The sequence below is a fragment of the Mugil cephalus genome, chromosome 2, assembly GCF_022458985.1.
Source record: "Mugil cephalus isolate CIBA_MC_2020 chromosome 2, CIBA_Mcephalus_1.1, whole genome shotgun sequence".
Taxonomy (NCBI): Eukaryota; Metazoa; Chordata; class Actinopteri; order Mugiliformes; family Mugilidae; genus Mugil; species Mugil cephalus.
This window is the reverse complement of record NC_061771.1, coordinates 28,911,030-29,055,208: the sequence shown is the minus strand read 5'-3', so window position 1 is coordinate 29,055,208 and position 144,179 is coordinate 28,911,030. Positions and strand designations below refer to the sequence as shown.

The following is a 144,179-nucleotide window of genomic DNA, read 5'->3' as shown; positions in this document are numbered from 1 at the left end:
AGGCCCAAGACTTCCTCAATGCTGTGTTGCACAGAAAAGGTGAGACGCACTTTCAGTCTGGTCACAGCCGTCTTGAGTACTGTGACATTCTAAAAGGTCATTTCAGACTGGTCAACTCAGAAAAGACTGGTTAATTTCCCTAGGAATGTTGTTTCATTGTTTTAAATCCCAAAGAGGGTTCAAAATGTCATACCCTTAGAGACAGATCAGACTCCACTGGATGTAGTCGTTTGCATATAATACAACTATTTTAAGTAACTGAGATTTGGAACTAACCATGGGAATTAAAACAGTTGCTTTGCCTTTGTTGTCTTGTGTCTGTGTAGAATCAAACGGCTACAGCGGATGTGTGTGCAGCAGGTTTTCATAAAAAGGACATTTTTAACATTTGGGATAAAAAAAAAAAAGGGGGGCAAGGATCGGTCCCTGAGGGACTCCGCGTGTGACTTTTTCCCAGTTTCACAACTGGATCAAAGTCGTTTGTGCCTTGCAGGTAGACCCTAAAACAGTTGAGATCTGGGCCAGAGAGGCCGACCCACTTTTACGACCTGTACTGAAAGAGCCGTGATTAATAAGAGAAACTCTGTAGAAGTATCGTAGCTGTGGCATGAGAAACGGGTGCAGAATTTGGGAGTGCAAAATCTTCAAAATCTTATCACACAAAACAAAAGGCAAAAGTGATGATCAAAGCTGATTGAACCTTTTTTCGTTTAATGTTTAATGGGTAAATTTTGAAAGGAAAATATGAAATTGGACGCTACAAACAACCAACTGGTTAATCTTCAAGGTTATTCAGGAGAGAAGGAGCTTTGCATGTGGCTTTCACTACATACAGTATCATACATGTGCACGAGTCCTTTTCATCGGCATCTTCAATACTTTTTCTCTGACTCAATACAAAATCGACCGCCTTGTGAGAAGTAAATGTAATCAACATGTTTTCAGATATTTGGGCATTTAACAGGTTAAATGTTCCTTATTCTTAAACGGCGGGAGGAAGCACAGATCACGGATTAGAAGATACATTTGCTTCATGCTGCTCTTGTGAAATTAGATTTGACGCAGTGTGAACATTCGTTGAATGGATTCTTTGTTAAAATCATGATACATTTTTGTAATTAATGTTCTGTTAATGCCTTTTGTTCTCCGTTATCGGACAGATAAGCTAAGCTACACGCCGCTCTGTCCATTCCTGACTACCCGTTTCACTTCTCGTCCACATCTAAACTGATTTTAATCTCTTATTATGCATCGGGGCACACATATCATTACCATTCCTCAGTCCACACTGAGAAACATTATCACACCAGCTGCGTCACTCATTCATTCACTCTCATCTTTTGTGCTGGTGTCAAATCATCATCCAGTCAGTGTGTAAATATTTGCTGCGCTGGCCTAATCCCCTCTAAACTGAAAATGTTCCGTGGATTCTGCCTCGGTGTGTTTGCTGCGAGCTGAGCCTTGGAGACAGTAGCTGTTGTGCTTTATTCCAGGAGGGAGGAAGCAGATGTTTGTACAATCAATACACGGCCCTAATCAATTTGGCTCCATGCACACAGGCAGAGCGGCCTGTGGAGCTGCTATATTTAGACAGCGTCTAAACAGTCACACAGGCATAGGCATGATGAGACGCGCACATTCACAGAGTCGTTAATACAGTCAGGCAAACAAACACTGCATTAAATAATCCAGTTCGTATTCGCCAGCAGACACTGATGTGGCTGCTAGTTTTCTTCATGCTAGAGCATCCCAGCCACTCGACAACAGTTGCTTCAATCGTCCAGAGCGCGCAAGATGTGGATGGAGCCCTCATTAAACTTTGATTTAGCAAAACATTGACTTCAGCCTGGTGTAGACGAAATATAAACCTGCACAACTGCAGCTTGATTAATTGATTAGTAGGTCAGTGTAACAATGGCGTGATGAATTGTTCAGGTTGTTTTTTGCATTTTCAGATATTTGCAGGTTTTTTCTTACGTTCTATAGTAGCCTGAAGTACTAGCTCAAGCGGGTGACTTTATATTGTGTATTAGGAAATTGGGTTCTGGGAATGTAGAGGCTAAATTACTAATTGATTAATCAAGAAAAAATAAATCTATAATAATAGAATCACAATCAGGCCAGGTCACTTTGCTCAGTGGTACAAGAAAAGCATAAAATTAAATTAGCATAAAAATAAAAGCGTCAGAAAAGAGAAAAACTGTACGACATGAATTAGACTTTCAGAATAAAATAATAATAGAAGCAGATATGTACAATGAACTTGAACAGTAGCATATACATACTGAGAGTTTTATTGAGAATGGTCATGTGCTTTGTGTAATAACTTATAATAATGATGATAATAATAACAGTCCTACAGCTTCTACTAACCTGTCTGTAATTCTGGTTATCTTAAGGTAAGGTTACAAAATTTTGTTAAATGTCTGGTAGTTTCATTCTGACTTTGACTTGGTCCGACTGGTAGTAGCGTATTTCCTCTCTCAATTTTAAAATTGACATTTTGAGGAAAAGTTAACTGAAGATGTTCAGAGATACAAACATTTGTGAGACTCATCTCCAGAGAATGTTGAACCTGCCATTGTTGAAAGTGAAGCAGGAAGTGGAAACAAAATTAACCCGACAGTAAAAAAACGAACAAACAAACAAACAAACAAAAATGTCTGTGCCCTGCAGAAGTATAACCTGCACTTAACCCTTTATAGAGCACTCACTGAAATACTCGGAAATTCTAAATTTCCACCTTAGAGTGTTATTGTCGCACGTCTATTTTACGTTCGTGCTATTTTTAAATTTTTTTAATTTTCGTGGAGAAAATCAACATTAATGAACAACATTAGTACACTTCTTCACGGTGCCTAATAAATCAGTTATACTCAGCGTTCATACAGAGGTGGACCTCATAGACCACATTTAACCTGAGAACATTTCCTTGATCTTCTCTGATTGACTGAATGAAACCCACATGCTTCTAAACCTCACTGAGAGGAACAGGGACACGATTTTACAATGTGTGCTGAAGTTACCAAATATGGTTCCTTGCCCCATAAAGGGTTAAACGTTGAAACCAGCACATTTTGCAGTGGTTAGTAGTCATGTGAAGTGCATAATTTAGTGTTAAATTCAGCTTTTGTAGACAAAACAAAACCCAGACCGGACTTTGTATTGCACGGTATTCATGCACGCAGAGTCAGAAAAACACCAACATCAAGCCTCGGGAAGCTTCCTCTATTGAAGTAGATGACAGATTACAGAATCTACAGAAAAGAAAAAACTCACAGCTGCCAAATCACTCTGCTTTGTTGTAACAAGGCGAGACTTCTTGTGTATCTTTGCACAAACTTGTAGTGTCACACAGCGGCCATTTCCTAGCAAACACTCTATAAATAGTCGCTGCATGGCGGGGTTTCCCCAGGAGAGTTCCCATGGTGGCGTTCTGCACCTGTCAAAATGGAGCTATCTGGGTTTTCTTAGCATTTGAGGTGTGTTCAGTAGTGCCGGAGTGGGCAAAGGGTCGCACAGTGTATCTACAAATCTGAATAACTTGGTGACACACAGCTCAAATAATTTAACTGCCGTGTCAACAATGTCATTTTACTAACAGGGATTACAAAGCCTAGTGTTAAAGTGGAGCACAGAAGTCAGATAACATCAACGGAGGATTATGAAAAACACAACAACAAATTATAATACATCACCTACGTGCAGGGTCGTCAAAAGGAACAATTGAAGGCTAAAAAAGAACATGGCAGCTTTTCATTTCAGCGATGCCGTGCTTTTTAATGCAATACTGGAACACTACAAGGCTTCTGTTGTTGCCGTGTCTAAATAAAATACACAGGGTCCATTGTTTATCCATGGCCACACAGGAAATTTGATATTTATATCCTCCAAAAAGTGTATGAGCAATTACTTTCCAGTAGATATGTGGTAAATACTCCTGTGGCTATGAAGAGCTGGTACAAATGAGCTGAGAAAGTGGAGTAAGGGGTTTTTAATGAAGGCAAACAAGTTGAGGAAGTAACAGTGCAGAGTTTAAAAACAGGAAGCCCACTGGGAAAGCAGATGTGTGAAGAATAACGGGGGAAAGCGGCACCGTTCACCTGCTGTTTGCTCTGCCGCCTCAGCCTTGCTCAATAGGCAGGATTAATAGCTACGTATAGTGCATGTGATTTTTGGATTATTTCAGCACGGCTATGAGATTACATTTTTTGGGGGCTGATGTATTGTTTGAAGGATTTATGGTTTGAGTCAGTGACGCACGTGGTGAAGTATTCAAATAATGTAGCTATCGGTTAAAAAGAGATAAGTGCGGCAGAGTTATCTAGGACAATGCCAGATTAACGCAGTAATAGCGAATCGGTGTCGTCATCGTTTTCGCCACCGTATAGCTCAGCGCGTATTAAATGGTGAGATCAATGACCGGTGTTTGATGCGGTTTGTTTTGTCGCAGCAGGGAGCAACAGGACGTTTGGGTTTGACGTTTCCTCCCTCTTAGGCCTCAGCTGTAGTCCTTTCCATATGAACACCAATCAGCTGTAATCACGGCTGTGAGCGTATGCATTTTGGCACATTTGGTCTGGTTGGTGTCATTTTGGAGCCATGGCGTGACAAAAACTAATTTAGTGTTTAGTCTGAAAGATGAAATTTAGATCACACGGAGCTTTGCATCATTGCGGATGCAGCAAGTATAACAATAGTAGTCTCTAAACACGTGTTGCACTTAGAAAATAGTTATTTTATGGTGTACAATATACTTGTAAAGGGTTGTTTGGATTTTATGATACTAGTGGAAGCAGATTTGAATTTATAATCACCATTTACTTTCTAAATATACCTTCACTGATATGACAAGTAAAGAAAAAGAAGACCATGAAAAAGTTATATACTTTTAAATACACTCACTGAATATGTTAGGAGCTGTTATCCTTAAATATCATTTGTCCTGAAGTAAAATATTCATCAAAAATCATCAAAAACATGATATTCTGATTTATTTCTTTTTTTCCCGTATGAAAACCCCAATGATGTGCCACATGCTGCCTACTGCTGTTGGCTAAGCTAGTTAGCTGTTGTCTTTTTGTTGGTTGCTAGTTGGTACCTGACTGTTAGCCTGTTGGTCAGTTTTTCAGTCAGACTGGGCTTCTAAATGTGCTTTGCCTCGGATCTTGTAACTAGAGATTGTAACATCTTATCCGGTGTAATAATAAATGTTGTTTACACTTTATTAACTTCAGGAATGAAGGTGTTATAGTATCTTGGTACAAAAACTCCTTGGTGATGGTACAGCTGCAGCTGTTGTTTAAGTTAATTGCTCAATCTATACGGTGTCAACTGAGAAAACAAATGCTTGTTACAAGTACCCCATGCTTCAAAATGGCACAACAGTGTGGACATAAATATTGTCCCCACGTGTTGATCTGTGCAGATATAATCAACTGAACACACTGATCCGAGTACATTAAATTCATGAAATGCTCTGGATTTCTAGACGTTGCATTGCATATCTGAAGGAAATTGATGGAAAAGGCCATGAAAGCCGCAGCTGAAGAACGGCAGGCAATAATCTGCTGTATGCGCGGATATCATGATGCTTTCAGCATGGTCAACAGGCAGGATTAAGAGCTGCTTCTGAGTGTTTTTTGGATTATTTCTTAGCAGCATCAGGATTACATTTTCAGGATGAAATGGGATAGTGGGAATAGGAAGTGGACTGTGCCAGCAACTGGCAAGTGAATTCCTGGAGGATGGGATGCTGACATGTTTGCCCCTCTGTTTTGTGTCTTTCCAGACCTCCCAAGTTTCTCAGACCCTCACATTCCTCTAGTGGCTCGTGAGATCATGCAGCGAATGATCCGCCAGTTCGCTGCCGAATATACCTCAAAAACTACTCAGGACGACCCGCCCCTGCCCAACGGCACCATGAAGGACCAAAGCCTGCCGAGAGCGGTGTCTCTGGCCCCGGCCCCTGGCTCCCCGCCCGGGCCCCTGCCTGCGCCAGGCTCCCCTCCATCATCTGCCTCCTCCTCTCCATCCCCGACCCCAGGGCCAGGCTTCAGCCCCAACTCCGCTGCTGCTGCCTCAGCAGTCATCTGCACCCAGAGCAGCAACGGTACGGGAGCTAGCAACGGTGGGGGAGCAGGGGGAGGCACGGCTGCTGCCTCTGCACAGAATCCCGTCCTCAGCAAGCTTCTCATGGCCGACCAGGATGGCCCGCTGGACCTCACCGTCAAAAGGAACCAGGCAGATCCAGAGCCCAGCCAGCAGGGTGAGAGCAGCACCACATGCACACGATACTTCCTGTCACTCATTGTATTGTCCTAGAATATGACAAATCTATTCCAGCCTGTGAAGAAACACAGTCTGTCTAACCTTGGTGCAAGCTTTACCCTAAAGTTAATTCTTATAACGTCCCCATAAAGTTGCGTGTCCTCAAAACGTAGGTACTCTGCAAGACTTTGGTCCCCGCAACGTAATAAAAACAAGACCCCACATTAATGATTAATGAAGGTACATTTTGCCCTCGTGTCTACTGGCTGGTCTGAGTAAAAATAGTCATCCTGTAAGTAATAGTAGAATGAGCGGGAAAGAAAGTATACCGTATATAAAAATATGAAATTACAAATTCACACAAATATATATAGAAACTGTTTCAATAATTTTCGTGATGCGAGGCACGTGTTGAGTTGATTGCCTCTCTCAGGACCAGATTGAAACAATCCAAACCCTGGATTTTTGTCTTCTCTGCGCTTGTTCTCATTTCATCTTATGGACAATGAACGCTCATTGTTAGAGGTACTATACATGTCAGAGGATAAAACTCATTTGCGTTTGTCCTGATGTATGTACTGTATATCACACACACACACACACACACACACACACAGAGACTCAAATGAAACACATTCACTTTTTGATCACCGAAAAGCCATTATCTTTTGGATCGAGTCCGGGCAGAGCTCTGAAATATATCTCCCGGCTCAATGTCCGTTTAATCAAACTAAACCAGTGGGGGGTCAGCGGTTTGATCAGCGAACAGGCTGCGGGGTTGAAGCATCAGCCCTCCGTTTCAACCCTCAACCACAGTGTGACCGGGCACCCACTTTAATACCAGCTTTTTGGAATCTGCTTACAGTAAGCCTCCTTAATTTTTTATTTATTTATTTTTTTAATCAACGATAAAAAAAAAGATAGAGGCATTTACATCCACCTCATGCTCACAAATTATCTCTCTCTCACGCATACAACACTGTTTGGAGGAATTCTGAGTCAGATTATCCTTCAAGCGGGATCATATAAACACACGCTGCACTATTTCATTTTCGGGAGGGATAAGAAACACATTCTTTTTGCTTCAATGTTTTGTAACAAGTCACAAATTCTAAAACTTCCGAACCCTAAGAGAACTGGCTCATATTGTCTGTGCTAGCATGGCAGCTAACAGTTGTAGCAATACTTTGTCTAAATAACCACAACATTCAAATTCAAACTCATATTCATGAAAGTGTAGACAGATAGCTAGTGGTTGTTGAGCTATTTTTACCTTATTAATTTTATTATATGGCTGCAGTAAGTTTCAAGTTCTGCCGTCACATCCTTTTAACAATGATAGGCTTCACACCAATGCTTTACGGATGATTCTGGCGTGTTTGTGTAGACATATTCCACCGAACACACTCTGCGATAAATGTGTTCTTGATACTAGGGCTGCAGGAATAAGAAAAAAAGGTCGTGTTGGCCAGGTAATTTACACTTCACGAGAAACTCAAGTGCCAAAGTCCTCATAGGCCCCTCCCCCCGCAGTATACGTCACACATGCATTGTGGGAAATGCAGGAGATGGACGACGGGAGGCAATTTTCTTATCACTTTTTTTTTATTACTTTCATTCAGCATGCATCCACACACAGTATGATGATCTCTACCCAGGAGAGATTAGCGGTCACACCTCGAATATTAGCATCTGGAAGCTCACAGAGTGAGCGTTAACTGTGCCCTGCTCCAGTTTCTAACCAGTCACAGAACAGCTGCCAGACACGACATGACAAAAAAGTTCTGTCCGGTTGTTGGGTCGAGAACAAGCTGCGAGAAACAGAAGTCGAATACACTTAATTTTGTCGTCTTCTCGCTTCTCACAGTGTATGCAACAGACCTTTCAGAGCCTTCACACTGTGGAGTTGGAGTTCATGATGTGATTAGAATTAAGGGCACGTGGCTGCATAAATATGCATGTTGATGAGGAAACAGAAACATTTTCCTGTGACTATTTAATACATTAACAAAGGTAAGCTCCTGTTATTTTCACCAACCAACAGTGGTCATGTCAAAACAAAGCATGGTAATGTAGATGATAATTAAAATGTTCATTAGCTCAGAGGAGGACCTCATTAGTGTACCTTGTTATGTGTAATTGATCATGGTTGTTATCCCCGGGCATTTTTTGAATTGGGGGCAGTTTGTTTAAGATTCATTTTGGATCTCTTAGGAGTATATGTATATGTGCAAGCAATACACACCCACACATACACACACACACACACACACACACACACACACACATATTGATATTAATATATCCATTCATATTCATCCTGTGTCCACTGTGTTCTATTTTGTTTTGTTTGCTTGTTATAACCTGGTGAGTAAACAACAAAAAAATCCCTGAAGATTAACATGGTAGTAACCAGTCCTGAGTCAAAGGGTCAAAGGTTCAGCTGCACTGAAGGGATTATAGTGTATGTTCTCTTAATGAATGCATTGGTGTGTTTTTTTTTAATCTCAGATTTTCAGCTGTCTGTTTCACCTTTAAATTCAAGTTTTTGCGTTTTACTTTTCAGATAGATTTAAACAAGATCAAAACAGGGTGGAATAATGATATATATAAATACTAAAGTCAATGGGATGACCCATAGAACCCAAAGGTCCCACTAACGACACCAGACACCACAGGACGCCCTCAGAAGGCCCATGTCCATTCTCTGATTAGTCACAACTGTTTTTGGAGGCACAAGAGAAACCTACACAGTATTAGGAAGGTGGTCATAATGTTATGCTTCATTCATTGCTTGTATCACAAAGAGACCAGCTGTTCTTCTTTGTGCCACTTTAGTGGAGAAATAGGAATAAATGTTTCCTATGTCTATTTTTCACAAACAGCAAATTTGTGAACTCTGACAGTCCTGGTAACTAATATGAAACCTCTTATATTCATCGAGCCGTAGACCTACTATAATCACTAACAGTTTTTAAAACCCTGTATTCTTGCTTATCTTGACAACAGTGACTTTATGACCACTCTATACCCCCACTAAACCTTTCTACAGTGAATATTTTTAATTGTAGCCCTACCCATTCTTTTGAACTCATTATCAGTCTCTTATGTAACATGCATCAGCTTTATCTCTTCTCTTTGTCTTTTCTTTGCCACCGGCGCCTCAGAGCTTGCATCTGAGCATTTGAGGGTCTGGGTTTCCTGTAAAGCGTCTTGATTGACACTGTGTAAATATAACTGCATTTAATTGGTGGTGAAGTTCGCAAATGTTTTAATGCAGTAAACTCGCACGCCTGAGTCCGCCTGAGTGTGAACAGTAAAACACACACCTCTCCTACTTATAATGACTTATTTTAAAATAAAAACTTCCAAAGGAAATGTTTTTTTTTTTTTTTAGCATGAGGATAATTAATCCGAATTTAACATACAGTATAGAATATTGTCAATATAATACCCTGAGTGTAAATTGAGTTTTTTTATATATATATATATTATCACTTTCGCTCAGGAGTAAGGTATGGTTTCCATGGTAACTGGCTTCCTTGTACTTTCAGGTTAATCAAATTTTGATTGCAATCCAAAACGTTGTATAGGAAGCCCATTAAACGTGTCTGGTGAAAATCAAGAGAGTCAAGCTGGATTGAAGAGGAGAGCATATATAGTGTACTAAAAGTAAACACGTCCAATAACATCTGAAAATACCAGAACAGAGCCAAGAAAAGATATTAACACGGCAACTTTTGATGTGTTCATTCTGCAGAACTGTAGATTTATTAAAAAAAAAAAAATCTGATTTTCCACCGCACCATATATGTTACAGGAATCCCTAATTGTCTCATATAATAAAATTTTATAATCTGTTTTACACTCATATTTTTTTCATATTCATGCCTATTTGCATTGAAGAGAATACCACCTCAGTCTTGTTTAACAACTCCTCCTGTGTGGGTTTTTTTTTTTTTTTTCCTCAGATGGCGTCCTGGACCTCTCCACCAAGAAAACCCACAGCACAGGCAACCCCAAAACCTTGTCCGGCTTCTCCCTGGCACCTGGGGTCAAAGGGTAAGACAACGGGATTAAGGTTCATTCACTAATGCGGGACATACGGCGTAATGTACACACATTCCCTACGGCAGTGCGTCAGTCTGGCTCGCCCTGTAAAAACACCACCCAAACACTAGTCGACGCTGTGTCTGTTTTTACCTGTTGGGTTAATTTTTGTTTCTACTTCCTGCTTCACTTTCAACAACGGCGACTGAAACTTTTGCCCAAGTTTCGCAGAAGACGAGTCGCACAAATCTCCAGACTGCCCCAGTTAACCTTTCCTCTATGTGTTCTGTCTTTATTGGTCCCAAACAATAAATTTGAAAGAATGCAGGAAATACTAAAGCGGAAATACAGTGGGGGAAATAAGTATTTGATCCCCTGCTGAATTTGTAAGTTTGCCCACTTCCATAGAAATGATCAGACTCTGGTTTTTATGGTTGTTTACTGGTTATGGGTATAGACAGAATATCAGTCGAAAATGCATAAAAAACACACAATCTAAAAGTTATAAATTGTTATGTATTTTATTAAGGGAAATAAGTATTTGATCCCCAACAATTCACTTAGAATTCAGGCTCCTACAGATTGGCTGGTGCGCATGTGGCACACAGCTGTGCTCAGTCAACTAATTACCAATACTCCTGATCTTAACTCGTCATGTATATAAAGCACACCTGCTCTAAGAATCAGTTTCTTACATTCCAACTTCTACAGCACCATGGGCAAGACCAAAGAGCTGTCAAAAGATGTCAGGGACAAGATTGTAGACCTGCACAAGGCTGGTATAGGTTACAAAACCATCAGCAAAAGGCTTGGTGAGAAGGTGACAACTATTGGTGCCATTATTCGCAAGTGAAAGACCCATAAAAGGACCATCAACTGTCCTCGGTCTGGAGCTCCCCGCAAAATCTCACCTCATGGAGTGAGGATGATGATGAGAAAGGTGAGGGAGCAGCCTAAAACAACAGGCAGGAGCTTGTTGATGATCTGGAAGCAGTTGGGACCTCCGTCACCAAGAAAACAGTTGGCAACACACTGCGCCGTTATGGATTGAACTCTTGCAGTGCCCGCAAGGTCCCCCTGCTCAAGAAGGCACATGTACAGGCCCGCCTTAAGTTTGCCAGTGAACATCTAAATGACTCAGAGAAGGCTTGGGAGAAAGTGCTGTGGTCTGACGAAACCAAAGTTGAGCTATTTGGCATTAACTCGACCCGCCGTGTTTGGAGGATGAAAAAACTTGAGTATGACCCAAAGAACACCATACCCACGGTTAAGCATGGAGGTGGAAACATCATGTTTTGGGGCTGTTTTTCAGCAAAGGGTACAGGGCAACTTCACCGCATTATGGGGCCAATGAATGCAGCCATGTACTGTAACATCTTGGACAAAAACCTTCTTTCCTCAGCAAGAACACCGAAGATGCCTCGTGGGTGGGTTTTCCAACATGACAATGACCAAAACATACTGCCAGGACAACAAAGGAGTGGCTCAAGAAGAAGCATATTAAGGTCATGGAGTGGCCTAGTCAGTCTCCAGACCTTAACCCGATCGAAAACCTGTGGAGGGAGCTGAAGCTCCAAGTTTCCAAGAGGCAGCCAAGAAACTTGAAGGATTTAGAGACTGTCTGTAAAGATGAATGGGCCAAAATCCCTCCTGCGCTGTGTGCAAACCTGGTGACCAACTACAAGAAACGTCTCATCGCTGTGCTTGCCAACAAAGGTTTCTCTACAAAGTACTGACTTGTGTTGTGCTTGGGGATCAAATACTTATTTCCCTTAATAAAATACATAACAATTTATAACTTTTAGATTGTGTGTTTTTTATGCATTTTCGACTGATATTCTGTCTATACCCATAACCAGTAAACAACCATAAAAACCAGAGTCTGATCATTTCTATGGAAGTGGGCAAACTTTCAAATTCAGCAGGGGATCAAATACTTATTTCCCCCACTGTATACTACTACCAACCACACCAATCACAGTAGTAGGCACACGTTGGGCTATGGTGTCAGGGTCTCATCGACGTAAAAACCTAAACCGCTTATTATTCCAAAAACTTGAATTTCTGCAGTGTACTCAGTGTACTTTCCTACTAAATGTATGTAGACATTTGGTCTGCGGGGATGATCTGAATGCAGAGGCCGAACCACAGCCAGGCTTCTCTAGTTCTTCTTCAACAAGGGTTGATCTCACATGCAGAGATCATTTTATCTGCTGCTGCAACTGATTCTGTCAAACTGGTCAGAGTTTGCGCTGTATAGATGGCGTTCAGCCTCAAACAAAGGCATCGCAACTCCTCAGGAGTCGTCAGATTTACCTCTTTGGTTTATGAAAACATGAGGACTATTACTCTGGTATGCAACACCCTACAGAGTGCACTGTTGAATATTTACTCCTTAAATTTTAATGAATTGTCTGGTACGATCATGCTGTGGAAGACACAGGGGAGCTCTTGACCCACTGACGGTCAAGTTATTTAAATTAAATTTATTTTCATTTAAGGTTACCATTCCTATAGAACCGATCTATACCTTGTTCTTTTATTAAACCATCCTCCCTAAACCCCATTCCTTCAATGCACTGTGTCATGATTACTAATTGCATATTGCTAATCAGCTACACTGAAGCAGCACATGCATGGAGCGGCCAGCAGAAACAGTTCAAATCTCACATAGCAAATGGGCATGCGAAAGCAACGGTGAGGTCTTTGGACATTTTCATAAAACATGCATGAAGCAAAGATGAACAAAACAGTGAAGCACGCCACAGGGAGCGAGAGAAACCGCTGAAGAGATGGACGATGCACTGCACTTGTAAGCAATCTCACCTCTCCTCACAGTTGTGCTAAAGAATACGTCCGTGCTTAAGTTGGCTTCTGGTGTGCAGATGTATTATGAGTAGGTATTATTGAATCATTGTTCTAATACTTTCTATGCACTTTCACTTGCAGAAAATACAGTTGCGTACTGCCCCCAACCCTCAGTTCCCCCTACAGTTGTAGGACACCTACTTTAATCTACTCATGGTCATTCTCAAGCAAGTGCTGTCAACAGCTCCCACCTTTTGTATCTAACTTACCGGCTTCACTCTGCTAGTCAGTACCAAAGCAATCACTAGTATCGTGGCAAGGTTACACGTATTTGTTTGTGTACAGGTATTTATAATAAAGCTCATCTACCTCCCACATCCTTCCCCCGGTGGAGTGGATCAACACACGAGTGAGGTCATGATGGATTTCTCTCTTCAAAGAAAAAGCAGCCCGTGCCATTGTCTTTATTGATGATCCCCGGCATTGCATTGGGCTCACTTATTGAAGAATATTCTGCCTTGAAGTCATGTTTGAATCAGTAGTCATTGTGCTCTGTTCTCGGCATGGAGAGGGAATAAACAATCGGCACTAATTGCGGCAGCCATTTTAAAGAATACTTTTGATCTGCAGGTCAAATATGGATTGGGAGAGGTTTGAGTCAGAGAGCTGTACATGTGGGCATAGAAAACCTGCAACCATCATGTCAGCAGTGGCTCTTTGATATAGCAGTGAACAGAAGAGTAGGTTCTTCTTTGAATTGAAACAAGTAGAAACAAGAGCCATGCACTTTCAATCAACCCCCTGGTAATCATGTAGGGGTTCTGGTCTATTACTCTTTGCTTTTATTACTTTGGTAATATTTGTGGCTGGTCCAGATACGCACAGTTTTCAGACCAACTGGTTGCAGGCAGTTCTCCTTGGCAGTAAAGTACTATTACTGCTATTTCAGATATTTTCTAGGAGAAATGCTTGATACCAAAGGTGAACTATTCTTCTATTTCCACATTGGCCTTGGAAGCTGAATAGAAACAGCCCCCTAAGCCCTTGAGGATGGAAATGAGTCTCCTTCCTAAGGCCCCAAAGAGTCCAAAAGCCCCAAGGCCCTAAGGCCCCAGGCTCCATTCCCAGCGAGACTTCTAACGATCAGGTCATGTAATATTAACTACAGATTCTATAGTTCGACCCCCACTAATTTCAATTCATCTTCCACAACCAGACAATCCCCAAAACACACAGTTGGTTTGTGTGTGCATTGAAAGCTAATAACCTTTATTCTGAAATATTTTTATGATTATTTTTGACTAAAAATCTTAGAAACAAATCTAAATAGTGCTTTCGTTTGTATCTTTCATTGTGTTGTAAGTGTTGAATTGTCACTGATCAGGTGACGATAACAACATGGACACCTGCTAGAAGACAGGTGAGGAGCCCAGTGGGTCGTTGGTTCATCAGGTGTATAGGAATACATCACCAAATAACCGTGACATGTCAGTCCTGAAATACAAAAAAAGTACCGCTGCAGTGCATCTGAAATCTGCTAACTCTAGCAGAGGAACGTTCCAAAACCTCTGAAACAAAGGCAATTAACAACTTCACCAAACAGAGAGAAGGAGGCTGCACATCATATATATATATATATATATATATATATACATATGTGTATAAACACGCTGTGGAGTACTATTAAACGCACTGATGGTGCTGAGGTGCAGCCTGTTTTATATAGACTAAACAGGTCTGCAGTTCACAGTATTGATAAGCTATGTTTTGTTCTTGATGTCAGTGAATGCACCACGCAAGAGATGGGAGTTACGGTAGAGCAGAGAGACTGACAGTGTTTGTGGCGTTGACTGCGGCCGACAGTAGCCCGTAGTTCAAGCTTCAGTTACCTCGTTACCACCTTCCTTTGTGTGAGACACTACAATATGTATTTAGGTCAAGAATATAGATTTCGTTGTTGCTAAGCATTTTCTACTGTGTTTTTGTGTGTGACGTCATCGACCTGTCGACTTCGACTACATTAGTAGAAAAAAACAGGAACTTATATAAAATAATATCTTCTATATTTATTTCTCCAAATGACTCTTATATCAACTGATTTGACAAAATGAAATAATTGGCCCAGCATAAAGCATTAAACACTGCTGCTCAGAGAACACAGACGCTGTGTTCTCTAAGTCGTGTTTGAAAAATGGACGTTCACAGTTTCATAGTGAGTCCTCACATCCGCCGTTACTGTCTAGTCCTTCTTTGATGACCGTCGTCCTGCCTGTAACAGAACGCTGTGTTAGCATGTCCACTCCAGCCCCTCTCGCTAACCTTGTATTGTGTTCAACTAGCTCCAGACGGCCCACTGTGATAATCTCTCTTAAAGCTCCTGCTGTGGACTCCCCACACGGTCACAGTCAGTCTGCGCTGTAGCCGAGCTGAAAATGTCTCCAGTGGAGAGAGACGCAGTGTTTCCCTGAAGTTTTCTTCTCCTGTGTTGCATCCACTGACTTGACTGTTTATTATGAACCTATGGGAGCCTTTTATTTTAAAGAGCCTTTTCTGCTGTTGCTATAGTTACGTGGCTGCAGCAGGTCTATTATAGGCATTTAGAAGGTAAACGTATAGACTGTATGTTGTAGCAGAGGTGGTTTTCAGAAATACAAGATCTTTGTAATGTGTCGGGATTCTTACAAAACTAAATAACTGACCTTTATCAAATAACCCCTTGCAGCATTTCTTAAACCCAGGCGAGGAACCGATTAGCAGTTGTTTTTTTTTAAAATGTTTCATGAGCCATTAATATGTTTTTAAGCCGTGTGGCTTTAGCTTTTCCATGGATTGTGGCCATAAAATGTGATGTACAGATAATGGCATTTAAAAGCCAATATCTGTCTATTGATCTCCAATAAATACACAGAGCCTTATTATATACTGCCACATTTTTTCCAGTGTTAGGAAAGGCATTACAGTCATCATAATAAAATAATAAACTATTACACCAAATAATATTGATTTGTATACACTACAAAAGAATCAGTGCAACTTGACTTGGACTAATTATAGATAATATTCCCCACTCCCCATTGAAACACACAGGCTGCACTGTTCATTTCTTTTTTTGTTATTCATAAAAACACAATTTACAATCTACAAATCAAAAGAAGTAATACATAGTCAGGTCTCTATTTATCTTATCTGTTATTAAATCATTATTTACTTGTGGCCATCATTTGTAATTTGAGTGAGGGTGAGACTGTGTCAAAATGTAGTGATTCAGAGCAGTTTGAGTTAATAGAAAGTGTGACACTAGAACGATTTCAAACTATAAAAAGAAAAAAAATCTTGTGCCAACACTTGATCATATATTACAATAAGACTTGGCAACATTTTCTGCCTTATGTACAATAGTAAAAAGTCGAATGATTTCAATATTATTTCAGTTAAATTGTAGATATTTCACCTTGTGGATCCTCTGTTTATCATCACTTGTATAGTTACCATAGTTACTCCCATTTTGAGTGGAATTCATCGCCCAAAAGAGAAATGGCAAAAATTTAAAGATGCATTTCTGGGATTTTATTTATGTTTTTGTTGATATTGTGATTAGGGATGGGTATCGCAAAGTTTTATCCGATATCGGTGCCAAAGCGGTACTTTTGAAATGGTGCCGGTGCTTAAAGAATGAAAAACATACAATCTGTGTCCAAAAATTGCTCCTTTTCATTTTTAAGGCATTTTGTGACATGAACGTTGAACAGAATATTAATTTACAACTAAGAAATAAACTGACCAATATAAAGTAAAATTTGCAACAAACCGTTATAATTATCACAGTAAAAACAGTGGCATGGTGTCTTGCAGGCTATCAAAGATGATACATTCGTGAAGAGGAAATCTGACATTGTGACAGCCCTGCCCTAAACTCTCTTCTTGTTCTTCTCTATCCAGACGTTCCCTCAAAGTGGAACAAGCCCTGTCAGAGGTGGACGAGGAGGACGGTCTGCTGCAGAGAAGTTTGCAGGACGGGCTGAGGGAGAACTACGTGGGCTCCAACACCTTCAAGCCTCCACTGGCCCGCTCGCTGCGTATCAAGGAAGAGCTCCTCAGCCAGAAGCACCGCCTTCTGAGCCAGCCTGCTGCTCTTTCATTGGCTAATCTGGAGTCCGCCGGCTTGCTCAATCACGGGCAGACCCACTCCTTGCTTGGCCAGAAGGGTGCTTCGTCCTTCTGGGGAAGCAAAGCCCACCTTGAAAGCCTGATGAAGCTAAAGCAAGCCAGTGGAGCTCTGAGCGACCTCAAAGACCTGCCTACATTCCTGGAGAATCACCACCACGGAGCCTTCTCCTTTAAGAGTTCCCTTCACCATCACCACCACAATCAGGTCTCGAAGGCCCAACACCACCACAGTGATGGAAAGAGAGACCAGGGCCACTCGCCCCCCGTCGACCTCAAGATCCCCCAAGTTCGAGGCATGGATCTTTCCTGGGATTCCCATGCTTCTGAGCTGTATGGCTACGGTGCCATGGGGGTTGGGGGTGGTGGCCATGGGGAAAACACCCTGAGCCGGAAGCTGAGAGCCATCCTGCCCAAGCAGAACCGCCGTGGAGGAAGCCTTGGAAGCCTGCTGGACGGGGCAGCCGACTACTGGAGCTCCGACTTGGACCACTCCAGTTCCGGTCCAGCATACTCCATCTCCGACGTGGAAGGGGACCCAAACTCTAAGCAACCAAGGAAGAAGAGGGGCCGCTACCGCCAGTACAACAGTGAGATCCTAGAGGAGGCCATAGCAGTAGTGATGAGCGGAAAGATGAGCGTGTCCAAGGCACAGAACATGTACGGGATCCCACACAGCACCCTGGAGTACAAGGTCAAGGAGCGCATGGGAACCTTGAAGAACCCCCCAAAGAAGAAGCTCAAGCTGATGATGAAGATGGAAGCAGGAGGGCAGGATTTCCCAACCGAGTCGGAGAACACGCACACCGCAACCTCACGAGACGACGGCCAGCCCCTGGCAGCTGCCGAGCTCAAGGACAATGTCAAAGAAGAGATTGATGACAATTTCAAACCAATCGACTAAACGACTTACACATGTAAACCTCAGTCAAATGACTTAAATAATTTGAAAGATAGATGGGGCTTTATTTGTGCCAATTTACTTTGCAGTATCTGGGTGAGCACAAACGCAGGGATAAAATGAGGAGGATTCTTTAAAAGCAAACTGGAGAAAACAACTAATCGGGACGGTTTTTAACAGGCGTCATGTGACGACGCTGTAAAAGCATTTGTTTAGCTTTTATATCTGGGGGCTCGACAAATGCAGATAAAGACATTAGTTAAATGACAATTAATGAAATTTCCTTAAGCATGCTGATAATCCCCAGCCCAAGAACCCAGTCCCCCCCCCGTCCCCGTCCCCGTCCCCCTCTTTTATGAACTTGATAAACTGAACAATTGCTGCTTATAAATGCAGTTTGGGCTTCGGACAATTCCAATTTTGGGCGAAAAAAAAAAAGAGGGGAAGTTTGAAATTTAACTTTAAAAAAACTGAGAAATTAGTCCCTTTACCACTCCCCTCTCTCATGGAGTACTAGCTGAAAATTGGTAAGTGAACTCTCTATTACATTTGAAGCCAACTGTAAGGTATAATCATGCCACTGATATTCCTCAATAGGGTTCTGAATCAAACCCATTCTCTTATTGCCAGGTAGCCGTGACGCTTTAACTGCAAACCTTTTCTTTCCTCCTTAAAAATTTCTGCTAATCTCTGTGTGGACAAAAGCAAGATTAACCCGTCCTCTTTCTTTTTTTTCTTTTTTTTTTTTCTTTGAACGAGAAAAGACACACAAAAGTCATTCAGGGATGCATGTTTGTGAGTTTCGTGGACACTACTGACTTCTATAATCGACCTTTTTTTTTTTTTCCACTATCTTTTCGTTTGATTTGTTTTGCTTTCTTTTGCACTACACTTTGGGTCTGGCGCTCACAGACCAGGTTACCTCGGCATTGTTGCCCATGCATCATGCACTTATTATGGTCTGTCTCTGAAGCCCAGTCGCAACCTTGCATCGGGTCAGAGGTGCACATCGCCTGCATACGCTGATTCATATTCAGATGCGGGAGGCTCTTTATCCCTTTTTTTCTTTTATTATAATTTTTTTTTCGCCAAGGGACAAGTTAAGGGGTAATCTGATTATGGATCAGCTGTTTTTAAGGCGGAATGCTACCTCATGGACCTCCATCTGTCTCTCACTGCTGATTCTGGAAAGCTGGAGCCGCCTGCAAGTTGCCCCCCCCGTGGTGACCAGAGTGAGCTCACGCCCCCTCGTGAAGATCTTTATTGGATGAAGGCCTGTTAGGATCAGAACGTGAAACTGTGCTGCTACCCAGTTCATTATCTATCTCCTATGAAGGCTCTTAACTAGCCTGAGCTAATGATTTTTTTAGCTTTCTAGCTAATAACAACTTACTGCTGATGTTTTTTTTGTTTTTTTTTTTGTTTTAATTTTTTTCTTTTCTAGTTCAAACTAAGTTTTAAATCCTTCTCCCTCAAATTCAAAGACAGTTTTAAAGGCAGTTTACTACAACAATGCGCATTTATAGTTCCTTTTGTGGGTGGTGGTGGTGGTGGGTGGGTAATATGCAGTTAGGAGGGGCAGTCGATATGTGAGGGACAGGCAGATTTTAATATATTATAAGTTATTATGACTATGTAAAAGCCAATCCATGATTCTCTGTGTTCCTTCTCCTCATTTTTAACTCAGGGTAACTGAGTCAGATGACGTGGGTCACAAATAGGGTCATTTCCTGTTGGACCTATAACAGACAGAGACGTGGACAAGACAGCGTCTAGCTAATTGCTCTGTCTGCGGGACGGCCACGTGATTGATATGGCAGTGCCATTGCAGATAAATGATACAAGACAAAGAACAGAAGACACTGACACTGCGTTTTTTGGGGACTTAACTTTAACGGCGCTAAACTTCTAAGACGGCACTTTTTCGAAAACACGAGAAAACACAAGAGAGGAGGAAAGTCGTAGTGAAGCTTTTCTTTAGGGGATGAGGAGCAGGGGAAGGAAGACGAGGAAGTAAAGAGAGATGGAATTAAAAAGAAGAGAAAAAAAAGCTTTACTCTGTGAAGACTTTCAGAACGGTGCAGCTTGGACCCAAACTACTCTTTACGTTTCCTCTCAATTACCTCCACGATTGAAAAAAAAAGAAAAAGAAGAAAAAAAAGGTTGACAGCTTGATAAAAAAAAGAAAAAAAAATCAGTTCAGTTTTGTGTAGTGTCGTCTCGTTGTTTTCCCTCCCCCTTAAATGTTGCTCTTCGCTCCTAACACTGCCTGGTGCTCACCCAGTCTGTGAGAACTTTTAACATGAGAATTGTAACTCTCTGCTCAGATGAAATGATGATTCACTCCTTTTTGAAATGTAATGTACATTTATTTATTTAATTTGTTTTTATTACTATTATTCTCTTTTAAGAAAAAAAATGGCATGCACCACTTGTTTTTTTTTTTGGCTGATTTTGGGGGATTTGGCCGATGCATATACTATGTAGAGAGTAATTAATCACTGTTTTGAGCCACATATATTTAACGCCCCACCAAATTATGAATTAATCACAATCTAATTAAAATTAGAATCATTTACTACCTGTTGCATACAATCTTAGACCCCCGTCCGTGGTCATTGGTAATCCAGCTTAAACTCTGCAGCTTCCTTCGTTAGGCCAAAGGTTAAAGCTCCAGAGGAGACGGTGGACGGCTGATATCACCGGGAGGGGGGGTGTCGTCATGCATCAAATGCGTCCAACACTTTCACGATGCCGAGCACGTGAAGTGTCTAAAAATTGTTGCTGCGCGCACAGAGTTGGACCAGGCGAAGGACAATGCACTGATCTAAAAGTCAAAGCAGGATCGAGAGCCTCAGCGTGTTGATCCTGAAGCACTTCTTACAAATACGAGCTCACCATGCCCCCCCCCCACCCCCCCACCCCCACTGAATAATCTGGCAGTGTGCCCATTAGTTTATTTCATGTAATGCATGTAAAGCATGGGTTTGTGCTAATAAATAAGAAAATCTACGTATAAACATAATGTAATTGGCATTTAATGCACAGGATTGCATGGATAAAAACTCCCGACAGCACTTAAGACTTACTCACCCCTGAGAGGGGCGACTCCTCGACGGCCAAACTAACTAACTTGTGTGTAGAATTTACACGCATCTCTAAGTTGTCTCCAAATGAACATCACCGTTGTTTTCGGCTATAAATGCTAAAAGGTTATATTTGGAAATAGTTCCCATTGTCAGCCTGGTCTTATCTACTGAGGTGCATGCCATTTAAAGTATATATTTATTTCATTCCATTTGATTATTTTAATTTTTTTTTTTTTTTTTGTGGTTCTATTGATTGTTCACACTCATGTGGTTAACGGCTCCCCCTGTCCGAAAAAGTCCTCCTCCTTGCAACCGAGTCTCACCGCTGTTTTTCTTTTTCTTTTTTTCTTTTTATCTTGAAGAAACCTCATATTATATATATTATAGGTATGAGAACATAGCATCTATTTATACACGTATACCACGAAACACTCAGTAACGTAATGAATGTAGTGAAGTGAAATGAATCTCTCAAAACTCAAGAAAACCGGAAGTGATCAACAAGAAACTCATATTTAACACTGTTTTTTTTATTATTTCTTTCTGTCTTTTTATTTCATTTCACTTTTTTTTAAATTTTTTTCACTTTACGCTGCTTGCGTCGGAAACGCAGTCGTTTTCTGACGCCGGCATTGCAACAGTAGCCTTCAGTACTGTAAAGTCTCAGGATCCAGCCAATGGGAGGGGCAGCAATATTTGTCAGTCGGAAAAAAAAAAAAAAAAAAATGAAGAAAACAGCGCACACTTAACTACCTGTACTATATTTAAAGACGCGCGCATGTGCACACGTACGTAAATCCATCCAGACATAGAGAGACAGACGGATGTATGTACGTGTATTAACAACACGTCGGCTCGGTCAGCACAGGCCGAGCACTATACCTCATTCTCAGAACTGACTCCTTTCTGTGCCTCGTACTTTTATGTATCCCTTACCTGGGGGGCTTGGCAAAGGGATAGCTGATACTCTGGGAAAATATAGTATCATCCTGCTTAGTTTCTTTTATTATCTGTTTTTTTTTTCTTTCTTTCTTTCTTTGTTTCGCCTTCCTCTTGCGAAAAGAGAGGAGGGGGCCCTTCAAGTGTCTGACTGACCAATATTTGCCACCCTACCACTTTTTCAGGTATTCTTTTTCGTTTCCTTTCTGTTATTTTTTAAAACCTCACAGAAGTGTGTGAGCAACCGATTTGAAAACATTTTGGGATTCAGTCGTCTGGTTTCACCCTGGAGGCGGCGAGTCTCCGCCCCGGTTTCGGAGAGAATAAGGTTTTTGTTTTTTTTTTTGGTTTATTGTTCGTAATGTAACTCCAGGTTGAAACTTGACTTTTTTTTTTTTTAGAAAAAAACTAAACAAAAACAAAAAATGTATGTTTCTCACACCCAGAGAAATCCAGAGACCCAGAGGGGAGATTGTGGGACAGGTGGACAAGTTAACCTTCCTTTTTATCTGCTTATCTTTTCTGAAAGAAACATATTCTATTCAAAACCTTTTACACCCCCCCCAAAAAAAAACGCAGCACGCACAGTAAAAAAAAATGTACCTTAATATGATGAAATGTAAGAAAGCTATATACTTATGAATATGTATCTATTTATTTTACTGTTTTTGCATCTTCAGGTAAGCCAGTCAATTTGCTTTTCAGGTTATTTGATTATTTTCTAATTTTTATTCTTTTTTTTTTCTTCTGAGTGAGAAACTGTCAAAAAAAAAAAAAAACGCGACAAAAGAAAAAAATATGTCGAACAGCAACTACTGTAACCTCACCTAACGGACGCGGCGTCGCGTGCCATCCGGTTTTGTCGGGGTGGTGCGCGGCGTAGCGGGCTACCAGGAAAGAAACAACCATAATGTATATGATTGCCATGCTCCTCTCTGCAGAGAGGTTCCTCCTGTTTCTTATTCTGTCACGCTGCATATCTGGTTGTCATTTATACCTCAGGTCCGACCACTTCGAAGCAGCTGATTGTATACTAGAAACACACACACACACACACACACACAAACATGTGCGCGCACACAAACACACACGAGAAGAATCAGGACTTTTAGTACGGCTTGTTTCCAGATTTTTAGATGTAACCAACAGGAACAGATTTTGATGAATTGTCTTGTTGTTCGTACTGTTGTTATTCTGATGGCATCTTCTTTTACTCTTTTTTTTCTTTCTTTGTTTCTTCGTATAAACAAACAAAAAAAAAATTCTTGAAAAGCCAGAATCCAGGTTTCCATGAATACGACGCTGTATTCGAGTCTAGCACATACGGCCGTGGAAGAGCGACGCGCACACACAACCGCGCGCCTAGAGAGACACGACGCGAATAATACAGCAACACACACACACATATATATATATATACACACACACACTCCCTCCTCATCAGGTAGCCGCACTTATGTGTGGGTGGGTTATATGTATAATTACGGAGCCGGAGTCTGCCGTGTCTCTTTTAGAAGCAGGTGGGTGAGTTTTTTTTGTCCACAGCTTGCAGAACATCAGCCCCGCTGGCTGATTTTGATCTGGCACGTTGGGACACTGCAGGCACTGCCTCTGTGAAAGCCACTTTGTTTTGTTCCCCCGACTTCTTTTCTTCTCTCTGTTAAAAGAAAAAATCCACCCCGACAGTTGTTCTCTTACAACTGACCAGCCTGTGATGCTCTCTGCAGCCCTGCTGTTATTTTTTTTTCTTACAGATGTTTTTCGAAAAACCCTTTTACGAGCGCGGGGTTGTCGTGTCTGTCTGTGTTAACGCAGAGAGTTAGTGACTGAGAGGGTTTTTTTTCTTTTTTTTTTTTTTAATCGCATGGACAAAATCAAAAGTGAGGTTGCTAAGAAGAGAAGCACAAACCTTTCATGCGATTAACAAGTTGAAGGTCAGGTAGAATTTGTCTTTTTTTTCTTTTTTTTTCTCACTCATTGTTTGCTTGCTTTCGCCGATCGCACATTTCGACCTGCGAGCAAACACTGGACAAAAGCGCAGCACGATATTTGCCAAACAACGCGTGCAAAAGAGCCGTGGCTTGTTCAGAATGAATCCAAGGTTGCGTTAACAGGCTCCTGTCGGACGTGGTGGAGGATCTTTTAACTACGCGTGCACCGCCACGTGTCCGTCTTTTGCGATCCGGTTTTAAACAATAAGAAGTGCGCATTGCCTCCTCTCGCCGCGGAGCGCCAAGTTTCATAAATGTCAAAGGCATTTGTGAGGCAGTCACTTCGGCTGCAGGCGGGCTCTGAAAGCTGGAGCCGGGTACGGATCTTAAAGGCCAGACACGCCTCTGGAAGGATGCTGATCTGCAGCAATCAACACGACCGACACCTTCAATCCCCTTGGTTGCAATTTACTAAAAATGAGAAATTTGGAAAAGGAAAAAAAACACTCTGCCGCTAAGATTTGTGCTCTCTCGTTAAAAGCTGATGGTTTGAGTCATGATTTCTCACGTATCAGTGTGAAACTAGATGAGGACTTTTATGACTAAGCCTTTAAGTCAGCCCCTTAAGTTAAACCCCCCCAATTTTCGAGGCCAAACCTGTTTTCAGACTGCGCTCTTAAGTTGCTAACTGGGGCCCGTGCCGCCGTCTTGGCTCACGTTCCGAGCCGATGGTGTTACAGGACAGGTGATTGTGCGCGAACCCGTTCTCCAATCAGTTGAATCGAGAGTGCCTTTTTGAAGACCAATCACGATCTCAAAACTAATCTTTTAAGGTTTGACGCCTCAATCACGAGTTATCTTAAGGCGCCCGGTCGCAGAGCAACATTCCTCCGTCCATGCAGAAGTGTCACGTGAGATTCGGGCCAAATGTGTCAGCTTAAGAAAAAAAAAAAACCTCGCAGGCAAGAGATTTTCTCACACTGGCTGTTCTCGCCTTCCGGCGAGCCTGCGGTGTCGGCGGACGTCTCGCCCTTTTCCGCCTCGCCTGCGAGCCTCCCTGCAGATGGCGGCCGGACAGACGGCCAGACAGACGCGGCGGTCTGAGGAGGTGGATGGGGAGCGCGAGGAAGAAAATCTGAGCGAAGCGGAAAAAGAATAAAGGCCGCTGAAGGTCGCCGTCCCCACCCCCACGCCTCAGTTTAACATCGAGCATTTAATGGAAACTGAAATTCGCGAGCGAGCGTCGCTTTGGCACACGGCGCTAAAAGGTGCCGAGACACCTCATAAGACAGAGACAGACAGAGGGAGGGGGTGTGGGGGGGGGGTTTAGGGACAGAAATATTATTCAGGCTGGATGCAAGTTTAAAAGGGAAAACGTTGAAAAAATACAAGTCAGGGCTTTGTGAAGGAGATCTGAGGTGCCCTTGTGTGTTGCCATGACAATCTTGCAGCATTGTTCCCATGTGGAGGTGTGTCTGGCCCTTTAGAGCCACCTACGTGGACCAGCTGGTCTCTGCTGCTCTGCTGCCGCTACTTTATGTCTAGTACGAAGCGTCGGGGGTCGTGATTTAGCAGAACCGGAACTCGTTCCAAATCAAACGCGTGGACGACTTAAGGTTTTGTCCGGTGTGCTTTGTGCACGACGTTGCAGAACCTTGCGAACGCTTCCGGTCGATTGCGCTTTCTTTGTCCACCTGAGCAGAGCGAATGCAGACCTTTGCTCGTCTCTGAGAGGGTCTCTCTCGTCCCTGCTGCCTCGGCATGTGACGAGGACCCTGCCCGGTTATCTTCTCAGGTGCAGAGGAGGAGTCGGTCGGTTGCACAAGGCTGTCCCTAGGTCCCTAGGTCCCTAGGCCTCACGGACTCTTTCGAGGTCCGGTTTGGGAAATGTTCGGGCGATCCTTCGGAGAGACGCCACGTCAGGCTTCAGGAGTTGTCAGGTTGTCGGCCGACCATCGCGATGCGTCAAGTCTTAATTGTCCTGTCACTCGACAAGCGTTCCGGCGCATTGCCGTAGACGGCCCGGGTAGTTTAGGGTACGGTAGGGTAGAGTAGGGAAGGGAAGGGTAGGGTAGGGGCGTGCATCCCAACCCGCACTTCTCTAAATGGTGGCTTGATTTTATTGTCACTTTCTTTGATGAAAAACTCATAAACCCCCCCTTCCCCTTCCCTTCACCTTTGCTCCCTTGCTGCATGTCGGGCTCTCGGCATCCTTGGCCGGTGGAGCTTGAGCATCCCACGAGCTGACAGGGCCTCGTTTATCCCAGGAGGGATGTGGTTGTTCCCAGGCAGCCCAGGTCACTCACCTCTCATCCTCTATTTTATTTTTTTTTTTTTCACAGAGGCTTTGCCAATGTCCCCCCTCCCCTCCCCGTGAGGGGAGATGCATATTATTTTGAGCTTTTCCGCTGCAATATCGAGTCTTTCTAGGGAAACAAACACACTGACATACAGTACGTTTGGTAAATGTTTGACATTTCACCCGTGGCGTCAGTTAATGTTGTACCATGTCTCCAATCTCTTATTTTCGTGGTTTAGGGTGATTGGGTTTGACTTTCGGTTTCTGTGTTTAAAAAGATAAATTAACAATCAGCCGTATTTCCGTCGGAGTGTGTTTCCGTGATCCTCGTGTAGCATCTCTTCGCCGTCTCTCTCTCTCTCTCTCTCTCTATCTCGAGTTGCGTCTCCTGAATCTTTGACAGCCGCACAACATTTCTCTGTTACCTTGAGTTGCGACGTCCACACGCAGAACCGCGCCGGCCGGCGTATTTATAGCCGAGCCAAAGAGCAACGCTGGCTCATGAGCGTCGTGATCGATAGCCGGGTCAGACAGGCCGGCACTCGCTGGGTGGGTATCGGCGCCCTCGTCCTCAGACAGGAAGTTTGCCACGTGAGACAAACATTATCTCCTCAAACAGAGCAGAAAGATTAACTTGCAAAACTTATTTGTGGAATACCTGACACTCATCTGGCTGAACTCTTGAAAGCAGGAACAACACTTAAAAGGGTATTTGAAAAGCCTTTTTTTTTTTTTTTTTATTAATCGTCTGTTATTTTCAGCCAAATACTTTTTCAGTGCTTTATAAACAGCAAGGATTGTAAATCTGAATAACTCGTTGCAGGGGAGGCTCATGCAGAGCTCACTTAAAGGCCCACCTCGTTGGCCCTCTAGAGATCTAACTTACAAGACTTGGACTGTTGCCTTCCCACAATGTCAAAATTAAGAAGAAGCTGCTTGCTTGAAACACAAAAAGAAAACAAAAAAAAACGAGCGCTTTGACTGAATACTTGTACGGGAAAGTAACGCTGAGTGTTTGTTCTTTATTTCAGTCTTTGATGATGTTTTCCATCTTCTTCTTCTTCTTCTTTTTTTTTTGGTGTGCAAAAATGTAAAGAAGAAAAAAAAAAACTTACAACACAGAATACCTCAGAAAAAAGAAATTCATGTAACCTTGATAACCTCCATATATTGTCAGATCCTGTTCATGAACACTCATCTCCCGGGCACTTTCATGTTGCCCCCCCCCCCCTTCCCTCCCCCACCGTTGCTTTTCTTACCAGTGCAGCGTGTAGCACCCGCTGCTGGTTCCATAGCTTTTATGTATTTTTTTATTTATTATTTTCTTGAACGCCCATATCTGTTCTGACTTTTTTGTTTTTGACTTGTGAACGTCGTTGGTCTCCAAACCTTTCGCAGCCCCATGCAGCGTCCTCAAGCTCCTTTTAAGACAATTAACGAAAAAGGAAACCTTCACTTTCTTTGTGTCCCCCCCATCGTGTATGGTGGTGGTGGGGGCGGTTGGGGCATAATTGAACCTTTTGTTTGTAAGTGTGGGTCTGCTGAAAGAAACGAAGGCCAACTCCGTGGAACACTTGAAACTACACTCTGTTCCCTTTTCTCCCCCCCCCCTCCCTCCCCCTCTATCTACTCTTTCTTCTTTGTTAAAAACTGAATGTAAAACAAAAAAAAAAGAAAGAAAAAAAACGCAAACACAACAAACCTCTAATTTAACTATACATATTTATGAATAAAAATGACTCTATATGTGCACATAGATATACCTATACAAGCCCCACACAAAGACACAAACACAAATGCATATGTAAATACAAATCTCTAATGTCATATACTTATATCTTGAGAAGGAAGAGGACGAGCCTTTTCCATTGATGATTCAGGGATACAATACAGAAGTCCAGTGCAGTATGTTCGGTGAAATCACTCCCACTCTGTTGCTTTTGGTGTTCGTTTTCTTACTCCGTTTCTTGCTTGTTATTTTCCCACGATGTAGCATAGGGCGAAGGGGCTGGAGTTTCTTTTATTTTTTATTTTTTCTCTTTTCTTTCTTCTTCTTTCGTTAACGGAAGAAGTAACGAAACTAGGATCTTGTGTAGGTGTAGTCTTTTTCGAGCCTGATTCTGTGAAACTCGGGGGTGGGGGTCGTGGTGGTGGGATGTTCTTTTTTTAAATTTTTTTTTTAATATAAAGTGGACACTGTAAAGACAGGATATTTATGAAGATGACTTGGTCGCGAGAGTCACACCGGGGGGGTGGGGAGGTTGGGTGGGGGGGGGGCGGGGGGTGTCTTCAGGATGTACATAGAACTGCTTTACCCATCAACCCTCACCTGTCTTTTCTACAGGTGAGGTGGAACTGTATACTGGAGGCACTGGGGAGGAACGGTTTGTGTGTTTTTATGTCTCGAAACGTAAAGACTGTTTGAAATGAAGGAAGTGGAGGGAGGGGGTTGGGGTTCGGGGGAGGTGGGGGGTGGGTGGGAGTGGGGGAACCCGACGGACGGTGAAGTCTTTAGAAGATGCGTCTGCCTCCTCATGCGTTCCTGGGGGGTCGGTTCCGTCGAACCCCCCCCGCTGACCCTCTTGATATTTTTGCATGCTGGTGTACATACCCTCGTATCAGTCCTTTTTGTTTGAAGAGACTGGTTAATCAAAAAGCGCTTTGTTTTTGGATGTTGTCCGCAGGACAGATTCTGATGTTTTTGAATATAAAATATTGCCCCTGAGAAAAAAGAAAAAAAAAATCCCTTTTCTGATAAGGAGGCGCACCTAAGGTGTTTGTTCGTCACTGCAGCGGCTTTCGTAGTGGTTTTTTGGCTAAAGCTCTTTTGCAATCATTTATTTTTTATTTTTTTTCCCCCTCGTGTAAAGTAACAAAAGAGATTAAAAAAAAAATAAAAAGCGTGTGTGAGTGTGAACCTGCGTGGCTGTGTCAGAAGAAATGTGAAAAATGTGCTTCTTCGGTTTTTCTCAGTTGTCCGACCGTATTTTTTAGCCTCTGAGCTGTTTTTTTTTTTTTTTTGTTTTCGTTTTTTTACGAACACGAATCTTCTCCGTGGATTTTTGTGCAAATCTGAAGATCTGCATCTCTGAACGGATCCTAACCGTCTGTAGAAGATGATGCCTCTCTCTGGGGGCGCCTCACAGACCCAAATTACATTACCCAGACACCCTCAGGGACTCCCCCCCCCCACCTCCCGACTACACTGCTCTCACTCTTATTCAGGTACTTAATCTACACCGAGGCCTAGCAGTGCTCAACCTTAACTATGGTTTATTGTCATTAGCCTGTTTCTATGAAAACTATTTCCAGCCAAAATCTTAAAACGATCAGAAGCAGTTTTTTATTTTTTCTCCTTTCCCTCCGAGTATTCTTTTTGGGCTCTGCTCATGGGATCTCTTTTTTCGCTGTCTCTATCCTGTATTTTTTTTTAGATACTTCACTATGTTATGAATGTCAATCTTCTCAGTTCGGAAACCACTGAGGTCTTGTTAGCGCTCTGTTCTTGCGTCAAGTGCCACGGCTTGTGTAACCAAACCCGCAGAAGGCTCGTAGGACGGTCCGCTGAGCAGTTTCTCCCGCGTTTTTGCTGCACACAGCTAAAAGCCGGAGCCATGGATGTCAGCAGTCGCTTGTACACTTCCTGAGTCCATTCGTCGCTAACAGCTAGTCGCGCAATAGCAGTTGTTTGTCTGCCTGGTCTGGACGACAGGTGTGGTGTGGGTTTTTGCCTAAATTTTGTACCTCTTACAACAAACGACATCAGTGATGTTTAGTGAGAACTGTGTAAAAATAAGTTGTATTTCACGTCGTAGGAGCTCTTAAGATTACTTTCTACATTCCTGACGTTGGTTTCGGTAGTGACTTCGTTGTCATAGCGATAGCTCTGGTTGGCTTTGGAGATGGCTTGTGATATTTGGGTAGATGCAAGAAATGTCCAAGGGGGTTGGACTCTTAATTTGGACGGAACAACAAACCTCTTCGGTTTTCTTCGGTTATGGTTTTTTTTTTTTTTTTTTTTGTCCTGCGGAGGTTTCGTATATTTCGTAGATCTCACCTCGGTTCTTAACGGGTGGCTGGACGCCCCGCGGCGGGGCCCGCTGGGCTTTCTCTTTCCTCATTTCCGTTGAGATTCTCTTTTTTTGGGTTTGACGATATACCTCATTCCTCGAGTCCAGTGGGCCCTAGAGGGGGCGCTGTGCCGATGCTCAGGACGCTCAAGCCCCCTTTCACGGTTCGGTCCCACCTGGACTGTACCTCTCACAAATACACACACACACATGCATACACTAACACACTTACACACAGTTTCTCCAAATACCCCAATGGACCTCATTTTTCAATATCTACTGTTTACAGTTTGACAAAAAAATGTATAATTTAAAAAATATTTTTCTCATATTGTAGTTTTATTTATGTACAATTTTTTTTGTTCTAATTTTGTACCTTGTGAGTTGAACTTTTATTCTTCTAGGCTTATATTATTGATGTCCATGTAAATGAGCACTTAACAAGGATCACGATGATTGGTTTTTAGTTTGATTGACGCACTATTTTAGTTTTCCCTTTCTCTCGCAATCCCTGTTTTGAATGCAAAATCTGATTTTATGTTTTGGGCTAATGAATAATGAATTGTCTCATAATGTCTGTGATTTTTTTTTTCTTTTTTAACAAAAAGACGAAAGACGATTTGATTTTCGACCGCTTTCTCTTTTTTTTCCGGTTGTTTATTTTTTCTTAAACTTCATTTTGCATTAAACATCAAGCGACGCTGATTAGATCTGTCTTTGTGCATGTGTAAAATATTTTACTGGTTATGTTATATTCAATTTGGTAAAAAAGAAAATTCCCCAAAAAAAAGAAAAAAAAAGAAAAATTGCCATTTTTGCCACACATTTCAGCTGTAATGTTGTGTAAGGTAGTATTCACTGGATGCTAGAACCTTCTTTTCAAAACCACTATTCTTCTAATAAATTTTGTTGTGAAAATAGCACCGTTCTCGTCTGAGTTCATCTCTTCTCGCTGGTTATTACTTCCTCCCTGGGTTAACGAGTCAGGAAAAGGTCATGAAAGATTAAACACCGCAGCAAGTCAACACAAACTGAATTTAAATTTAATTATGACAGGAGAACAAATGGCCAGTATCATAAAAACCGTGATCAAGAATGAATATAGGCATCGGCCCTCATGGTTGGTCTCTGTGTAGCTAAGATCAACAGTTTCTGTTGCGGTTTGTTGTCAAGTCACATTACATGCTATAACCATCCTCCCTGCTCAACCTAACCCTAAGATCCCTGCATTCCTCTCATTCAGCTGCCTGATTGATACTTTTACTATGCAAATGGACTCATTACAGCCTTTTTCAGATGAATCGATCAGCCATAACATTATGACCTAATGGCGTGTAGGTCTCCTTCTGCCTCCAAAACCGTTGTGACTCATCAGAGAATGAACACAGGCCATTTGAGATTCAGTGTGTTTAAATGCAGAGCTTAATCGAGCTATGCTCAAAATTCAACTTTCTGACTACAGTCCTCGTCCCAGTTTACATGCAGCGGAGAAAATCGAATAATTAACGGGAACATGTTCTCCTTTTCCACACTAGGTGGCGATATGTGTCTTTTCAGCCTGTTAATACCATGTTAACATGGCCCGCTTTCTGGTCGACCTATTACGTCATATCATAAACAAGTTTCGTTCATGCGGCAGACCGGAATTTCAAACAATAGTAATATTTTTTTATTCTCGTACGTATTCAATTAAATTGAGTTCTATTCAGTTTTATTTATATAGCGCCAATAACAATACAAATCATCTCAAGACGCTTGACAAAAACCAACGTATCCCTCAGACGGTTCTACTGCCGGCTCTGTTTACCTTCTTCTTCTTCTGCGATCGGCTTTCTTGGATGTTTTTCTTCCAGGGTCTCACAGCAACACAGCCCTGTCCTTTCAATATGTCCGATTAAGCATATATATGCTAGAGAAAAAAAAAATAATTCCAATTGCATTATCTAATCGGATAAAGAGACTGTGATTTTGGTCGGAGTAACGTCTCATACAAAACATGTACAAAACAAACTGTACAAAGGTATTGCAAAACACTTTCTAGACCATAAATCACTCCACATCCTTTATTGTTCATTAATATGAACGTATTTAAGTTATTGTGCAGAGATTTGGGGAAATATTTATAAATGTACTCTATAACCACTTTCAATACTTTAATATTTCTTATTCATAAAATCAAAAATATTGAAATTAACTGATCTGGTTCACTTTCAAAGGTAAATGAAATAAAGTTATCATCATTCATTTATTCATTCATACTTGATCAGCTTGGGATGTAATGAATTGTGCTCCTCTTCATGTATTTTTGAGTTTCTCTGTGTTACTGCTGGGGATGGAGTGTCATTGCTATGGGTTCCCAGTAGAACACGGAATTGTCACAAAGGGGTCATAATGTTATGTCCGATCGGTGTAAATAGCAATGGGGTATTTCCATTTAAACAAAAGCCACTGAAGGTTAATCAAACTTAACAGCATGAAATCGTTTAAAAAATATATATGAATAATATTCACTCACGCTGATCTGGGATAAAGGGCTGTGCTACTCCACCCTGGAGAGAAATTGGAGCACCTTGTAATTTTAACCAATCAATTAGTCAGTCTTTATCTAAGATTAAAACCAGCCTATGTTTAATGCATTCAAATGAAGGCGCGCGGGGGTGGACAACCAGGCAGTGGTAGTCCTCCTGTTCCCAACCCTCTTATTTTCTATTTCTGCCATTAAGGAAAAAATCTCCGCTTGTGTCGTTATGATTCACATCGACGTTATTTAGCCGCGGAGCCGTGAGGCGTTCATTCAACCAATTACATTATTAACAGCCAACTATATTTGACTCCGTGGCCTCTGAGGAACGACATCTCCACTGAACATTTATCCTCTCCCTCCGCTTCACCTCTCATAATGCTCTCTATTTCATTTCCTCTTTTCCTCTCTTTCTTTTTTACACAAGTCTCTCTCTCGTTCTTTCTGTTTCTGTCCCTTTTATCCTGCTGCAGGGCTCGAGGAAAGACGGAGGCCTCAGTCTTGGAAGGAAGCAGAAAAAGACAAATAAGTTTTCAGGGCACAGGATGTAGGTCATCCTCCCATCAAATATTTATTTCTCACACTGTGCCTAAGGCTCCAAAAGGACTCCCTCCCTCCCTCCCTCCCTCCTTCCCTCCCTCTCTCTCTCTCTCTCTCTTGCTCTGTACATTTGCACATATATGGCTGCCCCACACTCTGTGTCTGACTGAATGAGTATAGTGAGTGTTAATATTTGGAGATTTCATTCTCTCCAAGAGGTCTGACCTCCTTTTTCTCATCTAGTCCTCTTTTTATTAAAACGATATTGAAATAGCTTCACGTCGTGGCGTCATGCATTGACTCTGTGGATCTTGGTCCATTCTCGCAGGATGTGGGGACTGGGCGTTCGTTCATGTTGATGTTATTTAAACATGTACCGCCCTGTACCTGGCCTCCAAATTCACTAGGTCCCAAACCGATCAAGAATCTGTGGGATGATCCACAGAGGCCCCTCCCCTCGACCCACTGAAGACAGTAACCCTACGTCACTGACCTCTTATGGGTTAAAACAAAGGAGATGTTGCAATTTAAAAGACAAGACTTGTTGAGATTTTGCACCATAAAACGTGTCGACAAAAAGGCAAAGCCGTGGGACCAATAGTTGATATGTGTACAGCAAATCACTTTAAATTATGATGCTAACGTTAGCTAATGTCAGTCGTCACAGCTGTTATGTTATAATATATAGTTATAATGTTGAAAACTGAACTGAACTGAATTTCATGTTACAAAAAGTCAAAGAGGTGAATGTCGGTGCTGAACTGAAATGACAGTAGGTAACGACAGAGCAGAGTTACGTTACCGTAAAGCATTTTTTTAATTAAACATTAAACGTTGGCTTAACTTCATGCTGGATTTAGGTCATGATTAATTCATGTAACATTATGGAATGATTGTGAGTTGACTGATTACTAGTTCTCATTTATTACCTGGAGATTCACTGAGGTAATGGAGTAAATGTCTGGGTGTGACACCTCCGGCCACTGAGTGGGGTCGTTCACCCATTTCTCCATCAGTAAGGACATGCAGCCCCTATTTTTTTCCCCCGTTTGTCGCTTGGCAACGACGTTATACGTGTGTCTGCTCGACTAACGTTAGCCAGTTCACTCACTGTCGGGCCAACAAAAGCTAGCAACACAAATAAACACTAACTAGGGGGGGATTTGTGTTTACCAACCCAACAATGGGGTTCGTTATCACCCAAATGGGGGCGTGGCCAAAGGACCCCCATTGACTACATTCATTCCTGTGTCCAAAATCGTTCACTCACTCCCTAATCCCTTATCCCCTGGTTATCCAGTATTTACAAACAAATATGTGTGATGAAAAGAAAAGTTTCATGTTTTTGCGACAAAATGGTAAAATGTGCCTCACTAGCCACCAGAGACACAATGCATGATGGGATATCCACCACCTGTTGCGTGACCATCACATTTTGCAAGGCTTTATGGGAAATTTTGAGTCACCTATTTAGGGCACACAATTAAATCACTAAGGTTTCGGACACCACTACAAAATGACCTAACCCCTATCTTGGTCCCTATATATGTATTGTTCAATGGTACAAGGAAATAAAATAAATAAGCATAAGAAATCAAAATGTATGCAAAAATAGAAAAACTGTACAACATAAATAAGACTTCGGAATAAAAATAGTATATACATGTATATATCAGTATATAGTATATACAGCGAATTTGAACAGTAGTATGTACATGTAATGGTTGTTACTGGTCACGTGTTCTGCGACTGCTCAGAGTTCGTCAGAATTCACTCTCTTACACTTCTCTCGCTCGGTTTAATGAGGCAGTCACCTGGAATAGTTTTCAATTAACAGGTGGGCCTCGTCAGAAGTGAATTAGTGGAATTTCGTACCTTCTTCTTTATTCTGTTTGACACCATCAGATGTGTGGTGCAGAGGTGTGACGGGGTCGACATTATGGTAAGAACCGCTCAGCTAAGTGTAGAGAAGGGACAGCCCATCAATGCTTTTGGAAAATGATTTAAAGTCAGTTGCACAAGTCACTGAACCCCCAGACTAATGCCTGGAGCGGATACCGCTACTGAGGGAATGGTGCTACCATTAGCAGCCTTCTCTATATCGACGACACCAAGATGGACTCACTGATCGACATCACCAGGATCTAGCAGTGCATTAAAAAAAACAAACACGCAGAATTCAGTGCAAATAGGCTCATTGCAACCTTTTGCAGATAGACAGGAAATAATTATTGCCGGTTATGATCAACAAAAAGCCATTGGAGTTAAATAACAAGCTTAGACGGCAGAAAAAATAGAAATTCTGAACTGTTTAAAAAAAGGAAAACCTTGAAGACTGGCCACTATAAAGCCAACACAACAGCAAAACTCCGAATCAAGCTGTTGCTTTAACAATAAAACTGTAAAAACAGCTGCAGCTGCTGCTGATTAGACCAGAGACCTCCATCTTTAATCAGTCGGTTGATGCTTTCATTGATCTGCTCCATGTAAACCTGGCTAATGGCAAGATATACTGTAGTAAACAATGTAGCGTGAGTCTGTGTAACAACAGGCGAAGGGAACCAACCAGGGATCACAGGGGATGCCCCAAACCTCGTCTGATCTGAGCTCAACATCAGTTTTCACCTGCTTCGCCACCAGTTTTTAACCAGTATCGCGTGTGTCCCCACATGTACAATATATTTTATGTATTATACTCTGGAAGGTCCGATGGGGCGTCTGTTTGTGGACGGGGTTGGGTTGGGTGGGCCCTGCTTTTTTTGAGACACAAGTAGGAGGGGCTCCAAGGAAAAATGGTTGGGAGCCACTGTTGTACCAGGTGTGCAGACTTGCAGTTTGTATCCACTGGGCTTTAGCTTCCGGTTCCAATTAACTGGGATATCTGAAAGCAGCTGATTCTATTAAAAAATATTACATACTTGTCCCATCTTTACTGCAAACATGAAAAAGCCAGTGATAGTGACTCGGGCCTTGCACATAGAAAGTTTTCATCTAAGCACCTGAGTGTCAAGGGTAGTGGATTTAATCAATTAATGTATTGCACAAAATCTGTGCAATACTGGACATTCGCTGTCACCCTCTGCACGACGAGCTGTGGCTGATGGGCCGCTCATTCAGCCAGCGGATCGTCCCACCCCGGCGCAGAACTGAACGCTTCAGTCGGTCCAGCACAGCGCACAGCTCTGACCGCACTTTACGCACAACTGTTGTCACTTTGTTCTTGTGTGGTGTCTTTGTTGATTGTTGCCTGTGTCCTATTTAATTTATTTTCTTGACTTGTGCTGCTGTAGCATTTGAATTTCCCCTATGGGGATCAATAAAATATTATCTTATCTTACGTTAACATCATCCCGCTACCAGTACAAAAACTCCACTGTGGTGATAATGTATCATAGAGAAAGTGTATATTTGTACCTTAGTCAGTGCACAAGTGCAGAGTCAAACATGCTAACCAATTAGACACCCGGGAGCAACAGATAATGGTCATTAAATCAGAAATGAACGCAAAGCTTAACTTGCTGCAGCTGTCCGACTTCGAAGCTAGCATTGTTGTTCTTCGTTTCTGCAGAAAGATTAAAATCTGCACTTTGACTGTCAACAGATAAAGTCCAGGGTCATCTTGACTCTTAAAAGCTGCTGTTGAAAATGTTTGCAGAAAAGATTAATAGTGGAATTAACCAACGGATTAATCGAGGTCTCGGAAATAGTCCAAGCATTCATCTACTAAAACTAAAAGTGGTCAGCAGCAGTCCTAAAGTTTAGACATTTAAGTCCTAGCAGCAGCAGTTAAACCAGTTGTGCCGATGCCTATCTTCCTATTGTGAGCAAAACCAGACCACAGAGCAAAAATGCAAAGGTAACAACCCTGCGATAAGAAGCTTTAGCGGCTCACACTGTGTCCTTCAGCGCCGAGCGCGACAGAAACGCGCGCCACAGAAAAATGCACAAGTAGAAACATTTGATATAAAATATCCTCCTCGTTCCAACCTTTACTCCTGAGACAGGAACACATTTCCCCCCGCGCTCGGTCTGTTTTTCATACACATAGTGACTGCTGTGAAAATGTCAGAGGCCCCATCAGAAGCCCCTCCCGCTGCGCCGTGTGGTGGCAAGGCCCAGCAAGGCTCCCCATTACTGATTAATGGAACCACATCAGCTCCATTCAATTAAGACTCAGCGGCAGCCCCATGCCGGCCCTCTCCCCGGGCCTGTCTGAGCTGCGCTTAGCTGCGACACACAGAAGACGGCGCTTTCTAACAAGCTCTTGTGCGGGAAAACCGGCGTGCGGTCAAGAGTGAATCACCGTAACTCGCGTCGCTGTTAACCTACTTTAAAAAAAGAGAGAGAGAGAGAAAAAAAGAGTCTTATTTACATTTTAAATCCCGTTCTGTTTATCTTCTCTGCAGTGATCTGACTGTGTGAACTTGCCTGTTTCCCTCTAGTCATGCATACGAGATGAATTATTAATGCAAAGCTCCGGAGGCCGGTTGCACAGTCCACAAACAGTTTATCAATTAGCGCGTTAACAAACAGTCCTGATTATCGGTCAATGATCAGTAACTTATCAGCCATCTTATATATCTGGGATTTAGACGGAAAAGGCTAAGAGGACTTTAAGCAATTATAAGATAAAACTATGAGGTGATTTTATACAATGCCGATGAGCAAACCACTCAGGCATTACAATCATAATCACAGTTTCTATGGTGACCGGGGGGTTGGTTGAGCTATTTCGAGATCAAACTACATAGAAAACCTTATACATCAACAGACAAATAAAAACTTTTTGAAAAGAGTGTTCAGACACGATTGTCTAGGTCTCCCCAGTGCCTCCGAAGCAGTTGTGACTCATCAGAGAATAGGCATGGCCCTTCTGAGGGGGTCCTGTGGTGTCTGGTGGGGGCCTTTGGGTCCTCTCTGAGACAGATTTGGAGGCCAGGTCAACTCCTTGTGCTGTTCTATATGTTTTTTTTTTTTTTTAATGAGTTGCTATGGGGTGGGGGTGCCTGGTCTGGTGTAGGTGGGTGCCACATGTCTAAGAAAAATCCACACGAGGTTCAAAAGTTTCCCAGCAGAACATCGACTTGAACATCACACGATCAGGTCAGTGTTATTGACTTCCCTGGTCATAATGTTGTGGCTGATCGGTGTATTTTGACAACCTGATGGACGATTGCACGAGAGAAACCATGCACGTCTTTGAATCCACTGAAAGGTAACACAGTCTGCAGAGATATCCTAAAACATTTGCACTTTGATTTTAAGGCAAAATGACCAAGAACCCAGTGGTTTAACTCGGCTTTAGGTACATATATGTAACCTTTACCATAATATGGATTTTTAACTAACAAATGAGGATCTCCTTACATCCTACATCAACCAATCACACGTTTAGCTGCAAAGTGCCTGACAATAACAGGGTCGCCGCAATTTCTGATCTCACAGGAACCAGCAGGATGCCTCCAGTATGTATCAAACCTATTTGTACGACACACAGAAGGACAGAAACTGTCGTCATCATTTATGTGGGAGCTGCTGAAGACTACTGGGCCATGGAGACCAGACCAGGGTCCAAGTTCTCAAGCTGATTACATATATGATCTACAGTGTATCCAAGGTCCATCGCTACATGAACGCTGAGAGTAGCTGCTTCATTCAGCACCACAGGCAGTGGCCTAATGTCTGTAGTTGTACATGCGTAAACAATGTTGTTATGATGTGTATCTGTATCAGCATTTATGTTCTTATGTTCAAAAAGATGTTTTAACGTTATAAAATACAGTATCACTTTCACCTTGCATGTGTTTTTCTTGTATTTCTTATAGACCCGTTCACGGTTTGTAACCAATGTGACGTTTTTTGAGGGGCGGGGCTTAACTGGATGCCAAACATCTCAAACACTATAGCCTGTAAACACCAGTTAGCGTATTTAAATGGGCTGTTTTGGCAAGACTGGACGAGGGAAACGCATATTTTAGAGAATACACTACACTCACTCCCAGAGCCCGTGAGTGTTATTTTAAAAAGTTGACTCTGACTGATGAGACTATATTCACCAAACCTACAAAGATATCACAAGAAGCAAGTGAAGTCACTGTGAATGCAACTTCTGCTTGGAGACCTGTGAAACATGCAATGTTACGTTAGCTTGTAGTTATCATTAGCATTAACGTGTAACAAGAATTCCCTAAATAAGTTATTTAACTTAATGAAATTTTAGCCACGTTTTCCAGGTTGAAGCTGATGATGCATTACAAATTAATCTGACCTGATATGAAGTGTGCACATTGTCTCACTCCAGTCCTTTCTTTTAATCACCGAAGCCAAACCAAACTTGTCTACGACTGTCAGCGGCTGGCATGTGATAAAACTTCACAGTGATGTTTTTGATTTTTCAGTTTTTGCAGCTAAAAATACAACAAGACGACATTTTTACGTTTAAATGTGACTGTGTTTGTCTCAAGCTTCCTTCTGTTTTGCCTCCAGCTAACGTTGTGATGACACAGTGACGTTAGGCCGTGAAGGCGTCTGTACATAAATTTCTTGGACTTAGTTTTACCTCATAAGGAAGAGTGATAATATAAAGGTCGTTGACCTTGAGTTTTCTACATGAAAATGGAAATATTTAAAATTTTTAAATTTAACAGTAAATAAAAGTCAATTTTATTGAGTTTCAGGTCTAAACTAAAATTCAAATGAACGAATGGTAAACGGACCCTTCAGCCCAGTATGATTTTCTTTTTCATGGGGCCTAAAATTGGCCCTTGTGCACCTGTGGTTGGACTAGACTACCAAGAGACAGGGATGACCAGTGTACAGATGAATGGTAAAGATTAGATATACCGTACGAATGCAATAAAAGCAATAAAATGATGAGCACACACATGCAGGAACTTGGTCAGGTCAGTAATAAACAGGGCCAACAGAACATATAACAGAGATACAAGGACTTGGAGCTGTCCCAGACTGAATAAAGGCCATAGTTGTGGATTTTTAATTAACAGCGGCGGCAGAGCCGGGTCACAGAGGGCAGACGACTGAAAACCGCCCTACGGTCTCTTCAGTTATCCACAAATACTTCAGTCAAATAAACACATGACATTAATACACAAGGCAGCAGCCGTCGCATCACCGTCCAGTGTGTAGAACCAGAACTTTTCGCATCAACAGCACGAGCATCCGCGACATGGCGGTAGCTAGCGAACAATGGTGTGACACTGAAAGACATCCAGAGCGCAACCATAGGGGACAATGGCGTCTTTCAAAATATCAACTCGGTGAGCGCCTGCCACAATAGGCGCGGCTGAAAAGACACGAGGTGACCATGAAACAAGTCAAAACGGTGTCAATAGAGAATGAGTAGCAGCATGTGCTGGTGAAGCGGGGGCTGGCACTGGCCTCAGTGCGCGGTATTGTACTATTTTATGATAGTATACCATCATGAACCAAAAAAATAACAAATAAAAATGTAATACTGCAACCTTGAAAAAGAAGCGTAAAGTTGCATGACGAATTGAACATGACAACATTTGTAATGAATGGTATGATTTTGCGGGACTGATTAACCTCCATTGCTCCACCCTCCTCCTCCAAATCTCCACGCTCCTCAAAAAGGCCTCATCAGGCTTCGTCCTTTGTGCCGTTCGTCCCAGGCTCAGTGTGTGTATTTATTCTGGAGAGTAGCCATAGATAACCGCTGCAAACCACACGACGCTTCATGTCAAAGTGTCAGACGCCGGCCTGATAGTGTATATATACTGAATATACACCGATCAGCCACAACATTATGACCACTGAGAAGTAAATAACATTAACCATCTGAATAGAATAGAATAGAATAGAATAGAATAGAATAGAATAGAATAGAATAGAATAGAATAGAATAGAATAGAAAAAACATTATTTTGTCCCACAATGGGGAAATTGCAGTTTGCAACCGCATACATAGGGGCAGGACTGTGTAAAAGATAAATAATCAGGTAAAAAATAGAATAAACAATATAAAAATGTTGGTATAAATGCAAAAAGAAGGAGATAAAACAATTCAGGGTTCTTCTGGGGAACTTTTGGACCTGACATTCATTCATGTGGATGTTAGACATGTAACCCCCACCCCATGGCAATGACACCCCTTGATGGCAGCAGTCATCCCCAGCAGGATGCAGTAAAAACAAAGATGTTCAAAATATCAAAATATTAATATAAAAAGTTGCTTGTGTAGCTGAACCTGCACATCACTGCACGCAGCGAAGCGTTTGATATCACACCCTAAGTCCTAATGTCACTAAACTATGGCACCGCTTAGTGAGCCCTGGTTCCTTTCATGTGCTGCTGACCTCATTTTATTCAGGATTAATTATAGTGAGATTACAGCAGTAAACCAGGGGAAAATAAAAGAGGAAAAGGGATTTTGTAATTCCATCCCACATTCACATATTTGTCTTTTTTTTTTTTTTTTTTACTTATAGTATCTAACATCTTTGCGAACTTCCCAACAAAATGATACTCAGGGCATCTGCAAACCATAGTTTTATCGATAAAAATAATTAAATATAACCATGAAAAGAGTGACTGTAATGCACACAGCAAGTGAGATCTTACATTTTCCATCCCTCTTCCACAATGTATAAAAAAAATAAATTAAAGAAAACTAACCTTCGAAAGAGTGTAAAAATCTTTTTTATTTTTTTATTTTGCCACTTCCATAAACCTCCTCTAGCTAATGTGATCACTGTGAAAATATGCTAATACGCTAAGTTATGCAAATGGGGAACGAGAAGCTATTTTAACAGTCACTCAAGTGATGAATTTAATTTGAGGAGCCATCAAATTAATATAAAATTAAAACGTGACGATAAGTCGTATTCACAGTTTGGGTGCAAATGGGAAAATAAATAAATAAATGTTCCATTCACGTTCTCACTCTGTTCACAGAAAATTAATTTGGCCTATTTTAAGTTTCACGTTTGTCAAGAACGGTTCACGTTCTTCAAAGTTAAAAAAAAAAAAAAAGAAAAGAAAAAAAACACGACCTCAAAGAGAATATAAGAAATAAATTAAACTTCCTCCTGTGGCAGAAGAACCCGGAGACCTCACAGCCTCGGTCAAACCTTCATGTTCCGCTCCTCCGCAATTTATTTGGCCGTGACACACACACACACACACACACACACACACACACAAATAAAAATAATAAATTAAACTTCTTTTTTCCCCTTCCTTTTCATTTTTTTTTTCAGGAGACTAAATGAAAACCTCTCATTCGCAACTTAATTTGACACCGAAAGAAAGAGACGGAGCAAACGTTCAACAAGGTCAAATCTAATTGAAAGTGATTGAAACTCTGTTCTATAGGGGACAATCTTTTCACTATCACTAGTTCTTTCTCTCTTCTCTCTTTTTTTTTTTCCAGCAGCAGCAGCAGCAGCAACTCCTCCCAGGTCACCTTGGTAGTTTCAACTTCTTTTAGCAAATGCCTGAAATATTCAGTTTGCCTCTGGCGCTGTCAACCCTCCTCCCCCCCGCCCCAATCTCTCCAACCTCCCCCCAAACCTCCTTTCATAACGTCTTTCCTCCCCCTCCCTCCATCTTTCCCTCTGTTCTTTACACCCCTTCATCTTAAATTTGTTGAGCGTCTTCATCCCCCCTTTCGTCTTCATCTCATGCCCCCCCCCCCTCCTTTCACCTCTCGATGCCCTCTGTATCTTTGAGATGCAGTAGCCGCGGGGCGTGCGCGCGTGCACCCGTGCGCGTGCGTGCGTGTGCGTGCGTGTGCGTGTCGAGCCGCCTGCAGGAGGTTGCGCGGTGGATCCGATGAGCACCTGGAGACCACTAACCATGATCATATCAATAAAACGACATCTGCTCCACGGCCGAGACACCGGCACGAGAGGAGCGGAGGGGAGGGAGAATACAGAGGGAGGGAGGGATGGAGGGGGGGGGGGGGGGGGGGGGGGAGGGGCGAAAAGAAAGGAGGAGAGGAAGAAAGAGGTGATAAAGGAACTGATAGACGCGATCAAAGGGAAGTGAGTGAAAGAGGAGTGCGTGTTGAGGAGAAGGTGATGGAGAGAAGAATGAAAGAAAGAATGAGAAGGCGATGGACTTTTTCTCCCCCCACAGAAGTGGGGAATGTAAATAAGAACATGGGCGAAGAAAGCAAAAAAAAAAAGCTATAAGTGGAGAACCGCATACATTAAGGAAAGAAAAGTAGAAGAATGTGCAGGGAAGGAGTGGGGGACAAAAAAATTAGGATTTAAGACGAGTTATAATTACATAGAAAAGCTGCACAAAAGTGCCGGAGAAAGGAGACAAAGAAGAAGAAGAGGAGGAGGAGGAGGAGGAGAGAGAGAGAGGCTGAGATGCTGTGAAAGATGAGAAAGAGACACGGGAGGAGGAAGAGTGGAGCAAGAGGGCAAGGACGTCGGACAGGAAACATAAACAAACAAACAAAAAAAAGGGAGAAAACTGGGAGAAGAACAATGAACCGTGAGAGTAAGAAGAGCCGAGAAGACGAATGAGTGAGTGAGAGGAGAAGGAGAGAACAGAGAGAAAAGATAAGGAGAGGAAACCAGAGGCGAGGAGGCGAAAGAGGAGGAAAGATGAGTGGATCCGTGTGTGTGTGTGTGTGTGTGTGTGTTGCGCAGGTGAAACCGGCACCATCGCGAGCAGGTGTGGAGAACTTACTGCCCCCTGCTGCTGCGAGGCGGCATCGACGCCATTCACACAATTAACCACACACTAATAATTAACCCGAGAGTCCCAACAAATAAACGCCTCGTCCACCTGGAGGGTCACGGCATCACTCCTGCACCTCGTTTAGGAGTCACGTGGTTCAGGGTTCAGCTGTTTGATCTCAATGTTTTTTTTTTGGAGCCTCTTGAAAGAAATAAGTCAAATCAAAAGTACAAAATGCTCATCCTCTGGAATAAAATGCAAACGCAGATTCATATTATGTTATCATGTAATTAATCTACAAACCTGACATTTTTTGATGTGCTCACGTCTGCGTGAACAGTTTTTTTTGCATGTGCGTAAACATTGGTGTCAGCCTTTTTGCATTAAGTGTTTTAATTGCTGCTTTCTGGAAGAGGAATAAAAAAAATACTTTCAACGCTTACACGCTCAAATGAAGGAGAGTTTTTGTTGCTGCACTAACGCGGCCAGACGGAAGCAGATAACTAATAATAATAAATCAAATAACATGATCGTTTGCTGGTTTGTGCGTAGCTGAGAGCGATGACCCTGAACCGATCGATGTGTTTACCAGCGATACATTATTGATACCAGGCCCGTGCTCGTCTCCTTATCAGAGGCTGCAACTTCACCATCGTCAGACCAGGTTTTTTATAAGTAGTATAGGTAGTAGTATAAGTAGTATAACTAAATAAACCTCCTAAGGGTTAAATGTGTAGGTCTGATTCTAAGGGTCGATATATAATCGATGGACTTTTGAACTCTATGGGATATATCTAGCATATGATTTATTATGATCACGTCTTTACGAAATCCAGTCACTTATTAATAAAAAAATGACTATAAACCAGTAAAATGTCAGCAACCACCTTCTAATTAGCTAAATAATAATAAAGTGAGTTTACTCAGGATTTGATTTGATTGTGTTCTTTTCCTTTAGTCCCCCATTGACCCAACCTGCTCCGAGGTGGTGCAAGGTCCTTCCTCCTCTTTCTTAGTTATTTAATATAAAGCAGTGTGTGGATTTATCGCATGTCAACAGTGTTGCTACAATATATTTATGAACAGCTTTCAATTTACTCAACCTTACGTGTAATATTCACAAGAACCTTTCCCTAAAAAATGGTGATTGGTTGTGGGCGGCCATGTTGATTTTAGGCCTGAAAACAGTCAGACTGTGATCAGCTACGTTAAACTAAGTCGTATAACGTTTCCCGCGTCAAAAACTCTTCTCGAATTCTGAATTATTTTGTGCAGAAAAAAAAAAACGATTGTGTATTTTTTTTTCCCAGTTTGAGTAGAAACCGTGAAGTAATTGTGTCTCCTGCCATCTGTTCACTGCAGAGTCGGTATATAAGTACTGTATATATATATATATGTGTGTGTGTGTGTGTGTGTGTTTTTGAGGAGGGGGGGTGTGGTCTTTGTGTGCAGGAGTGACAAGATGTGGAGGCTTTATTGGAACTGGGGGGTTGGGAAGGTGCTGCTGCCGCGATTTTATCCTCCTTTAAAAAACAGGAGAAACGGAGGAGAGGAGAGGAGAGGAGAGGAGAGGAGAGGGGGAAGGGGTGATGAAGATGGCGATGAAGGGAGGTTGAGGGAGGGGTGGGAGGCTGGCTGACTGGATGGTTTGCAGAGGTGAGGTGGGGGTGATGGAGAGACGCGGCAGCTTTCACTGGAGAGGAGGCTGTGTGTGTGTGTGTGTGTGTGTGTGTGTGTGTGTGTGCGCTGGGGGAGGAGGCCCACTGTCAAAGCTGATGGGGGTATATATTATGTTTTATGGTTACGGAGGGACGCATAAATCACTGTTTCATTAAACGGCTTCAGTCTCCAAGCGCTGCCCTCCTCCTCCTCCTCCTCCTCCTCCTCCTCCACCACCAGCCCTCCTCCTCCCAGCGGGACGTCTCTTTTTCTTTCTGTCTTTATTTCTTTCTTTCTGCTCCAGCCATCCTTTCTTACTTTGTCCTCCATTTTCCCCTCTCAGCAGCCTCCCATCCTCCTCCTCCTCCCCCCCCTCCATCGCTCCGTCCACCTTTCCCTCCCGCGCCGCCGTCGACTCGTCAGCCTCTCGCGCTGGATGGCCTTGGCACAATGAGGTCAAAGGTCAGAGCGGCGACGACGAGGAAGCCAGAGTCAAGGTTGAAAAGAAAGAGTGGGCGCAGGAGAGAGAGAGAGAGAGAGGAGGGGGAGACAATGGAGGGGAAGCAGCTCTTTATTTAAATAAACAGGGAATTAAAAGAAGTTACGGCAGAAGTTTTCTTTTCGTTAAATTCCCACGAATGACGCCAACAATGATTTCTCTACAGGCTACAGACGACAACATCCTCTTCAACATATAAAAATACCAAAAAAAAAAAAAAAAATCCAAATGCATTATAAGCTCATAATATATATATTACATATCTGTTAGTTTGTTACCGTGTGTATAATAAAGAAAGACGAGGACATTTTCACTGAAAGGTTAAATAAAAATCAAACAAAAACATGATACTGAACATGAAACTGAATATTATGCATATAAATATGCATAATATTCAGTTTCATGTCCATATATATATATATATAGATGATGCCTTCACTGACTCTCCGACAAAACGGAGATCGGAGAGGAAGCTTCTCACTGATGCATCACCGCATTCTGAGGCTCGTTATGAGAGAAGTCATCCTGTCATCGCACGAGTCTCACAATGTCTCACGCACACACGCACACACACACACACACTTCGGCATTTCTGCTGCTGCTCATAACAACACCTAATGCTGCTTTTCACATTGACCCTCCACGTCCCTTTCATTGCATGGGTATTGTTTCTTTAACATTCCTACTCTTATTTCTCACTCTTCAAATTTTTTATCCACATATTGCATGTTTGAGCTCCTTTGAATCAAAATAAAACTTAAAAGAAGCAAACATGTTTCCGCCCGGTTTCGAACCGGGGACCTTTCGCGTGTGAGGCGAACGTGATAACCACTACACTACGGAAACTGACGGCGACCTCATTATATTGTCGACATCCGGAGTTTTAACCGCAGACTGTATCTAAATATGGACTACACATGCCCACATTTCCTGGCAGTGGTAAAACCAGACAATTAGCATAGATAGATAGATAGATGTTGTTTTTTAATACTGTTTTTTTTTAATACTGTCTGACGTAAATGAATGGAAGGTAAAGGCTGTCCAACACCAGGAGATAAGAACGGTTATAAAAAATAAATTAAAAAAGACAAAACAAAAAACAGCTGTGACCACAATTTAGCCTTAATTTTGGAGTTAGTCCTAGATCTTGACCCTCAAAAGGCTTTTAACGGCCAGACATGAAAGAAAAGGTCCTCACAAAAGCAGAAGAAGGAGAACAGACGGACATTGCCACCCCCTCCTCCTCCTCCTCCTCTTAATGCCACTCTACGCTGAGAGAAAGGACGCCTGGTGAGCAGCCTCTCTCAGCCCCCATGAACTCTGTCACCTCTGACCTTTTTAGGCTGCGTTCATGTCACGTGGGAGGAAGTGGAACACGGCGGCGCCTCGACCTTTGTCCTCACTGTTCATTTGTGAATCTGACTGATGTTTGAACCCTTTTCAAACAGTAGGTGGTGCTGGTTATGAGGACGATTGTTTTCCTCGTCAGGGAGCGTTTCCTCGTGGGGGCCATGCTTGTCCACGGGGATGTATGGAAATCCTGCTCTGATCTGAAACAAAGCATTAACTGCTCCTGCTCGTGCTGCACGTTTTGACTCCGTGCAGATGTTGCGTGATAAGTCCGATAAAGGAGGAGACAAACACGGTCAAGAAGGACATTTCTTTGAAACTGTAAATTTAAAGGACGATCACAGAGTTTGTGGCTGAATTTTACGTCCCCACAAAGTTCAAATAAAGTTGTATTTTATTAAAACTACTGGTATAAACAAGCATTTAACAGCATCAGAACATGAACCAGATCATTAAAAACCTTTATCTGTTATCTAATCAATTAGTGCATATATTATTATAATTACTTGCATCTTTTTTTTTCTTCTTTTTTTTGACAGTTTGATGTGAGGAAACTTTCTTGTTGATGCATTTGGACTGTACCTTTAGGCCTCTATTATAGAAATTCATCTGAAGAAATACAAACAGCCCATGTACACTGATCAGGCATAACATTATGACCACCTTCCTAATATTGTGTAGGTCTCCTATGGGGGTCTTTGGGTCCTATGAGTTGAGGGGAGGGGCCTCTGTGGATCATCCCACAGATACTTGATCGGGGAATTTGGAGGCCAGGTCTTGTGATGGCCTTGTGATGTCTAAGTGACATCCACGTGAATGAAAACCAAGTCTAAGTGACATCCACGTGAATGAAAACCAGGTCCAAAAGTTTCCCACTGAATTGTCAAAAGATGGTTTAAATGTCGTTTACTTCTCCTGTCAGTGGTCATAATGTTGTGGCTGGTCGGTGTGCAAATCAAATCAGTGGACTTCATCATAAAACAACACATTAGTATCGATCCTACACACAAACTGTCCCGATTAACACGACAATTGTCAAGATCTAGATCTGAAGAAAAAAAAATAAAATAAAATGTTTTCACCTCTACACATACAGTTAATGAGAGAACCGGTGGTACACATCATCACATGGCATGCTGTGTGAAACTGTTCACGGACATATTTTGAGTCGGCACTGATGAAAAACGCACCACTTTTGGGAACAGTAGTGTGGCAATGGTTTAGAGAGTTCAGAGACTGAGGTGCGCGGAGGATGGAGCGCACTGCTTTATGGTTCATGCTCATTTAAGAGAAGGAAAATGCAAAAACTGAGGCTGGTTGAGGAATTTCAGAGGTGGATCATTAGCTGTGGCTTTGGTAAACTTCACTCACGTCAAAAAAAACGACAACAACAACAACAAAAAACGACTAACGCTTAAAGCCTGTCAGAGAAACGGCCTTCACTTCTGTAGAAAACCAGACACACGTGTGTAGTTATGTGGGCCGCAGATCAAAACAGTAATTTTCCATGATCGACCGTAACCGCCGAAGCTTTTATTCCATAAGTGAGTCCCAGCTTGTCTGCGACAAGTTCGCTGTGCGAGTGACTGAAGAGCAGCAGTCGAGTGGCGATAATGAGTAGGAGTTAGTTAGCAGGGGCGCGGGTTCTCCCGCATCAAGACCAGGAGGCTGATGATGAGGTTGACTCGTTGATTTCATGTCTCGACCGGGGAAGAAATGTCTCATGTTACAAAAACTGTGTGCGAGAAACACACACACACACAAAAAAAAAAAAAAACAAAACAAAAAAATGTCTGTGTATCAGTGATGGGAAACCTACAGTGTGTGTACTTCTTCAGCTGTGTGTGTGTGTGTGTTGTGTGTATGTGGTGCGCCATCACTTCCAACAGTACTACACGCACTCCTTGCAGCCGCACTCCACGGGCTTCTCCACGTCCTGCGTAAACGAGGTCCCGTCGTCGCACTCGAAGGAGAGCCGCCGGCGTCGGACCCTCAGGGGGGCGCAGCAGGGGGTGATGGCGGTGGCGGCGGCCCGCTCGCTTTCCGCCCGGCAACGACCCCGACACTCCACCCAGGAGAAAGGTTTTGACGTCTGGCAGAGGACAGTGCCGCGCTGAAGCCGGTGGTAATCCCTGACCGGATCGCCTCGACACGGGGACTCTGCGGGAAGGTAGCCCACACTTGTGGTTAAAATAATATTAAATAAATAAGAAATAAGTAACCAAGTAAATAAGAAAAGTAAACCTTTAACCCATAGGTCTTCAAAAGGGGGCCCGTGACCCCTAGAGGGTCCGCGGAGGTACTGCAGGGGGAGTTGCAAAATCTTTGGTTGATTAGACATTTGTTATATATATATATATATTAAAATTTCCCCCCACAAATTTAAATGATGTTGTTGCTCATCAGACTGGAGGAGGTTACAAAACCATCTCTTAAGAGTTTGAAATCCACAAATAATCCACAGACAGATTGAAGACGACTGTTCTCCTCCACAGGAGTGGTCCACCAACAGAGATCACTCCATAATAATCTGAGAGGAACCAGAGGAACCCAGGGGAACTTCTAAGCAGCTAAAGGCCTCTCTCACATTGGTTAATGTTTATGAATGCACCATGAGGAGAACACTGAACCACCATGGTGTGATGGTAAGGACCAAGATACTCCAATCACTGATATTTAATACTGGTTGATTTTTCTGAATAAACGTAAATGCATATTTAAATCTATAGAAATAGTATTTCTTTATAATGTGTTTGATTGGGGCCTCTACTTTGAGGGAAAATCCACTGATGTTTTGAGACACTTTTAAGAAGAAATGTAGAAAATTCTGAGGAATGAAATCTTTTACATGGCTCCATATATTATAAAAGTATTATAGAAGTATTACACATTCTATAATGTTGAAGTCTTTTATATTACGATTCATTACAGTCTGTCTACATTGGAGGCTGACACAGGGTTTCTGCAATGTTCACGTAATTAAAAACTTAAATCCAGAAGTCAATATACTTCATGTCCAACATTAATTCCTAGTACCTATATCACAGTTCTCTCCGGTGTATCCCGGCTCACAGACGCAGCTCTCTCCATCCTCCGTCTTCCGACACTGGCCGTGCAGACACTGCAGAGCCTGGCAGGAACCTGCCGCCTCCTCCTGGAGGTTACACAGCGCTCCGTGATATCCCTGCTCGCAGTCGCAGCGGTAGGTTTGCGCGTCCAACACCATGCACACTCCCTTCACACACCTGTAAATCAAAAGCAGTGAGGAGGAAGGTGAGAGTTCAACCCATATCTGTTTAATATAGTGAAATGAAGACTAACATTTATGACGAAGGCACATCTCAAAGCTCCTGGTACGCAAAGTCACGACTAACAAACATCTGTAATGTGTCTTAATGCAGTAAACCACACTGACTTGCTGCCATCACACGGGTTGACACCTGTTGCCGTGGTGACAACGTCAAGTCCAGCAAGGCCTGCTGCTATTGGCTGGTCACAGTGTTGTCCTGTCCAACCCGTTTGGCAGTGACACTGTGGGCCCTGCAAGAGAAGACATGCTCACTAACATTAACTTTCACGTGACAAATAATAAATACTTACACCTGACAGCTGTATTCCGTGACTTTCAACAATCAACCCTTGTAAGCTAATTCATTTGTGGAATTATTTGATTATAAAATTTAACCATTCACCTCGGTTTCAATTTATACAAAAAAAGATTGTCTTTCCGACAAGTGAAATCTGACAATATTCTACATCAACAAATGTTGATTTTTTATTTATTTATTTTTTTAAATGCGATCAAACGCCACACATATGAGATCTGACAGGCTACTGGAGATACTTTAAGCCCTACACATTGAACATGTAGGGAGAAACACACAATACTGGTTAAAAACTTTTGAAACAGGTGAAAACTGATAGTGAGCTCAGATCAAACACGTTTCGTCGCACCCCCTGTTCAGCTTTTGACGCTTTGAAGCAAACAGGACATGAAAATAGATGTTGATGCTGAAAGGGAAGTTGAACTATTGTATAACGTTTGTCAAGAGTTCCACCTTTGACACAGGTTGATGATGTGTGTCGCTACCTGTGCAGTGTTGGGCTGGCAGATGCCATGCAGGCAGTAGAGCTTCCGGCAGGCTTGACAGCCCGGCACCACCCCCGGCTTCATGTGGCTACGGGTGAAGTCCTGCAGCTCATGGTTGATGTAAAGGTTCCTGATGCAGCCATGGAAACTGGACGTGTTGAGGGAGTGAGAGGAGAGACCCAGGGAGGTAGGCATCACCTCCTCAGGCATACCTGAACACACGGGCAACGGATCGCTCGTGTCTGAAAATACTTTGAACACATCTGAAAGACGAATAGAAAGGTCTGAGTTGAGGGGCTCCTACCTCCCACGTACAGGGGGGCCTCCCCCGTCGCTGCCTGGCTCCGGCCTTGACTGTCCAGCGTCGTCGGCTCTCCTCCATCCACCGACAAGTTCACCATCCGATTAAAGGTCACCAGCTCGACTGTATGGAAACGCCCATCGTTCACTGTCTCCGCACTGTTCACAGAAGCAACAACACGCAAGTTTTACATAAAATATAGAAAGTTTAGTTTATAGAAAGTGTCAGTGTTGTACTTGAAAATCAAACATTTACCACAGATTCTTTTCTTCTCGTTAGCTTCCTTATGGCTGGTGCTGATGCAAAACAACTTGACAACCATGAATTAACCCAGCATTAGTGTGCGGCCAATAATACAATATGTATTAAATGTGAATTGGGCTGTACATCAGACTGGTAGCTGTGAGGAGAAAAACTGATCTGGAGAATACTGAGTTTATATAAGGAAACGTGGCAGAAGCTCCAACTCTGAGAACGGCCCTCAATGTGAAATGTCCATTAAAGAGGCACGAAACAAAATCTGCCCACTAGAGGGCGGAAATACTCCAAAAACAAACTGCCATGCCATAATCCATTTTCCTGCTCTGTGTGCATATCCTTCCCTTTGCTGGATCAGTTCACAACTTGCAACTCTCACAAACCCTTTGTCTGGAGCCTCTCCATTGGGAATCTCTCCGTTGACTTCCAGGCTGAATTTATGGCTTTATACTTTTTTTGTATCCTCACTGTTCTCCACATTCCTGCCTCTTCTCCCAGTCTCTGTCTGTTCTGTCATCTCTCTCTATGTTTTTTTTTTTTTTTTATCATGTCCTCTTCACTACAGCTGCTCATCACACTCAGGAGTGTTTGTGAACCTGCCAGATGGAGCGGCAAAACCACACAAACATTTAAGCCCTCGACATCTGATCGAGTGGACCCTCAACTCTGAGTGTCCTCTGGCTGCATCTATGATTAAATCAGAATACCCACACGGCTGGTGTCATCTGTCCAGACTCTCAAACGGCACAGGGCCATCTCTGAGCAACCACATGGACGATTGCATTCCTGGGCTATGGTGAGCCAAGGAGCTACCGAGGGCCTGAGGGGAGCCCAGTGGATCACTCACCTCAACACATCACTCAGCTTTCAAAATCTGACGACAAGAACACTCTGGCTGCTGGTTGGACTGACATGGCCATGAGTGGTGATAAATATGCTGGGCTGGTCATGTTCAGTCAAGTAGATGTCAAGTAGATTAGGGTCCAAAAGTTTCGCAGTAGAACACTGAATTGTCACAGGATGGTTGACGCTATTTACTGTCGGTGGTTTTAATGTTGTGGCTGATTGGTGTATAACAAGACTTTATTGACACACTGCAATCTGCAAACTGCTCAAACACTCCCACACCAATGGCAACTAACTACCATGTAAAGCCCAGATAATCCTTCTTGAAGACGGTTTGATGAATGGATGAGCCAGGACCAAAGTATTCTCTCTGTTTTAATTTATTTCATACAGGATTATTGGATGTTTTCATCTCCAGACATCTTGGTAATAGTAGCTCTGAGCGTGTTTACCTGTAGATAGTGGTGGCAGGTTGGTTCCCAGGGTCATAGGTGACTCTGACATGTCCCTGATGGAGCTCCACAGCGATTGGCTCGTTGTCTCCGTTATAGAGCAAAATTCCGTTCTCCTCTGCAGTCGACACCTGAAACACAAACGAAAGTGTGTGAACCTCCTACTGCTGTTATTAGACATGCTTTGACACCACAGCTCCATTTCTGACGCCTAACGTGTCTGTCCTCACCTGCAGAGTGATGTTGGTTTGAGGCCAGTTCTTGACGTCTTCAAGCTGAACGTAAGAATCTTTGTCTACGAAGTTGACGACGACCAGCTTCTCACAGCCCTGACCCTCGAAGCCCGGCAGGCACTGACAGACTGCACTCCCCGTCTTCTCCTCACAGGGGGCGCCGTTCTGACACTGGGCCAGCTGGCAGGGCGACGGGGGGGATAGGGCCACCTCGCAAAACTCACCACTGAGGAATTGAAAACCCGGCATCACAAAGGAAAACAGAAAAAAATAAAACAATCTGCAGCTTTTGTTTGATGATCAAAAAAGTTTTTGCACATTTCTGCATAAAAATGATTCAAAAAGCTGTGGATTTTTTATTTATTTAACAAATATTCAATTGTACATTGGCTGCAAACAATCATATGTACTAGTGCTGGATTGATGTATTTGGTATCACCTCCATATGTGCGATTGTTAAAAAATGGACCTTATGGGAGGATGTCAAAGAGGAGGTTACATAAAAGTGATATGTGTAGATATCTACAGCTTTATGACTATTGTCGTAAAGCCGCAAAAAGTAGTAATCTCAGGGAGTTACTAATGTTTATTACCTAGAAAGGCAACTGGAACTGAAGAGTTTTAGTTTAGCTCCTTCAGTTCTAAGGGACTGTTGGCAAGTTGAGGTTTTAACAGGAAACTCTGTGGTTGGAGCCCATCTGAAAACTTGCTTGACTTGTTTCTGTTAAACTGGTACAACTAGTGTCCGTTAACGTTTAGATACCGACTGTTTATCATTGTCCTCTTTCTCTATGAACGGTGGTCCTCTAACGATCCATTATTAATCAGAGTATCCAGTCTCTTGGTTAATGGTCACTAGTGGTGCAAGTTTCTGGTCATTGAAGAAACTAGTCAAGCACGTTTTCTGACAGGCTACACCCACAGATGTTACTATTGTGTCGTATAGAAATGTATCATATCTTATCATATATATCTTATCATATAAGGTATGGTAATTTATCTAACATATTGTATCATGTTTTATCTCATTGTATTGAAATGTATCATACCGTAGCGTATTGCATCGTGTAGTAACTTACGGTAATTTATTGTACCATGTCATGATGTTTTGTATCATATCACAATGTATCATATCTTATCATATCGTATCGAATATATCATATGATATATCATATTGCATTGTAAAGTACGGTACGTCATTGTATTGCATCGTATCAAAATGTATTAAATTGTATTGCATCGTATCGTATCGTATCTTATCTTATTGTATGCTAATTTATTGTATCGTATCGTATCGTATCGTATCGTAATGAGCTTGCATGTTCTCTACGTGTCTACATGGATTCTCTCTGGGTACTCCAGCTTCCTCCCACCATCCAAATACATGCTTGTTAGGTTCACTGGTGATTCTGAATTGGATCTAGGTGTGAGTGTGAATGGTTGTCTGTCTGTGTTAGCCCTGTGAGAGACTGGCCTCTCGACAGGCTCTAACCCCCCCATGACCCTCTAGAGGATAAGCCGTTATACAAGATAAGAATGAGAATATTGCATGACACTGAATCCTATTGTATCAAATATTAACGAGTTGTATTGTACCGTGCAGTCCTGTGGTTTCTTTGGAAGTTTCTGCTTTGACTGATTGATCATCCTGTTCTGCTTAGTTTGTGTGCTTTGTTTTCACATATTAGTGTGTACGTTTGTACTGTTTTATGCTAACAGAAGAAGTTACATAAAAAAAAGAACAGTTTGCTGTACTCGTAGCATGAACAAAAAGGAAAATGAAGAAAAGCTACTGTACATTTCCAAGAGCATCTACAATGTGACCTGTGTTCTTTAGAGTCTCAGTATTCCCAGTGGCCACGGTGTTCCAGTACCTGAATCCCTGTGGACAGACACAGCTGTATCCGTCCAGACGGTCCACACATTGAGCGCCATTCTGACAGCGATGATCCCCACACTCATCGTAATCTATACTGCAGTCCGGCCCCACCCAGCCTGGAATACATACACACCTGGAACGCAAACACGCATGCAATCAGAAAGCAATACTTGACACCTGGTTGCAAAATGCACCGTTGCATGTGTTTATCTGCACGTAGTTGTATTTTTAAATCTCATCTGGGATCTTGAAACTTTGCTGAGTCTGGCAGTGATAAAGTGAGAGGTGTGTGCATCGTGGATGAGTCGTCACCTGGGGCCGGTAGGAGTGCTGACGCAAGTGGACTGATGCTGACAGGGATTTCTACCAGGCGAACAAACACCTTCCTTTTCTTCACAAAACAGACCTGAGAATGAGAGGAGAGACAGAGTAAGCAGTTCGCGTATGTTTTTACACCAGATGAACTCGACTCTCAGCACGAGCGGATCAATCATAAGATTTGTCCTGGGGTGTCATCATAGGGCAGTTGTTAGCATGTAGACACTGGAGCTGTACCTGTGTAGTGTGGAGGACACAAGCAGGTGTAGTTGCCGACTCCATCAACACAAGTGGCACCATTCTCACATCCGTTGTCTTCACAGTCGTCCACATTCACCTCACAAAAAGTGCCGTGGAAACCAAATGCACATGCACAGCTGAAAGATAAAAACAGCAGAAAAATAAACTGAGATTCACATAAAACTATTACACACGCAGGAAAGGGCACCCGGTGTGGGACTCAAACCAGAGACGCCTGCAGAGGACTATAGCCTCAACATGTAGGGCAGTTGCTCATGTTGCATCATGATGCCCCAAAAGCTATTGTTTTATTGCAGATTTTTACAACCTGGCTGTGTAGAGAGTGGGAGTGATAATTTAAAATGGAGGTAGCTATCCTCTGTATCACACTGAATTGTCTTGTATGGTATGGTATGGTATGGTATGGTATGGTATGGTATGGTATGGTATGGTATGGTATGGTATGGTATGGCGTGGTGTGGTGTGGTATGGTATGGTGTTGTATAGGATGGGATTGTATAATATGGTATAATATGGTATGGTATGGTATGTAATGGTATGTAATGGAATGGTAACAACAAGAATTTGTCAAGAATTTGTTGTAATTTTTATTTAGGTTTTAGTTTAAGGCTCACCAATTTTTGCAACGTCTCATACTATAATGTAAAATACCATTCAAACAGATGGGTGTGTTTGTCTCGCCTTGTAACATTTGTTAATGTTGTTTTTTTTTTTTTTTTCTAATTTCTAATTCTTCTCCACGTAAGTCTCATTACCTGAACCCTCTGGTTTGCTCGTCACTCAGGCAGGTTCCTCCGTTGGTGCAGGGATTACTGACGCAAGCATCGACTGGCGTCTCACAGTGTTTACCCTGAACAACACACAGACGAACGCTGGATGCAGAACATACTTAAACAAGCATGTAATATGAGACCAGCTCAATAGAGTGAGTGGTCGGGATTATCAGAGATGTAAGAGCACAATGAGAACACATAAACTGAGATAAAACCCTGGACTTTCAGTCTGGTTCTGTACATTATATGCATCATATTATTTTGATTGGATCACTTATGGTGCAGAGAAAAGTTGCAAACCTCTTTGCAACATACACACACATGCAATTGCGTACCGTGAAGCCCGACTTGCAGGCACAGGTGTACTGCTGCGTGTGGTGGAGTTGGCAGACGCCCTGGTTCTGGCAGGGGGAGGACACGCATGGACTACATTTAGCCTGAACAGATGCCTCCACTGGACCTGAGCTCACACAAACACACACACAAACCGAGGTCAGTTTGTAACGCACAAGTAAGACATTGTGAGACAGATGCAATATCCACAACTCCACAGAAAATTGTGCATCCATTGGCAGCAAAACATTTACAATGTTTACAATGTGATGACGTAAGTCTAAGGATTATTTGTATTTATTATGATTATTAAAAAAACCTAATATTGGATCAGATAAATGAAACACCCCCACAAACATTAAAAAAAAAAAAAATATGGAAACACTTCTTTTAGTATAAACAGCAAGAAGAACAAGATAAAACTGTGTGATTCAAGAGAAAAGATGATAAGTGATAAATGATGATGATAAATGAACTTAAACGGATACATGTGTAAAAAACCATTCATTTCATGATATATATCATATCATACTGAATCAAATCATATTGTATCGAATATTGTATTGTATTGTATTATTACTATCATTGAAGCTTTATTTATACAGCTAAATTTCACTGAGACATGAGGACTCCACACAACACCCTTTGTAGACAGACACACAAACACACAGGCACATTTCCTGGATAAACAACACAAATCTGACACAGAGTTACAGACAGATATAAATCGTAACGTATCGTATTGTATCAACGTCACTGTTATTTATATAGTATGTTTAAAAGAGCCTATGGCCAAACAAAGTGCTGAACAGGATAAAATAATCAACAAAAATAAAAACAGTAAAATAAAAGTAAAATAAATACAAATAAAAGATTAAAACAGGTGACTCACTCAGCCAAAGGTTCTATCGCATCATATCGTATCGCGTTGTACCATATCATATTGTATCGTATCATGTTGTATCTATATATAGATACAACCAATGTAAAAGAAAATGGAAATGGAGTCTCTGTTATTCTCAGCTGAATCCAGACAAGAATACAATGCTGAGTTACAGAAGCTAATGAGGTTCAAAATAAACACAAACAGGAGTTAAATGATTAAAATGTCTCTGTCTATTAGCAGTAATTATATCCAGTATCCACTTTGTTATCTTGTGCACGGTGCATGACGTTTGAGAAATGAATTTAATTTGCTTGTTGTAATTATAATTTCTTTTTAAATTGAGAAGGACATCTTATATTATTTGTCTGAAATCACTCCCACGTGAAGCTCTTGGACCAGGAGAGGAGGCTCCGTCCTCGTCACAAAAGGCTTCATAGGAGGGAAACTGTTCATTAGAGTAAAACGCAGCAGCATCTGTGCGACAGGATTTTGCCGTTTAAACATTTAACGCCTGTGATAGTTCACGCAGGGTTGAATAAACAGGGCCTGAGGAGAAGTTCACACTTTCCTCTCACGGTGAAGAGAGTGTGAGGAAACCCTCTGAGCTCGAGGATGCGCTCCCTGTTTTCTTTTCACCGGTGCTATGTTTATGCCGAACTTTAACAATGCATCTCGTCGTTCGCAGCGGTCATGGTTCATGTTACAATTATCTGCCTTGTCTTTTTATTATATCAGCACTTTAGGTTATTAATGAGCGTAAATGGTGGTCAGTAAATTAACTATCCCTCTCTTTGTGCTGACACATAGACACACAACGCAATAATATGAATGCAAATTAAAGCCTGAGTGAACCTGCACCATCATTTCTGCTAATAGCTAATGTTTTTTTTTTTTAATTTTTAAAATATTAGGAAATTATTTTTTTGTAAAACCTGCCATAAACTAGAGAAAAAAAAACAGATGCAAAAAAATGTTTTTTATTATTTATATAGAATAATATTTTAAAGGGATTCAGTATTGCCAGTCTAATCTCTGGAGGCTCTAACTGCAGGACCAGGTCACATTTCATCACAAGCTGAGGCCTAACTGTGGTCTGAAGGGATGCACAGGCACAGAAGAAGTTCTATGAAAGACATATACCGGTACATATAGTACTACATATGCCAGTAAATGGTACAACATTTCCTTCTAAGACTTGTTGCTGTTTGGAAGAACAACCTTTTTCCTCCAGTGCTCCCGTTTACACCTTGGCTACGGGCCTTGTGACAAAGTTTAGTAGGCCAGCAATTAGTGCTGTATAACAAAACAGGTGGAATCTAGTCCATCTACAATCAGCTGACAGAGATGCACAGACCTTTTGACCAAGATCAGAACTTCAAGCCCGTGCTCTCAACACGGCGATTGATCGCCTGAATTATTTCCAAAGATCGACCCTGTCTGTAGCGTTGGTGGTATTATTGTGGTGAGCATATGCTGCCTTCCAAGCAGTTGACCCGGGTTACGATTCCGGCCAACGCAGCGTTCTTTTGTTTAGCCTAAAGGACTGTAAAGATGAGCATAAAAGTGGATTAAGTTTTCAATTAGTGCTGTACACGAACAGATACAGTCGCAGCAACTAGCTGTGACGCCGCCAATCATACTTTGAACGTGTTGAGTACAGTTTTTTGATACATAAACTCATAAATCTGTTTTGAGGGTGCATTTGAAAGAGAAAAACAGCCACTCGTTGTGGCAGGATTCGAAACCTGCGCGGGGAAACCCCAATGGATTTCTAGTCCAGTCGCCTTAACCACCGGCCATTCGACAAACGACCCTTCCATAGCTGGGATGGGGAATTTTCGCTTTTTTATTTGGTTTTGAGCAAATTGCAGACAACGAGGGACATAATCTGGGAGATGGACCACCCTCTCCGCATTTCCAAAAACTAAATTCTTACATGAAAAGCCAGGTGAGACAACTGCTAAACCATCAAGACCAGATCGCAAGGCCAGGAACGACTTCTTGGCAGAGCACTTTCTAAGACTTGTATTGTGAAGAAAAATCCTGCTAGTACAACATGAGTGGGTTGTGTGGGGTGAGTGAGGGCAGTGTTGGCATGAATATGCCGAATGATCACGGAAGGAAGAAAGGCACCGACCAACAGTCCGAAGCTGCCCCCCACCTCCTCTAACATCCTCATTCACACCTTGGCCCCTCACCCCCACATTTCCCAAACTACCACGCTCATCATGACTAGCCAGTTGAGAAAGCAGGTAGACCCACCGGGACCCGGATCAGCAAGGCCAGAGGACAATACAACATCAACCCAGGACTGCTGCAGGTGTGTGCAGAGCTTGTTTAGAACATTACGCTAAATGTAAGTTTTAAGTGTAATACTTGTCTGTTGTTGTGCAAGAACAGGATCGAGAGGAATGTCACTGCAGTACGCAGTGAAAAGCTGAAAATGATCAGTGAATAAGAATCAGTGGTACTCACCCACAAAGGCCAACCCCTTCCTCTAATGTTCCCATTTACATGCGTCTTCCCATCCAAGTGACACAATTTAGTGGGCTAGCAATTAGCGCTGTGCACAAACCGAGTGCAAACCAGTTAACCTTCCTACAGCTCTTTGCTGACATCAACCGCAAGTGAATGCACAAGGTGCGTACCTGGTTGCACTGCAGTTTGTCTGGTCATTTCTTACACCCTTGCACAGGGGAAATGTAGCTAAGTGGTAGAGCGCATGCTTTGCATGTATGAGGCCCCGGGTTCAATCCCCGGCATCTCCAGCTTTAGCTTGCTGTCTCAATGTTTGTTAACACCCGCATGGAGACCCAAGCGACAATTGACGACCAACTGTGTCTTCTTTGTCCATAGCTGTAGCAATCTCTTCCTTGCACTGAGAGGGGGGACGAGGGCTGTGTCTGGAACATTACTGGCATGAAAGTGGTCAGAATGATCAGAGAAAGGAAAGGTGGTAACCAGGTGAATTGGCCTTTTAACAGGTGAGTTAGCGGCTCTAATGACTGAATTTAAGCGGTATCATAGGCAGGTTGGAGAACTGTTGATTCAGCTACGAGTGGACAATTGCAGGCCATGAAAGCTGGACAGGGGCAAGGGCAGGGCAGAGTGAACAACCAGTGTTTGATGACCAGGCAACGTTTGTCCCAAGCTTGCTCAAGGTGTGCACAGAGCTTCAGCAGCACATTTCTTTCTAAGACTTGTTGCTGTTGTGGAAGAACAACCTTTTCCTCCAGTGCTCCCGTTTACACCTTGGCTACGGGCCTTGTGACAAAGTTTAGTAGGCCAGCAATTAGTGCTGTATACAAACAGGTGGAATCTAGTCCATCTCAACAGCTGACAGAAATGCACAGACCTTTTGACCAAGATCAGAACTTCAAGCCCGTGCTCTCAACACGGCGATGTGCGCTGATTTTGTCCAAAGATCCCCTGTCTGTAGCGTTGGTGGTATAGTGGTGAGCATAGCTGCCTTCCAAGCAGTTGACCCGGGTTCGATTCCCGGCCAACGCAGCGTTCTTTTGTTTAGCCTAAAGGACTGTAAAGATGAGCAATAAGTTTGCAATTAGTGCTGTACACGAACAGATACAGTGCGCAGCAACCAGCTGTGACGCCGCCAATAGTACTTTGAACGTGTTGAGTACAGTTTTTGCATACATACTCAAACATCTGTTTGAGGGTGCATTTGAAACAGAAAAACAGCCACTCGTTGTCGGCAGGATTCGAACCTGCGCGGGGAAACCCCAATGGATTTCTAGTCCATCGCCTTAACCACTCGGCCACGACAACGCCCTTCCATAGCTCGGGATGGGGAATTTTCGCTTTTTTATTTGCTTTTAAGCAAAATGCAGAGCAACGAGGGACCATAATCTGGGAGATGGACCACCCCTTCTCCGCATTTCGAAAAAACTAAAATTCTTATCATGAAAAGCCAGGTGAGACAACTGCTAAACCCATCAAGAGCCAGATCAGCAAGGCCAGAGAACAGAGCTTCTGTGGCAGAGCACTTTCTAAGACTTGTTATTGTTGAAGAAAACAGGTCCTGCAGTACAACATGAGTGGGGTGTGGGGTGAGTGAGGAGCAGTGTTGGCCATGAATATGCCAGAATGATCACAGGAAGGAAGAAAGGCACCGACCAACAGTCCGAAGCTGCCCCCACCTCCTCTAACATCCTCATTCACACCTTGGCCCCTCACCCCCGCATTTCCCAAACTACCACGCTCATCATAAACTTTCTCTGCGTTCACTGTACGGCGTGCAGTTAGAGATGTGTGTAACTAATTATAAGTTAATGCGATTCCATATCAAGCGTCTTCAAGGCGAGGTATTGTAAGCTCGAGTTGGTTAGTGTGATATTCACGGTGATGCAGAGTTCTTCTAAGTAATGAAAATGCAGTTGTCCACGTAGGCACAACATGCGCCGCATTACTTATGTGTTTTTTATCAACTGTTAGGCATGAGAAACCCTCTTGCGCATGACGGAAATGATCTAGCCTGCTACGCACACAGCTATTATGTTTATTTTTTTTTTTTACAACGAGAAACATGAAATTATTAAAATAAATTCTATTGAACCTGACAACTGCAACAAGGAGATGCAAGGAAGTTCTTGAAGACTTCAATGTATGGAGAAGGTCAGTCAAATGATGGGGGGGAGTGAACATTGCTATATCGAAATCTGGAAGAGCAGAGTCGACCTCACTTTTGCCTACCGTTTACTCACACAGCGCCGTGGAGAGACACAGGAAGCAAGGCAGGGAACATAAGTGTTGCAAGTGGGAATCCTAAAGTAGTAACTTTTGTTCGAGATGAATACTATACATAATAAACAAAAATGTTCACAAGCATTATGTCATTAATGGTCTTCCACAAACATTGTGTAATACGGCAAACGAGTGATACTCAGCTCTTGAGAAATCAAGATAAGTGTATGTTCTGTTGCGTATTACACTTGAGGAGTGCTATGTAGAGCGCATGCTTCATATGCCGTTACCGGCTTCAGTAGTGCGTTAATTGTTAACCCGCAGAGACCAGCGACAATTGCGACACGTGTTCTGTCTTGTAGCAATTCTTCTTGCACTGAGGGGGAAGGTGTCGATTACGCTGAGTGGTCGAACAGAGAAGAAAGTGGTAACAGGAATGCCTTTTACAGGTGAGTAGGTCAATGATGAATTTAAGTATGGAGTGAGACGTATCGTAGATGACATTCAGGCATGAGCTGACGGAAGGCAGCAGGTGAAACGTGTTTGTGACCAGGCACGTGTCCCACTGCTAGTGTGCACAGAGCTCGCACATTCTCTAGTGTGCTTTGTGAAACACTTTTCTCCATGCTCCTTTCACCTGCTGTTGGCAAGTTTAGTAGGCGATGTGCTTATAAAACAGGGGATTAGTCATCTAAAGTGAAAATGCACGACCTTTTGACAGTCGATTCAGCGGCTCTCAACCGGCGATGCTGATTGTCAAGCCTGCTGTAGGTTGTGGAATGGTGAGCATAGCTTCCAGCAGTGACGGGTTGTCGGCCAGCGTTCTTGTTCCTAAGGACTTAAAGATGACATATTGCAATTAGTGTGACCAAGTAGTCGCGCAACAGCGTGCGCCAATAGTCTGAGTGTGGTACATTTGAACATACTCACATCTGTTGAGGTTGAAGAAACGCACTCGTTGGGCAGATTCACTGGGGAAACCATGGATTTGTCATGCCTACCTGGCCGAAGCCTTCATTGTGGATTCCTTTTATTTTAATAAAATATGCAGAATGATCACTGGAGAGGCACGCCACAGTCGAAGCTGCCCCCTCTACATCTCATTCCACTTGCCCCCACCGCATTTCCAAAACCACGTCTCTGACTAGCCAGTTGAAGAGGTAGACACGACGAGAGGCAGAGACAAAATCAACCGAGCTGATGCCATGAGAAGAGGAGACCACGACCGACGCAGCCAGACATACCATCACCCGACCATTTCAGAGCTTTGAGAACTTACGTAGAAGTAGACCGCGTGCAGAGAAATACTCAAGCTGAAGTGAATGTGTGAAAATGTGTAAAGCAACTTCTATGTTAACGGTCACAATCCATAGGAAGCATACGTGTCAAAAAGAGACTCCTAGAACTCTATCTACTGCTCCACCCAAGACACATGGATGTGGTTCCATTTACCTTACAGTTGCACAGTTCAGATGCCAGGGTACTCTGAGTTGCATGTTTAACCTTGCAGGATCAAGGTCTTGCATATGTCACTCCGCTGAGTACGTGTTCATGAGTACGCGAGGCCAAGACAGAAAGTGCTGATGTACATTTGCTGACGATTGGTTGGACAGTGGAAGTAGTACAGGAAGGGTAAGGATGCTACGGAGTACGCCTTGACTGAAGGTCATGCAGGGCTGATTCAGCACTCATTAGCTTGGTGGAAGGCAAGTATGCCGTGCCGTTTGTAGGATTCTGCAAGTGGCAGATTAGGCTTCTTAAGGAATGTTAAGAATCGCTCCTACTAGCGGCTGACAATTGCGCATTGCATACACGTGACGTTAGACAAGCGCTTGAAGACAGTTCCCGGCCACGGCGTTCCAGTTTAAAGCATTTGTGTTAGATAGGCCACTTGGGCATTACGAGGTTGTTTTTAAGATAATACTTTAGGGTATTTGAAGGAACACGTCAGCGAACTGCGGGCCCATGATCTGTTTGTTCCAAACCTTTGGTCGAGGAATCCCATTGTGCAGATCACACGGGCACAATGACCTCGCTTCCAAAAACAATTCGAAGCTTTTTAGTTTACAACAAGCACGGCCAAACAACTCTTCAGATTTCAAAAAATTTTTAGAAAACAGGCGACAACAAGCGCGATGAGCAGTCAATCGGAGACCTGTAAGACGAGAGAGTCAAGCTGTCAGATCTTAACTAGTAAGTTAGGATACTCTTGTTTGCCAAAATACGGAAGAGAGGAATGTCACGCAAAGCAGTGAAACGAACACATGCAAGAACTTGGCCACCACACGCCAACCCCTCCCTATTCCCATTTAATGCGTTCATCAATGACACATTTGTTGGCTGCAATAGCCGAGCACACAGATGCAACCAGTAACTTCTACAGTCTTTGCTGACATCAATTCTACTGTGGACCATGCAACATCAGCCCAAGAATGCACAAGGTGCGTACCTGGTTGCACTGCAGTTAGCCGTGTCATTCTTACACCCTTGCACAGGGGATGTAGCTCAGTGGTAGAGCGCATGCTTTGCATGTATGAGGCCCCGGGTTCAATCCCTGGCATCTCCAGCTTTAGCTTGCTGTCTCAATGTTTGTTAACACCCGCATGGAGACCCAAGCGACAACTGACGACCAACTGTGTCTTCTTTGTCCCTAGCTGTAGCAATCTCTTCCTTGCCCTGAGAGGGGGGACGAGGGCTGTGTCTGCAACATTACTGGCATGAAAGTGGTCAGAATGATCAGAGAAAGGAAAGGTGGTAACCAGGTGAGTTAGCGGCTCTAATGACTGAATTTAAGCGGTATCATAGGCAGGTTGGAGAACTGTTGATTCAGCTACGAGTGGACAATTGCAGGCCATGAAAGCTGGACAGGGGCAAGGGCAGGGCAGAGTGAACAACCAGTGTTTGATGACCAGGCAACGTTGTCCCAAGCTTGCTCAAGGTGTGCACAGAGCTTCAGCACACATTTCTTTCTAAGACTTGTTGCTGTTGTGGAAGAACAACCTTTTCCTCCAGTGCTCCCGTTTACACCTTGGCTACGGGCCTTGTGACAAAGTTTAGTAGGCCAGCAATTAGTGCTGTATACAAACAGGTGGAATCTAGTCCATCTCAACAGCTGATAGAAATGCACAGACCTTTTGACCAAGATCAGAACTTCAAGCCCGTGCTCTCAATACGGCGATGTGTGAACTGATTTTGTCCAAAATCCCTGTCTGTAGTGTTGGTGGTATAGTGGTGAGCATAGCTGCTCCAAGCAGTTGACCCGGGTTCGATTCCCGGCCAACGCAGCGTTCTTTTGTTTAGCCTAAAGGACTGTAAAGATGAGCAATAGAGCAATTAGTGCTGTACACGAACAGATACAGTGCGCAGCAACTAGCTGTGATGCCGCCAATCATACTGTGAATGTGTTGAGTACAATTTTTGCATACATACTCATACATCTGTTTGAGGGTGCATTTGAAAGAGAAAAACAGCCACTCGTTGTCGGCAGGATTCGAACCTGCGCGGGGAAACCCCAATGGATTTCTAGTCCATCGCCTTAACCACTCGGCCACGACAACACCCTCCATAGCTCGGCATGGGGAATTTTCGCTTTTTTATTTGCTTTTAAGCAAAATGCAGAGCAACGAGGGACCATAATCTGGGAGATGGACCACCCCTCCTCCGCATTTCCAAAAAACTAAAATTCTTATCATGAAAAGCCAGGTGAGACAACTGCTAAACCCATCAAGAGCCAGATCAGCAAGGCCAGAGAACAGAGCTTCTGTGGCAGAGCACTTTCTAAGACTTGTTATTGTTGAAGAAAACAGGTCCTGCAGTACAACATGAGTGGGGTGTGGGGTGAGTGAGGAGCAGTGTTAGCATGAATATGCCAGAATGATCACTGGAAGGAAGAAAGGCACCGACCAACAGTCCGAAGCTGCCCCCACCTCCTCTAACATCCTCATTCACACCTTGGCCCCTCACCCCCGCATTTCCCAAACTACCACGCTCATCATGACTAGCCAGTTGAGAAAGCAGGTAGACCCACCGGGACCCGGATCAGCAAGGCCAGAGGACAATACAACATCAACCCCGGACTGCTGCAGGTGTGTGCAGAGCTTGTGTAGAACATTACGCTAAAGTAAGTTTAAGTGTAATACTTGTCGTTGTTGTGCAAGAACAGGATCGAGAGGAATGTCACTGCAGTACGCAGTGAAAAGCTGAAAATGATCAGTGAAAAGAATCAGTGGTACTCACCCACAAAGGCCAACCCCTTCCTCTAATGTTCCCATTTACACTGCGTCTTCCCACTCCAAGTGACACAATTTAGTGGGCTAGCAATTAGCGCTGTGCACAAACCGAGTGCAAACCAGTAACCTTCCTACAGCTCTTTGCTGACATCAATTCTACTGTGGACCATGCAACATCAGCCCAAGAATGCACAAGATTGCACTGCAGTTCACCGTGTCATTCTTACACCCTTGCACAGGGGATGTAGCTCAGTGGTAGAGCGCATGCTTTGCATGTATGAGGCCCCGGTTTACAATCCCCGGCATCTCCAGCTTTAGCTTGCTGTCTCAATGTTTGTTAACACCCGCATGGAGACCCAAGCGACAACTGACGACCAACTGTGTCTTCTTTGTCCATAGCTGTAGCAATCTCTTCCTTGCACTGAGAGGGGGGACGAGGGGTGTGTCTGGAACATTACTGGCATGAAAGTGGTCAGAATGATCAGAGAAAGGAAAGGTGGTAACCAGGGCAATTGGCCTTTTAACAGGTGAGTTACCGGCTCTAATGACTGAATTTAAGCGGTATCATAGGCAGGTTGGAGAACTGTTGATTCAGCTACGAGTGGACAATTGCAGGCCATGAAAGCTGGACAGGGGCAAGGGCAGGGCAGAGTGAACAACCAGTGTTTGATGACCAGGCAACGTTGTCCCAAGCTTGCTCAAGGTGTGCACAGAGCTTCAGCAGCACATTTCTTTCTAAGACTTGTTGCTGTTGTGGAAGAACAACCTTTTCCTCCAGTGCTCCCGTTTACACCTTGGCTACGGCCCTTGTGACAAAGTTTAGTAGGCCAGCAATTAGTGCTGTATACAAACAGGTGGAATCTAGTCCATCTCAACAGCTGACAGAAATGCACAGACCTTTTGACCAAGATCAGAACTTCAAGCCCGTGCTCTCAACACGGCGACGTGCGCTGATTTTGTCCAAAGATCCCCTGTCTGTAGCGTTGGTGGTATAGTGGTGAGCATAGCTGCCTTCCAAGCAGTTGACCCGGGTTCGATTCCCGGCCAATGCAGCGTTCTTTTGTTTAGCCTAAAGGACTGTAAAGATGAGCAATAACAAAGTGGATTAAGTTTGCAATTAGTGCTGTACACGAACAGATACAGTTCGCAGCAACCAGCTGTGACGCCGCCAATAGTACTTTGAACGTGTTGAGTACAGTTTTCGTATACATACTCATACATCTGTTTGAGGGTGCATTTGAAAGAGAAAAACAGCCACTCGTTGTCGGCAGGATTCGAACCTGCGCGGGGAAACCCCAATGGATTTCTAGTCCATCGCCTTAACCACTCGGCCACGACAACACCCTTCCATAGCTCGGCATGGGGAATTTTCGCTTTTTTATTTGCTTTTAAGCAAAATGCAGAGCAACGAGGGACCATAATCTGGGAGATGGACCACCCCTCCTCCGCATTTCCAAAAAACTAAAATTCTTATCATGAAAAGCCAGGTGAGACAACTGCTAAACCCATCAAGAGCCAGATCAGCAAGGCCAGAGAACAGAGCTTCTGTGGCAGAGCACTTTCTAAGACTTGTTATTGTTGAAGAAAACAGGTCCTGCAGTAACAACATGAGTGGGGTGTGGGGTGAGTGAGGAGCAGTGTTGGCATGAATATGCCAGAATGATCACAGGAAGGAAGAAAGGCACCGACCAACAGTCCGAAGCTGCCCCCACCTCCTCTAAAATCCTCATTCACACCTTGGCCCCTCACCCCCGCATTTCCCAAACTACCACGCTCATCATGACTAGCCAGTTGAGAAAGCAGGTAGACCCACCGGGACCCGGATCAGCAAGGCCAGAGGACAATACAATATCAACCCAGGATTGCTGAAGGTGTGGGCAGAGCTTGTGTAGAACATTACGCTAAAGTAAGTTTAAGTGTAATACTTGTCGTTGTTGTGCAAGAACAGGATCGAGAGGAATGTCACTGCAGTACGCAGTGAAAAGCTGAAAATGATCAGTGAAAAGAATCAGTGGTACTCACCAACAAAGGCCAACCCCTTCCTCTAATGTTCCCATTTACACTGCGTCTTCCCACTCCAATTGACACAATTTGTTGGGCTAGCAATTAGCGCTGTGCACAAACCGAGTGCAAACCAGTAACCTTCCTACAGCTCTTTGCTGACATCAATACCAAGAATGCACAAGGTGCGTACCTGGTTGCACTGCAGTTGCTGTGTCATTCTTACACCCTTGCACAGGGGATGTAGCTCAGTGGTAGAGCGCATGCTTCGCATGTATGAGGTCCCGGGTTCAATCCCCGGCATCTCCAGCATTAGCTTGCTGTCTCAATGTTTGTTAACACTCCGCATGGAGACCCAAGCGACAACTGACGACCAACTGTGTCTTCTTTTCCATAGCTGTAGCAATCTCTTCCTTGCACTGAGAGGGGGGACGAGGGGTGTGTCTGGAACATTACTGGCATGAAAGTGGTCAGAATGATCAGAGAAAGGAAAGGTGGTAACCAGGGCAATTGGCCTTTTAACAGGTGAGTTAGCGGCTCTAATGACTGAATTTAAGCGGTATCATAGGCAGGTTGGAGAACTGTTGATTCAGCTACGAGTGGACAATTGCAGGCCATGAAAGCTGGACAGGGGCAAGGGCAGGGCAGAGTGAACAACCAGTGTTTGATGACCAGGCAACGTTGTCCCAAGCTTGCTCAAGGTGTGCACAGAGCTTCAGCAGCACATTTCTTTCTGAGACTTGTTGCTGTTGTGGAAGAACAACCTTTTCCTCCAGTGCTCCCGTTTACACCTTGGCTACGGCCCTTGTGACAAAGTTTAGTAGGCCAGCAATTAGTGCTGTATACAAACAGGTGGAATCTAGTCCATCTCAACAGCTGACAGAAATGCACAGACCTTTTGACCAAGATCAGACTTCAAGCCCGTGCTCTCAACACGGCGACGTGCGCTGATTTTGTCCAAAGATCACCTGTCTGTAGCGTTGGTGGTATAGTGGTGAGCATAGCTGCCTTCCAAGCAGTTGACCCGGGTTCGATTCCCGGCCAACGCAGCGTTCTTTTGTTTAGCCTAAAGGACTGTAAAGATGAGCAATAACAAAGTGGATTAAGTTTGCAATTAGTGCTGTACACGAACAGATACAGTTCGCAGCAACCAGCTGTGACGCCGCCAATAGTACTTTGAACGTGTTGAGTACAGTTTTCGTATACAAACTCATACATCTGTTTGAGGGTGCATTTGAAAGAGAAAAACAGCCACTCGTTGTCGGCAGGATTCGAACCTGTGCGGGGAAACCCCAATGGATTTCTAGTCCATCGCCTTAACCACTCGGCCACGACAACGCCCTTCCATAGCTCGGGATGGGGAATTTTCGCTTTTTTATTTGGTTTTGAGCAAAATGCAGAGCAACGAGGGACCATAATCTGGGAGATGGACCACCCCTCCTCCGCATTTCCAAAAAACTAAAATTCTTATCATGAAAAGCCAGGTGAGACAACTGCTAAGCCCATCAAGAGCCAGATCAGCAAGGCCAGAGAACAGAGCTTCTGTGGCAGAGCACTTTCTAAGACTTGTTATTGTTGAAGAAAACAGGTCCTGCAGTACAACATGATGGGGTGTGGGGTGAGTGAGGAGCAGTGTTGGGCATGAATATGCCAGAATGATCACAGGAAGGAAGAAAGGCACCGACCAACAGTCCGAAGCTGCCCCCACCTCCTCTAACATCCTCATTCACACCTTGGCCCCTCACCCCCGCATTTCCCAAACTACCACGCTCATCATGACTAGCCAGTTGAGAAAGCAGGTAGACCCACCGGGACCCGGATCAGCAAGGCCAGAGGACAATACAATATCAACCCAGGATTGCTGAAGGTGTGTGCAGAGCTTGTGTAGAACATTACGCTAAAGTAAGTTTAAGTGTAATACTTGTTGTTGTTGTGCAAGAACAGGATCGAGAGGAATGTCACTGCAGTACGCAGTGAAAAGCTGAAAATGATCAGTGAAAAGAATCAGTGGTACTCACCACAAAGGCCAACCCCTTCCTCTAATGTTCCCATTTACACTGCGTCTTCCCACTCCAAGTGACACAATTTGTTGGGCTAGCAATTAGCGCTGTGCACAAACCGAGTGCAAACCAGTAACCTTCCTACAGCTCTTTGCTGACATCCAAGGCCCAAGAATGCACAAGGTGCGTACCTGGTTGCACTGCAGTTTGCCGTGTCATTCTTACACCCTTGCACAGGGGATGTAGCTCAGTGGTAGAGCGCATGCTTTGCATGTATGAGGCCCCGGGTTCAATCCCCGGCATCTCCAGCTTTAGCTTGCTGTCTCAATGTTTGTTAACACCGCATGGAGACCCAAGCGACAATGACGACCAACTGTGTCTTCTTTGTCCTTAGCTGTAGCAATCTCTTCCTTGCACTGAGAGGGGGGACGAGGGCTGTGTCTGAACATTACTGGCATGAAAGTGGTCAGAATGATCAGAGAAAGGAAAGGTGGTAACCAGGTGAGTTTAGCGGGTGGCTCTAATGACTGAATTTAAGCAGTATCACAGGCAGGTTGGAGAACTGTTGATTCAGCTACGAGTGGACAATTGCAGGCCATGAAAGCTGGACAGGGGCAAGGGCAGGGCAGAGTGAACAACCAGTGTTTGATGACCAGGCAACGTTGTCCCAAGCTTGCTCAAGGTGTGCACAGAGCTTCAGCAGCACATTTCTTTCTAAGACTTGTTGCTGTTGTGGAAGAACAACCTTTTCCTCCAGTGCTCCCGTTTACACCTTGGCTACGGCCTTGTGACAAAGTTTAGTAGGCCAGCAATTAGTGCTGTATACAAACAGGTGGAATCTAGTCCATCTCAACAGCTGATAGAAATGCACAGACCTTTTGACCAAGATCAGAACTTCAAGCCCGTGCTCTCAATACGGCATGGAGTGGCTGATTTTGTCCAATGATCCCTGTCTGTAGGTTGGTGGTATAGTGGTGAGCATAGCTGCCTTCCAAGCAGTTGCCCCGGGTTCGATTCCCGGCCAACGCAGCGTTCTTTTGTTTAGCCTAAAGGACTGTAAAGATGAGCAAAAAGTTGCAATTAGTGCTGTACACGAACAGATACAGTGCGCAGCAACAGCTGTGAGCCGCCAATCATACTTGAATGTGTTGAGTACAGTTTTTGCATACATACTCGTACATCTGTTAGAGGGTGCATTTGAAACAGAAAAACAGCCACTCGTTGTCGGCAGGATTCGAACCTGCGCGGGGAAACCCCAATGGATTTCTAGTCCATCGCCTTAACCACTCGGCCACGATAACGCCCTTCCATGGCTCGGGATGGGGAATTTTCGCTTTTTTATTTGCTTTTAAGCAAAATGCAGAGCAACGAGGGACCATAATCTGGGAGATGGACCACCCCTCCTCCGCATTTCGAAAAAACTAAAATTCTTATCATGAAAAGCCAGGTGAGACAACTGCTAAACCCATCAAGAGCCAGATCAGCAAGGCCAGAGAACAGAGCTTCTGTGGCAGAGCACTTTCTAAGACTTGTTATTGTTGAAGAAAACAGGTCCTGCAGTACAACATGAGTGGGGTGTGGGGTGAGTGAGGAGCAGTGTTGGCATGAATATGCCAGAATGATCACTGGAAGGAAGAAAGGCACCGACCAACAGTCCGAAGCTGCCCCCACCTCCTCTAACATCCTTATTCACACCTTGGCCCCTCACCCCCGCATTTCCCAAACTACCACGCTCATCATGACTAGCCAGTTGAGAAAGCAGGTAGACCCACCGGGACCCGGATCAGCAAGGCCAGAGGACAATACAACATCAACCCCGGACTGCTGCAGGTGTGTGCAGAGCTTGTGTAGAACATTACGCAAAAGTAAGTTTAAGTGTAATACTTGTCGTTGTTGTGCAAGAACAGGATCGAGAGGAATGTCACTGCAGTACGCAGTGAAAAGCTGAAAATGATCAGTGAAAAGAATCAGTGGTACTCACCCACAAAGGCCAACCCCTTCCTCTAATGTTCCCATTTACACTGCGTCTTCCCACTCCAATTGACACAATTTGTTGGGCTAGCAATTAGCGCTGTGCACAAACCGAGTGCAAACCAGTAACCTTCCTACAGCTCTTTGCTGACATCAATTCTACTGTGGACCATGCAACATCAGCCCAAGAATGCACAAGATTGCACTGCAGTTCGCCGTGTCATTCTTACACCCTTGCACAGGGGATGTAGCTCAGTGGTAGAGCGCATGCTTTGCATGTATGAGGCCCCGGGTTCAATCCCCGGCATCTCCAGCTTTAGCTTGCTGTCTCAATGTTTGTTAACACTCGCATGGAGACCCAAGCGACAATTGACGACCAACTGTGTCTTCTTTGTCTATAGCTGTAGCAATCTCTTCCTTGCACTGAGAGGAGGGACGAGGGGTGTGTCTGGAACGTTACTGGCATGAAAGTGGTCAGAATGATCAGAGAAAGGAAAGGTGGTAACCAGGTGAATTGGCCTTTTAACAGGTGAGTTAGCGGCTCTAATGACTGAATTTAAGCAGTATCACGGCAGGTTGGAGAACTGTTGATTCAGCTACGAGTGGACAATTGCAGGCCATGAAAGCTGGACAGGGGCAAGGGCAGGGCAGAGTGAACAACCAGTGTTTGATGACAGGCAACGTTGTCCCAAGCTTGCTCAAGGTGTGCACAGAGCTTCAGCAGCACATTTCTTTCTAAGACTTGTTGCTGTTGTGGAAGAACAACCTTTTCCTCCAGTGCTCCCGTTTACACCTTGGCTACGGCCCTTGTGACAAAGTTTAGTAGGCCAGCAATTAGTGCTGTATACAAACAGGTGGAATCTAGTCCATCTCAACAGCTGACAGAAATGCACAGACCTTTTGACCAAGATCAGAACTTCAAGCCCGTGCTCTCAACACGGCGACGTGCGCTGATTTTGTCCAATGCTCACTTGTCTGTAGTGTTGGTGGTATAGTGGTGAGCATAGCTGCCTTCCAAGCAGTTGACCTGGGTTCGATTCCCGGCCAACGCAGCGTTCTTTTGTTTAGCCTAAAGGACTGTAAAGATGAGCAATAAGTTTGCAATTAGTGCTGTACACGAACAGATACAGTGCGCAGCAACCAGCTGTGACGCCGCCAATAGTACTTTGAACGTGTTGAGTACAGTTTTTGCATACATACTCAAACATCTGTTTGAGGGTGCATTTGAAACAGAAAAACAGCCACTCGTTGTCGGCAGGATTCGAACCTGCGCGGGGAAACCCCAATGGATTTCTAGTCCATCGCCTTAACCACTTCGCCACGACAACCCCTTCCATAGCTCGGGCATGGGGAATTTTCGCTTTTTTATTTGCTTTTAAGCAAAATGCAGAGCAACGAGGGACCATAATCTGGGAGATGGACCACCCCTTTCTCCGCATTTCCAAAAAACTAAAATTCTTATCATGAAAAGCCAGGTGAGACAACTGCTAAACCCATAGAGCCAGATCAGCAAGGCCAGAGAACAGAGCTTCTGTGGCAGAGCACTGTTTAAGACTTGTTATTGTTGAAGAAAACAGGTCCTGCATTACAACATGAGTGGGGTGTGGGAGTGAAGCGTGAGGCATAGCAGTGATTGGGCACGAATAAGCCAACACTGCCTATTTATAATATATGATAGCATTTGGTTGAGGCGATTCTTAGACACATTTATTAAGACCGCGATTAAATGAGTGGAAGAAATAGAATGCACATTTTTTATTTCACTTTTCCATACTCGTCCCATAGGGTTACACGGTAGAATCTTCTCTCAGATGTAGCAAACATGGCGCCCATGATTTGAGTTGACCAGACTCTCTCTGATATATGGCTCTGACTTTTACTAAAACAGCATGTCCCTGGTCGGTGGATTAGGAATAGCAGTTACTTTGCACTTCACAAATTCATCTCCTGGTTAAAAAAAAAATAAAAAAAATAGCAACATACCGATGTTCCCATTAAAATAAGCCTGACTTTTTAACACTTTGTTTTGTTTTACCATTTTTTTCCGGTTGTCAGCAACGTTAGCAGTTTATAAATTGTAAAATGTATCATTTAGAGGATTTTTCTTAAGAAACATTAGGGAAATTTCAGATCGGACTGTCTCGTGAGCCCCTTTTGGCCCAGAAGGCTGCATGTTTGACACCCCTGATTTAGATAAAACATAAGCAGTGTGAAGTCAGCTGATGAAATAGTTGCCTAATACAGACATGATGTGAAGTCATGAGACAATTTCTATGTAGTTTTTCCACTGTATTGAACAGAAATCACTTGCATGCTTATTTTTCCGTTGTCACCGTTCTCTCATAACCAAATCTAAGGGCTGCTACTCAAAGAGAGTTGTTTAGAGTATGCATGAGCTCTTCAACAAGACGCTACTGGGTTTCGTTCACCAGTATGTACTGATAACGGTGATGAGAGGCTTCGAATAAGATGCACGCTGTGTAAAAATTAAACAAAACTGCTACAATCCATTAGCACCTCATCAGAGAAGCTATCCAACCTCAAGAAGAAACGAGATAACGGCTTCAATATGTGGACTGCTACTGTGAGTTTTGTGCAAAATCTAGTGGAGCAGATCCTAATGACTGGTATGGTAATGCTGCTTTAAGAGAACTCTCTAAGTCAAGGCTAAAAAGCAACTCGACGGAACTGCTGCATCTTCAGACGTGAGCGTGTAGGAGTAATGGCAGCCAACTCCTGATGAAGGTCACACAGACTAAAAAGCTTTCATTAAAGATCCTCTATTAGGAAGCAGCGGTATGTGGGCGTTTGTTCTTTTAGATCATTTTACAAATTAAAAGGACAGAATCACACGAGTGGAAAAGCCAATTAACGTTGAATTCCTCACAGCTCGACCCCATAGGCGTCGGATGATATCTCACCGTATCCCGTGAATAGGTTTTCATCTAAAGCCACTTTGATGAGGAAATTGAAAATATCTTCGTTTGGCAACAAAGTGAGTGGACTCAGATGCAAACAAGAACTTTATAATAAGTGCGAGACGTGAACCTGTATGCAGGGTACAGTTTGTAGGTGTGTGTTTTCCATGTCGGACAGCGGCTTACCCACACACTGGAACTTGTCTGCTGGGGTGGTGAGCAGCAGCTTGCCCTCCATGCCGCGGGGCCCGGCACAGCGGGCGATGCCGGGCTCCTTGTAGCCGCTCTTCACCCAGTCTGACAGCCAGAGCAGACGGCAGTCACAGTACAGCGGGTTGGCTCCGATCGCCCTGCAGGAACAAAACAGATGAAGGGTCGGGTCACTGGTTGAGGGGAGAGGAGGACATTTTAATAATGATAATAATATTAATACATTTTATACACAGAGTGCATATTAAAAACAAACAACAATAAAAAGATTAAAAATGACAGAAGTGACAGAGCATCTCGCGTCAGATGGAATAAGCAGTTTTAAACAGATGTGTTTTATGATTTGGGGTTGCAATGAAACCCCAGAACAGAGCCCTGGGGCATGCCTTCAGTAATGGAGGAAGGGGTGGATTTAAAGGACTTCATATACTGAGTGAGGGCAGAGAGATAAGACGTGAATCTCCAAATCCCCTAATCCTCCAACAAAAAAATACAAAAAAAAGAATATATAAAAATGTCATTATAAAAGAGTAAAACGTAATAGAAACGCTAGTTACTAGTAACTGAAAAAAAGTGGTCAGATTAGAATAACACGCTACTAAGTAACTCGTTACTGGCATCACCGGCTCTGAATGGGTTAAATGCAGAGAACGTTTTGTCCTTATGAAGGATGAATAAATGAGAAATTATTATTATTGACATAGGATCACATAAATCAGTAAGCACAGATGCACAGTGTTCGATACAAGCTGCAATACCTCATATTATATTATATTATATTATATTATATTATATTATATTATATTATATTATATTATATTATGCAGAAAGGATCTTTATCCTATTTTGTGGTGTTGCTTTATGCACCAGTCAAAGATGTTGCCACATTCAGTTTCTGGATAAAGTTTCCTCCCTGCACTTCATTTGGTTTTTCATCACAGAAAGCAAGTTACACTTGAAAGCAAACATTTTTTTTTTCCATTTTGCCTTATCTATTTCTTTGTGTGACTGAATGTTGCCGGTGGAATTGGAGGTTTCAGACTTGGGTTTGTTCTCCTTGGTTGTGCTTTCTTCTTCTTCTTCTTCAAAACTAAACTATAACTAACTAAACCTCTAATTAAAAAAAAAGAAGTAAGTAATTCTCAAATCCACAGGGTGGAGCTGTCAGACCTCACACACGGACGATGTCACACACATCCACAGCCACAAAATATTTAAGCTTGTAAAATTAATTTATACTCGAGTCACTGATTCAATTGAGGAGATTATCAGAGACAGACAGATCTAATCACAGAATTCTTCCCCACTCTGCATCCTTTACCTGAACAGGAGTCACTATGAGATGAGTGGGATCACACTGATACCTGAACATGTCATATCTGAAACACTGTGGGCTGAACCACAGTAATAAATAAATAACCTGGAACATGAAGTAATGGGAAGTAAATAAACACATGGCAGTTTAAAAGACTGTCACTGAAGATCGAGTGTTTCCATTCACTAACTCGATTATTTCTGACACTAAAAGTAAAATGACAGATGACACATTTCTAGTTTAATTTTATTTAGTTTAGCATTTGTTTTAAATCTTTGTTGAAAACCTGTTTGTGCAGGATATCTCTGATTTTATTGATTTTACAGTTTTTACTCTCGCAATGATGCTTTATTGCTTATTTTAGCTCATTTATTTGGTTTTACGAAAATTATTTACATTTGCGCTGCTTGTGCGGCTCTTTGGTTCAGCCGAGGTTGCTTTTAAACGTGTTACTGAAATAAATCGTGACAGTTAGATACGTCTCTAGATGCACTCGGACAAGGATTCTATTAAAAGCTCTTTGCGTGACGGCTAATATTTTACCAAAGGCAGATTTCTCTTAATTATCTTCCTCAAACCATAATCACATTATCAGCCTGAGCAGGTGATACATAGCTGCACGTTAGATCTGATCCTATTTTCATCCCTCAATATAATATAATTATATTATATATATATATATATAGATTTTTTTTTTTATTTAGCACAAAATGATGTTAAGTGCATAGCAGCTGATGCCAAATCAGCTGCTTGAGATTAGTTTACATCCTTGCTTCATTGTTTTTATTGACTAAGACTCAGCAGGATGCTGTTTGCAGAAACGATGCCACGCTACTGAAAACAGAAATAAAAAATTCTCCTCTCCTCTCCTCTCCTCTCTCTCTCCTCTCCTCTCCTCTCCTCTCCTCTCCTCTCCTCTCCTCTCCTCTCCTCTCCTCTCCTCTCCTCTCCTCTCCTCTCCTCTCTTCTCTTCTCTTCTCTTCTCTTCTCTTCTCTTCTCTTCTCTTCTCTTCTCTTCTCTTCTCCTCTCCTCTCCTCTCCTCTCCTCTCCTCTCCTCTCCTCTCCTCTCTTCCTCCTGCTCTCTAGCCTTCAATCATCTTTCCTCCTCCTCCTCCCTCACTCCTCTTTATCTTTAAGTTCCTCTCCACCATCCATCTCCCTCCTCTTCCCTCCACACTTATTGGAGATGCTCAGATGGACTCACATGAGTCATGCTTGACTGAAGATGATTATAGTGTATTTGCAGTCACACACACACACACACACACACACACACACACACATATATATATATATAAGCTGCGGGCCCAGATCAATAAAGCCATGGGAAACGATGGATCTCTCCAGCTAATTCAATCCACCACTTCACTTGAAACCACTCGCTCTCTGAGAACCGGACTTATCTGAGTGGAGCCATAAAGGCAGGGGGATGAGTGTGCATCTCTTTCTCTGTCACACACACACACACACACACACACACACACACACACACACACCACACACACACACACACACACACACACACACACACACACACACAGGCAGACCTCATTCTGTCATCCAGCACAGACCTCGCTGTCCGTTACCCTGAGCCGGATCTGTCGTTATGTACGTGCATGTAAGTACGCGCGTGCTGCATGTACATTTCAGTGCTTACAGGTGAGACAGGGAGGCCACGTCACTGAAGATGCCCTGCTGCAGCTCGGAGATGTCGTTGCCGTGGAGAGAGCTGGGAGGGCAAAAAAAAAAAATAAATAAATAAATAATAGACAACGGCAGGTCAGAAAAAGGTTAGAAGCAGTCGAACTGTAGACTCGGAAACTCTAACGGCTCTGACAGGCAGTGAGTCACATCCAGCTCAACAACAGCAATCTGAAAACAGATGATGGCTGTAATAAGGCAAAGCGGGGACGGTGATTCGCTTTGGTCGGTGACAAGTATATGCTATGGTAAATGGAAACGGAAATGTTTTAAGTGTGTGTGTGTGTGTGTGTGTGCTCACAGCAGCCTTAGGGAGCGCAAGCCACCCAGCGCCAGAGGAGGGATACAGCGGAGTGAGTTGTAACTGAGGATCCTGGAAAGAAAGAAAAGACGATGGAGTTAAAAAATAATAAATAAATATGAGAGTATTAAAAGCAGCAGAATCAGAGACGGGCTTTTCTCTTATTCCTAACATGAATCTTAATTGTCAGATCTGCATTCAACAAAATAGAACTCATGTTTAAGATTAGGATGTTTTATGCTAACAGTAGCCTGGAGCCTGGATTTTATTTCCACAGAGTACACAGTAGGGGTTGTGTGACTTTTTAAAGTCGACTAATTTGTGGTGAAAGTCGAGTCAACTAGTCGCTGATGTTACATATAAAAACACTTGAGTTACAACAATGAAATCTATGTTCTTGACCTGAACACATATTATAGCGTTTCACTCAAAATAAGCAACAGAAGCTTTTCTGCGAGCCCACGCCAACAACCACAAACAGCGTCAGTCTGACACTTCTAACATGTGGCCCTCCTGCTCTGCAAACACTCAGCTCTACTGTAACTTCCTTCCCTGCCGTGGTGCATTTAGTGACATCAAGGACAAAAAGGACACGCTCTACAACCACCATGAACAGAAACACTCGAGCTTGCCGCGTGCTGCATGTTTTAAGATAATAGCTACATATCTCAGAAACCTTTTCCGTGCATAGTAGCCAAAGGTCTAAAAACGTTAGACAATTAAATTTTCTTTATTATAGTTATAGTTTTATTCTAGTTATTTTTATGCCTTTAGTGTTTCCCCAACTTCAAAGTGGTGAGGGTGGGATAGTGTTTCCTCACTGCTCTTAAATTCCTCAGTGTTTTTAAAATGTTCATCTCTGTGTGTGTGGACTCTTGGTCTACTGTTTTTTCTTTCATGTAAAGCATCCTTTGTATAAAAAGTGCTCTATAAAAGTTTGACTGATTGTCACATGATATGCGACTAGTAATACTTCCTGCTTAAAGCGTCAAGGCACATCAGTGAAGTCGACTAGTCGGTACAACCCCTAGTACACTGTGATACTTGCTAGACTTGTAAACTAAGCCCACTGACTGATTCCATGTGTGAAACTGGTGCAGTTCCTTAAATGTAAAATACCAAAGTTACATCTCTGCCCTGCTCCAGAAGGCAGATAAATTTTAACTTTTAACTGCAACTGTCGGATTGTTAAACTGTGGAGTGGAAATTCTCTCTATGATGAAAAAAAATCTTCTTCTTTTCACACATTATACAAAAATCTGCTGATAACACATATCTTAATAATCTCACAGCCTTTCCTCTAGTACCAAAATTATCTCTCTTTTTAGTTCCACAGATTTTCGTTTGGTGTGAATACTTTTTTTTTTTAACATTTTAAGGGGGACTTTGCTATTTTAGCACATTAGGACCACTTTATTTGTCTCGGACAGTACTATTCAGCCTTTGAGATGCGACAAAAGGAATGTCTTTGGTGAGTCACGTGGGCCAGAGATTGACAGGAAAACAACCTCTAATTATGTTATCACAGTTCAGACCACATTTTTATTTATTTATTTATTTTTTAACAGAAACCCTGAATGGAGTTTATAAAGGTTGCCCTGAAAGGCTAAAGGAACTTCATGAAGATGATCGTGTCTTGCATTACCAGGTTTTTTTTTATGACACGGACCCACATTACGGACTGTCTTTTTAAAAGTAGCTGCCTCTGCTGCTTCAATTTGAGAAATATTTGTCAATCATGCAGAGATTAATGCACACTATCTATCCTCCTGTGCAAACGTCAGCGGAAAACAGACTCCGTTAGCTGGGCTTTACGGCAAGATCCATCTTTCCAAACATAGTTTCACATTAGCCACTGACTAGAGGCATAGATCTCAAGCTGCGTGCAACCATTAAAATGTTAGTTATTGATTCGGCATATATATATTTTGCGCTGTCTTCTCGTCTAACGCCGTAACAGAGGACGCCTGTGTGGATGAACTCACAGTGTGGTGAGCTGGCTCATGTTGGAGAAGGAGTCGTCAGACAGGGAGTTGATTTTATTGTTGCTCAGATCTCTGCAGAGGCAAAGGTCAGTGGCAATCAATACACAAACACTCAACTGCAGAAGTCCTATTAAGACACACAGACATGTACAGTATACAAACCTGCACACACACATTGTAATCTCTCCGAGTACTGTCCTTTCTCTTTGAGACATGAATTCCCACAACTTTAAATGCTGCAGATCAATAAACTCCTTCCAGCTTATAGGAGGACCTCAATATGCAGTCTACAGCGCCCCCTGGTGGGAGTGTTTGTAAAAACAAGGGGGTTGTCTTCAGCTCTTTTGCAACCGAATGAAAGTACTCATCCTAAGATTTGATTATTTGAGTTCATATCCATATGAGAGGATTTTTTATTAGACTTGGAGACATTGTTCTTTGCAGTATCCCACAGTATTTGCATGGGGCTGCAATGCACACATGAAATTAATGATTAATGTGTCAAACAAAGCTACTATATGTCATATTGAGTTGTACTTATTAGGCACCAGTAGTGATATTGCAGAGTCATTTCTTACACAAGCTGCAGGTATTTGAAGGTGGCCAATTCCTTAGGAACGCTGGTGAACTGGTTACCGTCGAGATACCTGAGGAGACCACACAGAGACATTAATGCACCTCTGCAGAATGATAATTCATATCATCATCCATTAAGGATATCTGAGATCATTTCTAAATCATAACATCGCTCATCCACAAAGCCATTACGTTCCTGATTGCCTTTCTGATGAGGGAATTAAACTGATTAACGCGCAGCGACACTGTGCAACAAGGAAACCCCGAGCTCTCATTAATTGCTTGATTACTGCAGAAGAACGGAGGAATAGATAAAAAAGAAACATTCATTTCAAATTAAATTAATCTGTCTGCCGTCGAGCTTCGATGTTTGACATTGTACAAGACTAAATTGTGTAACCGCATTACGGTTGTGTGATTCAAAAAAAGAAACAAAGATAATAAGGCAGTGAAATAAATAATAAATTGGTAGAAATAAATTGCTTTCCCGTTGGAGTGAGTGATGTCACAGCTTGAGGAAAGAAGCTGCTCCAGAGTCTTCTGTGGCTCGTGTGAACAGTAGCTGGGGTGGGTGTAATCTTTTTGCATCCTAGGAGCTTGACACAGACATTTAACCCCAGCGGTATCACTGATGCTCAGTAGCTGCTGCAGAGCCATCCTGTCCTGCAGCTTTCTCATTTTTCCTTAACCCCCTGAGACCAGAGCTTTGGTTGGGTATGCAGGAGGACCTCAGAAGTATAAAAACTAAGGATCATCTTTGAATAGGAAGTACTCATACCTCATATAAGGATTATTTCACTGTGTAGTACAATCAAAAAAGTCACCCATGTGTAAGAGTTATTTTAATATCTGAACATTGCTGTGCAAAAGCAGAGCTCAAACCAAACACTATGTTTCATTGTTCAAAATATAATAATGTTCAAAACTGTCCATTTTTCATGCCTGAGTGTAGCTGAACAAAGACAAAAATGCAAACGACGAAGTTCCAATATCCTCAAACGTGCTAATTAGCGACGCTGCAGCTTGTTACTGTTGATAGAATTTGTTAAATTTGTCAAATCAAACTGGAAATAGAAGTTGCAACTGTAAATTTTCATGAGGTTTTGTACCTTGTCCACTTTTGTCCCGTGATCGCCTGTATGAATGAATCAGCTGAAATGCCCGCCATCATGTTTTTACATCGATATCGACCTTTTGCTACCACCAGATTGCAGCCGGAAGTGTCTCGTTAAGAGGACATCCCACAGATACTTGACCAGCTTGGGTCTAGTGAATCTGGAGGCCAGGTCAACACCTTGTGCTGTTCTTCGTGTTTTTTTTGTTTTTTGTTTTTTTTGAGTTGTTCCTGTGTCAGGCTGCATCCTGCTGGGAAAGGATGCTGACATCAGGCAGCATCATTGCTATGGGTTGGATGGAAAGTTTCCTAGCAGAACACTGGATTGTCCCAGGATGTTTGTGTGTCATTGTTTCAACATGTTTGGATAGAAGACATTTAAGGCATCACACTGAAACAGCATCTACTGGATCATATTTTATCTTCAGGTTGAAATTCGTCTTTCAACACCAGCATACCTCTCCCATGCAGCAGATGTTCAAAGCAAACAATAAATTATTGCAAACGCGGTGTTCTTAGGTTTGATTTTTGAACCCTCTTTCGGTGGACCAAAATACCTGGCGTTATAATTTGCATGAGTGGAGCTTTGTGACTCACAGTTCGGTGACGTTGCGTGGCAGCCCTCTGGGCAGAGCCTGCAGGTGTTTGTTGCTGCAGCGGACCACCGTGTCCATGCAGGTGCACTGGTTGGGACACGAGGGCCCCAGAGCACAGCTGCTGTCCTCCAGCACAGAGCCTGAACACACAGAACAGACTTTACTTTGTCAACCAAAGAAAAAGAAAAGGTGTCATGCATTTTGCAATATCCTCACGCAGTCGTGCTTTCACTGCACTTCACTGCTCCGTACCATCCTCGCAGCGGAAATCGGGCACAGCCACATCCTGCAGCGGGATCTCCCGGAGGAAGGCCGGGCCCTGACAGCGAGGGTTCCCGGTCACGATCCGCCGGCTTCGGAGCCACGCCCCAAACCAGGACAGACGGCAGTCGCAGTTAAAAGGGTTGGCCAGGAGGTTTCTGGTGGACAGCGCAGATGGTTAGCAGTGGAAAAACTAAAAAGGGTGATGAAGGCTGATATGGCGTCTCACTGACAGGGTGGACAGGTTGGGCAGCGTGTCGAAGGCTCCGGGCAAGATGGTGCTCAGCTGGTTGTCGTAGAGGGAGAGCAGCCGGACGTTGGCCAGACCCGTGAAGCTGCCGTTGTGGATACAGCTGATCTTGTTGTTCCTGAGCATCCTGTACACACAAATATATCACAAAATGGTATAAATCTGTTGGTTTTAGCTTAAATCTTTGATAATCATTTACTTTTATATATATATATATATATAAAAAAGTTAACTCAGGGAGGCACAAGAATTCCATTACTAGGAAAGCACGTATACCTGTGCACCTGTGCAAATGGCAATGAATAGTCTATTCTATTCTAGAAATGTTGAGTGACAAAAAGTGATGAAACTATGTGGATGAGATGACCTTTTCAACAAACAATTTGGCCCTCTTGATGTTAATCCAATTCTCCAATAAATTAAAGAGCCCATATTTAGAGTGCTTGAAAAGCGGAGTGCAGCACTTCCACCTCCGCTTGACCTTTCCTAAATGAGTTCAAACAGTGCGTATTAATCTAATCAGTATATCCAGTATATTTTCAATACGGTGTCTCTGGTGACATTTCTATTCCTGTTCTATATGCGTATTCACTTCATATACACTACAGGCCAAATGTTTGGAAGCAAGATTTGTGCATAAAAGATCATAATTTCTACTTTGGAACAAAATAAACATGATTATTATATAAAGAGTAACTTATCACAAGACATTTTCACTAGAATTGTCGGGTATTTGAGTTTTTCGTGCTTAGACTTTGCTTTCTTCAAAGTCTTCAGACTCTCAGAAGCCAACGAGTTAAAGTGAATTATACAAACTGTGATTTGTTCTTGCATCTAAAATGGTGGTCTGGTGACACCTAAAGATACACCATAAGATAAATTGAGGAAAAGGGTCTGATCACACATCCCAAAATACAAATATAAATCTTGCTGTTTTTTAAGAAAGGGATTGTGAAGTAGCTTCCAAACATTTGGCCTGTAGTGTACATATTTATTTACATATTTACTGGACTCAACATGTGCAATAGTTTTAATTTATTATAGAGCAACAACTTGGAGCACATGTTCACTTATACTTGTACATACTATTTATATATTTTTTACATTAATGTGTGTATTCTCATTCTAATTGCCTACTTATTCTTATATATTATTGCCTACATTGCTCTTTGTTCTGAACACTGGTTCACTTTTAATAGGAGTAGTAAGAGTAAGTAATTTCACCTTGGGATTAATAAAGTAATTCTGATTCTGATTCTCATGAATTAGTTAGTGTCCAAAGAAAAGATTTTCTAATAAAGATTGACGGGTGACAAGGACAAAGATGGATTGGAGTTGGAGGTGGCTTTTGCAGTTTTGCAGTTTGTGCAGTTACTTCCACTGCCAGAAGGTGGAGACAAAGATTCCACATTGCGGCTTTAAGGGACTAAATGAAAGCTTAAATCTGATTACTCAGTCAGAGTTAACTACTTATACCACCTTCTGTTGGCATTGTAACTTTGATAAACACTTTATTTGGATATTGATATTATTTTAACCGTTATATTACATGCAGCCAGTCAAACTCACAGCATACGCAGGCCCTCCATGCCTTTGAACATGCTTCCTCTCACAGACTCCAGGTGGTTGGCTGTGAGGTGAAGCTCCACCGCAGAGGAGGCACCTTCAAACGCCCCGTCCTCAATCTCTGAAATCTTGTTGTTGCTAAGGTTACTGGAAGTAAGGAAGACAAAACAGCCATTGTTTTCTGTCAGTGGTTTTGACACAGTTTTCTCTATCGCAACGCCTGTCCTTACATATTCACAACAATATGTTTCCCTTTTCCTTACAATGTACAGTAAATACCAGACAATGACCCCTCCCCAATAGTTTCTTTCTTTTTTTTTTGTGATGGAGTGGGTCATTGCTTTTGTCAACTTTCCAAAGTGACCTACATTTTCTTGAGCTGCGCCAGGCCCTTGAAGGCTCCGGTGGCCTCGAGCACGGAGAGGTCATTGTTGTTGAGACGCCTAGGCCAATCACAAACGGAGGAGGTGAAGAGGATGGAGCAAAAACATCGTTAGCAGGAGAGATGCTTTGGAATGTGTGCTTTTGTGCATCCAAGCAGTATGAATCCACATGTCAACATAAATATCCATAACATCGTGTGTGTGTGTGTTCATACGCTGTATAAATATGTTTCTGAATGTGTGTGTGTAAGCATTGTAGTCAGTGGGTGAATACAATACTTTCATAGTGATCTCGAAGATACATGAGTGTTCTCCAAGTAGAGTGTATGTACAGTGCAGGTTTTTGCAGTTTTCTAAATTTCTAAAAATGACTCAAAACATCCTTAAAGTCATTCAACAAAGGTCACAATCTAGGTGCATTTATAAAGAATATATATATAATTTGTTCATATCTGTAAGCGACTTGTAAAAGTATTTAAATGCACCAAAAGATGTTAGTGGTTTCCTAATATTAGAGAAAATCTCCAATAATAATGATTTATTAGGTGTTTATTCCAATATTATATCCAAAAATGCTAAAGTAAAACAAGTGGGCTTTCATCTTAGTAGAATAAAAAATAGGTTTAAATAGGAATGTGTTTTGGACAAGATAATCATGACTAGTGTCTGTTAAAGAATAAATAGTCCAGTTTGACTCAAGCCTCTGAATGACAGTGGGTCCCCTTCAATGACAGCTAAATATCGGGTTGTTAATACTGGTCATATACGTTTTTGATGAAAAGCACCATGATCTTTATTTATTTATTTATCTATTTATTTCAGCTCTCACAGTCGGGACTGGACTGCTTCAAGGCAGGTTGGCATGGCAGATGACTAATTAAAAGAAAACTTCTTAAAAAGTGGACACTTGAGCATGTGTCAGCATTATATTAACCACCTAAAATAACTGAAACTACCCTTAAAAAACTGACATGTATGACATGTGCTTTAGTGTTTTAGTTCAGCCCGAGTCCCATCCACTAACATGGAAGGGGGCGGAGCTTATGGCTTACAGTGCAGCCAGACACCAGGGGGAGCTCTACTCGCTTTGGCTTCACTTTTGAGGAGCTGTCTATCTTTATAAAGTCTATGAGCACCACCAACAGATACTCCTATTTAAAGCCCAACTATCCAGCAGTATTTTAAAAATGAAGACTCAGATGAAACATCTTCAGGAGACTCTACAAATCCAGTTGCTTCTTGTTATAAATCCATTATTAGTTTTTATCGAGTCTAGTTATTGCTGCAAAATTATGTGTGTTTGTAAGAGTGTGTGTTTGCGTCTCACAGCTCTTCAGTCGAGGGCGGCAGGTGCTCGGGGAACTTGGTGAGGCGGAGGTTGGAGCAGTCGACCACGTTGGCCTCGCAGCGGCATTTAGCCGGACACACCGGCTTACTGTTACACTCGTAGCTCAGGCGTCGGTCCTCAGTGCCTGGACGCAAGCAGACGGACGTACTCTATAGATCAAACTCTTAGAGTAGACGGGGTCCCAACTCATTTCAATTCAGGGGCCACATTCAGCTCAATTTGATCTCAAACAGACCAGTAACAGAACAACATCAGAAGACGTGAAAAATAACGACAACAATGAGAGATTCTTCATTTGTTTTAGAGCAAATAAGAACATTATGAGGTGCACTTTCCTCTTCTTCCCTATCTATCCCTATCCCTTCCTCCTTTTCTCCTTCTCCTCACCCTTCCTTATCATCCTTCCTTCTTCTTCTCCTCTTTCTTTACTAATTCATCCCACAGGCCAAGATGCACCCTCTGGTGGGCATCATGTTGGAGACCCTTGTCTTAGAGATATCCACCGACCTAATATCAAAGATTGTAAGTAATGCCTCAATAGATATTATTGGTGTAGATCTGGATGTATTTTATAGTTTGAATTACATAAAAACATAAATACTATAGGTATACAAACACGGATGATCACCTGGGATGTGGTACTGCTCCTTGGCTGCAATGAAGAAGAAGAAACAAAAGTGTGTCAGTCAAAATGCTTCACATAGACACATACACAACCACTCATGCTCCTGGAGAAGATCATGTATGGTATGAAACTGGCATCAGTTCAGATACAGCGGAAAGGAGGAGTTAAAAACAATCCAAGTCTGTGCTGTTTTATGGAAGCAATGTGTCGGCCTGCGTGAGGCTTTCCAGGCCTTGGCTCTGGACTAAAGCAGCGTGGAGCAGTTTGATGCAGCGATCAGAGGCCTCGGCCGAGCTTTCACTGTCCAGCGGCTGGCTTCACACACATACTGGCACCGTGTGCCAGGTGAAAATGTCCGGGGAGGCTTTTAGCTACAGCAGCTATTCAGTTCAAGGCGCTTTAGATTAACACTCTGCTTCTTCTTTCACGCTCTTTGCTTGTCACACACTCACTGCGCCTCTAAAATACCTGGAAGGATATATTCATATATTTATTTTTATACGGAAATAAAACCACCTCAAAAAGAAGAAAGGACAATTGTTATTTCACTCTAAAGAGACGCACACGCACAGAAAGAGTCTAACAGTGAAGTGGTAACAAAAGACCAAACACTAAATCCATTGGCAGCGTAAAGTAGGCAGGTACCGATTGCAATAAGCTCAACTTTGAGGCGACAACCAACTGAAGCAGCTAATATGACACAGTTCCTCAAACGTGTGCTGAAAGGAAACTCTGTCCATGACTTTGGTGCCTAAACCCAAACTTACCGCCACTGATTTCCTGAATCGATTTGATTCTGATTCAAAGCCCAGATTTGATCCATTAATGTTAATAATTTACCTCTAGTTTCACATCTTCTATATTTACTTACGTCTAGCTTTTATCTGTTGTCATACCTTTTAGATTTACAATTATATATATTGGTATATATCCAATGAATTATGAATCAGTTGTGGATCTTTCAAAATCTGGATTTTACCAAACCTGTAAATCATTTGAACACGGAAGGAGCTCATTTATTCCCAAATTTCCTTGAACGCAGCATCAGCTGCAGCTGAATCTCAACCAAGTTTTCCAAGACCCACCCCCACCCTGCTTCTGATTGGTAGGTGACGTTAGTTTGGAGGGAAAGTTGCTTTACTCTCATTGCATTGGTAGATGAACCCAATTGACTGCTGGAACCTGCATCAGCATTTTTTTTTTCTTTCTAAATGTTGATCAAAAAGCACACGCTGGAGATCGGACGCGCTGCTGGAGATATTTTAAGACCTGGTGACTGGTCAAACTGGTGAACTAAAAAACAACAACAAAAAAAAAACTAAAAGAAAACTGGGGCTAGCCTCATCAATACGAAATGCATTTGGTGTGAGGCATATACAAGAGCCAAGTAAAGCCTGAAACATCCACTGGCCACCAACTGGGCAACGGATAGCTCACTGATTATTCTCTAGCACTGTGCAGAACCTTTCCTATGAAAGAAATACAAGAAAAAAAAAATCAAATGTTTAAGAACTTAGAGAAAACCTTAATGGCAACCACAAGATGTTTATCTGGGTGGCTGTGTCCTCGTTTTGCACCAAGATGCTGTGATTGATTTGGTCTGAGCCAGAGACAATGTGCACTTGAATCCAACTGTGCATCATCTCTACATCTCTCCAAGAAGCTTATATTTATTACAGAACTCTCAGACCAGTTGGTTCGACTTTCCTCAGGAGAAAAACAATAAGCAACAGTCCGGATTTATAGTGTGGAGAGATAAATGTTTCTGACAGCAGGACATAAATAACATATACGCAAATACAGCAGTTTATAAAAAAAAAAAGGCTTTTTGGGGATAATAATCTGATGTTTCTCTCACCTACTGCTCGGCTAAAGCTGTTTTCAGTTCTTTGTCTTTTTCTCTCTCACACACACACACAAATATGCAAACACACAATGGCAGCGACTGACCGGAGCATCTGAACTTGTTGCTCTTGATCTGCGCAATGCGTTTGTTGGCAAGGCGGCGAGGGCTGGCACAGCGCGCTCCGCTCGTCTCTATGGGGTTGGAGCGCAGGAAGTCGGCCAGCCACTTCACATTACAGTCACACACGAAGGGGTTCTGGGCCAGATGGCTGAGGAGAAATCACAAAAGGGAAGGACATCAGTCGGATCGGGGCTGAATGGAGTGGAACCAAACTTAAAATAGCATGCGCGTCGTTGACTGTCTCACAGCGTCTGGATGCTGTGCAGCGAGCTGAAGGTGCCTTTGGCCAGACTCTGGATCTTGTTGTCGTACAGCGACAGGAGAGCCAAGTTCTCCAGATCTTTGAACACCGTCGCTCGGACGCAGTGGATCTTATTTGCGTTCAGCAGCCTGCAGGATGATAGGAGACGATATTCAATAAGGAAGTAGATGATAAACTAGGAGCTCTCTCTGGCTTCTGGGTACCACTATAAGAGCGCAAAAGGTCTTCTGAAAATGAATGGTACCCTCAGGAACTTGGACAAATCATCAGTTTTAGATGATTGAATGATTTGTTTTCTAATCAGACTCCAACTAATAAACAAGGTTCAGATACAAGAGGATGGAGGCCCCTGCAACTGCATGTTCTCCCTGGGTCTGCGTGGGTTCCCTGCAGGTACTTCCTCCCACCGTCCAAAGACATGCTCATTAGGTTAACTGGTGATTCTAAATTGACTGTAGGGTGAGTGTGAATGGTTGTCTGTCTGGGGTGTACTCCGTCTCTTGATCAGTGACAGCTGGGATAGGCTCCAGCCCCCCTGTGACCCTCCAGGGGACGAGTGGTTACAGAAAATTAATGAATTTTCTGAAAGGGGTCATAATGTTGTGGCTGATTGGTGTAGGCAGGTCTACAAAAAAGTTTCTAATTAGTTCTGCAGGTTTCTCCATCACTAATCACTTGGCTGAAGAACATTAGCCAAATTGGACGGGGTTTGTCTCTATACCTACCTGTACCTACATCTGCTCCACATATGCGGTGCATCAAGTCAGATAAGTAGTTCTTAGACACCTATCGGTCTGCATCCAACATTTTAAAACAGCCCGTGTAACGTTTGGACTTACAGCAGCTCCAGAGAGGAAAGACCATCAAAGACTCCGGCGGGCAGCTCGGTGATCTTATTTCCGTACAGAACTCTGCACACACAAAATACAAAAGACAGAATCAAAACTCTCAGAGGGGCTTCTTCAGTCATAAATGATCCATCAGTCTGTGTGCAACTCATACGACAACTTTTCTCAAAAGCTGTATCATCAAACCACATTGAGGCTCAACCGATAAAATATTTAAGCTGCTACAACCCAGCACACAAACTACAAACAAGACAGACGATCCGGTGTGTGCATGCGTACCTCATGTGTGCTGTGAATATTTGTGCAGCCTGATATTTCATAAGAATTCTCTGTTTGCAGAGATCAGGCACCACATTTGAATTATTCATACCAACAGATGCACAAACATGCGCATGCACTGGAAACTGGCGGTTTAGGCAGACACAATACGGACAAACAATAACATATCTGCAGAGACGCTCTCGGCGCTTCCGACAGTTTATCCGTACACATTCGGACTTGTGTGAGCGCTTGTTATTACTCACAAGGAGTTGAGAGCTCGGAGGCCGTGGAAAGCATCCGGAGCGATCTCAGATATCTGGTTGTTGCTCAGGTCTCTGAAAGACAACGATTTGTGAAAAAGTTAGAAACAAAACTACATGTTTACGGCGTAAAGATGAAGACTCCAGACATTATTCATCGACAAGGGAACACTCTTGAGAATCTCAAGTAAAAAGAAGATTGGTGAAGATTTCCACGTCACACTTGTACAATGCTACCTTCTTCAAATTAAGGTGAGTTTGAGGATATTACCAAAGTCCTCATTGTTTTATTGCACCTTTGCTTTTTCTAAATTGAGCTAGCCAATTGTTAGCTTGATAAACCGTTAGCCTTGGTAGCTTCTAGATGCAAACAGAGGCCAACCAGCAGCGTAGCTACTCAGGACTGATGCCGCCACTCGAACAACCAGTATTTTATGTACATTACTTCCAAAGTTGTAACCATAGGCTTTTGCCCAGGATCAGCTTCAAATACCAGTTAGGTTTCAGGGGAACTTTTTCTCCAACATCCTGCACAGTGAACATCTGAGATCAGTACAACATATCACAAAGACAATTAGCCATGTTTATGTTAAAAAGAGGTGGTAGCTTATAACCAGGTACTGGAGGAATCTTGAGTTTTTTTCTTGATTCATCTCTGTATGCCAAAGAATTTTGTCGCAGTATCCGGTGTCCAGGCTGTACTCAAGCTGCAACCTGAAGCCCATGCAGTTCATCGAGTGACCACTTGAGGCTCTAAAAGGGAGCAAATCTCCATAGACCCCATGTTTATTTCACTACTCGTGACAATTTTGTTCTAACTAATTTGTTTATTTTTAAAATTCTGTATAATTAAGGGTGTTGGGAGGGCGGGTCTCAACGTCCAGGCTGCTTTAGCTCCGCCCCAACACGACCCCCCCATGTCCATATTAGGAGTATCCGAGTGTGGGCAAAGTAAAGCTCATCCAACACGGCGACCAAGGGTTCCGCCCACTTCAGGCTTCATTTTCGAGGTTCAGAATCCATTGGGTGACGTCACGATGAATTTGTCCATTCAATGGGTGAATCCTGCCTCTCGCCCAATGACAGCTGGGATAAGTTCCAGCCCCCGCAGCCATCCAGAGGACAAGCAGTTTTCTTGTTGGATCCAAGTTTTACCTCCTGTCTCTGTGATTCCGCTCAACTGTCCTGCCTTATGTCGTTTGTCTGCGTTCTCCTCCCCTCATTTGTCTCACCTGTCTCTCGTTATTCCATCAGCCCCTGTGTGTGGTTGCACATATAACTCTTCCATCGCCTGAGTTCTGTGTCAAGTTCTGCTATCCCTGGTGTCTCATCGTAGTTCCTCGAGTTTTCATCTCGGCCCCTTCCTGTTCCTTGGTTATGTGTTCTTGGATTACCATGCCTCTCAACTGCAGCACCAACTGAGTGTTGTGTTTTGGTTCCACCTTCACCACATACAGTATGTGAAGAACCTCACATCTTCAGATCCTTTTCCTTCCGGTTCTTTTAGAGCCATGATTTATTCTCCAAGACGACATTTATCTGTTTGTAGTTTTTAACTCTTTTTTTTTTTTTTTTTTGTGCTTTTGTCGTTTTATTTCCTTTTATCTGATCTGAGGACCATTCTTTCCATGTGTGCATTTCTCCGGGGGGGTTAAACACGCATGAATGATTTTATTGTTCATTTTCTCTGAGCCCCGGACCAAATAAAAATCACTTATAAAAATGAAAAGTAAAAGGATAAAATGACTGGGCCGTGTTGTAAGTGAGTTTGACAGCAGTTTTATTTTCTCCTTTTTTTTCTGCGAGAGAGCAAGAGAAATGTTTTAGTGGCCAAGTTTTAACTCTTTGACATCTTTGATTTGCTTCGTCCGGCCAAACCGCGACATGTTAGATTATAAAGTCCTTGTTCTGCTGCCACACGTCAGTCGCTCAACTGACAAAATAAATTTAAAGAGAAACCACTTAAACCAGTCTGGTAATGTAATCATCTGCCCCCCTGCCACCCCCACCCTCTTAATGCTCTGGATGGTCCCCCAGTGATGATGTAAGGAGGGGGAAAAGGGGATAAGACTGAGAAGAAAAGGAAAACCACAGCGATACAACAACGGGGAGAGAGAATGTCTAAAGATAGACGGACAGAAGAGAAAAGCAGCGATGGAGGACGGGACGAAAACCACAAAGAAAGAAGACAAAGAGAAAGTCAGGAAGCCGTGATCATTATTATTGTGGTCACCTTTCCATTTTTTATTTTCAAAGATCATAATGATCCGTGTTTAAGTTATCATGCACAAAATAAAACAACAACAAAAAAAAAGACTGCACGTCTTTGCAGGCTGACATAAATCAAATGCTCCTCAACGTTGACAAGAATCCACTGGACCCGTGGACGCTGAGCGGGAAAACCACAGCTCAGTGAAGAGTGGAGAAAGAAGAAGAGGGCGGTCCAGTTGGCAGATTATAGACCATAAAACACTGATTTTTCAGGAATTATGCCTCTGGAGACAGAAATATGTTGTGATGCCCTTGACTGATTTAAAGTAGAAAATCCACAGCTTTTCTAGCTTGGTGGTGTCGGGGCTTAGAAGGCTAATCACATAGTATATAAAAAAAACCTGTCTGATGGTTCAGATAACCCCTTGCGGCATTTGAATTACCATAACTCACAGTGGTTTGCCTGTAGACAAAATGTGGCTTTGTGACGTCTAATAGAACTCCCTCTTCCTGGGGCTCCCTGGTCTTGCGTTGCCCCCCCATCCTGCAGCCGACAGCCGCGGTGTGTCATAATTACCGTAATGGCAGCTTTTCTTCCCAGAAAGCGCAACTTCCCAGTGTTCAGCCACATTTTGAATTTTGTCTATCAGTGAGTTACGGTAATTCAAATACCACAAGCTTTTTTTATGATATGAATTTTTAATATACCAGCATACCGGTGTATTTGATTACACAGCGTTGGGAACAGTACGTCGCAAGACACTGTTTCAGACCGGACCATTTTAAATGTAGCACTTCTAAACACACATGGTGCGACTGTGTCACTGTGAGCTGTGGTGAAGATGGAAAGGTCCAAAAAATTAAGCGACAAAGATGACAAGGTGCCGTGTCGGTTGTCTGGGATCCTTTAGGGTGACCAGACATCTCTGATTTCTGGGGACCGTCACAGTTTTGGATGACAATTTTAGCTTTCTAGGAATGAGGAAAAAAAATGTTGCGCGCAAACTACAGTCATTACGGTAGCTGCACATTATAGACACAGCAGTTTAAATATGAATAAATACAAATAAATAAATATTTTATATGTGGGATTCGGCACCCAGCATGTTTTATTTCTCTCGGGTATTATGAGCATGTAGCCTCACAGCGTGTGGTTTGCTGGGAATATGGAAGTAGAGAAGTTTTAGTCTGTTGCCAAAGTGGAGAAAATATAGGACACGCAGTTGAGAAATTGTCTTTTCAATTTCCACACACCTTTTTACTAGAGGTTTTTAATAGTGTTATTTTTTTTAATAGTGTGCTATTGAGCTACTATGACAGTGAACAACTTCCCTTATGGATGAATAAAATCTATCTAAAAGTGTTTTAATTGGTATTTAGAAGCATTCAACTGCTGAGTTCACCTTTCTGTAATGGAAATATACTTATACTATTGGATTTTATTGTATTTATTACAATATTATTATTATTATTATTTTAATTTCCATTTTAATTTTAGACCTATTTTTTGGTCTTCAAGAGTTTTTTTCTTTTTTGTTTTGCAGTTTCCCTACCCCATCTAAGTGTTTAATGTTAATTGGCATTTAGAAACACTCACATTCGTCGAAGCTTCTTGTAGGAGGTGAAGGCGCCCGGAGGAACCGACTTGATGCCGTTCTGCTCCAGACGACTGGAGGAAAAAAAAAAAAAAGAAGACAGAGAATGATTGATCGAGCGCTGCTACCATCAACAGACCTGTCTTCAGGTTTCATTGAATTACTCACACAGTATTCAGTACGCAAATGTTTTCATTGGCTAAGTGAAGAAGCAACTCCTAAGGACGAGCATCAAACAACCAAACAAACAAAATACATGTGACTCAAGTTCTTCAATTAATTTACCTCCGTGAAGTAAGTTTCGGGGAGTCTCTGAGCTTTTAGTTTCGTTAAATTCTAAAATAAACACGCAATCAAGCCAACCACTTTAGTGAGATCACATATGGAAAACAGACTCAGCCAGATCTGACTTTCAATCACTCTGATTTGTTATTTTTAAAACAACAAATAACTATATTAGTCGAAACCAGAACGGTTGAGTTTTTTTTTTTGTAACTTTTCACAAAGGAGCAAATAATAAAAAGGACACGTCTGCTCTGGCTTCGTACAGCGACCTCAAGTCTGGTGTGAATTCGTTCAACGTTTAGTAGCAAAACACCATAAAGTCCCGAGTGATACCGTCCACAGTGGTTTCCTTCTCTCCAGCAGACGTGAGTTCATAAATGAGTGCTGCAGTGGAGACAGGCACATTCAGCCTTTACTGAAGGCTGGAGCGCACATCAGAAGATCTGATGCACTGGCTGAAACATGAAGCACACGTAATGGCCTGTAAAATCTATTTATTGGATTTGTCCAAGTTACCACCCGCTGTGACAAATGATCCCGTCCCACAGCTGAATGTCAGCTACCGGCAGGAATGTGCCAAGTTTTTGGAAGTTTGTGAAGTGATAACATGTATATTTTAAAGTAACTAGAAATAAGCACATCTACTTAATTATGTCTAATCAATTCTTTAGTTATTCTGGTGGGCGACTCTGAATGTGTTGTTTTATGGCATAAGCACGGTTTATACCTCTACAGCATAGGTCTTCAACAGAGGGTCCATGACCCCTAGGGGGTAGGCGGTGGTACTGCAATCTGTTCAATCAACTAAATCTTTAGTTGATTGAACATTTTTCATATACTTTTTATGTTTTTTAAACCTTTTCCTCCACAATTTCCCCTACCTGTAACCTATGCACATAGCCTCCACTGGTTGGAGACATTTATACTTGTGCGCCCTAATGCCGACGCTGTGTCTTTTTTTTTTGCCAGTCGGGTTAATATTTGTTTCTACTTCCTGCTTCACTTTCAAAAATTGCTACTGAAACTTTCGCCAAAGTGAAGGCAGGAATATAGAGAACATGATGCGTTCCATGTTTATTGAGCCTAAACATAGATTATATAAAGATGAACAACGGAACTGCTCCTCAAAAGTGAAGCCGAAGCAAGTAGAGCGCCCCCTGGTGACTGGCTGCAGTGTAGGTCATAAGCTCCACCCCCTCCATGTTAGTGGATGGTCCAAACTAAAACACTAAAAATACACTTCAAATACTTTTTTCAAGGATGGATTCTGTCATTTTAGGTAGTTAATATAATGATGCATGTCCAGGTGTCAAGTTTTTGTATAAGTTTAATTTTAGAAACAGTAATGGCGACCACCAGTTGCCGTGCCAACCACTCCACAGAGCTGTCTTGTGGGACCATGAGAGTTGTAAAATAAATAAATAAATAAATAAAACAAGTACAGCGTATAATCCAGCAGTTTCTTGTAACAGGTGGAAGTAGAGTAGAGAGCATTGTTAATTAAACGAAAACATAAATTTGCGTCTAGACGAGTTGTGGGAGGGGCATCGACTCCAAAGTTGCAAGATGGTGCCGCCTGTATCCCTGGAAATAGTGTCAGTTTGGCCAATGCACAGAAGTGGGTCACGCATTGTCCATATTTATATACAGTCTATGATCCAAAACACTAAATTTGAAAATTGTGGACACAGAGAAGCAGCCAGAAATACAAAAGTGTAACACGATACTTCCAAGTGGACCAATCACAGCTCTTAATTAGTGACGCATAGTTACATTTCTGCAGTTGTGCATGTCAGGCTACAGCGTTAGGGTCTACGTATGTAGCTATGACGTCAAACTGATGCAGAGGTATCAACCGTGCAATACTCACATCTCAGTCATGGCCTCAGGGAGGTGGGCGGGAATGGCAGTGAGGCCCCTCCCTCGACAGTCCACAATGTTGTTGCTGCAGGAACACATGGGAGGACAGGACCCGGATGCCAAACTGCATGGCTGAACGAAGGCACTGTCGCCATGGCCTTTAAAAAAAAAAAAATGTTTCAAGTTCAACTACATCGTCCACGTTCGGAGCAAAGCGCATCGCACTGCCGGGTTCTACCTGAGCAAGAGAAGTCGCTCTTGCGCAGCTCGGCCAGGTTGAGGCCTCTCAGGGTCGGAGGAGAGCTACACTGGGTGTAGAGGCCCAACACCGGCCGCTGTCGCAGCCATGGAGACAACCAGGCCAGGTGACAGTCACAACGCAAAGAGTTAGAGTGGAGACGACTGAGAGATGGCAGGAGCAGGAAGAGACAGGGACACAGGGTCAGTCACTTACTTAGCTGGCGATTCAGTAACACAGTGGAAGGACTGGAGGCACTTACAAGGTGCGGAGCTTCGGCATGTGGTTGAAACTGGAGACTGGAATACTAGTGATGTTGTTGTTGTTCAGCGTGCTGGGAGAGAGATAAAAAAAATAATAAGATGGATGGAGGAAGAGTTAGTGAATAATAATAATAATTACAGAGCGAGCGGGATGGCACAGACCAGGGAACGGAGAAGGGTATGGTTACGAGAAGGACGAATGAGTGAGGGTGAGGATAAAAGGATGAGACAGGAAATAATTGATGGGAATAAAAATGAGGGGGAATCAAAACAAAATGGGCGAGTGGGAGAAGGAGAGGAGACGAGGAAAGAACAAAACAAGATTTCAAAAGGACTCGTGTGAGCAGAAGTAGTTTATAATTCAAAGTCTATAATAATACAGACGGCGTCTCCCATCCCCTCCAAGACACATAGTGCTGACTGCATTCATTTCTGGAAATATGCAAAAAAAAAAAAAAAAAAAAAAAAAAAAAACAGTCTAAAACCTGAAATGTTTCAACTTCTGAATACTCACAGTACTTCCAGAGATCGCAGAGCTCTAAACGCCCCCTCCTCAATGCAGCTGATGTGGTTTTTATCCAGCTGCCTGGTGGTTAAAAGGTCACAAAACAAGAAACAGATATATAGTTTATTTTTTCATACTACCACTGAATCTACATTTAATTGGCTGCTGCCTTCAAGGAGTGTCCTTGCTATGGGGTGGGGGTGCTTGGTCTGATCTAGGTGGGGGGAGGTACATGAGGATATTCACTTCACCGGTCATAATGTTGTGGCTGATCTGTGTATATTAGACACAGCTTTGCAGAACCCACGGGCAGTAGAACGTATTTATATCAAATTACATCTCATAGGAACATTTGAGACAACTGAAAAGGACAATTTGAAGATTAAATTAAGGATTTTTTTTTCTTACGGGAGCAGACTGTATCATTACCACCACTATTTGCTTTTCTTTTAACCTCTATTTTTGTTCTGCTTTCATATTGTTCTCCTCTCTCTTATTCTCTCTCTTCAACTCACAGGTTTTTGAGGTCTGTGGCGCCTCTGAACGCTCTCCTCGGAATGGCCTGGATGGCATTTTCACTTAGGTCCCTGTAAAAACGACAACAAAGAAAAAAGACAAAGAAATGATTCGACGCTCAACAGTTCAGTAAAATTCGTTGGTTGCACGTTTTGTGCTTCCCAAAACTTGCTTCCCAAAAGCAAAGCAGGTGGAAAAACTTGTTTACGCACAACAAACAAATGTTGCCGTGTTGTAAGATCATAAGAGAAAGGCTCCCCGAGTTTCTATCAAATCTCTTGCACATGTGAGACGACAATTAAACATTTCAGTCTGAAAAAGGAACTGCAGATAAAACATGTAAACCGATGCGCATTCACAGCGGCTTCTATAAATGTTGCATCAGCCTTTACCACTATCAGTCTGATCCGCACCATTACCACCTGGTTTCATACCGATCTAAACACCCGTTCCTTTTTATCTTAAAGTGGTTTTCCCTCCCGCCCTGAGAGGTCTGGAGGGCAGCAGAACAAAGCTGGAACTAGATGAACGACAGGTACCAAACCCAGATAGTACAAACAAAACTGGACAGACTAGTGTGTGCTTGTTTGTGAAGCTTTATTTTTATTAAGCTCACTTTTCTGGACCCCAACAACTTTTTGATTATTAAAACTTAAAGGTTAAAGTGAAGTTGTGATTAGGGTAAGGGCCCAGGGAATGCTTCACGTCAGTGGACATGAACGTAGAAACACGAGGTTGTTTGTTTGTGTGTGTCTAAGACAGATCCCAGGAGAGGATGTACATCATCTCTGGCTGCCCTGGGGGGCATCGGACACACTCCATTAACATCGGGGTCAAACCAGAGGCCGACAGAGGAGGAAACACCCACTTACTGAGACCTGCACTGCTGATATGGACTGTGAATGTATATTCAATTCACTCTGGAGGACAAATGAATTGAGCCACAGGACGGGTCTAGAATTGAGGCATAACATCATGACAGGACAAGTGAATACATTCACCTTCTATAAGAAACTTTTGGATCTGGTATTCATTCATGTGCATGTTACACAGGCATGAAGGTCATGGGATATTCAAAAACCCCATCAGAGGGACTTTAGGGATTAGAGCAGTGGTTTTAACTCATTTCATTTCAGCGGCCACATACAGCCCAATTTGATCTGAAGGAGACCAGTAACATAAGAGAGTATGGGTTAGGGTTAACCTCTAAATAACTCTTTGTGTTTCTCATTTGTTTTTGTGCAAAGTTTATGAAACTGTTTGATGAACTATGCTTTTGCTTTTGCAAAACATTTCATGAACGATCTGAAATTTCTTAAGACAAAAATAAAAGTAATTTTGATGCGTTGCTGTTTAGTTCTTGGCCTCAGTGTCGTGTCATGTCTCATGACTCTGACTTCATGGACAAACTGAGAATAGGTGCCAGTTTTATTGAAAAAACGAAGTTAATATCTTATGTGTAATCACAACCTTGCAAATTCACCCCAATGGGCCAGACTGAAACTTCTGTTTATGTTTGACACCTCTGGACTAGAGTCTACTGAATAAATCCTCGTCATTATGGGCAAAACACACAGACGTTCCTATTAGAACCCCAACTCCTGACCAGTCTGCTAGAATTTAACTAGTTCAGCTTTGTTTTCTTTGGATGTATCATTCAACATTTAGTCACTGTCAAACTAGAGCTAGTTTAGGAAGTAAAGCTGATGTTCTTTGTTATAGATAATGTGCCAGTTGCTCCGGCTCTATAGTCAATCTGTGTTCTCATTTTCATTCTGTTAGCTTATAACTCTGTTTTCATCAAAGCCTTGGTGGTAAAGGTCTTCTCCTATGAAGTTAAAACAAAGGATGAGTCCCAGAGAAGTCTAAGTCTGACTAAAATAAAATACCCCATGAAGCCAAAACACAATATAAAGTACTTTCAAAAGGTCTGTCCTCATATCTGAGGTATCACTCTGTAGCTGAAGCATAAAGTTGAGCAGTGTCTCAGACACGAACCAGCGAAGGAGGCGATGAGGGATATACAGAGTGACAGGACGGCCGAACGGAGGAAGGGATGACGGATAGAGGGTGAAAAAAAGTGTTGGGTGGTACGAGACATGGAGAGTGGTACAGGGAAAAACAAGAACATAAATTACAGGGTAAACAAAGTCCGGTGGTTCAGTGTTTGAAACAACAGACCCAAAGGTGTACGGTTTAATAAATGAATGACATTTTGAGAAACTAGCAAACAAATAGAAATGGGTGGAAAAAGGATAAGTCAGGGACAGGATGAGAGCCAGAGGGAGAGAGAGGTATTGCCACCAACAAGACTACGCAAATATATAGAGCAGAAGACAGGGATGCAGACGTAATAGAAAGCGACAGCAGTGGAGGGAGATGGAGTCCAGTCGTACGCGGAGTTTTTCTGCTTCGTTTCAGAGACGGCTCAAGGTCAGTGAACCAGACGAACTCTTTGTTTTTGTCTATGTGCCCCACTCTGCTCACTTCCAGTAAAGCTTTATACCCACTAAGGAATATGTGAGAGAGAAAGACGTAAAGTATCGAGGCACTGAATAAAAAAACATCAGAGATAGTTAGACAAAAAGGTTGTTATACGTTCAATAAAGAAAAAGTGATTTAAAAATTTGAAATCTGTATTCCAATAAACCAGACTGAGCTTTCTCATAAAACACAAATTCAAATGTTCAGTTTGACTCTTGAATCTACAGTTTCATGGACCATTAAACAAAAGCCATGAAGAGACCGAACCGGTCTTGTTGCTTCCTGGCTATTTAGGTTATGTTTTCTTTTTTTACATGTGAAAAATGAAACACACTCTTTCTCTCTATATGTCTTTAGGAACTATTTTTTCCGTCCCTATACAATTACAAAAACTTGCCTAAAAAGGTAATTTCCTTCCACTCTGCAGCCTGTAGCCATCGTCGTGGTTGGAATTGGTGGATGCGGTGCACAACATACATGAATAAATAAAAGATGAATAATAAATAACTGAATTTTGATAAATGCACTTCTAAACCATAACCTGGTAAAAATATATCGAGGACCCGCCACAATGTCCTCACTTCACACAAACGTCCTAACGCCGATAGTGTGAAACTAAAAACTAGTCCTCAGAACGAAAGCTTTACCAGAACACACACACACACACACACATACAGGTTTGTATGGCTACCTTTGTGAGGACATTTGTGGACATCGTGCATTCCCTTGCCCCTTACCCTAATCCTAACCATCTCAGCCATAGTCAGCATAAAAATGGACGGTGAAGTGAAGCTAAAGCAAGTGGAGCTCCCCCTGGTGGATGGAGGCTGCAATATAGGTCATAAGCTCCACCTCCTCCACGTTAGTGGATGGGAATTGTGCTAAAATGCACATCTCACATTAATTTTTAAAGATGGTTTCAGTCATTCTATCATTTAGGTAGTTAATATGATGTTGATTCCATTTTTTTTAAGAAGTTTCATTTTAGGTAATTATTTGACGCTATAGAAACAGGATGTGACATAATGGCGACCGCCAGTTGCCATGTCAATCGGTCCGTAAAAAACTACTCCAGTGTATAGTCCAACATTTCCTTGTAACTGGTGGAGGTAAAGCAGATCCTACGGTTAATTAAACAAAACACAAGTGAGTGTGGAGGAAGTGTCATCATCGCGACTCTGTTGTCGGATTGTACTGCACAGACTCTGGCTCCAAACTCACAAGATGACGTTCACATATCTACGGTAAAACCGCATCGGTCTGACCAGTGTAAGGATTTGGGGACACATTGTCCATATTCATAATTTTACCCTTTATTAACGCTCCGGGTCAGTATTTAAGGGAATTGGATACTGTATACTACTGTGCTTTGTGTTTTATTACTGGTTGCAGCTACAATGTACATCACTGTTCCTTATATGCACTCACACATCCTTGTATGCTCGTAGACTCTCTCACTGGCTGACTTTTATTTATAAATCTATTCTTGGCCTGCCTGCATATTTGTGTCTACACATGTATGGAAAGCTCTCAGGACATCATACAGATCTTGTTCTATGTTCAAGTGGATCCTGTGACTGCACTCTGTATTCATGTAACCCCACTCTTGTTTTTCTGTATTGCGTGTCCGTATTTAATTTGTGTTTTGTGTGTTTGCTGAAACCGTTCTGTTTTCTAATACAGTCTATGATTGCAACCATACGTCTAACCCTTACACTGACCCTAATCATAACCTAATTGCAAACTTTACCCTGGAGGTAAAAAGCCTGGGAAAGAAGTGAGGACCGGCTTGAATGTCCTTACTCTGCACAAATGTCTTCGCTCTGATGGTGTAAAACTAAAAACTGGCCCTCAGATAATAGCTACAGAAGAACACACACAGACACACACACAGTATTAAAGATGTTTTCCCATCAGGTTGTCAAGATATCCGTTGCCAGGACACAAGGAGGCTGGATATGATGTTTAAACACAGACTGGTCACAGCTGGACGTGTGTGTGTGTGTGCATTGTGTGTGTGTGTGTGTGTGTGTGTGTGTGTGTGTGTGTGTGTGTGGACCGTACGTGGTCTCTTAATATTAGCTCTGTCTCCTGCCATTGCTTCTATTCACTTTCTGATCCGTTCTGTCATCTGTGGTGTCCGTCCTCTGGGCCGTGCCCCCCAGCTCCTCTTCATCCCCTCATTGTTCTGTCGTCTCTCCTGTCGTTTCAATATCCTCCTCCTCCCTCCTCCCTCCATCCCTCCATTCCTCCGTGAGAAAGGTAAACTTTCCCACAAGTTTTCCTGCTCGTTGTCTTCTCATCACCTCCTCGTCCATTCCTCTCCTCAGGTCAAACACGGGTTAGTTTTAGTTAAAGTCTAAGAGGCCTTCAGACCGTGGTGGTATTTCCCTTTAGGCACATTTGAAAGTTGCTTATTTATTTTGCTCCTTTCTTCTGATTATCAAAAAGAAGGCGAGGGGTGAGAATATCAAGCTCAACATAACTACAACTGACTAATTAGCTAAAATTATGTTCAAATTTAGCAACGGAAGGAGAATGAATAAGCAGCTCCAGGACTAGTGCATTCAGAGTCTATTTTTTTCTACAAACACACTAAACCAATATCAAAGAACTACCGACAATGAGGGCCGACAGTGAAGGCACCTCATATATCACCTGTGACTGGGTCACACCTTAAAGGAAATAACAAGGAAATAACTCTTCTTTAAATACAGGAAAGAGCAAACAAGGAAGCTAGGATGAGCAACAAACCATCATGAAGAGCAGTAATATGTTTAACCCTTTATTATTCCGCTGGGTCGTATATGGGACAGCAGCAGCTTTTTGAACCAATCAGAGCTCTGTGCATGAGATGAGTTTGAGTAAATGCTGCATGCGGTATGTCATTGTTGTGATTCTGACTTCTGTGATAGAAACGTCAGAGTCTTGGCTTTAAAAAGAGACCAAGACCACCAGCTCCAAAATGTTCATAAATCGCATTCAGTTAACTTTCTAAGTCGGTTTTGTGTGTCAGGCTGCATCCTGCTGGGGATGTCTGCTGTCAGTGTCGTTGCTATGGGGTGGGGGAACGTGGTTTAGTCTGGTCTAGGTAGCTGCTACATGTCAAAGTAGCATTCACACAAATACCAGGTCCAAAAGTTCCAGCAGAACATTGAATTGTGACAAGATGGTTTAAATGTTATTTACTTCTCCTGCAAGTGGTCATAATGTTACGGCTGATCGGTGTAAGTGGGACACTCTCCTTAATCGTTTGGTGACAATTAAAAGTAGCTACTTTAATGCCCCGTGGAAAACAGGAGACTTTAAAACTGATTTTAACTAAAAACACATGAAAACGTCAAGACAAATAGCTTCTTGTGGTTTTCATGAGATATTTAACAGGTTGATGGCGCTGTTCCCAGCTCTAATCTGAATAAAATAGATCATCTGGTAAAATAGTTGCACGCTACTGAAAACACACTTTCTTGCATGCACACACACACACACACACACACACACACACACACCATCATCCAGACAGGTCCGCAGACGGGGTCAAGGAAATCGCACAGTTAATATTTTATTGTCATAGTCTCTCCTCAACCTCACACGCAGGAACAAACACATGACGTAAACCTAAACAAGTCAATGAGATACTGACAAACAAACAGAGGAGGTAACAAATGAGATTAGACAATGAAAGAACACACTCCTGGGAAAAGACAAAAGAAGAAAATTGACGGCGAGACCCGACGGAGCGAGAAAAGAAAAGCAAGTTAAAAACAGATGTGGAGCACGAAAAGGAATAAACAAATGGCTCGAAGCGGGATCAGAATGCAGACGAATGTGGTCGACCAGGAAACCACGGTTTGAGAAGATGAACCTAAAATGACCTGCGAGCAACACACACACGCACATATACACACACACACACAAACACACACACACACACACACACACACACACTGGGAATCTGAGGCAGCGCACACACACGAGACACAAAGACTGAGGGATTCGACAAACTGTCAAAATATGTCTGAATCTCTAAACTGTGGTGCATATCCTAAGGGATTTTGGGGGGAAAGATGAAGGACAAGAGACAAATAAATTAGAATAGAAGGAGTAGAAATCAAATTTACATGTTTCAACAACCCAATTGTAAGACCTTTTTCTGTTGTTGTTGTTTTTAAAGTCTGTAAAATCGATCTTTCAGTACCAAACTTGTCTGGCCACGACACAACAGAAACCTCTCAAATAACTAATGCAGTGTTGCACACTTGTCTACTCTAGATACACAACTTAAATACGTCTTAAACAATCCTCAATTGCCAATAAATTCAAGTTGTCCAGTGCAGTACAACTCATTTGTGTGGATATCATTGCTCCCATCCTCTGGTCCAGTGAGGGGAGAATCTTAATACTGTAAATTAAACTGTTTCCCATCAACAGCAGCATCGATTCTTCCTTTTTTTTTTAACATGGCAATGTCCCAAAAAGAGAGCGAGCTGCAAACTTTTCAAAGCCAGTGTTTAGGCTGTATCTTTCGCTCATCTGTCACAAAAGGCTAACATTCATTCATTTTCTGTAACCACTCGTGCTCTGGAGGGTCACGCGGTGGCTGGAGCCTACACCAGTCATCATTGGGTGGGGTACACACTGGACATGTCTCCAGTGTATCGCAGGGCTAACACATACCGCTTTCACATTGAAACTAGCAGGTAAACAATTCCTATGGTAAATACCTCCTGTTTATCAGGTCTTTTTTTTTTTAATGCTTTCAGTTTGTTCATGACGTTACGAATAGACAGGTCAAACACCTACTCTTTCAAAAGTGTGGTGACATTTGAATAAATAACTGTGTCCCAAGCAGTGCCCGATATCTGCTGCCGAATCTCCTCTTCTCCACAGATGCAGAACAGTTTGCGGATCTCACGGTCTTGCCAGTGCACTACCATAATCGATAACAACGTGTGCCATATTGCTATATAAGCTGCATATAAACACAGCTGCATAGCCGCATTCCCTGACTGGTGCAATATCCTGAACATGATGTAGGACTAATTCACCTATGCACTTCCATTAATCGTTTACATGCACGTGAAAAAAATTGCCTTGCCTTAATCGGACTATAACTGGAGAACTTAAGTACATGTAAACACGTTACTCTGGCTAAAATCTGAGTTCTCTTCATCAGATTAAGACACCCAGATAATGCAACTGGAATTCGGGATCAGGAAGACTGATCGTATGGGAGTGGACCAAAGCTTTGCTCAATTTTTGAGCTGCTGCCCAGCTGAGTATATAAAATCCTGAGTTGATTGGTTGAAATGCTGGGTCGACCCTTTCACACTGCGTGGAGCTACAGAGAGACACTAACACCTACGGCCAGTTTGAATCACCAGTTAACCTAATGAGCAAGCCTTTGCTCTTCTCTGGAGGATATGCAACCTCTACACAGAAAAGTCTCAGTCAACTGATGGATTTATATCCCTTCTTGCTGTGAGGTATCAGCGCTAACCAAAAGGCTAACATCTCATTTTCTACTACCTCTTATCCTTAATAGAGTCGTGGGGGTTGCTGGAGCTTATCCCAGCTGTTATCGTGTGAGAGATGGGGTACACCCTGGACAGATTGCTAAATCTATCGCAGGGCTAACACAGAGACAAACAACCAATGTCACTCACGTGTAAGGTCAGTTTAGGGTCACTAATCAGTCTAACGTGCATCAGAAAGGCCCGAGCTGGACTCGAACCCGGACCTTCTCGCTGGGAGGCATCAGTGCTAACCAAGCCACTGTGCCTCCCCAAAAGGCTAGCATACAGTATTCAAACACACTGATAACATTAAAATAGTGTGTGCTATAATCCAAATGACATGGCATGTTTCCAGACTGAAAAAGATAACTACATCTTACAATCCTTATTTTGAAGATGACGCCAAAAAAATCTTATATTCCGCAACTGTGAACACAACAAAGCAACCTATCTCCAACTTTAATGTTATCAGATATGTTTACCTCTATCTGGAAATCATATTCAATTACAGTCGTGTGCATCAAAGCACGGAGGAGGTTCATTTTATATTGTAAGGGAGATGTTAACATTTCTAAAGACACAAAATTGGGAGAAATGTGTGTGAACAGAAAAGCAGAACCACAAAAATAATTTCTTTTCGTGAATTGTTGGGTCCGTAATAGGTCATGTGATGCTTCAGTGAAAGAACCGGCACAGGCACAGAATATATTTAATTCAGTCACTCAATCAGTCTGGGAGCTTGAAAGCAGCTGAAAGTGAGGAGAAATGTTCAGACGGTTAAAATCCAGCAGGTGACAAAGAGAAGGGGATTTACGGAGAATAACAGAGAGAAAGTCGTGTTGTTTCTAAAGTCACCACACGTTCATTACTTTCGATTTTTTTCTTTGCGCCGGCCACAGAGCTGCAGACAGAGAACTCACACGGACAAAGAGAAAAATAACTACATACGCAGCACACGCATGAACGGGGAAACGCACCAGACACACGTGGTAAATATTAGCTTCACGCCACATCCATCCAGAAGGAACATGGCTGCACCCCTTTAATTTAACACACACACACACACACAATGAACACACGGATAAATGAACATGACCCAACCTCTGGAAAAGTTCATGACCCGATGGCTTGGAGCGGGCTGTAACCATGGCAACCAAGGAGGCAATGAAAGGACTCACACGATCCACTCAGAACATATGGCGTTTAAAGAATTTACACCGACTGACCCCAACATTATGACCACTGACAGGACAAGTGAATGACATTTAAACCATCTTGTGACAATTTACTGTTATGCTGGGAAACTTTTGGGCCTGACATTCATTTTCGTGTTTATTACTTAGAGATGTAGCCCCCAACTAGACCAGACCAGACACCAAATAAGCTAGACATTTCAAAACTAGTGTTACTAAAAACGAGTACATTTCTAGAGCAGTTTACTCAGTAGATCCCATTAGATCCCAAACTGGATCTGTAGGACCTGTGGGGTGATCCACAGAGGAGCCTCCCCCCATCCCATAGGACCCAAAGATCCCGCCTCAGAAGGCCCAAGTCTATTCTCCTATGAGTCTGTTTTGGAGGCACAAGGGAGACCTACACAATATTAGGAAGGCGGTCATAATGCTATGCCTGATCAGTTTAAATGTGGATGCTCGTGTCCATCTCCACTGAGATAAGTCGCTTGCGCTCCTTCCCATCGTGCTTTTCCACCGCCCTCAGCGCGTCGGCTTTACTTTGGACGGACTTGACAGAACAACCACACGCAGATCACATCAGCGAGGCAGAAAAATAACAGCGGAGCAGGTTTTTGTAGAGGGAGTGATGGTGTCTGCGCGCACCGCAGATCTTATTATCCAGTCTGAAGTTGTTACCACACACAGCGGGGCGCACCCCGCAGTCCCGGCTGTGAGAAAACTAAAATTCTGGGAAAAAATCCTCGTCGTGTGGGTTCTGCGACGACAGATTTGAACCCTGCAGGTAACGTAAATATAGAGATGCATGCATGTGCAAATGGACTGAACACACACACCCAGGAATCTGCTGTTGGCTGGACACTTTTAATGCAAGTCTCCTTTATAGTCGAGCCTTTAGTTTAGACTGGAATCACTGCATTAGACGTAACCACTGAATTAGATGTATAAAAATAACATGAAAGGGTCACAAGCTCTGCAGAATTGGAATTTTTGGATTTATTCTATAGTTCAGTCTCAGCACCCTGAACAGAAGCGAATCCAGGCAAAAAATTTGTTTAACACTGATACAGAAACTACTATTGTCCAGATTGTCTTGTTTTCCCCTTGTAGTAGTGTGTTAGTAGTAGTGGTGTTGCACAAAACAACAGTGGTAGTCACCATGTGTATTTTGGTGACAAGTTGACTAAATAAATGTTAATATTTCAACAATTAGATTATGCACACTCTTCCAGCCTCCTACCACAGCCAACTAGTTGACTGACACTTTCTGTCTGCACTAAAACTGGCACAACTGCTCTTCTAATGTGAAGCCAAAGCAAGTAGATCTCCCCCATGTGACTGGAGGCTGCAGTATAATCTCCACCTCCTCCATGTTAGTGGATAATATAATGTTGATGCATGTATAGTGTGTGATCACAACATAGAATCCAACATTTCCTTGTAACTATTGAAGGTGGAGCAGAGAGCTGTATTAATTAAATGAAAACACAAGTGAGTCTAGAGCCTGGATGTCCAATTTGCGGTGTGCGGGTCAACCTTGGCCAAACCAATTATATTTGGCCTGCACCTTGCCCACTGTATAAAATTGTTTCCCACCATCAGCGCTCGGAATGTGCGCTCCCTGGCTTCGCTTACTCTCACTGGTTACTATTCATTGGTGCAGTTTCACTCCTGATCAGAGAATAACACTGTGATACGTTGATGGTAGGGTGGCGCTGTTGAGCTCCTGCCAGCTCAAATCCTGTGAGGTGAAGAAGACCAGGCAGCGAGTGAGAGGATGAAGATGGGACGTGATTATAGTTTAACCAAGGTCTATTCCACCACAGTGTATGTTGTATGACTAAAGTCTATATGATTAATGGGGGGAAAGTTTTGTTACTTTGTTTATTGCACTAGTAAGTACGATACTGATTTAATCCAAGGCATGTTTTGTCCTGTTTATTGCACTAGTAGTTACAGTAGTAGTAGCTAGTGATTTCATTTTGGGCATGTTATTTTCCCATGTTACTCTGCCTATACACTAAATGTCTTTGTATTTGAGGCCTAGTAATGTTCCATGTGTGTCTTCAATTATTTTTCTTATTTAAAGAAGCCAGGTGGATGTTTAGTAATTTTTTCAACATAAAAGTGAAGCACAATAACCAGTGTCATACATTTTCAAAAATTAGTGATAGTGTTTATTTTAACAGGCATGCTATATGTGGACCCACATTTAAACTACTGCAACCCTCCCCCCGGACTCAATTTTGGCTCTCCACTGGGAGGAATTTGGGCACCCCTGGTCTAGAGGAAGTGTGGTCGGGTCATTGATTTCACGGCTCTGCATGGCTCCACTCTTGAATAGCATCAGTTTGGCCGATGCAAGGAAGTGGGGATGCGTTGTCCATATTTATATACAGTCTATGTTCTCTCCCCCACAGTTAAGACTAGACTAGCAGCATTCAGTTAGCTATTTAGTGTTACCATTAACCGTCATTATCTGCTCCTTAGGAAAGTCAGACACATTCATCAGCCTGCCCCCCGCATAAAGGGCGAGGAGGTTCAGGGGGCGGCTAGCTTCAAGTTCCTTGGTGACCTCACCTGGACTACACACATCTCTCCCCAGGTGAGCAAAGCCCAACAAAGGCTGTATTTCCTGGGGAAGCCAGGCTACGCCCACCTCCCTCAGCGCCTCCTCTTTGAGGGAACATCCTGACCTACTGCTGCACTGTGTGAGAACAGGAAGGACCTGCAGCGAGCGGTGAGGGCGGCAGAGCGGACCACTGGCTCACCACCGGCGCTCCTCAGAGACCGACTCCAGAAGACAGCCAGTCACATTTCTAGGGACCACACCCACCCGTGGATATAAACTGTTCACCACACTGCCTTCTGGGAAAGGATACAGAGTCATCAAATCCACAGCTACTGGAATAAAAAGCAACTACTTCTACCTTGAAGCTGTTAAATCCCTTACACCTAGACGCTGTTACAATGCTGCTATGCTATGATATATGTGCCCGTACTTTTCTATAGCAGTGCCATTTTAATTCACAGCTTTTATTAATTATATTCACATGTGCACTCCCTGTGCTCTTTCTTGTACATATTGCATATCATGTTGTGTGTTGCTGCTGCAGCTTTTATTTTTACTGCTGCAGAGCTGTGTATGGATGCTTTTACCAGATAATGATCTTATTCTTATTTTAAATCATGCATGTGCAGAGTGGTTTTAGCCTTCACAGAGAGGTCTCCTACTGTTACTGAAAAATGCCACAACTGCTGCTTAAAGTTTTACAACTCTGCCGCCTCTTGAGAAGCTGCTCCGGACAATAGTCTCAGCTAGGGCTGGGCAGTATACCGGTTCATACCAAATACCCGTATATATTCTCATTATGATATGAATTTTTAATATTCCGCCATACCAGTGTATTTGATAACACTTTTCAGTCTTGGTGCGTCACTGCGAGGCGAAGTGAAGGTGAAGCAGTCCTAGAAAAGGAGCCGTGTCTGTTTTTTTTTGGCTTCAGATAATCCGACATCCTACTAACAACTATTCAACTGCTGTTGGGGTTAAGTTGCAAGTTATAGTACTTTTTATGCTGGGCTCTTGAGTAGTGAGACACACGTATTTCAGCAAGTTCACACATATTTCTCACGCTGAGAAGGGATAAAAGTCGCAGCACATTAGTAACATAAACTGTAAATAACAGAGATTAGTGATGTATGAATAGAAGAGGCGACCACGACCTATCAGCCAATCAGAAAACAGTATTTCTCGTCGCTAGGTGAAATGGCTGCACAGTAACCATGCCTTCCACAAATGGTTTAAAGGCATTTGTCCTTTATTGGAGTAATATACTGATGAATTATCTTCAACTATACTTCACTCTTGCAAAATATTAAAAAATGTCATGGGGTGGGTATTGGCAATGAGCTTTACGATATGATACGTATCACGATACTTGAGCCACGATACCATACATTATTGTGATATTATGGTATTGTGATATATTGCAATATTTTACACTGTAACTGAGAAATTTTAAATGCAGCTTAAAATACAAATTGTGTATATGTACATCAGATGACAATATTTTCAATGGATTTTTTATTATTATTTTTTCATTTTTTATTTTGTATTTGTGCTTTGGGATTTATGATTCCTTTAAGCCAAAGGTGCACAGTGACACATGTGAAAGAAAAAACACACAAATGCACAGAAAGGATTATAACAAACTGCAGAATGTAAGATTTAGAATACAAATTTATACTAAATTTGTATGCACTAATAAACTATTTCACATAATATTTTTGTTTCTAAATTGTATCTTACATCTTATTCTACCTCTGATGTATTGATTTAAGTTTTATTCGTCATGTTAACTCCATGCAGTGCCGTTTTATTTTCTCCTATCTCTTATCTTATATGCTTTCTTACTATTCTATTTTTAATGGTGCACCTACAAATGATCATGTCTGCCAGTCACGCACAGAAATACATCACATTTCCTTCTGATCGATGCAAATCTGTGTAATTAGCACGTGAAAAAATCTAATAACGTTAACACAGAGAGACGCCTGCGGACAATTACAGCAGACAAATGCAAATACGGGCAATTATCACACGGGTGCAGGTGTATTTCTCCAACGTGTCCTTTCTGTCTCCTCGTATATTAGTCGGGTAAACGAGGAGGTCACGCTCCGGTTAGCCTCTAAACAGCCGCGGCCCGGCAGCTGCCATCGCCGCCTCTGTTAGCTTCACACCGTTAATTAGCTGCACTCAGATGCCAATCATCTGCTCTAATGAGGACAGCTCCGCCATCCTCCCTAATGAGAGGAACTCATGAAGTGTCTGACGGGAAAGTTAACTGCAAGGACACGCACAAAGAGGCTCTAATTAAAACAGACACACGCCTGTTTTATTGTTGACTATATTTCTATTTTGACTATTTGCTTACTATCAGCTGCTTTTAATTCACTCAGATTTAATTGTTTATCTTGCATCTCTACGCCTCTACAAGTCACATGTACGCTGTAATTTGATTGTACACTCATCAGGCAAAACATTATGACTGCCTTCCTAATATTGTGTAGGTCTGCCTTGTGCCTCCAAAACTGTGTGTCCTGTGAATGTTGTTAGTGGGGGCCTTTGGGTCCTATGAGTAGAGGCGAGGGTCCTCCGTGGATCATCCCACAGATACTTGATCAGTTGGGATCTAGTGAATTTGGAGGTCAGGTCAACACCTTCAACACCCTTCTATTCTTCTTCTTCTTTTTTAGTTGTTCCTAAAGTGTTTTTGTGTGTCCGTGACGGGCATTCTGCTGGGGATGTCTGCTGCCGTCAAGGAGTGTTATTGCTATGGGGTGGGCTGGTCTGGTCTTGGTTGGTGCTAAATGTTTAAGTAACATCCACACGAATGAATACCAGGTCCAAAAGTTTCCCAGCAGAACACTGACTTGTTGATATTTACTTCTTCTGTCAGTGGTCATAATGTTGTGGCCTTACTGGTGTAGATTGGGCACTTATTTGCAGAATTCAAGAGCGGTAGACAACATTTATGTAAAATATTTATGATATAGAAGCATCTGAGAAACCCAACTGAAATCCTTGACCATGAAACCTTTGTTTATATTGAATCCAACCGTATTGTTGCTCGTCTTTTAGGAACTGGGGATGTTTTACAGAATCAAACGTCTCTTTTTAAATTGGTGATTTGTGTAAATTTGTGTTTTGGTTATGCCGAGGTTTTTCATTTGCAATATTGAAAGTAGGGGTCGACTAGTCAGTTTGTCGGCTTCAAGCATTCATCAGTTGAGAAATGTACTATCTATTATTTTAGTCTTTTAGTCTCAGTTGTATTTATATTATTTAAATTAATATTTGATTTAACTTGCATGTCTCCAAATACCGATATCGGCACTGATATCGGATAAAACATTAACTGTACCCATCTCGACATGTCAGTCCTGAAACAAGTACTAAGTACCAAATAAGTACCACTGCAATGCATCTGAAAAAGCATCCGCTAACACTGGCAGAGGAACGGTCCAAATCCTGTGGCCATCAGTCAGTAACAACTTCATCAAATGTCCGAGAAAAAGAGGCTGCACATCAACTATTTGATAAAGTCCTTTAGCTTCAGGGCCAAATACCTGCTACTCTATCCCATCTAACAACTCTCTGTAGAGTACTATTACATGCCACTGATGGTGCTGAGGTGCTGCCTGTTTTTATACAGGCTATACATATCTGCACAGTATGCAGCACATGTTCATAGCATACTGTATCTATTCAGGTCAACAATTTAGATTACATTACTTTCTACTGTGTTTTAATTAGTGATGTCGAATTGTGGCACTGAATCCAGGTCTCTTCACGCATCCATGAGTCACAGTCGACAGCATCCGAATCGACTGGCTAGCCACGCAGTTCACCTCCAGGTCAAGGTGTGTGTTTGCGTGTGTGTGAAGCGTCTAGCTACACTCCCATAATTCTTTGGCTCCCCTGGGCTAAAGGGAGGTGCTGGGAAGGGGCACCTCGGTACACGAATGTTCACATTCAGAAGGCCTCTGGGTATCATCAGGACGCACAAAAGAATGTTACTGGGTGTGGAGTGAACGCCGCGCATGTCCACGTACAGACAACAAAAGGCCGGACAGAGAGAGAAATGAGAGGCATCAATGAAGGAGGAGGGGGGAAATCGTGGGCCATCGTGAAATGAAATCCAAATCTCCCTGCAGTGATTTAGAAACACAAATGAAGCTTCAGTGCAGTGTTGCTTTTTCACGATGTGATTGATGCCGAGTGTGAATGCTTCTAAACAGACTGTAGCTGCAACTCAATCGACGCCTACAAAGCCTGAGGTGGACTGGATGATGAAAGGGAAGAGGAGGGAAGTCAATTTGTTTTAATCAGAGTTTTTTTGTTTTGTTTTTTCCACTTGGGCCGGATCAGGTAACACATGACTGAGCTCCTAACGAGCTTCACATAAACTCCAGTAGAGTGACTTTTTGTGGACACTTTTTTGGCCCGTTTAGGTCCTTTTTCTCCCAGACTCAGATTAGTCTTTATTGTTAACTGTGTCTTAATGGTTTATTTTGTATTTTAAATGGACATTATGTCTATTATAATACATGCATGTGTTCTCATCATATATATGCACCTTTTCTTAATCCTAAAACTATTTCTGAATAAACAAATAAGCCCATAAAGTTGGGATATTTTTATTTATTATCATTATTATTATTATTTTTACCTCTTCTCGTGAAATTGTGACAATATAATTTATAGCCTGAACAATATTCATAGCCTGTTACCTATTACTGGGTCGATTTTGCACTTTTTGCTATTTGCACTTCAGATTAGATGACAAACCGCATTTTGTTGTGTATGTACCCGGACCATGACAACGGGAAGAGGAACGTTCTCCAAGCTCCTGACACGCACAGATTTGGAGAGAAGCTGCACTCGTAATGCGCCACATGCCTTAGTGTCCTTGAGCAAGGCGCTGGACCTCTGTGGCTGTAACGCTTTGAGCACCAATAGGTAGAAAAGCACTATATAAAAGCAAGATCATTTACGAGTAGACAATAGTTTCAATTACTGAGCTAATGGATGCTAACAAACGAATGCTAACATGGGAGAACCTGACAGCAGACGTCTCAATACTGACGTAACGAAATAATCTCCTGATCAAACTCCACTTCCCAAAAGTAATTTTGCTGCACCCTGCACCAGTTAAGGTAAAAAACGATAGGATCCTTTTCTTCTTCTCGAATACAAGTAATTTGAACAAACTATCTGTTCGAAATAAGTATTTATAAAAACAAACACACACAAAAAAAAGGTAATTGTGCCTTTATGAATACTGTATTCTGGTTCACCTCCACCCCTAACGCACACAAACAGAAAACAGCAGAAAAATATGGTTGTGTGTGTGTGTGTGTGTGTGTGTGTGTGTATGTGTGTGTGTGTGTGTGTGTGTGTTTCCCAGGGACATGAGCCTTTATAGAGTCCATCAACACAGCGGGAGGAAAAGAAATCACTCCTGCAGGAGGAAGCGCTAATGGCTCTGCACCGTGAGTGTGTCACTGTGTGTGTGTGTGTGTGTGTGTGTGTGTGTGTGTGTGTGTGTGTGTGTGTGTGTGTGTGTGTGTGTTGATTGATTGAACATGCCAAGTCCATCTCAGCGTCCCCTGATGGGAGCCAGAGTGTGAAATTGCCAAAACAGCAAACAGCAAATAATCAGGACAGACACGCGCATCCACAAACAAAGACGCACACTTTCACACACAATCCATCACTCCCGTGCTCTCGCACTCACACAGAGAAACACACACGGAGACACGTCCACCTGTTCATCTCCACCTCCTGTTTCCCTGCAATTACTGCTATTTTCATGGCTGTTATCCACCTCACCCCGAGTAAAGAGCGTCTCTTTGCGGCTGCTGCACATTTTTCTGTCAGACGTTAGATCACACAGGTATAAAAACACACAGCACCTGTCACAGCTGCATCAGTCACCGCAAAAACTTAATTAGAGACATCTCAGCTTCTCTCTCTCTCTCTCTGCTGCTGCTGCAGTGTTTGTGTTTCCAGGCGTCTCCAGGCAGTCTTCAGGATACCGTCCCCGTCCGTCCCCCACACACATACACAACATAAACACACATCTATAACAAAGGCTTCTAAGGAGTGTGTGTGTGTGTGTGTGTGTGTGGCACATTTAGCTGCTGCATAGTAACGGACTGTGTCCAAGCTTTCAGTTATTAAACAAAAAAAAAAGAAAGAAAGAAAGAAAGAAAAGACTCTTTTTTTTTTTTAGTGTGTGTGTGCATGTGTGTGTCTCCAAATGTCAAATTAAAGCTCGGCTCCTTCCTGCTGCTCCTGCGGGACCCTTTAAACGATTTGTGGCGCTTGTGCCGTCCAAAGGGAGACTATTTGCAGGGTTTGGGAAAAATAGGTCAATTTCTTTTTTTTCTTTTTTTTTTGTTCAGAAAAACAGCGAGTAGGTAGCCTGAAGGAGAGATAAATGTCTCTGTTTCACTACTACATGTAAGAGTTTATAACTACAATTAATGCTGAATTAATGCAGGTGCATACTGGTCAGTATGCAGTGTATTATGGGAGAGGTGGTGGTGGTACCAGGCAACGCCAAATGAACATTATTTGAGAGAAATTACTGTTTTTGCTTTTTTTTTTTTTTTTGCATGGATATTTGCACATAGATAATTGCACTAGTTATGTTGTATTATATGTATGTTTTTAGATTCTAATTCAAAGATTTTATGTTGTTAGGCATTTGGGTGGACGGCAAAAGAAGAAAACAATAAACTCTTCAACCGAGAGAACAAAAAAATGCTTTAACCTCTCATATTTTAAAATATGAACTGACACAAATCTGGCCACAGTAGTTAGAAATGAAGTAAAAATGCTCATATGGTTAAACGTTACGATGTGTGAAAGTGGGGCAGATTTTGTGGCGTAAAATAAAAAAAAAAAATGACTCTGAAGCTTGGTACAGAGCAAGGTCTGGACAGTTGTCTTGCACTGTTCTTCAACAGGGTTCTGCAACCCCTAAGGCTCCACGGGGTACCAAATATTGGGCGTTGGAATTTTTTAATACTTTTATTTTTTTTTTTTAAATCTTCCAATATCCTGCATGCCACAACTGTTCATATGTTGAAATAAATAAATAACACTAGGCCAAGTTTAATATAGAACGCACGTATAAGGTAGGAAGTCCCTACTTAACCTCTCCATCAGTTTGGACGTCCTTGGCCTGAAAAACGTTAAAGACCCCCGTCTTAGCAGACTGTTGAATTAAGGGATTAATCAGCCAATAAATACTATCCTAAACACAGGTGTGAAGTCGCGGCATGATCAGGTGAGCTTATATTAAGGTATTAAGGTCTTAGTGGTATTGATTGTTCATTAATTATTATCAATAGTTATCGTAGCTCTAGCATAGCTTGCGCCAGTCCAGAGAACAGGGGCGTCAGTGAGAACAAGATACAGACGCTGGACTTAAGGAGGATGTAAAGTAGTGACGCAGAGAAAATATCCAGAACTTCTGTACTCACAGTCGAGACAGGCCTTCGTTCTTCTGAAAGAGCAGCTCCGGAATCAGGCTCAGGCGATTTTTGTTGAGGCGACTGTACAGATGAAAAAAAAAAAAAGGAAAAAGATTAAAAGCTGAAACCTTTGTTCTCACTTGGAAAACTAGTGAATGTGTTTACAACATGATCTCACAGTCTTTCCAGCTCCTTCAGCTCATCAAAGGCTCCTCTCTCAACGTTGCTGATCTGGTTATCCATCAGATGACTGCAAGAGGAAGACAAATCTATCAAGTAATTTTAACAAATCAGGGCAAATGAGTTAATATCAGTTTGTGTTTTTATTTTTGTGGGTGGATAAGATAAAACCCAAACGGGAGCATTTTATTCATTTATGTCAGCATTATGAGAAAACTGCATGAATTATGACCAAAAAAAAAGAAGCTTCCACTCATTCATTAAGCTAATTAAAGACACCTCCCGCCTCCACACACATTTGTTCTCCGACAGTCTCTGTGGGGATGTGTATATTTGAAGTATACACTCCACAGGCCTCCATATACCACTGGCGTAACACTCGGTGCCCTCCTGACAGCGCAGCGCCCCGGGCTCCCAGCGGGCTGCTAATCTTGTTTTGAGCGGGCCTCCGGAGATGTCATTAGTTCCCAGCATGTCATCCTTTTTAACGCCTCGTGTCGATCACTGACACTCAGTGCGGTCCCAAACCTCGGGCGAACACAGGAAACCACCACCACCACCACCACCACCACCGCCTCCACCGCTCGTCCAGCCTCTCCCAGAGGGCACTGTGTTTCCAGGTCGAAAGGTCCCTAATAAAACCCCCTCCTGGTTGTAAATCTGACTGACACCGACACCGAGTGAGCACCTTTGGGTGGCTCATGTGTCGCCACAGAGTTAAAGCATTAGTCTGTGCCCTCAGGCTTCCCGCCGCATCACAGTTATGATTCCCACATTCCGACCTGGAGACTAAAACGAGCAACGAAATGCGGGAAAGACTCCCTGTCAACAATGAGTCTGACGACAGTGAAGACGTGTCTTCTTGGAAATGTTTCTGTAGAGTTGTTGCTTTGATTTACTCTAAACATGAAATAAATATGTCCAAATCCTTATGCAGAACTATTGTGATCTCTAACATGCATTCAACTGTAATAATAAATATGATTCTGACTCACAGGACTCTGAGGTGTTTGAGACCAGAGAAGTCTGTCTTGCTGATGACGGTCAGGTTGTTCCCATTCAGATCTCTGGAAAAAGAACAAAAAAGCAGATTAGGAAACAGGAAGGAAGGCGGGGCTAGAATACATATTTAAGAGCAGTATCCTACACTGATCCCAAGCATTGTTTTGTAGCCATCTAAATGCAAATTTGCATTAGCTTGTAATTTACCTAAAATTTGGATTTGTGTTTCTGCTTTGTGCCACGTTCATTTAACATCTCCCACTTTAAAATATGGACAGCTACTAGTACTTAGTAGTAAGTATGAGTGGACGCTAAAGTCAACATATCAGAGTTTTACGTAATTTTCAGGTCTATTCGACAATTACAACAAACAGGTAAGATGCAGCGAGAGGTGGTTATGTGAACAAGTTCATGTAAGAGTTCAGATGAGCTTTGTGTTGTGCGAGCTCAGGTCCTGCCTAGCTAGCGGCAAGACTGGAAAACAAACCTGCACCAGGCCTGGGCTGTCATTAACAGAACCAATGGCTACATCTTGACAGCTAACAGTATTAGCATGGCTGGGTAAGTAACCTACATCTCATATTTGTCAACCATACAGTGAACTACATACATGTTACATATGCAATGGTCATATAGGCTAATGGAGGTGTTAGCTAACTTTCTAATGAGAGCAAGCAAATGCTATTTCGAGCATTTTGGAAGATCGCCTCAGTCCAGGTTTCTACGATCTTTTTGACTCAGACTTGGAGCTGGTATGTAATGAATTTTCAGTTTTGAGCTATTCACCATTCTTATCCGATTCTGGCTCCTTACAACATGGAAAGATGACATTTTGATAACGGTAGCTGCTGTGGATTTTGGCTCAAGCTAGCTTGTGACGTAGGCCATAAAAGGGTCGATAAGACGGAGGGGTTAAGAGACTGGTGCATGAAATGGACATGCATGGCGCAACACTGTATTTTGGAACGTTACAGAAATTGTTGGCTGTACGGTGAGCTCCCAGTTCCAATGTTGACGTATGAAAAGTTGTAGATGGATGTAGTTTCCACGGTTCAAATGTCCAACAAGAACTTCAATCTTAAGACGAGTGACGTACACGAGATGAACCAAGGGATGTTGAGGTAGCTACTGTCACCAAGTTCAGATGGATGTGTTCAACCGTGTGATTACATTTCTCTACAACCGAGGCTCTTGTCCAAGCAAAGTTCTTCTCAGTTTTATTTTCGTAAGCGACTCTATCTATCCCTCAGAGACGCCTTTTGATCAGTCCACACTACAAAAGAAACACCCAGTACTGTACGTCACACTTTGAAGTTGTTTTCATTCGGTTCACAGTGACAGATTCTTATCAGTGGGAGTCCGCTTTGAGGATGAGCTTTTATTTATCTTAAAAACTATACATCAGTTAACATGAAGCTACAAGGAAATCAAAGCCACACTTTTTTTTTTTGTTTGCTCAGATACAAGAAGAAAGATTAAAGAGCTGCTTCCTCCTTGACTCTCTCTTTAACTGCTGGCTTTAAAGGATTACTCTTCTTTCACCTGAGGTAGACCGTCCAGGGAAATGACTCTATTTTGTGTACACACTTTAGGTATAGACCGCTGCCAGTGTGTGTTATCTGATACCTAGCCAGGCACTCTTTTCAACTGAGTTGTAGAGGCGGCTTCTGGCGGGAGGGGTTTAACCCTATGACCTCATTGTCTGCCTTGATTGACAGCCGGGGAAGAAAGAGAAGGGATGATGTCACTCTTCCCACGAGGCTTTGTGGAAGGCGAAGTAAAACGAGACGTTTGCACGTACCTGTGTGTGCACAAGTAGTGTGTGTACATGAATGTGTGTTTGTGTTTGAGAGGTGTCATGTTCCCTGAGCTACTGTAAAGGGTGGAGCAGAGTCTGACCTTGTCCTGGGCCGTATAAAAGAGTTAAAAAAAAAAAAAAAAAAAAAAGGACAGAGAGTGGATGCTGTGGTTTGGGTGTGTGAACTGGATTCATCAGTTGACTCAAAGAAACGCAAAGAAAAAATACCCATAATGTCAATAAGCCAAACCATGTTGGTCAGACTCAACCGTCTAGTAGTGTTTTTCTGTCTTCCAAGTTGAGTTTCCTTTTCTTTTGTTGTTGCAGGGGTTTATTACAAATTATTGTTGAGGTGTAAGTTGACACTGTAATCCCAAACTGAACCAAAACTGACGACATTTGAATTCTAACGTCATTTTTCAATCTAAGCTCAAATGTTTTGTTCTTTTTCTTTTCATGTCAAAAGGGTTCTAGAGTTTCACTCTGGTCACTGAGGTCTGCTGACCACTGTCTTCTGGTTGGCCCTAGAACTAGTTGTTACATACTTCGCCGAGAAGTTGTTTCTTGGAGCCATCGTTGGGGAGTTCTCGCAGCTCGGCTCATCAACCGAGCAGAACTTTTTTCTAGTGTCCTGCAACTATCCTGTTGTTGATCAGAAACTGGTTAATGCAGAAAAGCAGGAATGCTAGCAGCTACTCTGTGAGATCCCAGATGCTAATATTCACGGTGTGACTGCTCATCTTACGTGGGTAGAGATCGGCATATTGTGTGTGAATGAGGTTATCCGACGGACAAGGTTGTCAAAACAACTGGCCGACACCCGAAAATAATAAAAGCGGCTCTCATCATCCATCTCCCGCATCTCCCACAGTACTTAACCAGGACTGTGGGGACTTCCCCGGTTTTCGGCTTTGAACTTCTTGTCCCTGCAGTCCTAGGAGCTGGTACAAATTTCGCGATAACAAGCTTAAATCACAGAGGAACTCCAGAACACTTAACCTTTGCATATTAGGCAGACAGAGACACTGTCTGTCTTAAAATCCCTTCTCAAAACCCACTTTTACTCTTTGTCATTTAATTCAGTTTGAGAGCTGCTCTTTTTGTTGTGTGTTTATGTCGTACTCTTATTTCTTTATACCTCTTCCTCTATATTGTCTTTTTTTTGACTGTGTGTTTCATGTATTTTTACACGCCTTGATCACTCTATTCAGCAATTTGGTCAGAATTTGTTGTTTTTGAAACGTGTTTTATGAATAAACTGACACTGACATTGACAACTGACCATAATGAGAGGCTTTCAGAGTTTAGGACACATCTGGGGGCTACCTTGCAACGATGGTCTTTATAGCACAAATTTGCCTCTTCAGTGCTGGGATTACACTACTGGAGCTTTACAATGATGTCAAATTCTGTAATCGGTCAAGATCACACGCTTGAAGTGGCATAGATGTCTAATTTCAAACTTGCACACACAACAAGATTTGAAAATAGTACCTCAAAGCATAATGCCAGAAGAATCACATCATTTCACAGGAAAGCGCACGTGAGCAAAATGGAGTAAAGCTGCAACGCAGTCAGTAATGTTTATGATGTAAATGTTTTGGGTCCTCAATCATGGCGGCTCGCATGCAGAAAATAATTGAAAAAGTCTGAACCTGACAGTCAAAAGTGTGGGAATACTCCATATCCAATAAGATGCACGCTGTGTAAAAGAAGAAGAAGATCCTCCAGCTTTCCAACATCAGCGTCAGCATTTGAATTGTTCCAGTAAGTTTTGTCTGATTCTTGGTTGGTGGTCATCGCCTAGGAGTTGATGTGTCTTCATCGGTTGTTTTTCAGTCAGTTCAGACACGACACCCCAGAGCAAATGCTAATGGTGGACAACACTGCTTCCCAATGCCAGTGCCAGCTGTAAGCAGTTTGTTGTTGCGCATTTAGACCTACTGTAAAAACCTATATGATCTCCATTAACATTACGCTGTAAGTGGGTGTAAGTAACCTTTTGCAGGTAAATTATACAGGTGCATTTCCAGTTATGATGAGTATTTAAGCCATTTCAATTAAATCATACTCATTGCTGTGCAACTTAAGAGAAGGTTCAACGATCATAAAAATATTCCCTGTGTAGCAGCCCTCAAACGGATGCTGTGGTGCAACAATTTGCTTTAACTTTGTAATAGTTTGCAATTAGAAGGGATAAATAAATAAAAATCTGCTGGGCAATGTTGCTTGACAACACAGTCAGCTGCTCGGTGTCTCTGTACACTTATTTCTCTCACTTGTCGTTGCAAATTACAATTATCATCCACAATCAAACATGTTTGAGAATAGGCTGTAATTGGTGGTTATATGTAGACAAAAAGGACAGAAATTCCTGTAATCTGAGCCCATTGCATGTATGTTTTTTTTGCACCGTGGCTAAAAAGCAAGAGAAATTTTTGTGCTAATAACACTGGTTTTACCAATGCAGCGTGCGTCTCCACACTGGGAGCGTGGCTCTCGCAGCTGCAGGGAAAAAGCAAAGCCACACTCTGCTTTTATTACCTTCCCCGTTCTGCACACGAAAACACAATCTGGGGAGGCAGACGTCTGCTTTTGACAATGAGTGTGGTTTGGAGATGAAACACTGCTTATTTGCATTTGAAGAAAATAAGATTTTTGTCGGTCTTCCAGGCTGAAGATGGAGGAGGTCGTTCTGAGAGACGGGGGACGCAGAGGCAGAGGATTGGCTGTGGGAGAGGGAGGGAAGGACGGATGGAGACGGGTCATGGCGGGGGGTCCAGAGTCACTCCCTGGATGTGTGTGAAATTACCCTGACAGTTAAACTGAACGGGCAAACCAGGCATCAAAAGGGGAGAGCAACATACACCGGTTAATGAGCACATTTTGAAATGGTCAGCCGCTAAACGCAAAAATGCTCACAAGGTTTGTTTTAGCCAAAGAAGACAGAAGGGGACGTGGGTGAAGAGATGGACACACATACAGCCCCCCGACGAGGCGTGGTTAATTGAGTTTTGTGCAGCATGGCGGGGTCAGGGGTCAGCTAAGCGACAGACTCCCCCCTTGAGCGGCGACTCTGCCAAACAATAGCTCATTAAAGCAGAACGCGTCTCACGCACAGAATCACAGGCTGTGTGGGCAGTGAGGCGGTAGAGCAGGACGGGGCAACTTAGCAAGACGATGAGATACGCCACGGTGCGGGCAGAGAGGCCAAAATATAAAGATACAGGACATGCAGTGTGCAGAAGTGACATTAAGAGGAAGAAAATATGTAAAGATGCAAGAATGCCAGTGACTGTTACAGAGAATTTGATCACTTGTCAGACACTTTCCTTCACATAGGTCAATTATATAGTGTCGTCCACCCATATTTAAATCTGATACTGAAAAACACACAGCCCTGTTGGATACATGTGAGCGGGCATGTGGTGGATGGTCGATGCGAACGGGTTATTTTAATCTTATAATCAATCAAGCATCTGTGCAGGATGTAGGGTCCAGTGACGCATCAAGACACACATACAAAGAAGGAACAAAACCACACTCAGAGAAAGAGGGTAATAATATACGGCCCCAGCAGATTCGAGTAAACAACAGGGAAACCCAACACTTTACTCAGAACACCATCATCCATTCACCAAGAAGCATCCTGACCAGTTGAAGCATCTCAACCAAGAGCTGGCTTCTTTGATGAACTCAAGGACATCACTCAAGACTGCAGTTTGTCGCGAGTTTTAACCACCGGGTACTAAATGTCGGCGTAGCTCTTGATATAAAATTATGCTGGTTAAAACCAAATTCTGCTAACAAAACGCCAGTTCAGATTCGGGTTCATCTGTCATGTGCATAATCAGTGCACACATAACAAAAATTTCTCAATCAATTTCTTATCATGTCATCTACTTCTTCCTCTTTTCCTCACTAGGGTCGCAGGCGGTGCTGGAGCCTATCCCAGCTCACATCAGGTGAGAGGCGGGGTCCACTATGGACAGGTCTCCAGTCTATCGCAGGGCCAACACAGAGACAAACAACTATTCACACTCGAACTCACCACTAGGGTCAATTTAGACGCACCAATTAACCTAACGAGCATGTCTTTGGAGGTGGGAGGAAACTGGAGTACCTAGAAAAAACCCATGCACAAAATTTACAGTAGTGTTTCATACCCCAGTCCAGCACAACATTATGACCACTGACCACTGAGAAGTAAATAACATTGACCATGTTGTGACAAAACAAGGTTCTGCACTATGGGAAACTTTTGGACCTGGCATCATGGACCACCCATCTAGACCCCAGACCACCCCACAGCAATGACACTCCATGATGGCAGCAGGATGCAGCCTGACACAGAGACACACACAAACATGAACAACAGCACAAGGTGTTGACCTGGCCTCTAAATTCACTAGATCTCAAACTAATCAAGTATTTGTGGGATGATCCACAAACATCTTGTGAAATAGAGCTCATCTTTCTTGTATTCTCCTAGATCAGGTGTCCACCATGCAACGGCATTAAGTCCAATAAATAGGGCTGTCGGTGTCAATGCAGCGAGAAGACGGTAGCTTGCACCGTGGGTCCAGAAAACCCATGTCCTGTCCTTCTTGACGCCACCTTGAGGCAGCTTTTATCTTCCTTTAAATGCAGGGCTTAGTGTTTGTTGTCTTCCTTTTTTTGGAGAGGAAGAAGTCTTCTTCTTAGGCTGTTTTCACACTAGGAAGAAAGGTGTGAACACCCATAGGACGCACTGAGTATGTATGTGAGAGTTAATGCCAGGTCTGAACACATGTACCTAAAGCTGGTCACTTGCGATCGGACAGCCCAGGTCAGATCTTGATGCAAGGTCTGAACAGGTCCAAAGAGGAGGACATTGTTTTGGTTTGTGGCCTAAAATCAATAAACACAAAAGATTGGCCTAAGCATTACCTGAGACTGGGTTGTAACTAGGAATGTCCTGGGTATCTCACATTACCAGTATCTTGGTGTCAATATTGATCGTCAAAAAGCATTAAAGTGGCATCGTTGTCACCTTCAGAAACCAAAGTAATAGACAGGCGACAGAAATCTACAGACGTTCCAAGTAACTGCTCCAAACAAGAACCCTTTTGAGTGGAAGCTACCCCAGGGTGGTTTCCTTTCTTTCTTTCTCTCTTTGCTCCAACGAGAACAGAACAATCTGTACAAGATGTTACTGAGCGGGAGGTTTTCTCGGATTGTTTCCAATTCCCACCAGCCCCGGAGTGCTTCATTTGAGCGGAGATCTGACCATGACCGATATCCCATCCACAGACTTGGTATGTGGGGAGAAAAAAAAAAAGTATTCTGCTGTTCAGAACATGACATGAGAAGACAGCTAGGCGGCTTTTATTGATGAATTACAATCTGCCTAAAACTCCAGAATGCACTGCAGATGTAAAAAAACAAAAAAAACAAACATTTGTTTGCTGTCACCTCTTCTATTCTTTCCACCTCTCCCTTGCTGTTTCACACCTGTCCTCACCACTCCTCCTCCCTCATATTCACCTCCCCCTCTTCCCCTGACGGCTGGAATCAGCTCTCGCTTCCTGTTCCTGCTCCTCTTGCTCCCTTCCTCCGATAATTTTCCTCATCCCCCCATCCTTCTCCCCCGTTACAGCCCAGTGGATGTGACTAATATTAGCAGTCTCTCTCACACACACATGCATTCAGGTCTAATGACACTTCATTAGCGGCATCTTTCCCGCTGAGCGGCTGCAGGGGAAATGGTTAGATGATTATAAGAGACGAGAGGAAAGGCATAGAGAAAGAGGCAGTGGGAAAGGCTGAGGTGGCAGTGACTGGTAATGAAACAGAGAAACGAAGATGTGTGTGTCCTGGACTGAAAACAAGAAGACCAATACATTTTTTGGGGTCAGCCTATTTTGCCCAGACCAAAATTCTGGACGCCACATATTTTACCCTTTAAATGAACATTAAGACATGGTTATGAGGTTTGAATCAAGTTAATATTTATGTTAAAGGCCAGGGAAGGCATTATGTCTATTGAGGGTTCCCACAAAGACAGTGAGACAGGAATGTGTCTGTGTCTTTGAGACAGAGATGGAGACAGAGCAAAAGAGAGATCAATCGGAGTAAACCCAATTATGACACAGCGTAAATAAACCTATTCAGAATACTAAAAACTGGAAACTAAAACCCACAGTAGATGTTATCTGGTCATTCAGAGAAATTAGGAACTGGCAGAATATTCCTCTGCTCTTAGACATTACAATGCAAAGATCCAAACCAAATACAAGCTGAGTGACCAGAAACTGTCAATCATTAAAGGAATAAAACTCATGGAAACCAAAAGATAACAGAAAATGTCAGCTACCGTTTGACAGGTGAGGTCCAGATATACATCCTCAAGGTTAATACAGGTTTAACTCTGTCATTTTGCATTTCTGAGATGCGCAATGAGTTCTTCAAACCTGAAAGACACTGTATTTAGTTCAATTTACACACTGGGTTGTGGTGGAAACAGGGAGAAGAACATCAGGAATTCCTTGAATTCCTGATGTTCTTCTCCCCACTGAATGTATTGCAGTTCTTCCTGGGGGATCCCAATAGGCTTCCCCAACCCAAGTGAGCTATGTAGTCCCTACAGTGAATTATGGGTCTACCACAGGGCCTCTCCCAGCTGGCCGTGCCTGGTAAATATAAGAATGAAGGCACCCAGGAGGCATCCTTAAACCACCTCAAGTGGCCCTTTACACCTGAGTGAACTCCTGCCTCGAGCAAAGGACTTTAATTATCTTGGGATGTTGTCCATGTGTGACGGATGTGTGGTTTGGTGCAGCAGCGGGAGTAAAGTGGGCATTGTATCTGGAGCCATCGTGGCTGGGCTTAGCCTTAGAGGTAGGGTAAGGAGCTTGGGTATCTGGAGGGAGCTTAGACAAAGATGAGGCTGTTCTGGAATCTCTTGAGGATTCCTCATAGGTATCTTCTTTTACAGGTAGGTACACCCGGGCATGACAGCTGGTAGCCAAGTAAGAGAGACTCCAAACTGGGGCTGCCACGATAATGGGGGAGTAGTGAAGAGGGTGGACAAGGACATGTTTTTGGAGTGAAACTCAACAAGAGACTAAACATCACTGAGGTCCTGAAACAGAAAGGACAGAGGCTCTTATTTCTGAGGACTCCTACAGGGATTCTACCACTATGAACTGACCAGTGTCCTCTTCTTTGTTGTGTTGTACTGGGGAAGTAGACAGTTTAGTGGCAGTGATAGAGAAGAGGATAACAAAGAAATCTAACACCATCATGGACGAAAAACTAATCTTTTTTATGCCCAGATGATGATGTGTTCACTGTCAGCTACATCCTTGGCAAGACGCCGTTGAAAAGTTGCTCAAGCACCTGTTGCTGAAACAACTGCATTTGATTGGCTCATGTGTCACCGTGTCACTGAAGTGTTTAAAAAAGTTCAAGCCAGCTCATCTCCGAAAGGTAGCATGTCACACTCGTCACCTAGCAACAAGTGGTGGACGTCAACTTGAGACTTCATATCACCAGCTTCATTTGAAGCCTGCACTGACTGGATGGCTTGATGTACAAATCTTCCAGATACTACACATATACTGTGCATATCTAAATAAATGCAGAGAAATCTTAATATTCCACATATTCTCTCCTACATATTCCAGTTGTGCTTATTTTGTACATGTTTTTAATGTATTGCCTTATGGAAATGTTAAGTCCATGCACTACTGTGCCCCACAGACTGTAGAAAGATGGACGGCTGGTACTCAAAAGTTAAGCCAAAGCAAATATACCTCTGGAGACTGGCTGTAGTACCGGTCATAAGTTCCACCTCCTCTATGTTAGTGGATCAGACTTGAGCCAAACTAAAACATTAAAATATACATATAATTTTCTCCAGGATGGTGTCTGTCATTTAAGGCAGTTAATGTAATGTTGATGCATGCACAAGTGTCATGCTTTTGGATAAGTTTTGTTTTAGTTAATTAATTATTTGATGCTATAGAAACAGTATGTGACATAATGGCTACCACCAGTAGCTCCATATAAGTGGTCCCGTAGGGCCTTGAGAATATTTCCTTTTAACTGGTGGAGGTATTAATTGAAGTTAAGTATTAATTAAACGAAAACACAAATGAGTCCTGAAGAAGCGTTGTTGAATCATCGATTTCCCGGCTCCGGGCAGCACCACTCTCAGACTGCAAGATGGTGCTGCCTTTATCCTCAGGAAAATAATGTCAGTTTGGCCAACGCAAGGAAGTGGGGACGCGTTGTTCATATTTATATACAGTCTATGGCCACTCCCAATAAAGGTATGTACAGAACACACTGTTTAGCCACTATCTATGGTGAGAGCTATAAGTCCATGACTTTTTTTCCAAACTGTTTCCAAGGAAAACTTTCGGTTAAGACGCTTCAGCTTCACAAACCATCTGTTGTGTCAGGTTAGTCATCAGCAGTGAGGCCGAATTTCCCCTGCACAGTCATTCTGAATTAGGCAAAGGTTTAGGGATCTTTGGGTCATATTTGTGGACTGCAGTTATTAGCTTCTTCATTCCTGTAGCACATACAGTACTTACGAGAGTCAAACATGGTTTGTGATTTCTCAATACATGGCTAAACTCGATTCCATTGACACGAATCATCAATTAGTTTTTTTTTTACTAATAAGATAAGACATCTCAGTTTCGCGCTCTCTGCCCACTAACACTAATCCTTCTTACACTCAATTAGCCGTCATACTGGCAGGTTTCCAAAATGACTCTTACACTTTTGAGCACACTCATACATGCATGGCAGGCGTGATTGATGTTTTTGTCAATGATCCATGTCGAGTTTATATAACGATGCATGCACAGACAGAAATAACCAGAAACATGGACTAAAAGTGCGCTTTTTCAATTCCCAGTGCATGACTGACTGACTGACTGTAGCCAGAAGTCTCGCTGCTATGGGTGTTTATGTTTGACTTGTAGGTATCCAGGAACTACAGGAACAGATCAGTCACACACACGTCTGAGGTAAAACACCACAGTCCAACGCAGACCTCGACCTGCACTTTCTCACACACTCTCCCTTTCATACAAACACACAATGACAGACCTGAGGTTTGTTTTAAGATTTCCTCTCCGTGATGAGCTCAGCGTCAGTGTGCAGAGACACCTGCATCAGAGTGTTAGCATTAAAAGGAATATTCATCATGACAAAGAAATGATGAAGACCATACTGTAAAATCAAACTCTGAGGAGTTCAAACTCTAATTTATATTCAAATGATTCTTTTATGGATTCCACATGAGGAAATTCTTCCTCTGCATTTGACTCATCCATTCGTTTACACAGGAGTGTGAGCAATTTAGGATTAGGTGGGATGCTGGTGGGAAGATCGTGAATAAAGACACATTTGACGTCACATCTGAGGAGGCCTGATCAGAACATGAATCTTCAATCTTCAACCTAAAACTGATTTTTCTGGCAGGTAGTGAAATTTATCAGTTTTTATTTCAACAACATAAACATCCCCAATAAAAATAGTTCAAACCTGCATTAAAGTTTACTGCAGTCTGTTTAACAAGTACTAAGACTTCGTCACTAATATATGTAATGAAACAGTAGAACTACCAACACTTAAATGTTCAGAAACCATGTGCGTTTCTAAGTTTTATTTTAATTCAGGGGAAACACATTCTGAGATTCTCATCATAAGAAGAAAACCGTTTTTGAATCTAGCCTTGTTATAAGATGACACACTTTCCTCTAAACTGTGGTTTAAAATGTGTAAGCACGGAAAATATTATTATTCATAGATGGGATGAATCTTCAACTAAAACTGAAATTAAATAGTTTCTTTTTTTTTTCTTTCTGGCAGGTAGTGGTCAGATCTTCATATGACCTGTATTAAAATCCACTGTAGGGGGTTCAACCTGTGTTAATTCTTCATTACTACAAAAAAAGGCATTTTTTTTACTACTTCAGAATTGAATACTGCACTGAAATGTTCAAAAATGTGTAGATGATTGCTCTGTGTGTGCATTTCTTGATATTTTAACTCACAGTAAACACATTCTGAGCTTCTCGTTCACTAAAGAGGTGGCAATATCTGACTTTTCTACTTAGTTTAAAAGGCCACAATGCAGCTTTGGATATATTTTGAAGCTACTCCTGTTATAAGATGACACACTTCCTCTAAACTGTGAGTTAAATGTATTTTAAGTGCAGGGACTAATATAATTTATTGATGAATAAGAACATCACACTTGCATAAAAAAATCCCAATGAGGGCTAATTAACAACAACAATAGAAAAAAGTCCACACTCAAGAGCACAAACTCTGAGATTCATTCATTTTCTCTCTCTTTCTCACACACTTTCTTCTTCTCCCTGGTCAAATATCATCAGCGCCCAAAGGAGCATCCATTTTTTCCAGCGTTGCTATGAGGATCCAACAGGGAGGGGTGTTTAGTTTGACAGTCACCTTGATAAACGACTCTCTTATTGCCCGACTGTCTCCCAGGAAATACTGTACACACACACACACCACAGTGGCTAGCTGTCCAGCTGACACACAAACCCACTCAGATCACTTTACATGATAATTGAGCGACAAGACCTTTAACAAATAGCTATTTAATGAGCCGCTCCTCCCCGGTGGAGGGCAGGCCCTGTCTGAGCCTAGTGCACGGTTGAGATGGTGAGATGGGTAAGAAGGAGCTGTGGGACAGGGAAACTATCTAGAGGTCAAAAAGTCACACTGGCTATGTTTACATGTGCAGAATGAGGTCTGTGCAGATGGTTCGACTGATTTAACAAAAAAAAAAAAAAAAGCTCATCCTCTGCTGAACAGTGCTGGACGTGGGTCGGAATCTGCACATGGCTTAGCGATCAGGATTGGAATCAATAACCAATTCTTGCAAAATAAGTAGTCCCTTCAAGAATTTATGGAACTAAACAATTGAATTCACCTCAGTTGTATTGTGGTGGGGGGCAGAATTGACAACCCTACTACCTATCCATCCAATCATTGAGCAAGACTTCAATTTCATGTCTGTTCTCCTGCCAAAGGTACAGAACGTGTTCATCCCAACTCAACTCCAGATTGACCGCTACCTTAGTTTGATTAAAAGATCCTAAGTGAGAGAAGCTTGTTTAATATCCCAGTGGTCGGGGCTTCAAATACTGAATGTCCTGAACATCAAGCCAGAATAAAAAGACAGGAATACGGTGACAGACCTTTGTTTTAGTTTAGTTTTTTAATTCTGATCTGATCCTACACCAGTTGATCTGGTCAGTCTCAGATGTGGGTTATGCCTCTACGGGACCCAGGCGGTGTAACTTATACACTTAGCCTACGCCGGAGAGTCATTTAAACTCATGTGCTCATCAGTCTGGCTCAGTCTGTAACAACTCCACCTAAACACTAGTCGGCGCTGTGTCACTTCTGCCAGTCAGCGACTGAGTCTTTCGCAAAAATTTTGATGAAATTTTGCCAAAAACGAGGACATGCTTGTTCCTTCGAACCTCCTCAGTTAACCATTCCTCTATGTGTTCCATCTTTTTTGGTCCAAAACATCAGTTAGAAATTGTGGAGATGGAGAAGCAGGTGGAAATACTACGGCGGACTGTGGCATGTGAAGGAGGTGCACGTCAGGTTATGGCATTAAGGCTGTTTTATAGTACTGCGGGACATAGATGGCCTAATCTAGGTTAGGTCGCGCTGTAAGAATGCCATGCAAATGCTAGCTGAAGCTGTGTCTTGCTTCACTTTCAACAATGGCGACTGAAACTTTCGCCAAAAACTGAGGGCAGGAATAGAGAGAACATGATGTGTTCGGTGTTTATAGATCCAAAACATAGACTGTATAAAGACGGACGGTGGAACTTCACCTCAAAAGTGAAGCCGAAGCAAGTAGAGCTCCCTGGTGACCCAGGGTGAAGACTCATACAAATAGTTTGTATCTCCGAGCTTCCTCATTTAACCTTTCCTCAATGTGTTCCATCTTTATTCATCCAACCACCATTGTGGAGATGGAGAAGCAGACAGAAATACTAAAGCGGAAACACAATACTACCAAATGGACCAATCACAGCTCTTGTGACGCTCTGACACATAGTTACATTTCTGATGAAGTCCATGGGCGCTAGGGTCTCGTGCCTCTAAAGTGCCTGTTTGAGTGTGTACAGAAGATAAATTACGTATCAGGCTGATACTGGGAAGACACACACTGGTGTAAAATGTCAAGTTCTGTGGATCTAGTTAAAATTGGGAAAAATTCAAATTCCACCTTTTTTCCCAAGCTGTGCCTCCATTAAAGCCAACACAAAAAGTGTCTTGACCTCCTCCCATATTCGTACTCTACAGAGCAAGAAATTACCATCTCTCATCCAGGCCATTTCTTTTTCCAGGCCATTTCTCTCTGACCAGGAGCTCAGGGGCCCCCCTCCACCTCATCCCTGATCATAAAGCTATCGAACCTTAGCGGGTAAAAACATCCTCCACGCTACAGTAAACCAGGGAGGAGGAGGAGGGATAATGTATCTCTTCTAGCACCCCTAACAATCATCAATTATTCATACACACAGGCACTCTAGGACCTGAAATAAACACATACACCAGCCATGTAGAAACACATGCATGTTCAGCATGCACAGACGGCCCCATACAGCACATGTGTACAGATGTTTTCATATGAAGTTTTCCAAGGAGAAACTTGCGTTACAGATAATGCCTTTCCTTATCATGGTAAATAAATGATCAAACTTCTAAACCTTGGGTCAGACTTGGCCATGCCAATCTACCCGAATCTTATTTTTAGAAATAACAATTTGCATTCTACAAGGAGAGAAACGTCAGCGGCATCGTAAGTGGATCAGAAAAGCAGTTGAGCAATATTCCATCCCAACCAAATGTTCTGGGAAAGACCGTAGATCGGTAGGGCAGCAGTGTCTTTCATAGATACAAATACAGCAACATGTCTGTCCTCAAAGATGCATTCTCAAGCATGTGGTCTGCAGTGTCAACAGAAAGCTGTCAGATTGTTTTCATTTGAAAAAGCAATGATACGTGTGACTCTTGATTTGACTGTTTAAGGTGCCTCACTGTTATGGACATTTACAAAATCTAATGCATTCCCAAAGCAGCCGTACACACCGATCGGCCACAACATTATGACCACCTTCCTAATATAGTATAGGTCTCGCACTTGTTCCTCCAAAACAGTTGTGACTCATCAGAGAATGGACATGGGTCTTCTGAGAGTGTCCAGTAACAATGTTGTTTGTGGGGCCTTTGAGTCCTATGGGCTGGCCATCAGATACGTCTGGTATCTTCTGGTCTGGTCTGGTCTGGTCTAGGTAGGTGGTACATGTCCAGGTGCCATCCAGGTCCAAAAGTTTCGAATTGTCACAATCTTAGTCACTTCTCTAGTCATAATGTGGTGGCTGATCAGAGTATATTACCTTTATAAAGATATTCAATGAGGGTTATTAGTGAGGCTGTAGTTGTTGATTGAATTTAAAGATCCTTCCACATGGCACGAAAAACATCGACCCGGGTTTTTCGTGTGATCAACATTTTGATTTTGTCAGACTGTGTCATTGTAGAAGCTCCAGGGCTGCGAGCAGCTCAAAAACAGACCAAAGTTTTGGTCTACTCCCATAAAAGACAGATCTCTGAAGGGCAGAGTTTTTTGTCCATTTTTTTTCAATCAAACAAATCAAATGCGTTGTTACATGATCGTTAATGGAAGCCCATAGGTGTCGGGAAATCTCACCGGGTAATGTTGAAGTGAACTGCACATGAGTGGCTGTGTTTATTTATAGCTTGTATAGCGATATGGCACGCTTTTTCAGCGATCATGGCGGGGCAATGGTAAGACCTTGACATCCGCAAGCTGCTCTGCATCCGTGGAGAAGAGGAGATTCGGCGCCACCATTTCCCAAAGACACTTAAAACAGTAGAACACACCACCCATTTCTGCATGCCACATCCACAGCAACAGCCATCTCTTGCCTGTATTCATAACGGTCATTGCATCACTGTATATCTGCAGTTTTTATTTGTCTAAATTGTATATATTGTCTTTTCCTTTTGTTCTTGCAAAGTTAACTTTTATTTTAATGTTATGTGGCGCTGTTACACCAGGTAAAATTCCTGTGTACATTTGGCCAATGAAGAGATTCTGATTCTGATAACAGAAACGTTCATCATGTTTCGCCTTGTATACAAACATGAAGGGGAAGAAAATTGGAAATACAGTTGAAATCAGCGTAGTCCATCACCTACCAACCTATGGGCGATGTATATATATATATATATATGAACCCCTAAAATGAAGAAATACGGCTACATTCTGTATAGGCTCAGAAAAGAGTGGACTAAAAGAATCTGCACGGAGCATGAGATATAAATTCCGTGAAGATAGAGTAAAGAAAATAGAAAGCTGTCTATATTAATCGTGTGCATTTATGGCTGCGGGGAACAACTGCAGGAAAGAGAAATGATGCCGCAGAGCAGCAACTGAACCTGGGGAATCAGGTGGAGAGTCGAAGTGTGTGTGTGATATGAAGTTACTCTGGTGGTCAAGAGAGCTGAAGGAAACACGACAGAATAGACACTACAACAAACTAGAAGGGATACACAAGGCGCCCGCACATAGAGACCCAGACAGTGCACATGTGGGGAATAGCTGCAGTGTTCAGAGTTTATTCACACCCTGCATCATCTCTAAAAAGTCTAATATTACTATATGCACGTTTGATCCAAACTTAAACCAAAAACCTTTGACGTGAGACTCAAACTACGCCTCCTCCTTTAAGTGGAGCAGCAGCAGCAGCGTGCCGTCACTTTGAAGGATTCCCCTCATCCTCCCATCCCTCTCAGATCACTGAATACAGAGAATAACCCGAGCGACTACTCACAGCCTCTCTGCGCCTCTGGGGATGTTTTTGGGCACGGAGTGGAGCCCCAGGCCGTGGCAGTCCACGGTGCTCCCCAGGCAGCTGCAGGAAGCCGGGCACGCCTCCGCACCTCCGCCTCCCGGACTCCCCGCCGGCAGCAGCAGCAGCACCAGGGCGCCCCACGCCACCGCCGTCCACGGCTCACAGCGGAGAGCCCGGCCTCCTGACCCGACTCCGTCCCCTCTCCTCCCGGCAGGCATCCTCCTCATCCTCCTCCTCCTGCTCCTACTACTGCTGCTCACAACCCAGAGATCCCTTCCTCCAGAACCCGGGATCAGATGTTGCCCCTTCAGGAGTGGACGTCAAGGAAATGGCTCAAGACAGGGAGGTTGAGCAGCACCAGGCAGGTGAAGTTCAGAACTGAACTGCTTTGATCCGTGAGTGGCCCCTGAGAGAGATGAGGAAGAGTATATCCTCCTCTCAGACTTGTCCCCAGCTTTCAGAGCTCCCTCCTACTCTCCCGTGCGTCCTCTTCTCTCTGTCGTGCAGCCGTACAGTGCGCTCTCGCCTCTCCCCTCTCCACTTTTCATTGAGTCATTGTGCACCGAACAGTGAGCCACTAGAAAAAAAAAAAAAAAGAAAGAAAGAAAGGGGGGGACTCCCTCACTCCCTCTATCTCTCTCACACACACAGGAGTAATCATCCATCAAAAGCTTTTACAAATAACAGCACAGAGACTCCTCCCACGCCACCTCCCACACCACCACCACCACCCCCCCCTTCCTCCAGTCACACACATACACTCCAGTACCCTGAGTGAACTCACATCTATTCAGTGACAACAGTAGCAGGAGCCGCCACCTCCGGTGACAGCAGCCTTTTACTTTCTCTGTCTCTCACATGCGCTCTCCTCCCCTGGGGTGGGTGGGGGGCGGCGTGGGGGGGGAGGGGGGGGGAGAAAAGAGCCCTAGGCTGCATGGACATGATGAGAGAGAGAGGAAGGGGAGAGGAAATCGTGATCGCCCCGAAGCGTCTGACTGGGAAGAGCTCTGGAGAATACATGAGGACGCGGAAAAAGGAGAAAAAGGAGGACGGTTTGTGAGGAGGAGGAGGAACAAAAAGGAGTGAAACGAAATAAAAAAGGAGGCAGAGGAAGTTCTGCCGAGCGTTCAAACCAGACTCTCTTTATCGGCCGAACGTACGCGGGAATTCTACCTACTTCACCCTAAAAGTTGACTTGAAAAAGCAATATAGAAAAAAAAAACAAATATGCAGTGATGCAACAACTGGAATAAATAAACGAATAAACGAGACACGTTGTTGCCGTGGATGGTGCGTGCAGAGATGGGGGCGTGTGCGCCGCTGTTTTAAGTGTCTCGGGGAATGGGTGTCTGGCGGTTTTCGGTCCGGATGGATCTGACCCTGCGATTTGACGGGGGCGTTGTAAAGAGGGAGCGAGCAGGATGTGATGGGTCTCCCCACTACGCTCCTAATGTTTGATTTGATTTATTTATTTTTATTTTTTTTTTGCCACAGCTCAGCGCCGAGGCAGCGCGCCGGGATGAGGCAACGTGGTTTTAGCTGAGCGTGAGGCTGGCATAACTGGAATGCCATAAGCTGCCACAGAGCTTACTCAGAAGTCTATTATGAATTCACTGGCGAGGCTTTGAAATTCAAATGCAGCCTGGCTGAGGAGGGTTTTTTCTTTTTTTTTTATTTATTTATTTCTTTTTTTTTCTCTCCCCCAAATCTCCAAAGAAACCCTGGCTTCAGCCTTTGTGATGTTTGTACCATATCACCAGGAAAAAGGAAAAAAAGAAAAGGAGGAGAAAGGAAATCATGAGGGATGAAGCAGAGAAAGGACACCTACACCTTTACTGCTCAGCGCCGATAGCTGAACACATTTTTAATTTTAAAAGAAGCAGGAACTTAAATAATCATAACCACTGTCTAGTGTGAAAGTTATTAAAATAATCAATTTGCACTCTTAAACTAGTTTTGCGAAACGAATTACGACGCTCTGCAAGAGAATACATGAATAAATGATAAGATTCTTTGGTTGGTTGACACATTTATCCTCATATCGTCTTGGATTGTGTGCAATCTGTCACCAGGTCGCGTGGAGCGTAATTACATCCTCCTCCGAAACGAACACATTAGATTTGTTATTTATTTGCGGTGCGGCCGCGGGGCGCAGTTTACCCATCTTTTTAATTTACCAGCATCCATGAGCGATTATTGCTCGTGGCCTCACTTTGTCTTCTCCCCACAGACCCAGCGTGACGGGTTAATTTAACCAGGCGCGCCTCGGAAAGTGATGGAAAACAAATTGGCCACAGGCAGAGGAGCCCCGGCCGCCTCCTTTGTGCAACCGAACCGAATGACTCACTCGAGCCGTAATCTGCGACAAAGCAAAGGGACGAGATGTTGACGTCTCCGGAGGGGAGGACCCCCTCGTTGCTGGGGCTGTAATAGCTTTCTGAGGCAGGGGTGGTGGAGGTGGGGGGATGAGGGGGATGAGGGGGGGGGGGTCTTTTGCTGCAGACGCGTCTGAATTGATTTCTGGAAGTGTGGAGCAGATGCTTTTGTCTCCAACGCGTCAGTTTATAAAAGCTCTGGATTTTCCTCTGCAGCAAACAAAAGACTAGTAAATATCTGGCCTCATAGTGGGAATGTTAACATTTAATCTGAGCGTTCGATAAGAACTGATCCACGTGCGCTGATCATTGACGGCTTATTTTATTCAGTTAATAGAGCTGCAACAAACTAGTGCACAAAGCAAAGGGACGAAGATGTTGACGTCACCGAGTAAGCCCTCGTTTGTCAGTAAATGCTTTCTGACAGGTGTGGGATTATTGTGTCTTTTGCAACCGTCTAATTTATATGGAAGGAGCAAATCTTGATTCAGCGTCATTTACAAAGCTCTGATTTTCTTGCAGCAAACAAGACTAGTAATTTCATATGATTACTTAACACGTTCGATAAACGACCACGTGCGCTGATCTGAGCTTTTTTCAGTTAATAAGCTGCAACAAACATGACTCCAGTGTTTAGGCTGATTGAACTTCTCTGATCAATCGTACCTCGTGTTATGAATCATTCAAATGCTTCATTCACTTTAGATCTATTTGTACTATCTCATGAAGCAAGACAACATCAGGCTACACGATCAGCCACAACATTACACCTCTGAAGTAAAGTGAACAACATTCATTTTGTGGACTTTTGTACGTGGATGTACTACGTAACACAACAGCAACTACCCTAACCTAATCTATCTAACTACCCTAACCCTAAATCTTTACAGAAGGCGACAGTGGCAAGTAAAAGACTGGAAGGAGCCTTGAACATAAGTTCAGTGAAGAATCATGTGTGCACTAAGTCAAATTAATAAATAAAGAACTATAGTCAAAGTTTAGTTTTTTTAGTGTATTATAAAACTAAAGAGGAGTCAAACAGTTTTTATCCCAGATGAAACGAGATGCTACAGTCCATGTATCGAGTGAGACGAAGACGTCTGCGCTGCTGATTCCCTACCAGCTCCTGGGACGCTTCACCCACCGACCCCCCACCCCGACAGCTGACCTTCCTTCCTGCAGAGGGCCAGAACGAGCTTCTCTGTGGATGTCAATAAAATGATCCCTCAGCTGTAACCATGACTAAATAAGGAGGAAAAACATACACATATTGTAGCTCTGAATAAGGTTGAACAATTCTAAACCTCAAAATATTCAAATAGACGATGAATGAGGTACGTTTCTATTAATGGTGAGTGTGAAAGAAATCATGATAAATACAAAAATATATATATATATATATATAAACTGCTGCAGGCTCATTACTGCTTTTCTAATTTGGTTCGTTTCGTCAGAGACAGACTCTGTATTGCCCAGCAGCACAACCTAGTGGCCGAACAGAGGCACTGCACCGAGGTTCAGCAACACTGGGGTCACAGCTTAATGTCTTCAGTATAACACAGACAGACTTTTATTAATTAGACTCTGGAAAAATTAAACTATCATCATTCCAAACACACAAAAAAAGACCTTCCGTAGGAAACATTAAAAAAGTTTTAATGCAAAGCGGTTGGTTCGCAAGGAATCCGCTGTACAGGTTATTTTACACAAAAATAAAAAAATAAAAAAATAAAACAAACAGGTTACCACAGTTTAATGGGCCGGTGCAACAGTCACTGATGAGTTCATTATAACGTTAGAAAAAAGTGACACAAGAGAAGAAATAAGACTGGTTTAGTATATGTTCAGTAGGTAAAAGGTCTCATTGATCCACAAAAAAAAAAAAAATAAGGTGCAACTCAACTTTTTTTTATTTTTTTAGGCTTTGCTTAATCTGTTGTCACAGTGTACAGACCTCATCAGTGACCGTGCACAGCACAAACGAGTAGAGATCGGCTAAACGTTTTCACATTTTACGTAACAGACGTGCAACGCTCACAGGTTAAAACCACCACGAGCGTCTAAAGGGACTTTTTTCTGTTTCACGTGTGAAATTTCACATCATACAGGATGTATCTGCTCCCATCTGAATGACAAAACCTTTAAGAAAATTAATTAAAAATAAGAGGAGCTTAAATCTGGCTCATTTCATTCCACCACATTTAAAAAAAAAAGAAGAAAGAAAAGAAACCCAAAATGCAATAAATATGACAGAATGAAGTGAAACACTTAAGGCTTCCCAGAGTGTAACAATATAAAACAAAAACAAACAAAAACAAAAACAGGAAAGGTCTATTACTGTCCATCAATCACTTCCAACAAACCCCTTCATTACAACATCCTCAATACTTTCACATGAGAGATGCACCAGCAACAGATTTCACTGAGGCCACAAAACAAACGTGTCTCCACGATTATTAGATTAGATTTCAACAATAATTAACGTGAGGAGCCATCGAGGACTATCAGCACTGTTAATGAATCTGATCCTCAGTCATGGAAATCTGGATCTGGTGCACGTGTTCTCACAATACCACGCAACAAACTGAGCAGTTCACATAATAATAATAATAATAATAATAATAAGACGTAAAGAGATCAGGGGCATGAAAAAATATTTAAAGGAGCATTTTTCTGCTTCTTGCAAAAGTACTAAAAGACTTCATACGTTTCAATGACTCGTGTATTAATCTCTGCACAGCTGTTTGTTCGAATGCACTTAGTTTAATCTAAATCTGAACTAGTTCTTTATGTTTGCGCTCAGTGTCAATGAGAAACCAACTGTGAATCTGCATCATGTCGAATTAAAACAGAATATAAATAAAGTGTCCGTGTCCTTCTCTTAGTGCAGCGGTTGCCATGTAACAATAAACCGAACACAGATATGAAGCAAAGGCCCCGACTATAACTGACTTCTGCTCATCTCACCAAGAAAACATCAGGTCTGTACAAACACTTTCAACTTCCATTTGAACCATCAACCATCATTTCAACGAACCTCCGTTCAAAGACCGATAAAATAAAAAATGAAAGAAAAGACATCCTGGGATCGAAGACTTTCAGATTCACAGACAAAAGGACGATAAGAAATAAAAATCACTGTTTTCATTGTGGGAGGAAATATTATTAAAAACTGATTCTGGAGACATAATCACCCACCCAGAGATCATTCAGTAACCAAAGAGTCACAACATGAACGTACCGGAAATCTCACATCACAGCCGATATATAAAAAAAAAACACACACACTGTACAACATGTATACACGTCCTACACTCTACAGCAGACTGTACGCTCTGCTAGCTAGTGCTCATAGATACAGTAGCTAAAATAATGTTTCAAGTGGCAGGTCAGAGCCGGCGAAGCCAAACCACGGCGAGCACCACGCGACACGCGCTTTCATTATCGCGCAAAAATAGTTCGGCACGTTTTAAAACACGACGTTTGAGCAGAGTTTCCATAACACGGTTAAATGAGGTTAAAGCACCACGTCGAGGTGCTAATGAGTCGTACACGCAGTCCTATGTTAACTAAAACAAAGTCTCATGACTATCGCAAGTATAAAAATTAAATAAAAACTATTATTAGAGTTAAAACGTTCAATCTTTTAAACAGACTTGCAGGAAAAAAAAAAAACAAATAGTGTGAGTCATTATTTAGTGCAGCTGAGATATTGTTCATGTAAAATAAAAGCTGCAGAGAAAAGGTTCCTGGTGCAGGTTTGGCTTCACAGGCTCATCAGTCACATTTAAAAATACGCCGAGAACCAAGAACAGGAACCAGAAACAGGGTTAATTAATAATAATAATACTGTCTGAGATGACACGGTGAGAGGATTTTACAGCGAGATCTCGGGATCAGGAGAGAAACACATCCTGGGCACAAAGGGGGAGTCCTGCTGAGACAGAGGGGCGGGGGGGTCAGTTACTGGCTGCAGACATTAAACCAGGACTTGTAAAACCACTAGTAATAAACAAGGTGTGAAAAAGTTCCACTGAATAATTTGTTCGGACGAATCTGTAATTCACAGTTTCTGCAAACTCACATCAACAATAACATTAAAACTCTGTAAAAAAACGTATCTACTGTAAATAATCACAGATAAAGTGTTGTGTTAATTAAAAATTCAACAGTTATTAGGTCTCAGGGTTTAAAACCTAAAAGAAACACTAGCAGAGATATCAATCCACATGTGAGGGAAACTCTGAGAGCAACGTCAGGACCAGAAGGATTTAAAAAGTGAGACTACAGAGAAGAGCTGGATAGAAATAAAATCCTAAGAAAGATGTGAAAAAAAAAATAGATGTAGAAATACCACAAATGTCTGAAACCAATGAGAACATCAGTTTTAGTTTTAAGTTTCAAAACTGATATTTCATGTTGAAATATAAATGGGAAAATCTGTAGCAATGTCCAGCTCAAATGGCATTAAAGCAATAATTTAACACAGAATTTACATTAGAGATCGACCGATATATCAGTCAGCTGCTGTATCGGGCCGATATTTGCTCTTTTTACTGCCGATACCATTAAACAAACAGGAGAAAAGGCAGTATTGGCTCCAAATATCAGCTCAGAACAATCGGCAACATCTATCGAGTATCGGCCATAATATCGGCCCTAAAAATCCATATCTCTAGTTTACACGGACGACGGTATCGTACCTTAGAAACCTTCAGACCTGGGTTCTTCACCACCAGCCCTGCTTTCCCCAACACGTGACCGTTCAACGGACTGTTCACCTGAAAGGGAGAGAAAGAGTTTCACATCCACACAAAGGCAACACGTTAGATGTAAAAGCACGACAGAAGTTCAGTTCAGTTCAGTGTTAGAAAAGACGAAAAGAGGAAACTGTGAAACTCACCTGCTGCAGGACGACGTTCTCTTTGCCCGGTTTCCTCGTTGCCCTGGTGACGGCGTCGGGGGAGATGTGTCTGACTCTTCGCTCTGACGTCAGCTGTTCACCTCGAGCTCTGCGCTGTTGCCAGAAGACAACAACAACAACAAAAAAAAAAAACGTTGGGAAAGTTTAATTTAACCCTCTATGGGGCAAGGAACCATATTTGGTAACTTCAGCACACATTTTA

General features: G+C 42.7%; 3 protein-coding genes and 18 non-coding genes across 21 annotated transcripts in view; 12 read left to right on the top strand and 9 right to left on the bottom strand.

Moving 5' to 3' along the window:
• lcor (ligand dependent nuclear receptor corepressor) overlaps positions 1-31,442 on the top strand; it is a 99,366-nt gene extending 67,924 nt beyond the window's left edge. Inside the window, exons 4-7 of the mRNA XM_047577253.1 lie at positions 1-39; positions 5,792-6,268; positions 10,242-10,332; positions 17,068-31,442. The exon at positions 1-39 is cut by the window's left edge and continues 94 nt beyond it. Of these exons, the coding sequence (XP_047433209.1) occupies positions 1-39; positions 5,792-6,268; positions 10,242-10,332; positions 17,068-18,196 (1,736 nt within the window). The 3' untranslated portion in view covers positions 18,197-31,442. The remainder of the gene's footprint in view (positions 40-5,791; positions 6,269-10,241; positions 10,333-17,067) is intronic.
• A 15,745-nt stretch (positions 31,443-47,187) lies between these two features.
• trnav-cac lies at positions 47,188-47,260 on the bottom strand. Its single transcript has one exon. It is a non-coding gene; the product is annotated as a tRNA-Val (tRNA).
• A 1,337-nt stretch (positions 47,261-48,597) lies between these two features.
• slit1b (slit homolog 1b (Drosophila)) lies at positions 48,598-137,252 on the bottom strand. The gene is made up of 38 exons (XM_047577250.1): positions 136,658-137,252; positions 119,935-120,006; positions 118,938-119,009; positions 118,769-118,840; positions 99,516-99,587; positions 99,010-99,081; positions 98,495-98,566; positions 98,233-98,396; positions 98,005-98,152; positions 95,852-95,923; positions 92,047-92,118; positions 91,514-91,585; positions 90,659-90,802; positions 90,397-90,560; positions 88,450-88,473; positions 87,801-87,945; positions 86,459-86,533; positions 86,094-86,237; positions 84,508-84,651; positions 84,266-84,432; positions 84,015-84,153; positions 82,306-82,374; positions 81,728-81,799; positions 79,743-79,814; positions 79,398-79,469; positions 76,401-76,564; positions 57,511-57,635; positions 57,158-57,252; positions 56,379-56,518; positions 56,136-56,229; positions 55,819-55,956; positions 53,942-54,170; positions 53,712-53,842; positions 52,159-52,313; positions 51,855-52,066; positions 51,180-51,304; positions 50,801-51,009; positions 48,598-49,924 (listed from the first exon to the last, which is right to left on the bottom strand). Exons 1-38 carry the CDS (start codon positions 136,903-136,905, stop codon positions 49,656-49,658), a joined length of 4,725 nt encoding a protein of 1,574 aa, XP_047433206.1. The 5' UTR covers positions 136,906-137,252; the 3' UTR covers positions 48,598-49,655.
• Positions 61,091-61,162, top strand: trnaa-ugc. Its single transcript has one exon. It is a non-coding gene; the product is annotated as a tRNA-Ala (tRNA).
• trnag-ucc lies at positions 61,833-61,904 on the top strand. Its single transcript has one exon. It is a non-coding gene; the product is annotated as a tRNA-Gly (tRNA).
• On the bottom strand, positions 62,099-62,180 carry trnas-aga. The gene has a single exon. It is a non-coding gene; the product is annotated as a tRNA-Ser (tRNA).
• On the top strand, positions 65,590-65,661 carry trnaa-ugc. The gene has a single exon. It is a non-coding gene; the product is annotated as a tRNA-Ala (tRNA).
• Positions 66,571-66,652, bottom strand: trnas-aga. Its single transcript has one exon. It is a non-coding gene; the product is annotated as a tRNA-Ser (tRNA).
• Positions 67,563-67,635, top strand: trnaa-ugc. The gene has a single exon. It is a non-coding gene; the product is annotated as a tRNA-Ala (tRNA).
• On the top strand, positions 68,305-68,376 carry trnag-ucc. The gene has a single exon. It is a non-coding gene; the product is annotated as a tRNA-Gly (tRNA).
• On the bottom strand, positions 68,584-68,665 carry trnas-aga. The gene has a single exon. It is a non-coding gene; the product is annotated as a tRNA-Ser (tRNA).
• On the top strand, positions 69,563-69,634 carry trnaa-cgc. The gene has a single exon. It is a non-coding gene; the product is annotated as a tRNA-Ala (tRNA).
• trnag-ucc lies at positions 70,303-70,374 on the top strand. The gene has a single exon. It is a non-coding gene; the product is annotated as a tRNA-Gly (tRNA).
• On the bottom strand, positions 70,582-70,663 carry trnas-aga. Its single transcript has one exon. It is a non-coding gene; the product is annotated as a tRNA-Ser (tRNA).
• trnaa-ugc lies at positions 71,562-71,633 on the top strand. The gene has a single exon. It is a non-coding gene; the product is annotated as a tRNA-Ala (tRNA).
• On the top strand, positions 72,283-72,354 carry trnag-ucc. Its single transcript has one exon. It is a non-coding gene; the product is annotated as a tRNA-Gly (tRNA).
• trnas-aga lies at positions 72,545-72,626 on the bottom strand. The gene has a single exon. It is a non-coding gene; the product is annotated as a tRNA-Ser (tRNA).
• trnaa-ugc lies at positions 73,538-73,609 on the top strand. Its single transcript has one exon. It is a non-coding gene; the product is annotated as a tRNA-Ala (tRNA).
• On the top strand, positions 74,277-74,348 carry trnag-ucc. Its single transcript has one exon. It is a non-coding gene; the product is annotated as a tRNA-Gly (tRNA).
• trnas-aga lies at positions 74,543-74,624 on the bottom strand. Its single transcript has one exon. It is a non-coding gene; the product is annotated as a tRNA-Ser (tRNA).
• Positions 137,253-140,688: 3,436 nt separating the features above from the next.
• Positions 140,689-144,179, bottom strand: part of arhgap19 (Rho GTPase activating protein 19) — a 9,737-nt gene continuing 6,246 nt past the window's right edge. Inside the window, exons 10-12 of the mRNA XM_047577274.1 lie at positions 143,957-144,070; positions 143,757-143,834; positions 140,689-142,987 (exon numbers count right to left, since the gene is read on the bottom strand). Of these exons, the coding sequence (XP_047433230.1) occupies positions 142,931-142,987; positions 143,757-143,834; positions 143,957-144,070 (249 nt within the window). The 3' untranslated portion in view covers positions 140,689-142,930. The remainder of the gene's footprint in view (positions 142,988-143,756; positions 143,835-143,956; positions 144,071-144,179) is intronic.

What these genes read in the sequence shown, in the direction of transcription:
- slit1b (XM_047577250.1), bottom strand. Translation starts at nt 136,905, where the DNA reads ATGAGGAGGATGCCTGCCGGGAGGAGAGGGGACGGAGTCGGGTCAGGA. An exon ending in CTGAAGGAGCTGGAAAGACT is followed by an intron (nt 118,841 to 118,937) that starts GTGAGATCATGT and finishes TCATCTGTACAG; the next exon opens with TCGCCTCAACAAAAATCGCC. An exon ending in AACCCGTGTGATGGCAGCAA is followed by an intron (nt 51,010 to 51,179) that starts GTCAGTGTGGTT and finishes TTTGATTTACAG; the next exon opens with GTGTGTGAAGGGAGTGTGCA.